This window comes from Danio rerio, chromosome 1 (genome assembly GCF_052040795.2).
Source record: "Danio rerio strain M-AB ecotype USA chromosome 1, GRCz13ab, whole genome shotgun sequence".
Taxonomy (NCBI): Eukaryota; Metazoa; Chordata; class Actinopteri; order Cypriniformes; family Danionidae; genus Danio; species Danio rerio.
Genome location: NC_141021.1, coordinates 5,297,501 through 5,437,500, shown reverse-complemented (window position 1 = coordinate 5,437,500; position 140,000 = coordinate 5,297,501). Strand labels below are relative to the sequence as shown.

At 34.7% G+C, this 140,000-nt stretch overlaps 2 long non-coding RNA genes and 1 other non-coding gene across 5 annotated transcripts; all 3 read left to right on the top strand.

Moving 5' to 3' along the window:
- Positions 1–4,326: 4,326 nt before the first annotated feature.
- Positions 4,327–8,245, top strand: LOC137495394 (uncharacterized). The gene is made up of 6 exons (XR_015476106.1): positions 4,327–4,379; positions 4,697–4,803; positions 5,775–5,901; positions 6,078–6,163; positions 6,502–6,544; positions 6,642–8,245. It is a non-coding gene; the product is annotated as an uncharacterized LOC137495394 (long non-coding RNA).
- A 51,776-nt stretch (positions 8,246–60,021) lies between these two features.
- On the top strand, positions 60,022–128,502 carry LOC141384400 (uncharacterized). Of its 3 annotated transcripts, XR_015476111.1 has the most exons (4): positions 60,022–60,111; positions 72,693–72,919; positions 126,636–126,698; positions 126,837–128,502. It is a non-coding gene; the product is annotated as an uncharacterized LOC141384400 (long non-coding RNA). The 3 variants fall into 3 exon arrangements; XR_015476110.1 differs by lacking the exons at positions 126,636–126,698; positions 126,837–128,502 and adding an exon at positions 77,825–77,950; XR_015476109.1 differs by lacking the exons at positions 126,636–126,698; positions 126,837–128,502 and adding an exon at positions 75,555–75,938 and having other exon boundaries at positions 72,693–74,882.
- LOC137496058 (5.8S ribosomal RNA) lies at positions 99,795–99,944 on the top strand. The gene has a single exon (XR_015477305.1). It is a non-coding gene; the product is annotated as a 5.8S ribosomal RNA (ribosomal RNA).
- Positions 128,503–140,000: the final 11,498 nt, after the last annotated feature.

Below are 140,000 nucleotides of genomic sequence, written 5' to 3'. Positions count from 1 at the left end.
GACAACGCGGGGAATCCTTCACAAACTGAGGAGCGATCACAAACCGAAAGTGGCGAGAGCGTCAAGGTAGCCAGAAGTCATTAATTTTTTTAACGAGAAACGGCGGCAAGAAACAGCGGCGCGTCTTCATTGGCTATGACGCGGTTCGGCGGCAAGCAATCAGAATGAAGTAGTCCACCGCTTGAGCGGAGTTCAGAGAACACAGACCTGTAAACTTTGGTTCCGACCACAGTTGTTCCCAAGAGTTTGATTATTGCGGTTCCTGGATTTTCAATTATTAAAAATCGCGACGACGTGGGGCCCCCTAATCACGCGGGGCCCCCCCGCGGTGCGTGCCCTGCGGGCCCGTCCGCTACGCCACTGGATAGATGAATATATGTATGAACAGACAGAGAGATGGATGGATGGATAAATAAATGTTTATACTGTACATAGGTTAACAAAAAGAAAGATGGATGGATAGGGACAGGAAAGTAACACAATCATTCATTCATTTTCTACCACTTTTCCGGGGCCGGGTTGCAGCTGGAGCAGTCTTAGGAGAGAACCCCAGACTTCCCTCCCCTCAGACACTTCCTCCAGCTCCTCAGGGGGGGATCCCGAGGCGTTCCCAGGCCAGCCGAGAGACATAGTCCCTCCAGCGTGTCCTGGGTCTTCCCCAAGGCCTCCTCCCAGTGGGACATGCCTGGAACACCTCCCTAGTTAGGCGTCCAGGAGGCATCTGAAACAGATGTCCGAGCCACCTCAGCTGACTTATCTCAATGTGGAGGAGCAATGGCTCTACTCCAAGCTCCTCCCAGGTGTCAGAGCTCCTCACCCTATCCATCTTGTCCTTTTGGTCATGACCCAAAACTAATGACAATAGGTGAGAGTAGGAACGTAGATTGACTGGTAAATCGAGAGCTTTGCCTTTAGACTCAGCTCCTTCTTTACCACGCATTACTGCTGCCTCTGCACCAATCCGCCTGGCAAACTCCCGTTCCATTCTTCCACCACTCATGAATAAAACCCCAATATACTTGAACTCCTCCACATAAGGACTTCCTTCCAACCTGGAGATGGTAAACAGCCTTTTTCCGGTGAAGCACTATGGCCTTAGACATGGAGGTGCTGAAATAAATAAATAAATAAATAAATAAATAAATAAATAAATAAATAAATAAATAAAAAAATAAAATAAAATAAAATAAAATAAAATAAAATAAAATAAAATAAAATAAAATAAGAGTGCTGTTGCTAACCTAACTTTAGAAACTGTCAGTCGTTCCAAATGACAAATGACACTGCGGTTGCTTTAATGAAGTTCTAGAAGCGTGTGTTTAGTTTAGAGAGATGCAGTGAACAGACATGAAGTCCATCACGGGGCAGCTCTGTGCGCCCTCTGACACTCTCTCACAAGTGTTTCTCATTCTGTGAAACAGGAGAAGAAAAGAGGGAGAGAAAATAAGGTCATGCAAGCTAAGCTACAATCCTGACGGTAGTTTATGTAATCACCTTCAGCTTCAAAGTGTCTTAAAATGTCACGCTGCAAACACCTACTTTCTCTTCGTCTGCCTCAGAATGCTCTGAGTTTTATTTGTATTTTTTTTTAAAGAGGATCTTTTTTTTTTTTGTTTTCTTATCTACTCATCTGTTGGGTAAATACAAATATGCGCTGACTGATGGATCTGTCTAGGAGGCTCATTCACTGAAGGACACGATCAAACAAGTCAAGCCTTTCAGATATGAGAGCACTCTGATGAGGCTCCTCGGCCTTTAGTGTGCGGGTATGGAACGCACGCACCTATTTTTCTCCTCAATTTTCATCAGAAAATGAAGTCGGGTTGACCTTCTGAGGTATATTGTTCAGCTCCTATGTTTTTTTTATCTTCAGCTTGGCCTTGATGCATATATATATATACAGTTGAAGTCAGAATTATTAGCCCCCCCTGAATTATTCGCCCCCCTGTTTATTTTTTCCTGAGCTGACTCTCAGAAATTGCAAACATTTTAAAATAGGCACTATTCTTGCAAATAAACTGCATAGTTGCAACCAAAACAAGTACATTCTAGACTAAAAAAGCCTCAAAAGTATATTTTGTTGTGTAACAGCAGTAATATTTGTCAGTAAAGTAGTGTCTGTTTGTTGCTGGCTGTATATGGGTGGAGTAATAAACAAAGGGTAAAGAGGCTGTAAGGGTGCTGATATTACTCAAATATATCACGGCTGTCAGCCAATCAGATTCGAGATCCAGACAAAACTGTTGTGTGTGTATATATATATATATATATATATATATATATATATATATATATATATATATATATATATATATATATATATATATATATATATATATATATATATTCATCCACACACACTGTAAAAATGCAGGGTTCCACACAATGCATTCATGTTGTCCCAACACAAATAGATTAAGTTAACTTAACACTTTTAACAAATTTAAGGGGATTAACCAAAAAAAAAAAAAAAACATTAAGTTGTCCCAATGAAGTCTTAAGAAATGTGTTGTTTCAGCTTAATTTAAATAAGTAGTTTAAATGGGTAAAAATAATAATAATAATTTGAGTCTGTGTGTACAAATATACAGGGTGGGCCATTTATATGGATACACCTTAATAAAACGGGACTGGCTGGTGATATTAACGACCTGTTTGTGGCACATTAGTATATGTGAGGGGGCTTGTAAATAACTCATGAAAAAATAAAGTTATGTATAAAACCAAGCACACCATTGTTTTTCTTGTGAAATTCCAAGTAAGTTTATTAAGTTGTATCCAAATAAATGGCCCACCCTATAAATATATTAATTCACCCACTTGCTAACATGTTTTAGCAGATCGGTAGCATGTTTTATAAAATCTGTGGAACATATTTAATGTTTGCTCTCTGATCTGTTGCTGGTTCTAAATCTGTACTTTCATACATTTTGAGTAGACCTACAGTAAAGAGTAAATGCAGCTGACCACAGCATATGTGCATAACAATGTATCGCAGAGCTGCGCTAGTGTGTTGTTTATGGTGTGGCATTCACCCTTCAGGCTCCAATTAGAGTATTCCAGCAATTGCTTATTTAGAGCCACAAAAAAGGGCACTGCTATCGGACGAAATGCAAAGAACATTGCGTCCTAACTGCTAATACAGAGGCTCCCAATTACTTATTTGAGCTATGGATGTTTGGGCAGGAGGTACATTTTAATTGCTATGTTAATTCTTTAAAAGCAAGCATGACTTTTTTTTTTTCTTCTTCCTCATCTTTGTGAGTGGAAAACTGTTTGTTCTTTGTTTACCTATACGTTTTATTCCCCACTGTGTTGTCTGACATTGATAACGCACAAGTGACCTTTTTGAAGAAGCCACTTCCTACCATTAAATCCAAATTCCACAAACTTGGTTTCCACTGCCCTCAAACAAATCCCTGTGAAAGTAAAGCAGGCTCTCTGTGTCTGTATACGCTGCAGTTATATATATGCTAGTGCACTACTAAAGGTACCGTATACAGAATTGATCTTTATTTTTCTAGGAAACAGATCAAAAATATTGAAGCTGCATCTTGGACTAGCAGCTGTACTGTATGTACACTGTTTTGTCCAATAAAATGCTGTTTGGAATGAGAATGTGCATCTCCCAACACTATACTGTTGACTAGAATTGATGAAATACTGGTTGAAGGCATGTTATGTATTGTATAATGTAGATATGAAGTCCTAAATGCATAGAATAAAGATTGGTGAAACTTTATAAAGCATGGAGTAAGTCTTTTGGACAAATTTGCACTTTGAAAGAACATGCCGGATATAAATTATGTATATATTGAATTATATATATGGTAGCACGGTGGCTCAGTGGTTAGCGCTGTCACCTCACAGCAAGAAGGTTGCTGGTTCAAGTCCTGACTGAGTCAGTTGGCATTTCTGTGTGGAGTTTGCAAGTTCTCTCTGTGTTGGCGTGGGTTTCCTCCGGGTGCTCCGGTTTTCCCCACAGTCCAAAGACATGAGCTATAGGTGAATTAAAAGAACTAACATTGGCGTAGTGTGTGTATGGGTGTTTCCCAGTGCTGGGTTGCAGCTTGAAGGGCATCAGCTGCGTAAAGCATATGCTGGTGTAACAGTCACCAGCAATCTAGCTACACAGCAAATTCATCTGAGTTAAATTCTCGGTGTTGAAGCATTTCAGAGTAAAGTGTTGACGTTAAAGAGTTAGATTTTGATAAATGAATATAATAAGAGTTAGAATTGATTTTATCCAGTGCGAAATCAAGGAGTTATCTTTTCAACACTTGGTGGTGTTATTTCCAACATCCGGGAATTCATGCAGCCCCAGTCACTGAAGAATTTTCCAGACGCCATTTTCCATCTGAGGTTTAGAACAGCAACTGGTGAGTCAAACTACCTAAATGTTGGTATTTTACTGACTTTCTCTAAGGAAATACAGTTGTAAACATATTGTTAAGTTAATAACTTTAGAATGGAGTGACAATTTTAATCTTCTGCGGTTCATTCATGGTCGTTTGTGTATCTAGCTTAACTGCATTACTATTCACTTCTTTTCAAGAATGTTTTTATATATGCTCACGCATACATAGTGCATAAAAACATCAAATGTACATGTTCAACACATTTCTGTCACGCTTAATGCCATTTTGTTCGGTACCCATCTGTAAAATAAAATCGACACTTCTCCTTTAATTCGAAGCAAACTAGCGAGGGAATCCCCGGAGCAGCCTAGCCTACTCTGCCCGGATGCTAACGGCAACACAGGACGGTTTCCATAAGCTCTGGAGAGTTTCTAAAACATATCTGGTGAGTAAATGAACATATGCTCACTTGTAAAAGGCTTTCTGACTAAAACATATGATTGTTTGTTATTCGTGTACGTTAATTTGGTTGTTTTAAACACCGCGGCCCTTTTAAACTGGTTAATTGGTGGCCGTCCATATACCGTTAGTTGATAGACTCGCGTGATAACGTACGCTTGAATTATATTAAGCGTTGACAACCATTAAAGTCGGAATGTTAACATTAATGTCTTTAAATGACCGCGTTTGCACTTTCTCAGACTTTTAAGGTTACAGAAGTCTCCCGGAAGTTGTGGGACTAACATTAACGTTATCCCGCAAATGCACAGAGACTCCCAGATGCCCAAGTAGATGCCCGCAAATGAATGATAATCTCCCGGAAATCGCGCGTCTCCCGCCCGGTCATTAAACACTTTGCACACCCCTCTCCACGACTCCACCGCATCCCTCCCAGCTCTTCAGGTACGTCGCGCGCAAGTCACCCCCACCGCTCTTTAGGTACGTCGCGCGCAACTCATTCCATTGTTCTTTAGGTACTCATCTCTCCCGCTACCTCCCGCAAATCAACTCTGTATCCCCCGAAAATTACTTTTCCCAACTCGGGATGTCTGACGTTAGTAAGTTAGGCTATTTCTGTAGTCAGGAACATCTTAGTCAAGCTTTTTCTCCCGCATGATATTGTGCTTAAAACTATAGGCTAAACTTAGCATGTACTGTACACAACATTTCCGTTTTATTAAAGACAATTTAGTGCGTTGTAAACAGCCACCTGTCTGTAAAATTAATCAACTGATTCATATTTGAGCAGCCTAATGATGATACAGGTTTGATTTGTAGATTTATTATCAATAATCAACATCTGAATCAAAAGATATCTGAAAAAGTGTGAGGCATACTTTGTGATGTTCATCTCTCTTTTTTATCTGAAGGTTATGCATATGTGTTAGATACTAATGTTTTGTTGTTTTTTAACAGCCACAGTTCTCTATACAATAACACAAGACCCTGTGACGGTGGCTGATTAGAGACGGATGGTGTATTTCCAGAGTTGGTGAAATGACCAAGCACACCTTCTTGGTCATATGTGGTGATAATAATGAAGGTATGTTTGATAAAGTTCTGTATTTGTTTCACAATAAGCTGAGAGGGTATTAGAGCATTAAAGAATAATGAATGACATGAAGGTGATAAGTTTTGTATTGTGGGTGAACTGTTACTTAAATAATGTTTTGCTCTTTGCTTTGCACTTTTCCTCTTCTGCTTATCCTAATATTTTAGGTTATATTTGGACCTGAAACATCTGCTAGACTCCAGTAAAGGTGGCGTCAATACTGGACCTGAAAGGGCCTAACAAGTTGAATCTGGTAAAGAAACACACACACACACACACACACACACACACACACACACACACACACACACACACACACACACACACACACACGCTTACAGAAAACTGTAAGTTTATGAATATTTTTTACACTGTGGCCAATATTTTGGGGAAGTCAGCATCACTAAATGATATAAAAGATTTTAAGCTCCTCTAAATTTTGCTCCAAGTGTTGTGTTAAATTCAGGATTCTGGACAGACAGCTGCCTGTTTTTCCAGTTCTAGTCATAGTGATTAACCTAATTGTTTTTGGAGATTCAACAGTGATGTATGTGTTTTTTCTACTTTTCCATATCCTGTCACCTCAACCAGCTGGGAGAGTCAAGTTGTGGATCATCATGAAGATTTTCAAAAGGTGAGTTTAGATTTCTTGAATGTTTTATTTACTTTAAATGTTCTTTTAAATATATCATAGAATTTGATTGCAATTTGTTTTCAAACATTTTTCTTAGTCATGCTGGAGTCTTGAAGAGTTCTTAGATGAGCATCACCCTATATCCGTGCATCAGGAACCACCAGACGAGCGATCAGCAGCTACTACATCGTCATGGATAAAAAGGTCATCCTGTGGCTGGGAAGCACTTCATTCACAGGACATGCTTGATGAGATTTTCCAGCCCCAGTTTGTTTTCACACAAGTTTACAGCATTTATACCTTCATTTAAACTGCTGTGTTTGATATGGAGGACCAAGGAAACACCAGAAGTGAAAGATTTGCACGCCAAGTTGTTTAAAATGTTATTTCAGAAGAAAACTATGAGTTCAGAAGTAAACTATGAGTGACGCAATATTGAACTTTCAAATTGCTCTGATGAAACATCAAGTTTGGACCAAAGGACTGAAACAGCCTTTTTGAGCACTAGTCATACATATTTTGTTGATACTGTCTGTACTAATAAAACATTTAAAGCATATTTGACATTGTTGCATTTTAAAAACTGAATGAATTGTTGAAGTGGTGAATGTTTTCAAATAAAATGTTTTTTCTTTTGTAATTTACAGTCTATTTGACCTTTTTACCATATTTACACTCAAGAGAGTTGAATAAAATAACAATATATTACACCAGGCGGTGTTAAATATAGTTAAATTTTTTAACTCTGCCCAGAGTTAAAATTAACCCTTACTTCGGTGTCAATGTGCCAACCCTTTTGAAAGTGTTGATTTAACTTTGTTTTGAGTGGACCCCATGAGACACTTTCAAAGTGTTGAAATTAACACCCATAGAGTTGTTTTGGGTCCCCATATTTTGCTGTGTACTGTGGAATGCTGGAGAACTACATATATGCCACATTTACAAACTACAACTCCCAGCATGCACCTCACACACACCGGTTCCTGTTTCACTTTGATTACACACAAACAGGATCATGATGAATTTAAAAACAGCACAGGCACACACACCAGTGCTGAGTCTTGTTTATTTGCTTTATCGAGCATTACGATGCATTTTCCTTGCCTTGCCTAGTCGTGTTTGACCCTTGCTTTGTTCCATTGTTTATGTAGTTTCCGCCTGGACCGATCTCTTTGCTTGTGACCCGACTACTCTGTTTCTGTAATCAGTACGTACCCGATTGCTCTTGTGTCTGACTTTTGCCTTCCTGGCTATTTCTTAACAAAAACCTGCACATGAATCCTCACTGCGTTATCCAGTATCTGTCATGACTGTGTTTGTCCACCAGATGCCACTGAAGTTCGCCATCAACCCCCAGCGAACTACAGTGGCTTAAGAACTACATTTCCATACATTCTTTCACGCACACACCCGGTCTGTCATCTACACTGATTACAACCACAGCTGTCTCCGTTCTCCGTTGATTACATGGACTATATAATCAGTCATTCATCCTCTGTTTGTCAGTTGGTCGTTGTTGTCTTTGGTATGTTGTTCATGATGCTTGCTCTTGTATCTTGTTATAGTCTAGTTCGAGTTTAATCTGTCTTAGTTTCTTGTTTTGTTTGTTTGTTTGCTATTTTGCTACTTTGTACTTTGTATTTTTGTATTTTTTGTCACTTTCACTGCACTATACATCAATTAAACTGCACTTGGATTCTACTCACGATTTTGTTCTTGTTTTGATTACGCTAACATGACAGTATCCTCACTTTAGATGGTATAGTTGGTGATTCATTCTGCTATGGTGACCTCTGAAATGGAGACCAAGCTGAAGGAGAATGCATGAATAATATATTTATCAATTTTATTTTAAATGTTTTACTCTAAGAATTAGGGCTGTGTGATTCAATGAAATCGTATCGACATTGTCATTTGGACATGTGCGATTTTTAAAGCGCCTTACATCACGATTTTCCCGCAGTATGCTGTATAAACCAATTGTAACGCAGCACGCCTAAAGAGAGCGCAAGATCAGGAGACAAATAGCCTGCATAGACAGGGATGATGATTTTGGCACAGGAAGACTTGGTGCTAAAAAAAGTCAAAATCGGGGGTGTGGTAATACTTTGGATAGAGAAAAGCTGATATATTGCAGAATCAGTTAATTTCTAAAACTTGCCAGTAAAAAAAAACGTGTGTAAAGCGCAAGGTTCGTCTCTTCTTTCTTTTTCTCTGATGACAAATTAAGAAAACATTGCTGCAGTTCCGACACAAGTTTTATTTACGAAGAAAATTAAAAAGCACTAAGTGTATGAGTGTTCTCTGTTCGTCTGAGATAATTAGTCTGCCGAAATGTGTAGATTCTATACAAAGTATGAAGCTGATCGCTCAGTTCATGTTACGTGACTCTCATGCAGCATTCTGAAAAGTTGACATGTTTTCAACTGGGTTTGCCTGGAATATGCATTCCCATGTCCTCCATTGGAAATAACAAACTTGTGCAAGCTAAAGACGCTTTATCAGAATCAGAATGTATCAAATACATATGTGAATGCAGTTTGTGCAAGTGTCATAAAGAGGTCTATAATCTATGCATGTAAATACAAATTGTGCACATACAAAAGTACACTACTTCTGAAATTTGGTCAATCAGAACATTGGAGCCTTCGGTTCAGTTTAGCTCAGTTCGGTGTGGTTTAAAATCATTACTAAGAGTCCAAACACTGAAGAGCAAATTCATCGATGGGTAGCTCTACCAATCCCAAACCATGTAAGCTAGTGGCGACAGCGGAGAGGGAAAAAAAAACTTCATGAATTCATTCATTTTCTTTTTCAGCTTAGTCCCTTTATTAATTATTTTATTTTATATTATAAAAAAATGCACAAACACATTCTGACTCTTATTTCAGAATTGAACTGCATTTTAATTTAATCTGTTACAAAATGTGTCTAAAAGGCCAGTTTAGTGGTCATTACTAGGCCCAGACAGAATCTGCAGACATTTTTTGGTACGTCGTATTTTGCAAGCACTCTGCGGATTTATGTTGAACGATTTTGGGAGCATCATAAGTAAAAATTTAATATATGACATAAAAAATATTTCTCTTTTAACTTATATTGTATGTTTACAATGCAACTCCAAATAGATCAACTTTTTTGGTCAAGTTTCTAATAGAATATATCTACTAAAACAGAGAAAATATTGCTTTAAAAACTGTATTGTACATAAGGCATATGAACAGCTGAATAAATATACATTTTCACACATTTACACAAGTAAATAAATAGATTCAATGAAGAAAAATCTGTGGAAATCTGCGGATTTCTGGTGCTCAGATTCCATGTGGGCCTAGTCATTACTTATAATTATGAATATTGAACACAGTAGTGCTGCTGAATACATTTGTGGAAAATGTTATGCATTTTATAGTATTATCTGATGAATAAAATGTTCAAAGGAACAGAGTTCATTTTAAATTTATGACATAATAAATGCCTCTAATACATGCTTGCTTATTTAAAATAATAATAAAGAACCTCAGTGTATGCAGAGCACATGTTCGCCTAAAACGGAAACATAAACATGTATGTAGAAGGATGATGATTAATTCAGAGTCCTTTAGTTCTTCTAAATAAAACATTCAGTGACATTCACGTGAACTGCCATTCTCTGACTCAACCTGCTCTTCTGATGCTGATACTGGTCTTCAGATGCCTGCTTAGCCTCGTAATGTTCACCAACAGCAGCTACTTGCTAATGCTGTGCTGCAGGCCGGTTTGAGCACTAGTTCAGGCTGTAGGAAAGAAAAAGAAGAAGAAAAAAAAACTAAATCAATCTCTTTAATATCTCAGCTCTTCTCCTAGGCATCATGGAGAGTAAATATTAAAACCATGTAAGATTCTATATGTGCAAAGAATCAAGAACATGAATATGCAGCAGGAAAGCGATTACGTCATCGGCCATGTTTCTGAGATAGTTGGCATTGCTTCTGAAAACTCTGAGGAAAAATCTGTGCTCAAGTTGGCATTTCATTAAAACTATTAAAATTAGCACTCAGGACATTATGCTAACTGGAAGTAACAATTTAAAAATCCTTTTAAGAGCGTTATATAGGAATGCCCTGTGTTAGATCAAAGTCTTCACACCAGATAAATAAGATCTAGCCCCAGACGCCTGATCATATCAGAAGATGTCTGTTTCTCTGGGTATCCAGACAACAAGCTAATGGAGCATACCTGTCAACCCTCCCGTTTTTCCCAGGATTCTCCCGTATTTTACTGTTCTATCCCGCTATCATCCCGCAAAGGTATTTTCCCGTGTTTCTCCCATATTTTCAGTCTTTCTCTGTACAGCCGAGCCTCCCTATACGCAACCCATACCGCCGAACCACCAGGGGTCGCCCTTGGTCTAAAACGTGAGTCTTCTGTGCTTTCGCTTTGTTTAGGAATAAAAAAAACACTTATAAATATTAAAAACAACGCGATACCATTTCCTTTTGATTACAGGTGCCGTCGCCCATCCTATACAATCTCAAAACAGTCATATAATGGTGCATGACTATCAGCTGACGTGCTCCATAGTGATAAACAGATGCTGTTTCCCAAATGGATTCTGTACACGCGATTTGAAGCGGAGAGAAAGTCTGACTTTTGGGTGCGTGTTTAAACAGACATACACACATATTTAATAATAATAACATATAAGGATGTCGATCTTGGTGTTTTTTTTTTTGTTTTTTGTTTTTTTCAAACACAACTAATTTCGTCTTAAATGAGCATAAAAAGTTAGGAGAGCAGTCGAATGCTTTCTTAATAACATGAGATGTGTGCATTTCTAAAGTGACACCTCTCTTTTTTAATTTAATAAAAAAAATCTTAATAAATGAGATATTGATTCGTTGCTCTTTAATCAGAAAGTGTAAGTTATACAGTGTAGAAACGGCTAATGAGATTTGATAGCTTGATTCTATGTCATTATAATAGCTATTGATTTTAATAAGCTGAACTGTTTGCTAATGTATTTGCTGCTAATCTATATATTTATTTTTCTAAAACATATTACTGACCATTTAACTGTTTATTTACAATGAAACAGCTCCTAATGAACATTTTTAGTAATTTGGGGATTTTTTTAGGGGGGGGGGGGTCCCTTATTATGTTGGGCATATCCCTTATTTTCACATCCCAATGTTGACAGGTATGTAATAGAGCCACCCAATACCCAAACCTGTTAACCAGTATTCAACTGAATAGCAGTCTCCTATCAATATAGGAGTCGACTGAGAAAGCTGGAGAGGAGCAGAAGCAAGAGATAAAGTACTGATGATAAAGAAAGAGTAGAGTTTATTGAATAATCTTAGTTGCGTATTTCGTCAGACCAGTATAAATCCCAGTGTTATTATAACACAAGCAACAGCAATGGAAAATTACTGCTTCACAACATTGTCCAGAGACAATACAGACCTTGAAATGGAGACATCCTCCTATTTCTTACTTTTGAAATCAAGTGTTGCTTGAATCCGCGCAGTCATAAGATTATATCAATATGGAAGAACTATATAATAATGAAGCAATAATTATAATGAAATAATAAAATATAAAAGCATAATCAAATGACAAATAATTCATTCATCATTCATTTTCTTTTCGGCTTAGTCCCTTTATTAATCTGGGGTCGCCACAGCGGAATGAACCGCCAACTTATCCAGCATATGTTCTATGCAGCGGATGCCCTTTCAGCTGCAACCCATCTCTGCAAAACACCCATACACACATACACTACGGACAATTTAACCTACCCAATTCACCTGTACCGCATGTCTTTGGACTGTGGGGGAAACTGAAGCACCCGAAGGAAACTCACGCGAAGGCTGGGACAACATGTAAACTCCACACAGAAACGCCAACTGAGCCAGCCGAGGCTCAAACCAGCAACCTTCATCTTACCCCAGACAAGCTTAATAATATTTATGTCAGGTGACTGGGCTGGCCATTCCTGGAGCACCTTGACCTTCTTTGCTTTCACGAGCTTTGATGTGGAGGCTGAAGTATGAGAAGGAGCACTATCCTGCTAAAGAATTGGCCCTGTAATGTAATGTAAAAAATGGCTGTGATTTCAACGGTAAAAAACTGTAAAAATGCTACAGTACAAATCCGTAACCTAGTTAACGGTATGTTTCTTTAATATATACGGCGAATAACCGTAAATTTAGTGTACAGCCATTTAGTGTAGATACACGTTTAAACCCCAGGCAGTTCAAAATACGACATAAAAACAACCTGGCAACAAAACAGAATAGCAGAACACTACATACTGTAGCAACAAATAGAGCTGTGCATGGCAGCATTTTAAAATCTTAAATATCACACAATACTGTAGCAACACCCCAGCAACAATATTCAACAGCATAGTAACGTTCTCCAATCTTTTACAACACTACATAGCAACATCGTGGCGACCATCCAGAACAGCATAGCAACTGCACAGCGACATTTTAAAACCCTCACAGCAGAATAATAATATCACTGCAGCCACCAAAGAATGCTTTAGCTACGAAAACTCCTGCGCTCGTATTTGCCAAGTCTGCAACTCGGAGATTTCAGAATAAACTCATCAAATTCTTCCAAGAGCAAATCATGCGAGCTGCAATCCAGCAACGCTTTGTGCTCTTACAGTATTGTACATCTATTGGCTTATTCGGCTCTATTTTTATTCCACCTCGGGGCTTGTAGGAGAAACACCTGAAACAAAGCCTCCTGCGGGAGAAAAAAAGGACAGAATGAAATTTCATACTTAATCCATTCTCAGCAAATTAACATGTGAGCATCCCAGATTTTATTCAGCGTTTCGTCACGTTTAATCCGTTTCCTCCCAGACTCTCTCTTAAGCCAGTGCTGTGCCAACACAGCCCATTATAGATGTCAATCTGCGCTGGTACAACTGCACTGAACACATCTACGGGGACAGGAGGAAATGTGGGAGTGAAAAGAAATGGATGTGAATGTGTGTGTGTGTGTGTGTGTAGAGGCGGGCAAGAAGAAACCTGAGTGATAGCAGATTGCAGAGCCGATGATTCTTGTTGGAATCGACTGTGAAGGGCAGGCTGGAGGTGTGAGGGATCTATATTTCGCCTCTCGTGCTCTTCTTCTTGTCCCAGTAGTCCTGCCACGGCCACTGCATCCTGCAGTTCCAGGATCTGCTGAACATCTGTGCTGAGTTCCAGGCTCAGTCTGGGATTGATGCACTGGGTAACTCGGTCTGTTTGGCACACAGTACTTCCTTACACTGCTATTCTTCCCCCCTTTACTATTTTTTTCTCACTTAACAGCAAAAGTGAGGTGTTTAGAGTTATTTATATGGTATTTAAACTGAATTAGAATAGGTGATGTGACATTTAGATTGAAACCATTGTCAATCAGGTCAGACAATTTAAGAAATAGAAAGAAAGTCATTCAATTAAGAATGCAATTTTGCTTTAGAGAAACAGAAATAATGCATAGTATGTAATATTTATTAATATAAAATAATAGAATATAATAATTATTATACAAGGAATATATAATATATTAATTCAGTCATTTTCCTTTAGCCCTAATAGCTTGAATCTAATTGGATATTATTCATTCATGAATTTTCCTTCAGCTCAGTCCCTTATTTATCAGGGGTCGCCACAGCAGAATGAACCGCATAACATAATATAATAATATATTAATCAATTTAACAAATAAACATTTATTATATTTATAGTAAAATTTGATTTTTATTTTTTTGGTTGGGGGAGGGGCTAATAGCTTTAATCTGGTTGGGTTTCATTCATTCAATCATTCATTTTCCTTCGTAAGGAAGCACAAACTATTTCAGCATATGTTTTATACAGCTTATGTCCTGCCAGTAATGGGAAACACAGGAACAACATGGGGAGAACATGTAAACTCCACATAGAAATGTCAGTTGGCCCAGGCGGGACTCGAGCCAGCGACCTTCTTGCTGCATAAGATGAACTCTCTTTAAGACATGATTATGATAAGTTACGACTGGACCAGTTTGGTTAAAACCGAGGATCTTGCCTGCCACCTTCACAAGACTAGTCAACATACTAATCAAAATATGTTTGATTTTAAGTGTCTGTTTGTTTGTTTTTCTTTTGATTTGTTTTCAGCTTAATAAAGGATTTAAATATTTTGTATTTGTTTGTTTTTTATTGTTTGTTTTATTTTTTTTTTGTTTTCAGCCTTTTTGTTCTTTGTTTGTTTGTTTGTGTTTTAATTTCCAGCCTAATATATGTTTTTTCTACATGTAGTGGACAATACAATAATAGAAAATAATAAATTTTTAAAAAAATACAGAATGAAATTAGGATAAACAGCCACCCAGAATAACATTATACATTTTTTAAATGGGGCAATATGATGGCTCAGTGGTTAGCATTGTCGCCTCACAGCAAGAAAGTCACTGGTTTATTTCCCAGTGTGAAAATTAAATTAAATTAAATTAAATTAAATTAAATTAAATTAAATTAAATTAAATTAAATTAAATTAAATTAATAAAAAATAACAAAAAATAAAATAAAACTATAAATAAAAAAAATAATAAAATAAAGTGGAAATAATATTAAACAATAAAGAAAAAATAATAGATTTCCTCCGGGTGCTACGGTTTCCCCAAGTCCAATAACATGTGGTACAGGTGAATTAGGAAAGCTAAATTGTCAGTAGTGTATGTGTGTGAATGAGTGTGTATGGATGTTTCCCAGTACTTGGTTGCAGCTAGAACATATGCCAGAATAGTTGGTGGTTCATTCCACTGTGGTGACCCCTGATAAATAAGAGAGTAAGCCGAACAAAAAGGAGTGAATGAATTTTAAATAACATTACATAGCAACATTCCAGCAACCAGAAAACCAACAACTCCATAGCATTAAAAGCATTTTAAAAGCACTCAGGATACACTAATGACTAGTGTGCAGCTAGCAAGAACACCTTAGAAACTGCACAGCAAACGTGTCATTTGTAAGTACAAACACCCCCATATTTTCTTTAGTAAATACAAAACTATTTAACACATTTCGTCTGCGTGTGTGCATTTCAAACCTCTTCCCACATGCAAAGGGTTTAAGATGTCTGGGAAGGTCAACAAGAAAGTATTAGAGGGGGTTTTAAGGTGAATTGTAGCACCCTATAAAGCTGTAGAAAGGTCATTTATAAATGGGGAGATGAAAGGAAACATGTGGTGATGAGAACTGGAGCGGTGCATCGCAGAATTCAACCCCCTGTGTGTCGTTTTATCTATACATACCATCTGTTTTTCTTTCTCTTCCCTTACCTGTTAAATGACCTTTCCTTTCAGAAGACCGCCAGTGAAAGGAAAATATTTGGACTAGATACACAAGAACAGTGGTTCTGGAAAAGTGGGTCACACGGGTCTATTGTCACAAGTTTGCAGACTGCAGGGAAAATGATGGAAATGATGCGACAAGCAAATAACAACATGCAACTAAACATTCAATTGAGCGTTTATAGGACAGAAAAGAAACCGTTTGCATTTGTGCGCATAGTGTAAGGGGACAACGAAGCTTTATTGTAATTTTAAAAAATGAGAAATAATACAAAAGCATTTTGGCTGAAATTGAAAAAAGTTGACCTTGAAAAAGCTAAAGTGTGTGTGTAGCAATAGGTGATTTATTTAATTAAATTGTTTTACTATAGTGCATGCAGTTAATTTATTTCAAGACTTCACACTTAGCTGATGATTGATTTTAGAGCTTGTTTGGCATGCTGTCCAGGGAGAGAGCCCTGAGCTCATAAGATCCTCGAGCTCGGGGTTCCCTCTGGTTTGCAGGGCGAGAGGGGAGTTTGAGCTCAGGTAGCTCTCGAGAACTCCCCTGCTGTAGTAGCTTATGAACAGATAGCGGTGGCTCTTAAGAGATAACTACTTACTTGGAGCATGTCTATGGTGCTGATTTGGATTAGTCAATTATCTTAAGTTGCATGTTTTTGGACGGTGGGAGAACTGGGGAACCCGGGGGAAACCCACTTCAGCACAGGGAGAATGTGTAAACTCCGCACAGAAACGTCACCTGGCTTGGTAAGGACTAGAACCAGTGATGTTCTTGCTGTGAGGCAACAGTGCTAACCACTGGGCCACCATGCCTCCCATCTAGGAAAGGAGGAGGAGTAGGGGTGGAAGGGGGATTCTTCAAAATGAAGATGGCTGTTATATGGAACTTAAGTGATTTTTAGTGGCTTAGGAATCGTCTGATTAGTGTATTATAAATTGAATAATGCAGAATCGGCTGCAAGCAATCATAAGCACGTGATCCTCTCGAAATTTGTTTATAAATAAACTTTATTTAATGCAGGGGTGTCAAATGTACAGCTCAAACCAGCGACCTTCTTGCTGTGAGGTGATTGTGCTACCCACTGTGTCCCAGTGATGCCCTATTATATTATATTATATTATATTATATTATATTATATTATATTATATTATATTATATTATATTATATTATATTATATTATATTATAGACAACAAAATACTAATATTTAAACTTTAGAAGAGTCAAGACTTTGATAAAATTCAGCAAAAAACGGACAAACAAAATATATCAAGTTAGTAACGCAAAAAAAAGGTTGTTTATTTGTCTTTTTACCTATTGTTAATACTTTTATGTGTATAATTTGATTTATTGACAGTATTATTAGTCGTTAGTACAGTTAGATTATCACACTGGTATGCTAGATATGTATAGGTTTAAGATAACTCTTATGTTCAGTGTTCTGTTCATATTTATGATTGCGTTTATGTACGCAGCACCGTCATCCTGCGAGACAGCATTTTGTTCCACTGTATGTCCACTGTATGTTCCACATTTACTGAAATAACAATAAAGCTCAACTTAAAACTTTTATTTTATTTTATTTTATTTTATTTTATTTTATTTTATTTTATTTTATTTTGTTTTATTTTATTTTATTTTATTTTATTTTATTTTATTTTATTTTTTATTTTTTTATCTAGGTTTATTTACATTTATCTTTTTATATTTATTTACTTTTATTTACATCTATTTATTTATTTATTTATTTCAATTTTTATTTATTTAATTTTTATTTGTTTATTTATTTTTTATTTATTTATGTATTTTTATTTTTTATTTTTTATTTATTTTTTTAATTAATAAATTTATTAATGGTTTTATTATTAACTTATTTATTTATTTATTTATTTATTTATTTATTTATTTATTAAATTTTTTTATATGGCATTTCCACAACTATTACAACTGCTGAAAATCTTTCAGATTAGACTACGAATAGAATGTCCTCGCAAACATCAAAAATACCCAAGCAACCTCTTACAACACCCTTTGTCATTGTGTTTTTACAATCTTGTATTCACGCTGTTGCTTTATCAAACATACAAATATTAGAAAAGAAGTTTGATTTGCATTTTAGTACAGCACACCTTTGTTGCCATGTTCATTGTGCGATTCCCATTGAAATTCCCAGACTAGCTGCAGTTATTTCCACCTCACAGGATTCTTCAGTGGTTAACAATGTCTGTCTTTTTGTGCGTTCCTCCAGCTCTGGACGGTCATGTGATTGCTTCCGGTTGAAAAGCGGCGCCTTGTTGATCATTCGATCCCTTTTGTTGTTGTGGGAGTGAATGGAGGGTCTGACAACAATATGGAGAGAGTGAAGGATACCTTATACTGGAATGGGGGCCAGGCCTTTAAAACTGGAGACGGGGGACTCTTACTGACAAGAATAGAGGGGGGAATGAAAGAATGGAGGGATAATTGAGAGGGAGGTCATGGAGAGTGGATATATTGTACGCATCAGACAACAACCTGAGCTCTAAGAAAAAGCTCTGTAAAAAAATAGGACACAATGTACTGTGTTAATTTGCACTCTGAAAAATAAAGGTTCAAAAAAGGGCTTTGTTCGTCCCTGGTGATGCTACAGACGAATAATTTTCCCTGAAATTATCTCCTCTCAAAAGATGTTTTTCACTCCTGTATATAGAATGTTTAGTAAAGTCAGTAAAGAGCTGCATTGTCGCCTAACTGTTAATGATTTTTGTAAATTACAGTATTTATCTGTAATATGAACTGAAGTGTATGAACTGAACATGTATCACACATCACCTATACACTATATAACTGCAGGTTAAATATTTCTATACATAATAACTTTAACTGTGGGCGAAGCAGTGGCGCAGTAGGTAGTGCTGTCGCCTTACAGCAAGAAGGTCGCTGGTTCGAGCCTCGGCTCAATTGGCGGTTCTGTGTGGAGTTTGCATGTTCTCCCTGTGTTCATGTTGGTTTCCTCCGGGTGCTCCGGTGTCCCCCACAGTTCAAAGACATGCGGTACAGGTGTATTGGGTAGGTGTGGATGTTTCCCAGAGATGGGTTGCGGCTGGAAGGGCATCCGCTGCATAAAAGCTTGCTAGATAAGTTGGCGATTCATTCCGCTGTGGCAACCCCGGATTAATAAATGGACTAAGCAGACAAGAAAATGAATGAATGAACTTTAACTGTTAAAAGCTATTGGTTACTAGTTCATTTGTTAAATTTTTTAGCAACTAATAAATTTACAGTAACTAATGACCTTAGCTATTTTGAATTTGATTGTAACAGTGATTATAACAATAATTTTAGAACATTCATTTATTCATTCATTCATTCATTTTCCTTCAGCTTAGTCCCTTTATTTATCAGGGATTGCCACAGCGGAATGATCCGCCAACTTTTATAGCATATGTTTTACACAGCGGATGCCCTTCCAGCTGCAACCCAATACTGGGAACCCCACGCCAACATGGGGAGAACATGCAAACTACACACAGAAACACCAACAGACACAGCCAGGACTTGAACCAGTGGCCTTCTTATTGCGAGGCTACAGTCCTAACCACTGAGCCACCGTGTCACCCAATTTTATAATCCACCTGCTGTCGACTGACTAATCGACTGACTCACCCTCCTCCTTCCCTAAACCCAATTCATAGTTTTTCAAAAGCACAGATTGACCAGTGCCTACACACTTCCCTACACTCAACCAACAGTGTTTTCAAAAGCTCTCCGGTAAAAGAAAAACCCTCCGGCTGCCTGATTTTTACCACATTTTCAAATTTTTGAGATTAGCTACCTAGTGCATCCAAGTTACAGAGAAATGCGGAGATTTTTTATTCTCTTATATGACGTGAGGTATTAAAGATTCCATTAAAACTCCAGCAGTTCCTTGTATGCAATATCTCATTTGTCTTAGGGGCATGAATGATACGTTACTGAATAAAAGTGAAAGTGCCAAACTGCAGTTAAGGTCAACAAATTAAGAATTTAGTAAATAATTTGATTTCTGATGTCCATGTAAACAGTCAATGTATTTCTCCCCTGCGTCTGTTTTGCCTCTGTAAAGATCAGCATGTGCCCAAATGGAAACTCCCATTTTTTTCTAAAACCTTCCCTCGTTTCCACTCCTAACACTCCCACCTAAACAGAGCTAGACCCTCCCACTCTCCTCACTTTTCAACACAATCTCACGGCAACTCGTAACTTTTTGATTTATACTAATTCTTAAATTTAGTATGATTTGCTCATCACCCAATGATGTTTGGGGTTAGGGGTGGGGTTGGGTCCCATGCCTCCTTTTTAAAATCGTACATTTCCGTACGACTAAACTCGAACGAATTCGTACGAATTAGCCACTAAACTGACAAAATGTAAAATACTTACGTTTCATCGTGAGATCAGGCTGGACTTTTTCCAAACTAGAGGTGTAAAAACAGCCTGCTAAGACAAGGGGTTTGTGGCCCTTTAAAGGTGAAATGCAGCCATATGTACCTTTGGCTACATAATTCGCGATCTCCAGGAATGTATATAGGGCTACTTTTTCAGAATAAGCCAGCCTGATCTCACGAGAAAACGAAAGTATTTTAAGTTTTGCAGGTTTAGTGGCTAATTCATACAAATTTGTTCGAGTTCAGTCGTATGAAAATGTACGATTTTAAAAGGAGGCGTGGCACCTAACCCCACCCTTAACCTCAACCGTCATTGGGGGATGAGCAAATCGTACTAAATTGTATAAATTAGATCGTACAAATTCATACGAATTAGCCACTAAATCAAAAAGTTACGATTTGCCATGAGATTGTGTTGGAATAAGCCTATGTTGGTTGTTTTTACCTCATTTTAATAAGTTGTTTGAGCATACATAATTTTTTGAGTGCTTTTCTTGACAAATTGATGTTAAACTTTCAGACATAAAGGTAAAAAAGCTGATACTGGGGTCGTATCTTCTGGTACACATAAGGTACCATTATGGAAACTTTTACGAGTTCTAGCAGCTTTATTTCTGAGAGAGTGCCGAACAGAATGGCTGTTTCTGCATTATCATGAACACCATGTAAGCGTTTGTTTCATAAGTCAAAAACAGAGCAGAGCTTCTCAGGAGATCACATAAACATCACATCCTTTTGAAACGTCCCTCGCATAAAAATCAATCCTGGCTTTCATAGACAACATACACTCTTAGAAATAAAGGTACAAATGCTGTCACTGATGCAGTATCATTCAAAACACACACACACACACACACACTGAATGGTCTATATAGGTAACTTTATGGTACATATTAGTACCTAAAGGCAACGTAGTGGCGCAGTAGTATGTGCTGTCGCCTCACAGTAAGAGCCTCAACCGGGTCAGTTGGTGTTTCTGTGTTGAGTTTGCTTGTTCTCCCTGCATTTGTGTGGGTTTCCTCCGGGTCCTCCGGTTTCCCTCACAGTCCAAAGACATGCGGTACAGGTGAATTGGGTAGGCTAAATTATCTGTAGTGTATGAGTGTGAATGAGTGTGTATGGAAGTTTCCAACCCAGGCTCATTCTGAAAACGTAGTCCCGTGGACGTTTCTGGAGACCGCGAAATACGTCCCGGGAGGTACGTATGACTGCATTTAATTTTTTTAAGCGAACGCTACGGGGCGATGTGACACCGCTCCCTTTCGTGCTTGCCGACTGACCACTTACCTCCGTGTGAAGGGCTTTCCCGCCGCAATCAATTTGTCCGTTCAGCTTATTGTGTGCGTCGGCAGCCTTCAGATGCAGAGAGGAGGAGTTGACAAAGGCGTCAGGGTTCGAGTCCGGGGAAGAGCGGTTCCAGAAATCAGGTAAGACAAAAACAGAATCCAAAAAGTTCATAACAGGGTGAGAACATGGTAAAATCCAAAAATGTGTTAAAAAGATAAAAAATAAAAAAAAAACAGACGAGGGCTTTTCTTTTTCTTGACGGCTTTTCTAAATTGTTGTTCGGGTTTAGGGAAATGAGCGGGCAGGCGGGTCAATCGGTAAATCTCGCGAGAGACGTTCGAGATACGAAAAAGCGCAGACAGCGGCCTCTCGCGAATTCACGAAAACAAAAACTGCACAAATACGTACCTCCCGGGACGTATTTCGCGGTCTCCAGAAACGTCCGCTGGACTACGTTTTCAGAATGACCCTGGGTTGGATGTTTTCCAAGAGATGGGTTGCAACTGTGGCGACTCCAGATTAATAAAGGGACCAAGCCAAAAAGAAAATGAATAAATAAATACTGTGAAAATTCCCTTGCTTTGTTAAACATCGTTTGGGAAATATTTTTAAAATAAAAAAAAATAAAAAATGAGGGACTGATCATACTGACTTCAAATGTACATAAATAGTAATACATAGAAATCAAGCCAAAAATGATTCCCTGATTCCCTTAAAGCTACTTTTATTCAACCAGCAATGTTTTATTTTTATTTTTGTACATGAGTATTTTGGACATGCCTCTTTTTGTTCAAATACACATAAATGCTGATTTACCAAAACAATACCTATTGCTCATGGTTGTCTTATCTACTGTGAGAAGCTTCAGTCATTTCCAGTCAAAACTAAATAAATAAATAAATAAACTTGCAGGCTGACTAAAAGTAACTTTAAGTCAGAATTTGCTAGAGGTGTGAATAATTTTGGTCTTGACTGAATAATTTTGGACTTGACTGTTTTTGTCAGTGGCATGATATCCTGTCAGGAAGGAAGGAATGAATAAGTAAATGAGTGTATATTCAATAATTTCCTCGTCTGCCACAATCATGCAGCGCATTTTAATCATCACCTTTTTTTTTTTTTTTAATCGGCAAAGATTGCTTTTCCGTTAATTAATGCACATAACTTTCTTAACAATTGACATCTTTAATCTCCATTTCTCCCGAGGACAAACATCTTAAGTTGATGCTTATTAGAAACAAACGCAGAACTCTGAAATTTCCTTTGGGAGCCGTCTGTGAAAAATTGCAAAAATGTTTACACATTCTCAAGATCCCTCTCTCAATCACTCGTCTTTCCCCTTGTCTCGCTTGCTTTTTTCCCCCCCTCTCTCCTTTTCTCTTTTGTCGGTGGCATAATACATTCCGCGGCTCGTAAACTTGAATGTGAATGTCACGTCTCTGTGCACTTTGATCAGATGCGGCATTGTTTGGCTTGCGAGACGCAGACTCCTGATAGCTCTTACTCTGGAAAAATGAGCTGCGAGCCCCTCAGACGCACAAACACTGAGCTCTTTTGTGTCTGCCGCCGCGTTTGAGGAAGAAATGGCTTCTCCCAAAACGCCTGCTCTCTTGACACTCGCAGCCCAAAATGTCCATCGAAAACCAGGGGGGCCAGAGAGTCAACTATCCCTCTCTCCATCTCGCTTTTCACCCACGCAAAGCAGCCCAAAATTCTATACATTCATGTTAGGGGAATGGGAAAAGATGGCAGAGGACGATTAGGCTGTTGAAGGAAAAAAGAAAGGGTCTTTTCGTATCTCTTTCTCGTTCTCCACAATAATAAGAGTCATGCAACACAGTGCCTATCTCATCACCGGCCAATTAAATTAATGAATGGAGGTTTTTGATGCGTCCCGATAGAGTTGCAGTGTTTTACTGTGACAACGGCTCCCCTAATTATTTTCTCCTCACTGTGTACAGTGGCCATCAAAAGAAGTGGCTTTTTGGAGTCAAGGAAATGGACGTTTTTCTGCTCATTATGAGTTTTTTCTCTCTCTCTGTGTGAACTGTTTTCTTTTTTTATGCTCTTTTTGTTATTGTTTTGGAGTCCTAACTTTAGCAAGGCGTGTTGCATCTGATTAACTGGAGTGAGGCTTGAAGGCGGGTGAGATATTGTTGTTGAAAGTGTGTTTTGCATGCAGGCACTGGATGAGGGAAGTTCGTTTTCCTGTGGATGCAAGAATTGCAGCTCAGTTTTTTTAATGGATTCAGTTCACATGTGCTGCAGTATTCAGATTTCCTCACAGGACTGTGTTCACAAGGGTGTGCAGAATGAAGATAAATGTATATATAAACAGTCCACTGAAAATGTTGGTGCTCTTCGTATTATTGTGATGGAGTTGTGTTATGTTATGTTATGTTATGTTAATTGTTTTTTATGTTATATGTTTTAATATTTTCAATCTCAATTTTATGCTAATTTTTCATCCATCCATCCATCCATCCATTTATCCATCCTTTCATTCAAGCTTCCATTTTCTTTTAATTACTCCATCCATCCATCCATACATCCATCCATCCATGCATATATCCATCCACCCCTTTTTTAGTTCATTTTTCCTCATCCATCTATTTTTTGCTCCATTTTCCATCCATCTATCAATTTTATGCTCATTTGACTATAAATTCATTATGTTCCCCACTCATTTTTCCATCTATCAATGTATCTATCCATTTTCTGCTAATTTTTCATCCATCCATCCATTTTTATGCTCATTTTTTCAACCATTTATTTGTTTTTTTCTGCCAAATTTTGCATCTGTCAATCCATACATAAATCTATCTGTATTTCTGCTGCTTATCATCCATCCATCATCCATCCTTCCATCCATGTCTGCTCTTTTTCCCATTAATCCATGCATCCATCAATTTTCCTGTCCATTTTCCACCCATCCATCAAATTTTCGTTAATTTTTTCCATCCATCCATCCATCCATCCATCCATCCATCCATTCAGTTTTCTGCTCATTTTCCCATTTATCCATCCATACTTTTGTTTATTTTTCTATCCATTCATCTGTTTTTTTCTCCTAATTTTTGCATCCATCCATGCATAAATCCATCAGTTTTTCTCAGTTTTCCATTCGTTCATTATTTTTCATTTTTCTGTCCATCCATCCATCCATCCATCCATCCATCCATCCATCCATCCATCCATCCATCCATCCATCCATCCATCTCTCCATCCATCCATCCATTTTTCTGCTAATTTTTCCAACCATTTATTTGTTTTGTTTTTCTGCCAATTTTTGCATCTGTCCATCCTAAAAAATCCTAAATTTTTTCTGCTTATCTTCCATCCATCCATTATTATGCTAGTTTTACCATCTATTCATGATTTTCTCCTGCTCATTTTTTTTTATTCATCCATCCATACATTGGATTATGTTTTCCACCCACCCATCCATCCATCCATCTATCCATTTTTCTGCTAATTTTCCTATTCATTCATCTATCCATTTTCTGCTCCATTTTCCATCAATCAGTTTTTTTGTCATTTTTTGCATCCATCCATGCATAAATCCATTCATTTTATCTATTCAGCTTTCCATCCATCCATCCATCCATCCATCCATCCGTTCATTATTTTTTCAGCTCATATTTTGTCCTTCCATCCATTGTTTTGCTCATTTAATCATCCATTCATTTTTTCCTGCTAATTTTTCTGTCCATCCATCCATCCATTTGATAATTTTTCCAACTGTTCATTTTCCACAGATTATCCTGCATCCATCCATCCATCCATCCATCCATTTTTCTGCCCAGTTTTCCATCCACCCATACAACAATCCATGTTCTGCTCATTTTCCATCCATCAATTTTCCTGCTTATTCTCTCCATCCATTTATCCATCTTGAATATATTGTGGTTGTTGGGTGTAGTGGCTTAGTAATATTCTTGCAAAATAAAATGTGACTTTGAAATTGAACACTTAAAATGAAGGTGTCAATTTATGTGATTTAAAATGCCCAGATCTTTTTTTTTTTTTTTCAACCTAAGCTACTTGAAATCTAAATGCTAGGGTTGGTAGAACGTTTTTACAAATCAAAAGTTTTAAAAGAAGTCTCACCAAGGCTGCATTTATATGAAAAAAAAAATGATATTGTCAAAAATTATTGTGGTTTAAAGTATGTGTAAATACCTTTTCAAATGCATTTTTTTTTCTGTGACGTAAAGCTGAATTTTCATCATCTTTACCCCACCCTTGTGTCACATCTTTTGGAAATCTCTCAAAGACAAAATCCTCTATTTGATTAATCTCTCTGTACTTTTAACTATAATACAATACATACTTCAAGAAAGAGTTTACAAACCTATATGTGGCTAGCTTAGTTACACCCTGCTCTTTCAAAACCTTTTTTTCCCTCCAGTCTAAAGGTGAAATCTATAGAAATGTTATCTGAACAAGCCCAAAACTGTGGTCAGTGATTCAAGCAGTGACCCAGAACTCTAGATGTGTATGAGCTGCTACAACCAAGGTTTCTTTTCAACCTTAAGGACAAAGATCATTTTGGGACTGAGTTCCCACATGTCACAGGGGACCCGCATTGTCCGCGAGCGAGCACTTAAAATACCAATTGTTTGTTGGTGGAAAAAAAAATACAAATGCCTGGGGGGTGAAATATTTGGGTGCATTCCGCACTGCGGCAAATCTGCTTAATTGCTGTAATTACCTTCTGTGTTTACCTCCAACGGCTAGTGCTGACTTGAACTTTTTAATGGAGAGCTTTAACAATGTCAACTGCATGGCTGTGCACAAGATTGTAACCGGACTTGTTTTGCTAGCAGTGTCACACCTGCTCGCTTTATTATGGTAATTCATGAAGGATTCCATGAAGCTCAGGATACTTTATCTCACTTCTATTGTGTTGCATTTTTCGTCGAAAAAAAAAAAAAAAGAGTATGCAATTAAGAAACACGGCAAACAGGGTGGGTTCAATTTAAAGTGTTTAGTCCCATTGTTACCATTTGAAAACGCCTTGGTCTTTTGCCAAACATTTAACACTTTTTTTTTTGATTGTGCATATAACGCTCATATTTTTAGTTGCCAGCTTCTGTATTGGCGGTGTCCAGAAAATGCTTTTAAAAAGTCTTGATTTGCCTATTGTCTTCTATCAAGGCATGCTGTCACTCTAATATAGGTTGTCACAGAATATTTTAAAGGCTATTTCAGCAAACCGTAAGCAGCGATTTGTATTGCCCAGTGGGTTTACTGTATGATTTCTGTGCTCGTGACTGAAATATTAGTCTTGGTGTGAGGGGTGCACGTCATGTTGTTTACATTTATCAATTATATTAGAGCTCGATATTAAATCTGTCACTTCATATATTACTTACCCGACCATTACATTACTAGATTTAGATATCATGCAGGTGTATCAAATCACAGTAGTTTTACCATTGTAATGACAAATGCCCTCTTTATTATTTCCTAAAGAAAGGAATAAAGACTGAAATGAAGCATGTACACTGGATAACATGTTGGGTTAGACACGATTTGTGCTGGGACAGCATGAAGGAATCAAAGTGCTTCCGGAAAGTGTTCATAGTGCTTCACTTTTTCCACATTTGTTTATGTTACAGCCTTATTAAAAAATGAATTGAATTCATTTATTTTCTCAAAATTCTACACACAATCCCCCATAATGACAATGTGGATTTTTTTCTTTTAATAGTTGAAAATTTATTAAAAATAAAAAAGCTGAAAAATTACATGTACATCAGTATTCACAGCCTTTCCCGTGAAGCTCTAAATTAAGCCCAGGTACATTCTGTTTCCACTGATCATACTTAAGATGTTTTAGCTGCTTAATTAGAGTTCAGCTGTAGTAAATTCAGTTGATTGGAAATGATTTGAGAAGGCAGACACCTGTCTATATAAAGACCCAGGGTTGACAGTGCATGTCAAAGCACACAAGCATGAAGACAAAGGAATTATCTGACAGGATTGTCTCGAGGCACAAGGCTGGGGAGGGTTACAGAGAAATCTCTGCTGCTCTGAAAGCTCCAATGAGCACAGCGGCCTCCATCATCCATAAGTGGAAGATGTTTGGAACCACCAGGACTCTTCCTAGAGCTGGCCGACCACCTCAGCTGAGTGATCAGGGGAGAAGGGCCTTAGTCAGGGAGGTGATCAATAACCCGATGGTCACTCTGTCTGAGCTTCAGTGTTCTTCTGTGGAGAGAGGAGAACCTTACAGAAGGATAACCATCTGTGCAGTAATCCACCAATCAGGCCTGTATGGTTGAGTGGCCAGACGGAACCCATTCCACGTCTGGAGGCATCTGAAGGACTCTCAGACCATAAATAACAAAACTCTTTGATCTGATGAGACTTAAATTGAACTCTTTGGAGTGAATGCCAGGCATTACGTTTGGAGAAAACCATGCACCGCTCATCACCAGGCTAATACCATCCCGACAGTGAAGCATGGTGGGGGCAGCATCACGTGTGGGGATGTTTTTCAGCAGCAGGAACTGGAAGACTAGTCAGGATAGAGGGAAAGATGAATGCAGTACAGAGACATCAGAGTGTTTCAGAGTGCTCTTGACCTCAGACTGGGGCAACGGTTTATTTTCCAGCAGGGCAATGACCCAAAGCACACCACCAAAATATCAATGGAGTGGCTTCACAACAACTGGGTAAATGTCCTTGAGTGGCCCAGCTAGAATGGCCCAGTTATTCTGAAGATGTACCACTATATAGATTTCTGGAGATCGCGAACTATGTAGTCAGAGGTACAAATGATTGCATTTCATCTTTAAAACTAATGCTACGGGACGTTATGACGGCGTTCTTTTTCACGTTACAGTTGACCGATTACCTCCATGTAAATGGCTTTGCCGCTGATACCAGTTTGTCCAGTGGCTCGCCACGTACGTCAGTAGACTTGAGACACAGAGAGGAGTTGACAATGAGTCGGGTGAAGACAAAAAAATAAAAATAAATAAATAAAAAAAATAAAAGCCGAAATAATAATAATAATAATGAAAAAGTAAATAACAGGGGGGATGTGGTAAAATCTGAACATGTGGTAAAAATCTGGCGGCCGCAAGGGGTTTTCTTTTTGTGGATTGCTTTTTAAAACACTGTCAGTTGGGTTTAGGGAAGTGGGTGGGCGGGTCAATCAGTGCTTTTGAAAACACTATTGGTTGGGTTTATGAAAGGAGGAAAGTGAGTCAGTCAGTCAGTCAGTCGATTGGTCAGTTAGTTGACAGCGCCCTCTTGTGGATTTAAGTGAGAACAGCAGGCAAGAATGACACTTGCGAGAGAAATTGAAAAAAGGTAAACACCATAAAGCACGTTTTTTTTAAGTTGAACCATTTTTAATGTGTAGATCTATAAAAATTTAACGTTTTAAAAAACTGGATGCTCATTAATTGCATGTCAGATCTGATATCAAATGTTGGATGATTGGTTCATAATACTTTGGTTTATTAAGGTTTTACTTAAAACACTGTAATTATTTTCTTATGATAAAACTTTTGAGGCCTTGAGGCAAATTTGTTCCTCATGATAAACTTTGTTTGATGAAATCTCAACTCTGTATCTCAAACGAGGTTGAAGAGTGGATGGATTTTTAATATCTCATGTATAACTTGTAGTTTCTAGGCAACCATATATCCAATCTAACCTATAATTACATAAAACACAATTAGTGAAAGGTCCTTCATGCATGCTAACTCTGGAGAAATTTCACCATAGGAATAACAAGTTATTATTAAGTATTTTAGACTTTTATAGAACTTTATATAGGACTGTTACTTTTTTATTTTATTTCATTTTATTGTTTATTTAATTTAATTTCTTTTCTTTTCTTTTTTATTGTGTATTTTTATTTTTTGTTTTGTTTTTTTATTTTGTTTTGTTTTGTTTTATTAAAATTTTATTTTATTGTTTATTTTATTTTGTTTTTGTTTATTTTATTTTATTGTTTATTTTTATATGTTATTTATTTTTTATTTTAGAAAACAACACTTATTCAGAATAACATGATTTGATGATTTGGTCACATATATATCCAATTTAACCCATGATTACATAAATGCAATTAGTAAGGTCCTTTATGCATGCAAATTTGGAGAAATTTGACCACAGCGATAACAAGTTATTAAAAGCACTTTAGAACTTTATATAGAAAAGTTATATAAAGCTATTATTTTAAAATGTAATTTAATTTAACCAAAAAATTGAAATAACATGATTTGTTCAAGCTTTATTTTTCAGATTTTCAGCACACAAAAAATACTAATTAGCTGCTAATTACCAGTTTCTCGAGGTAAGGTAGAAGTTGGATGTAGGTATTGAGTAGGATTAGTGATGATCAGAGATTAGAGTTCACATTTTGTAAGTCCTAATAAACAGTTAATAGCTTAATAATATGCAGGTAAAATCCAGTAGTAAATGGTGTGAATTCTTATTTAAACCAAAGGGTTATGCATGAATTAGTTTGCTTTCCTAGTTCATCTCAGCTATTTTTTGATACACATATTTGAGCTATTCGGCCGTCATTCTCGCCTTTAGGACCCAGCGGAGACATCAATAACACCAGACAGGAGTTATTTATTTTACCAAATGCTTGATTTAAACATATTTGGTGCTTTGTTGGGTTATTTTTACCCTTTATTAGGTTATTAATAACTCAACCAGTTGGGTTAAATATTTGGTGCTTTGTAGGGTTATTTTAACCTTTATTTGGTTATTTCTATATTAACTCAACAAGTTGGGTTAAAATTTTCAATTTCAACAGTGAACTGATTTAACTGAGTCAGAACAGCTGTATTAATATGTGTGCGTAATTTTGTTTTTGCGTTATAAAGTTCATTAAAGCTCTAACACAATAATATTGCTGTTATTTTTTTTATTTTTATGAAATGACCTCTCCGTGTCGTGTTTTTTATATCCGTTTCACCAGCACTCTTAATTATTGATGATACAAACGTGTGCTTCATAGCTGATCTATATTAAATGGAGAAAATGCTTTCTCTCGCTTTGTTTCTTTCTTTTTTTTCTTTTTCTTTTTTAAAGGAAAGAATACACATATTAGAGATTTCAGGCCACCATTCTAGCCTTTAGGACCTAAGGGAGATATTTATTTATTTACACTGCCAGAATTATAAAATTAAAAGTAGTAATAGTAATACTAGAATGGAAAAAAATAACATTTAATTAAAATAACCCAATGCATTGGGATAAATTATATAACCCAATGCATTGGGTTACAATAACCCATAGTTGGGAAGGTGCTGTAATATCTTATAATTGGGTTATATGTTGGGGTATTTTAACACAGCTATTTTAACAGCGTATGTTGCTTTCCAGACACAAAAGTGTCTGAAATTGAAAATGTAATAGAAAAGAAGTATTTTAAGTATTTTTTAAAGTGTATGTTATTTATTTACACAGTCTTAATTATAAATTAAAAATAGTACTAGTAATAGTAGCAATAGTAATAGCAGCATGAAAACACTAACATCAAAATAACCCAATGCATTGGGTTAAATTATATAATCCAATGCAGTGGGTTAAAATAACCCATATTTGGGAAGGTGCTATAATAACCCACAGTTGGGTTATATGTTGGGGTGTTTTTAGCCCAACTATTTTTACAGAGTAGTTAAGCCTTTAAACATCACTTTAAGCTGAATAGTATCTTGAAAAATCTCTAGTCAAATATTATCCCTGCTGAAAAATCCAGCTTAGACCAGCATAGGCTGGTTGGCTGGTTTTAGCTGGTTGACCAGGCTGGCTTTAGAGTGCTTTTGACAATTTCCAGGCTGGTTTCTAGCCATTTTCAGCCTGGTCTTAGCTGGTCAGGCTGGAAAATGACCACCTAAATCCAGCTAAAACCAGCTTGGCCAGCCTGGTTTAAGCTGGACATAGCTGATTTTATCTGGTCATCTCCCAGCCTGACCAGCCAGGCTGGAAATGGCCGGAAACCAGCCTGGAAATGGCCAAAACCACTCTAAAACCAGCCTGGTCGACCAGCTAAAACCAGCCAACTAACCTAGACTGGTTTAAGCTGATTTTTTTCAGTAAGCATTTACTGTCATCATGACAAAGATAAGAGTCAGTTATTAGAAATGAGTTATTAAAACTATTATGTTTAGACATCTTCTCTTCCTTAAACAAATAAATTGGGGGAAAACATATACAGTGGGTTAATAATTCAGCAGAGCTAATATTTCTGACTTCAACTGTGCATTTGTGGAGTATATGCTGAAACATCACACACACTCTCTAGGGACATCAGAGACTTATTTAACATCTTGTAAAAATGAGGCATAATAGCTCCCCTTTAAGTAAAACCTTTCAGCTGTTTCCGTCGTTGTTCTCACCAGTTTTTATTTTAGTCGGAGAGCTGAGGACGGCCGTGACTGCACGCATTCATTAGCGTGAACGGTAAAGCAGCTCTTTGTGGCTGGATGTGGGAGTTTGTGCCGAACGCTAGACGAGGCTCTATCTTGTTATCGGCTCCAGATGTCATGCTTTTTGTAATCCCAACCTTGGTTTCTGTGCGCTCACGGCCTCTCCAGCACATCTGCCATTGCCTTTCCTCTGCCGCTGGAGCTCAGGCCGCCCATTGTGAATGCTAGACAGGATTGAAGAGAAATGAAAGAAACTCAGAGTCCCGCATGCGGGGAATAGGGACGGAGATTAACCTAATTCACGGAGCATGTGAAATATTAATACAGTCTCCTTTCAAACCCTCCCAATAACCGGGGCTGTGGAGTGTGGTTGAAGATGCAATTTGTGGAGTTTGTTCTGTTTCAAAGACAAGCACGCTTAAAAAGTCTATACAACTGAAAAAGAGCGTCAAATCATGACCACATCTATCTATCTAATCCATCCATCCATCCCTAAAATAAAATAAAATAAAATAAAATTAAAATAAATTAAGCTAAATCAAATAAAAAAATAAAATAGCAAAATATAGTAAAATAAAAAATAAAAAAATGGTAAAATATTAAAACAAATAAAATACAAAATACATAAAATAAAAAAATATAATAAAATATAAAAAATAAAATACAAAATAAAAAATCTAAATATAATAAAATACACAATAAAATACAAAATAAATAAAATAAAATACAAACTATATTAAAATAAAATAAAAAAATAGAATAAAATAAAATACAAAATAAAATACAAAATAAATAAAACAAAATGCAAACTAAATAAAATAAAATACAAAATAAAAATAAAATACAAAATAAAATAAAATACAAAATAAAACAAAGTACAAAATAAGTGTTATAAAATACAAAACAAAGTATAATTAAATAAAATGTAATTATATATTTTAAATAAATAAACAATTAAACCAATAAGGAAAGATTTATTGATCTTATAATATTTTAATAATTTTACCAAATAAAATTTTATAATTTTATCAACTAAAATAAAAAGTTAAATTAAAATAAATTAAATTAAATTGAATTGAATTGAATTGAATTGAATTAAATTAAATTAAATTAAATTATTAAATTAAATTAAATTAAATTAAATTAAATAAAAATTTAATTAAAATTCTGGAGAGATAAACAACAACAAAAAAACAAATTTAGATAACATAAATTAAAACGCAAATTAAAACTAAATTGATGAGCAAAAGTGACTCACTAAATTAAATTAAATTACATTTTGAGTTTTTTTTAAAGAAAGTGCAGCTCTTTCCATACAATGGCCGTTCATAATCACCATGGCTTGCACACACACACAGAGAGACATGCACTCACACACCCAAAAAGCAACTAAACATTATCATAAAAGCTCACATCTTACTTGCATTTATGAGCAAGAAGCATCACAGCATGTGACTTATACATCAACTTTTTTATGTTGCTTTCATGGTTTTCTCTGTCCTTTTTGGAGCTTGACAGACATGGTCACTAAGAACCATCATTTCATGGAAAGAAAGACCCAAAAGTGCCCACTTTTATCTTTCATGGAAAAAAACAACACTATGAAACAACATGGGGTGAGTAAATAACAGAGAAAAAGGCTTCTTTTTTGAACATTTCATAGAAGAAGAAAAAGGAAAGGAAAAAAAAAATCAGTTATCATATTAATAAACCCCTAGTCTTAATTAAAAGACATCTTCAATGGTGGTATAAATTAATTGACTCCAGGGATCTTCAAAAAGATATGGAAATGGCCGAAGGAGTAAGTCACGCCCGCTTCATTATCAGCAAGCAATAGGCTCTGTAGTTCTGCTTCTGAGAGTTGCGACGTGCCGGACTTTTATAAGAGTAAATTGGTACAAGGAACAAGCCTGTTTTGAAGCTCTTTAATCATCTGTGAATCAATTGTCTGCTGATCCATAACCTCAGAAACAAAGGCATCGTGGCAAGTGTTTTAAAGCACCAGCAGAGTAAACAGCAACTCCAGTTATTTTTAGTGATCTCCTCTGGAACAACATCTTCTGTTATTCTGGAAAATGAATGTACTGTATATATTATATATTCATTCATTCATTTGTCGGCTTAGTCTCTTTATTAATCCGGGGTCGCAACAGCGGAATGAACCGCCAACTTATCCAGCATGTTTTTACGCAGCGGATGGCCTTCCAGCTGCAACCCATCTCTGGGAAACATCCTCACACATTTACACACACTCACACACTACGGACAATTTAGCCTACCCAATTCACTTGTACTGCATGTCTTTGGACTGTGGGGGAAACCGGAGCACCTGGAAGAAACCCACTCGAAGGCAGGGAGAACATGCAAACTCCACACAGAAACACCAACTGAGCCGAGGTTCGAACCAGCGACCCAGCGATCTTCTTGCTGTGAGGCGACAGCACTACCTACTGCGCCACTGCTTCGCCCTATATATATATATATATATATATATATATATATATATATATATATATATATATATATATATATATATATATATATATATATATATATATATATATATAAAATGTGCATACATACATACATTTCTGCCTAGGTTATTATAGTTAACGAAAACGAATGAAAGAACGAAAACTTAAATGTAAAATAACTGTTGTTAACTGAAATAAAAATAACATTTACAAAAACTTACTAAAACTGTATTGTGTACATACAAAACTAACTGAAACTAACTAAAATTATTGCTATAACCTCCTTCGTTTTCGTATTTGTAAATGTATTTAATACATAATCTTACAGTAAGCATTTTAGTAGTAAACATAATTCAGAGTCTGTAATCCTGCTGCCATTGGCCAGATTGAGCCGGTTCTCCTCCAGTCATCCTCGCTTTTGCTCCCGCGACAAAAACAACGAGTGAACATGACAGCAGCACAGTGACAACATTAAATACAGAGACTTTAAACTATTACTTTAACACATTTGTACCCAATAATGGGGTTTATTTCTGTTTCGCGATCGCGAATAAATCTTTTTAACCGGATCTTCTAAGTGAACCGGTTGAACTAGTTCCCCAAATTGAACTGAATCATTTGAAACGATTCGCGTCTCCAGTAAGCACTTATCCACAAACTACTTACTTTTTAACAAGCCTAATACCCGCCTCTGACTCTAAATAAACCAATATATACTCTTATTCATTTATTAAAACAATGACGTTACAATGGGAAGCAGTGAACGGATTTTACTGCGTATGCGTGATTTAGTGAACCAAACACAAACAGTAGAGCCTGCTGTGAGTGAACTAAACTTAAACAACTGCAGCGCGGGTAAACCGAGGGCTTAAATGAGAGGATCTGGTGGAAAACGTAAGTTTATTTCATTACAGACAATCGTAATGGAATTTCAATAAGCGAATCATGCTTCAGTTGGGTTGCAAAACTTTACAGTTAGACATTTTTCAGATCATGGGGATGTTTTAACTGACTGAAATTACTATTGCTGACTACATAATTTTGGTATGTTGAGTCCTAACATACACGTAAAAAATCTGAACTTTTCATCACTACTGTATATCTAACTTCAGAGCAGCCTTGCAGACATATTGTACGTAAAACTGCTATCTTGTGGGCTGTTGTATTTGAGTTTGAGGATGGGTAGATGGTATTGCTAGATGATAGTGTTCATGTGTCCTCTGAATACAGGTTTCAAAAAATGTTTTTATTATACAATATTTATTCTGTTGATTTTTAATCTTGCACCTAACAAACATCCTCATTAAAAAATATAATAATAATAATAATAATAATAAATAAAAAAACTAATACTGAAACTAATAAAAACTAAACTAAAACTAAGTCATTTCAAAATATACAAACTAATAAAAACTAGTAAATCTGCCTCTAAAACTTAATAAAACTAACTGAATTTGAAAACAAAAAGTCAAAACAAAATAACAACTAAAACTAATGAAAAATTCTAAACTATTATAACCTTGATATGTGCATACAACTATAATATATTACAATATTCACTCACCGGCCACTTTATTAGGTACACCTTACTAATGTGTTGGACCCCACTTTTGCCTTCAGAACTGCCTTAATCCTTCTTGGCGTAGATTCAACAAGTACTGGAAATATCCCTCAGATGTTTTGGTCCACTGTAGCATCCCGCATTTGCTGCAGATTTGTCGGCTGCACATCAATGATGTGAATCTCCAGTTCCATCACATCCCAAAGGTGCTCTATTGGATTGAGTTCTGTTAACTGTGGAGGCCATTTGAGTTCAGTGAACTCATTGTCATGTTTAAGAAACCAGTCTGAGATGATTCACACTTTATGACATGGTGCGTTGTCCTGCTGGAAGTAGGCATCAGAAGATGGGTACACTGTGATCATAAAGGGATGGACATGGTCAGCAACAATACTCAGGTAGGTTGTGGTGTTGACATGAGGCTCAACAAACCACTGTGATAAAATGACCTGCCTAGTTAACCGAATTAACCTAGTTAAGCATTTAAATGTCTATTTAAGCTGTATATAAGTGTCCTGAAAAATATCTAGTAAAATATTATGTGCTGTCATCATGGCAGAGATAAAATAAATCAGTTATTAAAGATGAGTTATGAAAACTATTATGTTTAGAAATGTGTTGAAAGACTATCATTTTTTAAGCATTAACAATATAAACTAATTTAAACGTGTCAATACATACTCCCTTTTTTACAAGATGCCTAAAATATAAAAACAATAAAAGATAAGACCATATCTTGACACTGCAATAGCAAAACGTCCACTTTGAACATTGCTACTGTAGTAATCGACCTCAGAGTAACAGCCCAGAATACCATAGCAACCACAAAGCTATTTCTTACAGCAAGTACTTTGAACACATTAACATTGTGTCTGCCAGTTTTGCATGACTCATTTTTGTCAGAAGTCTGGTTTATAATTTTATAACACTTTTCTTGCAAAGCAATTTTGCAACACAGCTAAAAAAAAAAAAAAAAAAAAAAAAGTGTTCTGGGAATATAACATTTTGACTGAGATTATGGAAACTTTTTCAAAGGTATTGATTTCATTCATTCATTCATTCATTCATTCATTCATTCAGTCAGTCAGTCAGTCAGTCAGTCAGTCAGTTATTCATTAATGCATGCATTCAGGCTTTCATGCATTCATTTATGCATTCATTAATCCATGCTTTTATTCATTCATTCATTCATTCATTCATTCATTCATTCATTCACTCGTTCGTTTGTTCATTCATTCATTCATTCATTTGTTCATTCATTCATTTATTCATTTGTTATTTCATTCATTTATCAATTCATCCATTCATTCATTTGTTCATTCATTGATGTATCCATTCATTTATTTATTAATTACCTCATGTATGCATTCATTTATTCATGCATTCATTCATGTATGCATTTATACATTCATTCATGCATTTATTAATTTGTTCGTTCGTTCATTCATGCATTTATTCATTCATAACTCATTTATGCTACATGCATTCAATCGTTCATTCGTTCATTCATTCATTCATTCATTCATTCATTCATTCATTATTTACTTGTTTTGGATTGTATTTGTGCTTATACTGATATTATTGGGATTTTATGTGATAAATGACTGCAATAGGGATATCAGCAAATTACTTGTGCATTATCTGATTTATTTATTAACATAATTAGGATTCAGTGTATGCTGCCTTTTTAAAATGCAATCAGTAAATAATATAACATTAATAACATTTTAAATAATTTTTTTTATATGATTTTAATATGATTTATTTGCTTATTTTTTTACTGTTGTTCTGGGACAGAAAACCATTGAAGTTTGAGTCAAAAATGCCACTTAAGTTAATAAAAATGCTCATAAAACTATTATTGATGAAATATAACTCTTTTGACTTGACAAATTCATTAACTAATTTTGGCAACTCTTTTGGCAACAATTTAAATTACACAGTTACATAATAATAATAATAATAATAATAATAATAATAACGATAATAATAACAATAATGATGATACTTGTTCTTCTTCCTATTATTATTTTTATTATTATATGAAAAAAATAAAAAGTTAAGAAAAAATAAATTCTTAAGATCTCTTCAATAAAGTGACTTTTATTAAAACATTATGCTATTAAACAAAAGTAAAACAATGAAATATATTTATAATTGTACAAAAACGTATATATTATTATCATTATTTTATTATTATTATTATTATTATTATTATTATTATTATTATTATTATTATTTGGATAAAAAACAAGGGAGCTTGTGAGTTTTATATGGCATACTTAAAAAAGGTGATTTAGTGTTCAAAAATGTTTTATTTGGAATGTGTTTAAAAAAAAATGGTCTTACACTTTTCATAGGATATGTATCAAGTGCAGTACTTTTACCATAATTAGAAATAAATTACATAATAATAATAATAATAATAATAATAATAATAATTATTATTATTATTATTATTATTGTTGTTGTTATTATTATTGTTATTATTATTATTATTATTATCATTATTATTATTGTTATTATTATTATTATTATTATTATTACTATTATTATTATTATTATCATTGTCATCATTTTATCAATATAAGAAAAAAGAAGAATAAATAATTTAATAAATTATTAATATCCCTTCAGTAAGGTCACTTTTAATAAAACATTATGATATTAAACAAAAGCAAAACATTTGAGACGTGTTGAAAAAAAAATGCATTGATATTCTTGGTGGGGTAATTAAAGGGTTAAAGCTGTAGTAACCACTTAGAACACCTTCACATTCACAACGTCTGCTTATTTCTTTTTTTGCCACTGATGATCGCTCTAAGGTAAAACATTGCATCCAATATTCCCGCATTAGTTAGGCTAAAAAGCCTGTTTGTTGATAATGTCGCTTTTATCTAATCTCAATTGATGAAAAGCAGAAAAATCATCATTCATCACCATAGGAGAGATGTGCATAGAAATGAGGAGTTTCCATTCCTTTCAGCCAAAATTACAGCGCAGAGAGAGAGTGAATGAGTGATAATAGCGTTGAGCTAATGTGTGTGCCAGCTTGTTATATGCAGGTGGGAAAGATACTTCAACAGATTGGACGAGAGAGGCATAAAACACTGAAGCAGAATTATTACCGCAAGTTTAGAATAATGAGAGTCTGCTATACCAAACCTCTCGGCGTCTTGTCTGAGGGCGAACGTTTACCTCACTTTAACCTCAATCTTGGAGAATTGGAGAAAATAATGAAGTGTGTTATGCTTCTGGAACATGCGTGAAATGTCAGCATGTTAGGGATGTGCAAAAAAAAAAGTTGTTGTTGGTGCTTGTTTGACACCACAGTGGCTTTTACAATGGTGACAGCTGTCAGGGAAATTTGTTTGTGAAAATCTGCCCACATTTTTTTTTAATGCCAAAAGTAAACATGCCAAACAGATGCCATAAAGGGGTCAGAGATTAAAACAATGCATTTCAGATCGCTAATCTGCTTTAAATCCGCAACATATTTGACTACAGGCTTGATGTTAAGGCTATTAACGTTTTGATTGATTCCCTAAAAGAACTGTTCATGATTAAATCGAAGAGGTGTTGCATCTGTCGCCATCATTAAAGGACACAAATGGCTTGGAACAAGGACATTATGTAAACAACTTCATTTACAACCCAACTGTATATGCCTGCATGCATGCTGTTGCAGAAATAAAGTGGACTAATCTAACAAGGAATGTGAACAGACCTTTTTTTTAAGAGCGTAATTAGTTTGGACTGACTATTGCTAACAATTGTTTTGGTGCATCTGTATGCAGTTCTGAAAAGCCTGAGGTTTCCTTTTTCTGCAGTCCACTCGTGCACAAACAAAAGCACTATAAGTGGGTCGGCATTTCTTTTAGCAAAATGTTTGACTGCAATCTGAGCCACACCACATTTATAGTGTTTGTGTGAAGCCCTGCCTGTGACCAGTGTTGAAATGCTGGCGTTTGTGACTGAATGTGTGTTTGTGCATTTATATTTGGTCTATTAGCATGATATTTAGAATTTTGATGTTTAACGTTGCTAAAGTGTGTGTGTGTGTGTGTGTGTGTGTGTGTGTGTGCGTGCGTGCGTGCGTGCGTGTGTGTGTGTGTGCAGGTTTTACTTACCTTTTTTGTCTTGTTTCTAGTCCAAATGTCTAAAACTTCTTAATATCAAGAGACATTTTCTTGACAAGCAAAATTATTGTTTTGTTATCAGAAATAATGAGCCAAAATCAAGTGCGTTGTACCTTAAAACAAGCAAACTTATCCAATCTCAAAAGGAAAAATGAAATTATTTATTTATTTATTTATTTATTTATTTATTTATTTATTTATTTATTTATTTATTTATTTATTTATTTATTTATTTATTTTTAATTATGTTTTGTTTATTTATTTATTTTAAATTACTTGTTATTTATTTATTTTAATTACGTGTTATTTATTTACTTATTTTAATTATGTGTTATTTATTTATTTTTAATTACATGTTATTTATTTATTTATTTTTAATTACATGTTATTTATTCATTTATTTTCAATTACTTGTTATTTATTTATTTTTAATTACCTTTTATTTATTTATTCATTTTCAATTACATGTTATTTATTTACTTATTTTTAATTACATGTTATTTATTTATTTATTCGTTTATTTATGTATGTTTAATAACAAGTTATTTATTCTTTCATTTTAACTACTTATCAAAATTGATTATTATTATTAATTGATTAATTGGTTATTAATTAATTTATTTATTTTTAATGACATGTTATTGATTTATTTCGTTTTAATTACTTGTAATTGATTTATTTATTTTTAATTACGCATTATTTATTTATTTATTTGTTTATTTTTAATTTCATGTTATTTATTTATTTATTTATTTTATTATGTTTTATTTATGTATGTATTTATTTATTTAAAATTACGTGTTGTTTATTTATTTTTAATCATGTGTTATTTGTTTTATGACTATTTTTTAGTTTTTTTTTTTTCTTTAATTTGGATAGGATAATGGAGATTACAGACAGGGAAGTATTGGGAGCAGGAAAAAGGGAAGGGTTGGGAAATGACCTTAAGTCGGGAATCGAACTCGAATCACCGTGAACACCATGGTGCTAAATGTCTGCTCAATTAACCCCTAGGCTATATATAAATATTCATTCATTTATTCATTCATTCATTCATTCATTCATTCATTCATTTATTTATTTATTTATTTATTTATTTATTTATTTATTTATTTATTTATTTATTTATAAATAAACATATTATTATATTAACTAATTACATTTTACATAATTTAATTCACGGTGACTCAGTGGTTAGCAATAGCGACTCACACCAAGAAAGTTGATGGTTTAAGTTGGTTGAAGATTGATGGAGATTGCATGTTCTCACTGTGTTGGCGTGGGTTTCCTCCGGGTGCTCCAGTTTCCCCCACAGTCCAAACACATGCGCTATAGGGGAATTGGATCAACTAAATTGGCCGCAGTGTATGTGTGTGAATGAGTGTGTATGGGTATTTCTCACTGATGGGTTGCAGCTGGAAGGGCATCCACTGCATAAAACATATGCTGGAATAGTTGGTGGTTCATTCCCCTGTGGTTACCGCTGATAAATAAAAGACTACATCGAAGGAAAATGAATGGATAAATAATTTAATTCAGCTTTGTGGCATTTTGTACAATAAATAAATAAATAAGTAAATAATATGCATATAATAAATCAGTTCACGCAGAGCTAAATGGAACAAATCTGTCTCCTGCACTCAACCACCATTTATCAGTCAATGATGGAGAATGATCCTCTTTATGGGCAATTAATTTACAGATCAAACCGAGAGAGTGTTTAACGAATGTCAGGTCATTTGCATTTCTTTATGGTGAAGTTTAACAAGCATGAGAACTGTCATGCAAGTGTGTCACGCAAATTTAGAATAAGGGGCAAAGAAAAAAAAAACTGGCTTGCAAATGAAACTAAGCTATTATGGCTGTTGCGACTGAACTGAAATGTTAAGATGAATGAAGAGTGTCAGTTTGCGGTATTACATTTAGATCTGTGTGTGTTGCATCAGGTTTCTTTTGTGGACAATTACAACCAATTACACATATTTCATGTTGAGCTTAAGAATGCAACGGCCAATCAGAGGAGTTTAGATTAGGCCCTATTTTTAAAGCAGAGGTTTGGTTAGTGTGCATGCTCAGAAATACCTTTAAACATTGCAGATATTATGTTAGACACTTATTTCTTTGCCTATTTCACAGCTTGTCAGTCAGTCGTGAAAAGGGTACTAAAAATCATACTCAAATTAAAGTACCATTACTTGCCTAAAAAGTAGAGTAAAAGTATCGGTTTTGTATCCAAAGTATGAGTATAAAGTAGACCTTTCAATAATACTCAAGAGTAGTGAGTTTTATGCTGTTAAAAGCTGATGCATTTACATGTCATTTGTAGACATGTGAAAAATAAACATTCGGTAGTGCATTAAATTATTGCCCAACAGACACACAACATCATAAGACATTAATATTAGGTTATATTTAGTTCGATGTCAGGTGACCAAAATTCAACATCTAGCCAGCGTTTAAGGACAATGTTATTTTGATGCTCAATAATGACGTCAAATGATGTTGATATTTGCTTGATTTTAGGTTGTGTTGGAAAGTTACCAAAATAGGTAAGGTAGTGTAAGGTAAGCACTAGGTAGTACTGTCGCAAGAAGGTCGCTGGGTTGCTGGTTCGATCCTCGGCTCAGTCTGATGTTTTCCTCCGGGTGCTCGGGTTTCCCCCACAGTCCAAAGCCATGTGGAACAGGTGAATTGGGTAGGCTAAATTGTCCGTAGTGTAAGAGTGTGTGAATGTGTGTGTGGATATTTCCCAGACATGGGTTGCGGCTGGAAGGGCATCCGCTGCGTAAAAGTGTGCTAGAAAAGTTGGCGGTTCATTCCGCTGTGGCGACCCCGGATTAATAAAGGGACTTAAGCCGACAAGAAAATGAATAATAATAATAATAATTTAGTGCAATAATAATAATAATAATAATAATAATAATAATAATATTAATAATAATAATAATAATTTAGTGCAATAATAATAATAATAATAATAATAATAATAATAATAATATTAATAATAATAATAATAATGTAGCGCAATAATAATAATAATAATAATAATAATAATAATAATAATAATAATAATAATATTAATAATAATAATAATAATAATAATATAGTGCAATAATAATAATAATAATAATAATAATATTAATAATAATAATAATAATAATATAGTGCAATAATAATAATAATAATAATAATAATAATAATAATAGTGTAGTGCAATGATAATAATAATAATAATAATAATAATGTAGCGCAATAATAAAAATATTAATAATAATATTAATAATAATAATATAACACAAATAATAAAAATGTAGCACAACACTACTACTACTAGTACTAATAATAATATTATTAATAATTAAATTTATAATAATAATAATAATAATTATTATTATTATTTACATATTTGTTGCTAGTTTACTCTCTGTAAGCTCTTTCTGATACTGTGAAAACCCCAGTCATCCTGAACAGACTGTTTAGACATAAATGGTGTGATGCTGATATAAACACGGTGGTCAAGCCAGGTGGTCCGCGTGTCACTAATTAAGTGCCGATCGCAGGTCATAATTCACTTTCAGCACGTCCAAAAGAAAGCCCCTTTTAAAGCAGCAGACTGTTTTACGTGACACTGGAAATGTTTACTTGTACAGAAACACACTGTTGATAGCTTCGTCTCAAAAGAGCTTTATTTCTGCAGATAAAGAGCAGGCGGCGGGTAATTGTAGATTAGAAACATGAATAATTAAAGAATGCTTCTTCCAACATTTTCCATAGCATCTAATCAGTGATCTGTTTCTGGATCTCTCAGGTCACGGGGTTTTTATCAACATGAGGCTCAGCCAGATGCAAGGCGAGCGTTCACATTGTTAGATGCTTTGATAGACATCCAGGAATAAACACTGTTATTTTACTGTGTAATAAATGTTTACAAAGCAATGCAGGCTGTGTTTTGTTCCTCGTTCACTATTGTATACAGTGCTGTTTTACCGTAAACTTCACTGTTAGCATCTTTCCAGCAACCACTAAACAACGGTAGAGTAATGCTGATATTAGGTTGCAGTATAGATGTACATAAAATACACTTAAAACTAAGTCTATCATACTAAATTACATCTGGGAATTATTATGGTTGTTATTTTAACACACAAATGTTATCAGGAATATAATATTGTTAATGTACTGAATGAAGTAAAATAATGAAATACTGACGATATGAAATATGAAATCATACATGAAGTGTCATTACACTGAATGGTGGTATATCTGACTGTATTTTACAACCCAAGCTCATTCTGAAAACGTAGTCCCGCGGACGTTTCTGGAGACCACGATTTATGTGGCCAGAGGTACGTATGGCTGCATTTAATTTTTTTAAGCATACGCTATGGGCGGTGTGACGTACTCCTCTTTCCGCTCGCCGGCTGAGAGCTCCCCTTCGTGTGGAGGGCTTTCCTGCCGCAATTAGTTAGTCCGGTTAGCTCGCCGTGTACGACGGTGGAGTGGAGACCCGGAGGGGAGCCGACCACGACGACCGGGTGTGTATGCAGGGAAGAGAAGTTCCAGAAACTAGGTAAGACAAAAACTGAATCCAAAAAATAAAGTGAACGAGTTCATAACAGAGTGAGAATGGGGTAATTTCCTAAAAACGCGGTCAAAATCAGACAAGGGCTTTTCTTTTTCTGGACGGTTTTTGTAAATCGTTGCTTGTGTTTAGGGAAGCGAGCGAGCGGGTGGGTTAATCGGTATAACCGGTTGGGTTTAGGGAAGGAGGAGGGTGAGTCGGCCGATTGGCCGTTTGCCCAGTCAATCATTTAGTCATTCAGTCAGTCGGACAGGCGGTCTCTTGATAGCGGCTTCCGGCGGCTATATGTGAAACAGCGTTGGTATTTTACTGAACAGATATAAAATAAATGTTATTATACACTTATTTTATATATATATATATATATATATATATATATATATATATATATATATATATATATATATATATATATATATAATATATTTAATTAACTATGTTTATTTATTTATTTTCTTTTAGGTTGTTAAGTTTATTTATAAACTTATTTCGAGAGGATCACGTGCTTATGATTGACTGCGGCTGGTCCCTCGTTATCCAATTTATAATTCACCAATCAGACGATTTCTAAGCCACTATAAATACCCTAAATTCCATACCACCGCTATCTTCGTTTCTATCTTCGAAGAATCCTCCCTTCCACCCCTACTTCTCCTCCTATTCTAGATGGGTGGCACAGTGGCCCGGTGGTTAGCACTATTGCCTCACAGCAAGAACTTCACTGGTTCCTTACCAAGCCAACAGACATTTCTGTGTGGACTTTACATGTTCTCTCCGTGCTAACGTGAGTTTCCCCCGGCTTTCTCGATTTCCTTCCACTGTTTAAAAACATCTGAGTTAAGCTAACAGCTAAGTGTGAACTCTTGAAAGTCCCTTTATTAATCTGGGGTCACCCCAGTGAAACCACCAACTTATCCAGCATTTGTTTTACACAGTGGATGCCCTTCCAACTGCAACCCATCTCTGGGAAACATCCATACACTCTCATTCACACATAGACTATGCACTATTTAGCTTACCCAATCATTTTAGACAGGGTCGGGCTGGGCTTGAGCTTACATAGTAAATGAACATTCATGTGATGCATTTGGATTAGTGCGAGAAAATAATCTATTTGTTTGTTACATTAGTTTTTCTTTCGCTTTGGTGCATTTATCACAACACTATTTACATTTGCACAACAATTCATGCATTTCTCAAAACAATCAGTCATGTGTGCACATTATAGTAGCAGTTTCTCATTCCATGCTTTTGGACATGCATCAACTGCATTTATATAACTCTCTGCTGTTTTACAACATCACCATTTGCTTATGATAGCAAAAGCTGACAGGAACGATGGTTATCTTAATTTCGCTATTGCCAAATACTCATCATAATTTAGAATTTATTTTAATTTAACTGCTTAAGAAAGGCTTATTTTCATTGGTGTGTTGGCCTTCCAAGTGGCCCATAGCCTAAGTTTGTTATGATAAAAATATTTAAAAACGCATATAAACAACTCATGAAAAAATGCAAAAGAGCTGTGTTCATGTGCACATTTGCCCCTATCGGGTTCAACTTTTATGGCCCGTTACAGCTCCAAACTGGAGCACCTGGAGAAAACCCAAGCCAACACAAGGAGAACACATATATATATATATATATATATATATATATATATATATATATATATATATATATATATATATATATATATATATATATATACAGGGTTCAACGCTAGGGATTTTTTTCTTCTGGCCCGATCGGGCAAGTGGTTCAGATTTTTACTTGCCCTGCCAAAATTTTCTCCATTAGCCATTTAGTTATTCAGCATAACTTTTCTTTAAATACAACTGACAATTTAAACATGATTTAATTTAAATACAATACTGATTAGATTAATTAAAGTGAATTGTTTAATGTGTGGTTTAGTTTAATTATTTAGTTGACAATTTTATGCTTTTTTGTTTGTTTAAAATCCACCAAAATTCCTAATTTTATAAGCCAGCTCATTACATCAGTCTATAATACTGTCAGTATTTTTATTATTCATTTATTTGTAAATCTTAATTTAAAATGCATTTCACTTCTTGTTCTTGCTTGATCCATCAACATAATAATCATATTAGCCGCACGAATCGCGCTTACTGGGCAAACAAGTTCTGAAACAAACGTTTGGGCATGAAAGCATGCAATTGACAAACAGTCGCAGCCAAATTAAACTTTAGTGACAAAGCAGCACTGGCCCCTATCGGGCCAGTAACCATTCTGTATACTGTCCCGAGTGTCTTGCACAATGGCCCCGGGCCAGCGGGCAGTCCTTATTGTTGAGCCCTGATATATATATATATATATATATATATATATATATATATATATATATATATATATATATATATATATATATATATATATATATATATATATATGTGTGTGTGTGTGTGTGTGTGTGTGAGCAATATTACACGAGTAGCAGTGCGATATGGCTTTATATTGGCACTGGTGGGAGGCGTGCGTTGGCATGAGGCCTCAGGCTGGATGCTTTAGTGTCCCACCAGTGATTGATTGATTGACTGATTGATTGATTGATTGATTGATTGATTAATTGATTGATTGATTAATTGATTGATTAATTGATTGACTGGATACATGCATTATGCATTTAATTCACTTTTGAGCCACTGACATAATGATAAATCAAAGATACGTATATGAGATGTATATGAGATGTACAGTTGAAGTCAGAATTATTAGCCCCCCTTTTATATTTTCCAAACGATGTTTCACAGAGCAAAGGAATTTTTACAGTATGTCTGATAATATTTTTTCTTCTGGAGAAATTCTTATTTGTTTTATTTCGGCTAAAATAATAGCTGTTTAAAACATTTTAAAAGCCATTTTAAGGTCAAAATTATTAGCCTCTTTAAGCTATATTTTGTTTCGATAGTCTACAGAACAAGCCATCGTTATACAATAACTTGCCTAACTACCCTAACTTAGCCTAGTTGACCTAATTAACCTAGTTAAGCCTTTAAATGTCACTTTAAGCTGTATAGAAGTGTATTAAAATATATCTAATAAAATAGTATTTACTGTGATCATGGCAAAGACTTCACTGTAAGACTTAAAAATAATATTTGATTTGTTACTGTATATCTCCTTAAAATTAATGCTCTCAAATATTTACCACTAAACAATTTTAAAAAATACTTATTTACATCACTAATGTAAAAATGCTGATTAATAGGGCATACCAAAACAACATAGTGCTCTTTTTATTTTTGAGTGTATAAAGTTTCATAATTTCCTCATTCTAGGGAATATGCTGCATTTATAATTAGATAGTCCTCACAATGCACTGGTCTTTGAATGTTAAAGTTAATTGATTCTACTCTTCTTTAAATCTGAAGGAATCAGTCAGCGGGGTATTTCTCTATAACTTCATGTCAAAGTTTTTTTGTTTTTTTTTTCTCTCCCAGTGTTCGCTGACACCCCGAGGCTTCTGTTTCTGAAGCCTTCAGATTCACAGCCACATTCACACATAATCACACACATTCTGGAAGAATATGAGAGACTCTTTCCTTGATCCAGAGAGGAAAGGTTTGAATTCTGGCAGCAGCAGCCAAGCTAATCTCCTCGCAGTGAATTGTGCTGGATCCGTCCAGTGAATCTGCCTCGCTCACGGTTCTGCTGTGGGTGTTTTGTGAGGGTTTTGTCCATATGGAGAGAACGCCATCAAAGCATTTGCACCCAGATTATCTCCCAGCTTTTAAAAGAGAGCAAAACAAGTCATTTACACACCCGAAGGTCAGCAGTGCTCCCAATAACAGCACAAACACCGCAAATACAAAGCCTCTTAATAACTGAGGATAACAAACATAAAATCATTTTTATTTATAATGTCACAAATAAATACACATAGCTTCATTGTTTTGTATTATTATTTTTTGACAGTGTTACCTAACTGCTTATGCACATATATATAACTATCCATGAAAATAAATAAATGGATGGATGGATGTAGGGATAGATAGATAGATAGATAGATAGATAGATAGATAGATAGATAGATAGATAGATAGATAGATAGATAGATAGATAGATAGATAGATAGATAGATAGATAGACTGACCGATGGATAGACAGACAGATGATAGATAGATAGATAGATAGATAGATAGATAGATAGATAGATAGATAGATAGATAGATAGATAGATAGATAGATAGATAGATAGATAGATAGATAGATAGATAGAAAGACGGACGGAGGGACTGACCGATGGATAGACAGACAAATGGTAGATAGATAGATAGATAGATAGATAGATAGATAGATAGATAGATAGATAGATAGATAGATAGATAGATAGATAGATAGATAGATAGATAGATAGATAGATAGATAGACGGAGGGACTGACCGATGGATAGACAGACAGATGATAGATAGATAGATAGATAGATAGATAGATAGATAGATAGATAGATAGATAGATAGATAGATAGATAGATAGATAGATAGATAGATAGATAGATAGATAGATAGACGGAGGGACTGACCGATGGATAGACAGACAGATGATAGATAGATAGATAGATAGATAGATAGATAGATAGATAGATAGATAGATAGATAGATAGATAGATAGATAGATAGATAGATAGATAGATAGATAGATAGATAGATAGATAGATAGAAAGACGGACGGAGGGACTGACCGATGGATAGACAGACAAATGGTAGATAGATAGATAGATAGATAGATAGATAGATAGATAGATAGATAGATAGATAGATAGATAGATAGATAGATAGATAGATAGATAGATAGATAGATAGATAGATAGATAGACGGAGGGACTGACCGATGGATAGACAGACAGATGATAGATAGATGATAGATAGATAGATAGATAGATAGATAGATAGATAGATAGATAGATAGATAGATAGATAGATAGATAGATAGATAGATAGACAGACGAAGGGACTGACCGATGGATAGACAGACAGATGATAGATAGATAGATAGATAGACGGACGGACGGACGGACGGACGGACGGACCGATCGATCGGTCGACAGACAGACGGATGGATAGATCGATGTATAGCACCTTCCTAACAACATTACGCACGCTTATCAACACACTGATGTTTAACCCAACTGGTTGAGTTATTAAATAAATAACCAAAAAAAGATTAAAATGAATCCAACACAGCACCAAATATTTTTAAGTCAACCATTGGGTAATTAAATAACTCGTTTTTTAGAGTGTATGCAGTCAGCGGAGGTCAGCGATGCAGCGCTAGGCAATAACATAAACGAGCCTATATACTTCGGCCAATTTATTTTATTCAATTCACCTTATTACTGTTGCTGTAACCTATTTTAATAAGTCAACTTGACTTCCACTAATTTTATTCGAAGTTTAACTTAATATTTTTAGTCAGTTTAATTGATGTAAGTTTCTAGAAAAGTTCATTCAACAAAAAAAGTTGAAGGCAGCAAGAGTGCACCACTTTTTCAGCGTGTTATGTTTCACTTGTTTTGTTTTGTTTGCTACAACAGGTAAACATATTGGAAGTCTGATCACTTGTAAAAGTAGCAGCTCACCTCTCCACATGACCCACAAGATCTGAGGCATAATTCATGCTGTGAGTTATACTGTACGTGATATAACTTATATATACTTAGGGTTAGGGGGGGTTCAGCAAACACTTGCCATGGCCAAAACCCGAATAAAGCTAGACAATCAAAGAGTACAGCTCAACCCCTCAGGAAGGATACAATACGCTGTCAGCTTTGATTTATTCATCGACTGTAGAAAACTGACTCCAGAGTTATTACTTCATTTTGGATCTCTGCATTTTTTTATTTAATTTTTTTTTATGGAGGGCACTCAAAAATGTATATGCATATGTACTTACTTAGAACCCAAAGCAAATCTGGCCTAAATTCAGAGGGATTGACCTCATTTAGAAAGCATGAAGGTCACTGCGGGTTCTCTTTTTTGTTCAGTCGCTGCATCATTATCGTTTATCTTTTGCTTGTATTGTTTATTATTCTCAATAGATTTTCTCAAGCTGATTTAGTGCGTCTCGGTTATTAAGAGGCTTTGTATTTGCTGTGTTTGTGCTGTTATTGGGAACGCTGCTGACCACAAGCACTCTTCGGATGTCTAAACGAGTTGTTTTGCTCTCTTTTAAAAGCTTAATGATGGTAACATATAGTGATGCGCTATTAAAAACACAAGTATGAGGATGTGCTATTTTCATATGCCCTATGTAGATTGTCTTTTTGCAAATCTGCTGCATTTGCATGCAGGGATGTTTGGGTTTTTACATTTTAAGTTAAAAATCTAGATTTCTTTGTAATAATTGATGTGACATTAGTGGTGTGCCGTTTATTTATTTAGCATGTCTTTTGTTTTATTTATGATATCTTGTAATATCATGTCATTGTCTCTTAATTCTAGTGAATCCATATGAAATGATATTCTTCATATTATATAAATATATTTTTTTCTTTCATGGATGGATGGATGGATGGATAGATGCATGGATGGGTGGATTGTAAAATTTAATTGATGGATGGATAGTGAACATGGATGGATGGATGGATGGTGAAACTGGATGGTAAAAATGGATGTATGGATGGATAAATAAATGAATAGATTGGTGGATGCATAGATGAATGGATGTGTGCATAAATGGATGGATGGATAGATAGATGAATGGATGAATAAATGGATGGATGGATGAATGGATGGATAATGTATATTTGATGTATGAGTAAATGGATGTGTTGATGGATGGATGAATGGATGGATAAATGGATGGATGGATGGATGGATGGATGAATGGATGGATAATGTATATTTGATGTATGAGTAAATGGATGTGTTGATTGATGGATGAATGGATGGATAAATGGATGGATGGATGGATGGATGAATGGATGGATAATGTATATTTGATGTATGAGTAAATGGATGTGTTGATGGATGGATGAATGGATGGATAAATGAATGGATGGATGAATGGATGGATAATGTATATTTGATGTATGAGTAAATGGATGTGTTGATGGATGGATGAATGGATGGATAAATGGATGGATGGATGAATGGATGGATAATGTATATTTGATGTATGAGTAAATGGATGTGTTGATGGATGGATGAATGGATGGATAAATGGATGGATGGATGGATGGATGGATGGATGAATGGATGGATAATGTATATTTGATGTATGAGTAAATGGATGTGTTGATTGATGGATGAATGGATGGATAAATGGATGGATGGATGGATGGATGAATGGATGGATAATGTATATTTGATGTATGAGTAAATGGATGTGTTGATGGATGGATGAATGGATGGATAAATGAATGGATGGATGAATGGATGGATAATGTATATTTGATGTATGAGTAAATGGATGTGTTGATGGATGGATGAATGGATGGATAAATGGATGGATGGATGAATGGATGGATAATGTATATTTGATGTATGAGTAAATGGATGTGTTGATGGATGGATGAATGGATGGATAAATGGATGGATGGATGGATGGATGAATGGATGGATAATGTATATTTGATGTATGAGTAAATGGATGTGTTGATGGATGGATGAATGGATGAATAAATGGATGGATGGATGGATGAGTGTATGGTGAAATTTAATTGATGTATGGATAGCGAAAAGGGATGGCTGAATGGATGGTGAAACTGGATGGTGAAAATGGATGGATGGATGAGTAAATGGATGGTAAAAATGAATGGATGGATGTGAAAATTGATGGATATGAACATGGATGGATGGATGATAAAATGGATGGAGGGGGGATGGTGAGATTTAATTGATGGGTGGAGAGTGAACATGGATGGTAAAAATGGATGGATGAATGGAGGAGTGGATGGATGGTGAAAAGTAATGGGTGGATGGAAGGATGGTGAAAATGGATGGAAGGATGGATGGCTGGATGGATGGATGGATGAATGGATAAATAGTGAAATTTAATTGATGCATGGGTGGTGAACATGGATGGATGGATGGGTGGATGGTAAACATGGATTGATGGTGACAGACAGACAGACAGACAGACAGACAGACAGACAGACAGACAGACAGACAGACAGACAGACAGATAGATAGATAGATAGATAGATAGATAGATAGATAGATAGATAGATAGATAGATAGATAGATAGATAGATAGATAGATAGATAGATAGATAGATACTTTAATACTTTCAAAATAAAAGAAATCTTATAATGTATGCAGTTTTTATATTGTAAATAAAACATGTTGTTTATTATTCTCAATTGAAAACACTGCTGCTTCAGACGTTTAAAAGTTTAGTGAGAGTAACATAGTAGTGACACACTATAAAACATATATGAATTATGAAGATGCAGTTTTCATATGCCCTACATTGGTTTTAGCAAAGGCTCTGGATTTGCCTTCAGGGATGTTTGGGGTTTTTACATTTTAAATTAAAATCCAGAAATCCATGTAATAATTGATATGGCATTCGTGTGTGTGTGTGTGTGTGTGTGTGTGTGTGTGTGCTTAAATCTTACAATTTATTATTTAGGATATCATATGTCTCTGAATTCTAGAGAGTTCTGATATTCCTATCTATCTATCTATCTATCTATCTATCTATCTATCTATCTATCTATCTATCTATCTATCTATCTATCTATCTATCTATCTATCTATCTATCTATCTATCTATCTATCTATCTATCTATCTATCTATCTATCTATCCATCAATTATCCATTCGCCTGCCCACCCGCCCACCCAATCATCCATCCATCCATCCATCCATCCATCCATCCATCCATCCATCCATCCACCCACCCAAATATCCGTCTATCTATCCATCATTCCATACACCCACCCATCATCCATCCATGCATCCATCATCCATCATTTCGTTAATCTATCTGTCCATCCATCCATCCATCCATCCATCTATCCATCCATCCATCCATCCATCCATCCATCCATCCATCCATCCATCCATCCATCCATCCATCCATCCATCCATCCGTGCATCAATTTTATTTATTTATTTATTTATTTGTTTGTTTGTTTGTTTGTTTGTTTGTTTTCACTGCAAATATGATGCATGTTTGTTTTTACAATGACTGTTTAACTGCTTTTGTCCATTTATTATGTTAAATTCATTATTTAACTTATTTTCTATATGTTTATCTTATATTTATTTATTATATTTGTTATATTGATTTATTATATTATCTTATATTTATTTCTGGGCTCCATCAGGCATATCACTTTGATTCCAATCTTCAAAATGACAGACCGTGTGCACTTTAATCCCTGAGTCTATTCTGAATGCTAATTGTATTCAAAATGTGAAGTGCTGAAAAAGGAGAGCTGAGAGATTACTGAAGACTGTTCAATTATTAAGTGTTGAGTTTGCTTACTGCGTGTACTTTGAGGAGGAAGGTAAATAAACACAACAAATAAATCACTTTTGTAAGTTCTTCTACCTTTGAGGTCTTCAAAATCAGTTGGATGTATGAAACCCCTTCTTCTTGTGAACAATTTGACAGCTCTAGCTGTGCTTTTCAATGCTTTTGCTCATGGGAGATCAATTGTTTGAATTATTAAGTAAGGAAGAACTCTGGCTACTCTATTATTTTTTTTAGGACAAAACGCCTTTTTTTCTTTTATGAAAGGAATTTAAATATTAATGCAGACTTATTAAATATAAATGCCAGAATAAAATGTCTTTTGAAATGCAGCTTATTTAGTTGGATAATTACAAATAATCAAGAAGAACGATTCATTTTTAAATGTACAAAGCGCTTTAAGTGTTGATTTTATCTCTGGGGTATTAAAACAACACGTTTAGAGTCTGCTCTTGATTTAGGATTATAGAATTGAGTTGTATTACATTACAAGCGATCCCTCCAGGCTTGAACCAGAATAGCCCTGCTTGGGTTTCTATTCCAGCTCTACGTTGCATCACCTTTTCTCTGGCCAGATCTATTCTTTTTTATGGGGAAGGCTGTTTGTGCTCAATGGTGTGGACAAATAAAATGTGCAATAATGAATACAGCCCCACCGCTATAGCGCAGTACATATTGTAACACATAAAAACTGTTGCGCTCAAACACACCTATTAAAACCCGCAAGAGCTCTAGACTTTGATCTTGGGTGCAGTTCTTGGAGACATGTCAAACTAATTTGCTTTCGGTACACATATACAGTTGAAGTCAGTATTATAAGCTACTTTCAATTTTTTTATTCTTTTTTAAATATTTCCCAAATGGTTTTTAACAGAGCAAGGAAATTTTCACAGTATGTCTGATTTCTATTTATGTCTGATGTCTATTTTTTTCCTCTGGAGAAAGTCTTATTTTTTTTATTTCGGCTAGAATAAAAGCAGTTTTGAATTTTTTAAAAAACATTTTGGGACAAAATTATTAGCCCCTTAAGCTATTTTTTTTCGATAGTCTACAGAATAAACCATCATTATACAATAACTTGCCTAACCCTAACCTGCCTAATTAACCTAATTAACCTAGTTAAGCCTTTAAATGTCACTTTAAGCTGTATAAAAGTGTTCTGAATATCAAGTAAAATATTATTTACTGTCATCATGGCAAAGATAAAATAAATCCGTCATTAGAAATATGTTTTTAAAACTATTATGATAAGAAATGTGCTAAAACAGTCTTCCCTCTATTAAACAGAAATTGGGGAAAAAAATAAACAGGGGTGATAATAATTCAGGTGGGCTAATAATTCTGCCTTCAATTGTATATATATGGGTCATAGATATTTATTTGAGGGGTGGGGGGGATTTTTCATTTTATTTATTTATGTATTTTTTATTCATGATAGTTGTTACAGATTTGTTGGTGGCAGTAGATCCATATTGACCTGATTCTTAACATACAAGCGGGCGCAGCCGTTGAAATAAAATTTTGACTCGACACTTCTGCTCTCATTCACTTCCATTGACTTTTAGGCATTAAAAACAGCTCGTCCTGCTGCTTGATATTGCGCGCTGATATGTTTGAATTATAATCTTCTCCTTGTTATGTATATTCATCAACACACTTGTTTGTAGAACATTATTCTCATTATATCTATACTCATTTCTCCCATTAGTCATTGTCTTCCTCTTCTTCTTCATCGTCAATGCTGTTATCATCTTCCTCCTTTTCCCCCTTTTTTCTTCTTCTACTTCACATTCTTCTTCTTCTTCTTCTTCTTCTTCACGTAGCTCTTTTTATTCTACTTCATCACCATCATCATTGTCTTCTTGTTTTTGTTGTGACCTCTGTTTAACGTCACATCCGGAAGACATTATCATCATCATCACCATCATCATTGTCTTCTTGTTTTTGTTGTGACCTCTGTTTAACGTCACATCCGGAAGACATTATCATCATCATCATCATTGTCATCTTCATTGTCGCCTTTATCCTCTTTTCCTTCTTCTTTTCTTCTTTTTCTACTTCACATTCATCGTCATCATCATCATCATTATCATCATCTTAATCTGTGTGGATGTTTCCCAGAGATGGGTTGCGGCTGGAAGGGTATAAGCTGCGTAAAATCTTGCTGGATAAGTTGGCGGTTCATTCCGCTGTGGTGACCCCGAATTAATAAAGGGACTAAGCCGACAAGAAAATGAATGAATGAATAAATGAATCATCTTCTTGCTCTTTTTGCTCATCATTGTCATTGTCTTATTCTTCTTGGTTTTCTTCCTCATCATCATCATTATCTTCTTCTTTTTTATCTTCATCATCATCAGCATTGTCTTCTTCTTCTTCTTCTTCTTCTTCTTCTTCTTCTTCTTCTTCTTCGTCTTCATTATCTTCTTCCTCTTTTTTGCTTCTTCATTACCATCATCATTGTCTTGTTGTTCTTGTTATTCTACTTTATCATCATCATCATCATTATCATCATCATCATCATCATCATCTTCCTCCCCTATTTCTCATCAGCTGTAAGGTTTGTCATGTTGTGTGTTCAGAGCAGCTCTTTGGCTGACCAGATCGGGTGTTCTTGAGTGTTCATATCCGTTCATATCCAGATTAATAAAGGGACTATGCCGACAAAAAATTAATGAATGAATGAATAACAATAATATTAATAATAATAATAATAATAATAATAGTTATAATTTTCCCAGTGATGGGTTGCAGCTGAAAGGGCATCCACTGCATAAAACATATGCTAGATAAGTTGGTGGTTCATTCCACTGTGGCGACCCCAGATTAATAAAGGGACTAAGCCAAAAAGAAAATGATTCTATGAATGAATGAATTAATGAATAATAACAACAATAATAATTAAAATAAATATTTTAAGAAAAGATAAAACAAACAATCAAACAGATAAACAAACAGACAAATAAATAAATAGTAAACAAACAAACAAACAAACAAACATATAAATAAATAAAAATAAATAAATAAATAAATAAATAAATAAATAAATAATTAAATAAATAAATAAATAAATAACTAAATAAATAAATAAATAATTAATTAATTAATTAATTAATTAATGGTAAAGGTACTCTACTTGAATTGTGCCAAACGGCGTTGAAATCTCGATGCACCAGAATCAAAATAAGGGTGTTGTGTATACTGTATGTACCCTTACACTATTCTAGGTTGCAGTTTAAAGGTGTTTGTAAGCATATACAGTCTTTCAGGAATTGTGTACATTGTATTTTGGCCCAGTTATGTCCACTTCCGCTTCACTTGCATGGCTGGGTCTTTAAGCCATACACCTGTGACCTACGAAATCACTGCATATGCTAAAATAAAAGTGTTCACTGGTGCACAATAAATGTACTGTCCTGTAATAAATAACATATGTTCCGGCTCCTTTCTCATCGTGTGGGTGTATAATTCAGCAATTTCATATGCATCATATATACTGGCTTTGATCAGTATGGGACTGAAGAGTGGGCTTTGTGGGTTTTCCCCCACCTACAAAAACTGAATGCTTAATTTTCTTATTAATAATGACATTTAGCTGAGCTGAACGTTTACCGGAAACATTGTGATAGATTGTATGACTGAATCAAAGAAGCATTATTCACTCTTGTAGCTATTTCTGTATGTGGTTGATGGAAACAAATGTGGCATGCCCATTTTTATTGTCTACATGTGGCTTAAGATATATTGTTGTGATTTCCATATATGTATTTCCATATATATCTAAGAGATGTTCTGGTGTAAGCAGGGAAACAGAAGCACACAGTTCTACACTGAAGAACTGAGTTGAGTGTAAATTATTTATTGTGTTGATGCTGGTGTATTTCACAAACATAGAGAGGTCATGATATAATATAAAATCAAAGTTTTTTTTTTTTTTGGAAATTAGTGCTTTATGATAATGGAAAATGATTGAAACAGTAGCCACAATGCTTCATTGTGTGAATATGACTTATATGGTACAGTCAAATTCACAATTATTAGCCCCCCCCCCTGTATATTTTCCCCAATTTATGCTTAATAGAAAGATTAATTAATCTTTGACATCATGAGAGTTCATCATATTTTACTAGATACTTGTATATTAGCCCCTTTAAGATGGTCAATATTAAAATAAATTATTTTATTCTAGACAAAATAAAACAAACAAGATTGTATATATATATATATATATATATATATATATATATATATATATATATATATATATATATATATATATATTTCCTGTGTGTGTGTATAAACCAAGTCTGGAGATGTGAATGTTTTATTTGTGAAGTTCACCCATGCATTCTGCTGTGTGTGTACATGTGAATATAAAATAAATCTTGAAGTGCGCTAAGGTGTTCTTGATGCAAAAAGCGGAGGTAAAAGTGGCTGGAGAGGTTGAAAAACAACAGTGGCATGATACATTACCGCTTTGAAGAAGATCAGGCCACTCAGTGATCCCTCGGGTCATTAGGCAAAGTTTCAACTTGGGTTTACATTGGGAATATGAGCAGGGGCCTTGGGTAATGTCACACTCTGTTGAGGAGAAAAAAACCTGAGGACTTTTGTGCAAGGCTTGCACAAAAAGAAGAAGAAAAAAAAAACTCTTACCAACTTATTGTCCTTAGCACAGAAAAAGTCACTGTAACATATGTTCTAGAAAACTGCCTGAAGATATATTATTATGGAATAATTGACCCAAAACTAAAATTTTGTCATTTTTACTCATGTCATTTTGCTATTATTTTAATGGAAAACAAAAACAACAACAAAAAGAAACATAGAAAGAAAGTTTTATTTCCATATGGATGAATCATATTTTTCCTGCAAATTTACAGTGATATATATATATATATATATATATATATATATATATATATATATATATATATATATATATATATATATATATATATATATATATATATATATATATATATATAAATCTAAGATGATTTCATTATTATTATTATATAATTATTATCATTGATTTATTTTCCTCCGGTTTAGTCCCTTAATACATCATGGGTCACCACAGTGGAATGAACCGCCAAATTATCCAGCATATGTTTTAAGCAGCGGATGCCCTTTCAGTGGCAACCCAAAATTGGAAAACAGCCATACACACTCATTCACACACACTCATACACTACAGCCAATTTAGTTTATTCAATTCACCATAGGGTGTGTTTTTGGACTTGTGGCGGAAACCGGAGTATCCTGAGAAAAGCCACGTTAACATGGGGAGTACATGCAAACCTCACACAGAAATGCCAACTAGCCCAGTTAGGACTCGAACCAGCAACCTTCTTGCTGTGTGGTGACTGTGCTATTCACTGAGCCACTGTGCCACCTCATTATTATTTTTAATAATTTGTTAATTTTTCTTTGGTTTAGTTTATGATTTATCAGGGATTACCACAGCAGAATGAACCGCCTATTATTATTATTATTATTATTTATTTTCTAGCATGTGCTTGACTACTGCTAGCTTTTAATATTTGCTTTTTTATTCTGTAAAATAAGTGGGTTTTTTCTGCATTGCAAATAAAAGCTTTATTTATTTATTGTTTAGTCGTTGTTTATAGTATTATTATTACTGGTGTTCTTTAACAGATATAACTTTTTGTAGATTTATTAGGCAGCAATAATCGCCTGTTTTCTGTAGTCGTGAACGATGATTTACACCGTGATACACTGTTACCTCTATGAATTGTTACACCTTTAGATGGCACCACGGGACTACCTTTATAACCGATAGCAAGACTTTTATATTGAAAAGAGACGAAACACGGACTTAAGTTTTACTTCCAGCTACCAAGTGTCATTGAAACATCATGGGATACATTATAGAAAGATGATAACCGACAAATCGCAATAAAGAAAACAAAATGAGGTACGATTCAAGCTATTTTTCTTCTCACAAATAGACCATTACTCTACTTTAGTACTTAATATGATATAATCCATTAAATTTATTGAAGAAATTTAACAGTACTTTCTTACTACTTGTTAAGTTATGGTTTTCTTTTGCAAAACGGACCTTTGCTCATTCCGCTCTCAAACATCGATTTTAAATCTATGACGGAAGGAAGTAGTTCCTCACAAATCTAGACTTGGTCGCGTTTATTTTAACATTTGTGCCCTTGAACTGTTGCATAAACGCGAAATTGCACAAAATCATTGTAAAATTTCTCTATACTGTACCAAGACTGCTGTTATTACACGTAACATTAGCCTCGTGCCCACAACTCTGTTTATATAACCATACTTTGAAGTTCTAGAGCCATATCGTAGCGTTAAATACTCCTGTGAGGTAAATTACAGCTAGGTTTAATCTCAGTCCATTTTTCTTGTACAAATAATACTTTACTCTAGTACTTAATTCGATAAGCTATTAACTTTATTTAAGACATAAAAAGACACTTTGTTACTACTTGTAAAGTGATTTTTTTTTTTTCATTTGGAAATAGGACATTTGCTCTTTCAGTTCTCAAACATGTATTTTAAATGTGGCGGAAGAAAGTAGTTCCTCACAAATCAGGGCTTTTAACACGGAGTCGTTTTTATTTAGACATTTGTGCCCTCAGACACTTGCATAAACGCGACATAGGCTATATTATATATTAGTGTAAAATGGCTCTAAACGAAACACTGCTGGGCTGTTATAACCCGTGGCCTTATGCCCGCAACCAAGCTGTGTGGATATACAAGTTTACGTTAGAGCCATATTGCATGCTTTAGTGTGTGTGTGTGTGTGTGTGTGTGTGTGTGTGTGTGTGGTTTTAATAGGCTTATAACCTCAATTTCACGACTGTATTCAAGTAATTTATATCAAACCCATAAAGCCATTTAATTAAATGCTGGGGTCATTAAGTACTTCTCCAAGAAAATAATTCTTCTGTAAGAAAGAGCAAGAAAAAACAACTCCTGATTATGTGGCTTTGAGAAAGAAAGAAAAAAAAAAAACTTATTTTGTCATTTGAACCTTCTATTTTGAATTAATAAAGCTCTTTTTATATTTTCATGTGTTTTTTAAACAATTGACAATAATACCTTTTTTCCCTTGGGCAGCAAATTATTTCATTTATTATTATCATGTTCAGCTCGGTGATGCATAAATGAAAGTCATAAGCATCAGCAATGCTAAACTTATGAGCATTAGTACATGTACAGTACTAGTGAAAATATATACTTCATCATAAAACTATTGTTTGGTTTTTTAAGTGAGAGTTTGAAGCTTTGTTTTGTCCTTTTACCCGTCCTTTGCAGAGAGAGAGAGAGAGAGAGAGGGGGAATGCTTTTAATGTGGTTTGTGAACACTCATTTCATTATATTTTGGTTTGTGTTCTGCAAAAGAAGGTCATATTGACTTGAAACAACAAGAGGCTGAATAAATAATGACAGAATTTTCATTTTTTTGTGTGAAGTATCCTTTTAAAGCCGTAACGTTTCATAATCCCATTATCACAAATTTCCACCTCAAATGAAAGTGGCCCATTGTTTAGCCGGCTACACAATCATCAAGTCACACAATTTCAGCTTTTTCTTTACTCTCCATTTGGAGTTTATTTTAATTATTTGTTTTATTTATTTATTTTTGGCACATTGCTTTCAGCGTCTCTGACTGTGTGAGTCAGACTGCTTTATTGACCCATTTTTGTATTCCCCATTTTCAACATTAATAATGGCAAACATCATATTACAAATAACATAAATAAGTAAACTAACAAACAAAATAAAATTAAACTGATAAGTAAACTAAAATACATAAATAAATGAATAAATAAATAAATGAAATCCTGGATTGACAACAACAGCATAAAAAATAATAATAAAATGAATAGAAAAATAAATCAAACAAACAAAACCTTGGATTCACGACAACATAGTAAATAAATAAATAAATAAAAATAAAAAACTAACAAATAAAAATAAATAAATCAAACAAAAAATTGGATTTAAAACAACATAATAAATAAATAAAATAAAAAAACGAAATAATAAAAACTTAATAAATATAAATGAAATAAATTAACAAATCTATGAAATCACTGCACATGCTAAAATTATAATAATAAAAATAATTTTAAAAATGTATAAATAAATCAAACAAAACGTTGGATTCACTACAAAAAAAATAAAAAAATAAAAAAATAAATAAACACAATTACATGAAAATAAATTAAAAACTAATGAATATAAATAAATAAATCTACGAAATCACTGCATACGCTAAAATAAAAGTGTTCACTAGTGCACAATAAATGTACTGTCCTGTAATAACATATGTTGCTGCTCCTTTCTCATTGTGTGGGTGTATAATTCAGCAATTTCAAATGCATCATATATGCTGTCTTTGAGTATGGAACTGAAGAGCGGGTTTTTTGGGTTTTCCCTTGCCTACAAAAACCCATTGCTTGATTTTCTTATTAATAGTGACATTTAGCTGAGCTGAATGTTTATAAATACATAAATGAAACAAAACCTTGGATTCACAACAACATAACAAACAAACAAATAAATAACATACATACATACATACAGTGGGAGGGTCAGTTCTCCTCACTGGTTTCTACACTATCCTAGCTGCAGAACCCAAGGTGTTGTGTTTTATATTTCAGGGACATGACCACATGAACTTGATCAGGTCATAACAAAGCTCAGCTGAAATGATTGCAATGTCAGCAAAACATAATCACTGGCGAGACATTTATCATGTGCAGCCAGGTCTGAACTGCTGGGGACTATATATTTTCTGCGGAGAGTTTAATACACAAAGCATCAGGCGGCAGACAGTGTTGTTTCAAGCGTTTAATCTATAGGTTTCTTCAAGTGGTGCACCGGACCATGTTTATGCTGACTTCACACGTTTAAGAACAATAACTTCTGAAATGAGGATAAAGTCAGTGTTATGACAGGAGAGAAGCTCGAGACCCAGAGGAAAACTTTATTGCTCAGAGGTTGCTCTCTTATAGCTCAGGAGATCTAATGCAGTTCTCAGTAGTTGTTGTTAGAGAGTCAACTTTCTTTCAGAGTAAACCCTGCATGAATCTGTTAAAGGGATAGTTCACCCAAACATTAACATTCAGCCGTCAATTACTATAGTAAACTCAAAATATGATTAATCAGAATTGCCTATAATTAGCCATCCATCCATCCATCCATCCATCCATCCATACACTAATTTTATCTACCCATCTCTCTATCCAACTACTGTTCTAACTATCTTTCTATCCATCCTTTCATCCAACTATCATTTTATCCATCCAACTATCATTTTATCCATCCATCATCCATCCATCTATTATTCTATTGTTTCATCCATCTATCCATTCATCCATCCATATGTTCATACATCCATCCATCATATATCTAGAAATATCCATCCGTCCATCCATCCATTCATCCATCCATCCGTTGTCCTACCTATCGATTAATCCTTCCATTCCACTTTCCATCCATGTATCCATCCATCAATTTGTCCATTCATTCATCCATCCATCCATCTGTCTATCAAATATCTAAAAAGATCCATCCATCCATCCATCCTTTTATTCACCTTGTCTGTACATCTTACATTCTATCTATCCATCCAACTATCATTCTTTCCTTTTATCTGTCTTATCCATTCATCCATCCATTTCTTTAAAAAAATTATCCATCCATCCATCCATGTTCATCTATCAAATATATCTATTGGTCTATCTGTCAAATATCTAAAAAGAGCCATCCGTCTTTCCTTCCATTCATCCATCCTGTCTGTACATCTAACATACTATATATCTATTCAACTATCCTTGTATCTGTCTGCCTATCCATCCATCCGTCCATCCATTTCTTTTTTTAATTTTTCATTTCTATCCATCCATATATCCATCCATAAATTTATGGCCCATCCATCCATCCATCCATCCATCCATCCATCCATCCATCCAAACAATTCTAGCCTGATTCAGCAATTGTAATATTAATATAGCAGCAAGAGGCAAGTTGTGGCCTGTATTGAACAACATGTGTTATAAATTATCCATAAGTTCTTAGTTCTTCGGTTATTTTGACATTCTCATGAACAGCCATTGAATTTCTGAAGGTCTTTCACAAAATGTGAAGACTCCAGATGGATCAGATTTCTTATGATCTAAAAATATATTATATTATATTATATTATATTATATTACATTACATTACATTACATTACATTACATTATATTATATTATGACATTTTCAATAATTATTAATTTCTGAGAACTTTTTGAGAGTCCACAGATGGTTTTAGTAGTGTTTACATGTTCTGAATTGCATCTTAGTTTTGGGAGGTTTTCTGGGGATTTTCATCAATTTTTAAAGTGGTAAAACGAGTTACATGAGAGGATATCAACTGTAAAGAACATTATAAATCTGTTGTAAAGGGGGAAAAACATTTCAGACAGCTGTTTATTGGATAAATGGATGAATAAGTGTGTCTTTATGTATAGTATTTTTTTTTTTGTATTATAGAATTCCAAATGTTTTCAGTAGCTCTTTATGCATTTATGATAAATTATTTTCATTTGATTTTTAAATTATGCATGTATTTATTTTCATTTATGTATTATTGTTTGTTTTGTAAATATAAGGATATCAACAATAATTGCACATTTTTTTAATTAAGAAAAGTTTAGATTTGCACATGCATTGATTATTATTATTATTATTATTATTATTATTATTATTATTATTATTATTATTATTATTATTATCCATCATCATCATCACCACCGTCATCATCATCAGTATTAATAGTTATAATAATAATAATAATAATAATAATAATAATAATAATAATAATAATAATAATAATAATAACAATAACAATAATAATAATAATAATGTATGCATTGCATATTCCATTATATTAACTACTCTATTATATTATATTATATTATATTATATTATATTATATTATATTATATTATATTATATTATATTATATTATATTATATTATATTTTGACATTTTCATGAACTCTCATTAAATTTCTGAAGGTCAGCTCATCTTTCTCCACATTTGTAGACTTGAGTTTTATTAATCTCTAAATTGTGACCAGCTCTGCATGCGTGGGAGGTCATGAGCCAGAGGGAAATACTCTGAATCTCATGTCAGTGGTATGAATTTCAGATAAATCTCAGCCGAAAGCATTTCTCTGTCCTTCAAAGCGCTCCTTGATGCCGCCGTCTTTTGTTTTCCGCCACCTGCCATCTTTCGGATCTTGTAGTTTGTGAGAAGACCAGCGTTAATGGTGTGATTTATGTTTCACAGCGCTTGATGTCGTTTTCGCGCCTCATCGCATATGCTTGTCATTAAATAACCTTGAAAGGTTGTAAAGGCAAGTTGTGTAGCACGAGTTTGGCAAGAAATCGGGGTACAGTAAAAAAAAAAAAAAAAAGTATGTGCTTTGAGTGCATTATAGATGTTGCTTTCATTGCATACTTGTAGAATTAAGTTGCCGTAGTGAAGCATGGCAGATCATGATATTTACCACTCTTTTGAGATGCTTGGTTTGAAACAGTAGGCTGTGTTTTGAATACAGAATAGCTTGAGGGGGATCGATTTCAGGGCTTTTTAGGAGTCCACAGGTGGTTTTAGTAGTGTTTACGTGTTCCGGATAGCATCTCAGTTTTGGGAGGTTTTCAGGAGATTTCCATGAAATTTTTAGTAGGGTGGGTTGCTTGAGAGGATGGCAACTGTAAAGAAGATTACAAGTCTGTTAAAAGGGGAAAAACCTATTCGAACTGCTATATATTACATTAATGAATGAATAAGACTCTGTGTGTGTGTGTGTGTGTGTGTGTGTGTGTGTGTGTGTGTGTGTGTGTGTGTGTGTGTGTGTGTCTGTCTCTCTCTCTCTCTCTCTCTCACTCTCTCTGTGTATGTGTGTGTCTCTGGGCTCTATTTTGATGATCTAGGTGCAAAGTCTAATGTCGTTTTAGGACAGGTAAATACGCTCTGTGCCCCGGCACATGGTCTAACATGGTTGTACTTATTCTCTTAATGAGTTCTAGGTGTGTTGGAGCATAACGTGCATTAAACCAATCAGAGTCTCATTTCACATCATCTTTAAGGGTCAGTTGTATCGGGCTATGGTGTATTTGCTATTTATATGGCAAACTTTGTAAGTGGAACTTACTGCTGGTTCGAGCCTCAGCTGGGTCAGTTGGCATTTCTGTGTGGAGTTTGTATGTGCTCCGCATGTTGACGTAGGTTTCTTCTGAGTTTTCCCCCACAGTCCAAAGACATGCGCTTTAGGTGAATTGGGTAAGCCAAATTGTCTGTATTGTAAGTGTGTTAATAAGAGTGTATGGGTATTATATTATTATTATTGTTATTATTATTATTGTTATTATTATTATTATTATTATTATTATTATTATTATTATTATTATTATTATTATTATTATGTTTTTAATTAATATTATTATTATTATGTTTTCAATTATTTTTATTATTAATATGGCTATGTTTTTTCTTCTTATGTTTTCAATTATTATTATTATTATTATTATTATTATTATTATTATTATTATTATTATTATGTTTTCAATTAATATTATTATTGTTTTCAATTATTTTATTATTAATATGGCTGTTTTTTCTTCTTCTTCTTCTTCTTCTTATGTTTTCAATTATTATTATTATTATTATTATTGTTATTATTATTATTATTAATACTAATATTAATATGTTTTCGATTATTATTATTATTATTATTAATATTATTTTTACTATTATTATTATTGTTATTATTATTATTATTATTATTATTATTTGTTGTTTTTGTTGTTGTTTCTATTTTAAAAAAGGAAAGATTAAGTAAGACAATGATAAATGTTTCTAACATTAACAACTTCTCAGGCATGCTGTGCATAATTCTAAATTGTTAACTGTGAAAACTCATATTGGTTTTACATAATTTGAAGCTTATCTTGATCTTATGCCATTTTCTGTAAAGTTTTGGTAAATACATTAATATTAAAAGGCACATTTTTAATATTGTTTTGGCAATTTTCCACAGGACCTACACTAAGTTACATAATAAATAAGAAATCTTTCATGCAGTGCAAAAACTTTTTTTGGGATCTGTGTAAGTCAAGGCTGTTGGCATGAGCATAGTGTAAATGTGGGAAGCTCATGCCAATAATCAGTCGTCTGGCATCGCGAGAGCAGGTTATGTGACACCAGATTGATCTGTGCAGCAAGCAGAAGCACTACAGATGTCAGATCACACCTATGGACCTGCTTTGTGCCTCTATTATTATTTTACACATCCAAGATGAAATTGCTAATACGCTGCCAAATCAGTTTGCCAAGCTCCCCATTCAAACAGATGAATCATACACAGAGCCAAAATTCATTAAACAGACTCACAGTTTGTTTTTTGGCAAGCGCAGTCGGGGTTGTGCATGTTTCTTGTGTTTGCTATAGACTTTTTCTTAGAATAAAGGGGGGCATCTTTAAAGGCCAGCTCATATTGTACTCTTGCAAACAATAGTTCAGAATATTCACACGCAGTGAAATCTGCTGGAGCTGCCAAGAGTTCATATCAGAGTTAAATTTAGATGTCGAGCAGCTTATCCTGCTTATTATGCAGGGTATTTTCACAAATAGGGTACAGAAGATGAAAAATAAATCTATTTTGTTTTTTTACACCAGTTATAGAGATAGTCCTTCACATATTATTTGATTTTTTTAACCTCAGCAAGTCCAATTGACTTTTAGATTGTTTAATAAATGGACGTTTTGTATTAACCCTGTTAAACATGTGATAGATAATTGCATTTATTATTTATAGACAGATTTAAGTGTATGTTCTTATACTGAAAAATGAGTAACATGGTTGCACATTTGGGCCAATTTTTGATATCAATGTCAAATCCAAACCCTTTTTATGTGTTTTATATACTTAAAAACAGCATGAAATGACAAAAAAGGCTCCTATAATGTTTTAAATGAATCTGTTTGGTGCCCAATTCTTAATAAAAAGGCTTGCACAGTGATTATACACAATTTAATTAAATGTAATTAATTTAATAATAATAATAATAATAATAATAATAATAATAATATTTATTATTATTATTATTATTATTATTATTATTATTAATCTATTGTATTTCTATGTGTTTAATAAAGTTTCCTGCTGACTAATGCTCAGGAAAAACTGTAATAATAATAAAAAAAAATATATGATTGGTATAATGATGATGATGATGATGATGATGATGATGGTGATTATTATTATTATTATTATTATTATTATTAGTAATAGTAGTAGTATTAGTATTATTAAAATTATTATTATTATTATTATTATTATTATAACACTATTATATGCATCATGAATGGTGTCGCATTTGAAAAAAGTTATAATCATCTTACTTTTGTAATGTATACTTTTATATCTTTTATAGACTTGAAATAATCATTTTTTTGTCTTTTTCGTAATCATTTTAAAATGTTAAAGTTCACTGAATTTATTTACTTAATTTTTTTGTAGGGCTATGATTATTTTATGTCACTTTTTTAACACTTTAATGCATCTTTGTTTATTAAAAAGAATGAAAAATTTAAACAAATAAAAAAACAAACAAACAAACAAACAAACACATAAACAAATAAAAAAATAAAAAAATAAAATAAATAAATAAATAAATAAATAAATAAATAAATAAATAAATAAATAAATAAATAAATAAATAAATAAATAAATAAATAAATAAATAAATAAATATCAAATCTCTATTGTTTTGCGATGTGACTATTGTGGAAGCACTGAAACTATATATTGTGCAGCCCTTATATAATCCCTTTCAATGTAATTCAGTTTCCTCTGTGGCCACATTGGCAACATCTCTGGCCAGTACATCTTATCATTTATATTACATTACAATTAATATTTACATTAATTTTTCTTCAGCTTAGTCCCTTTATTCATCAGGGGTTGCCTCAGCGGAATGAACTGTCAACTCATCCAGCATATGTTTTATAAACCTGATGCCCTTCCGGCTGCAACCCAGTATTGGGAAGCACCCATACACATTTATTCACACACATACACTACGGCTAATTTAGTTTATTCAATTCACTTACAGCACATGTTTTGGACTGTGGGGGAAAACCGGAGCACCCGGAGGAAACCCACGCCAACATGGGGAGAACACGCCAACTCCACACAGAAATGCCAACTGACTCAGCCAGGATTTAAATCAGCAACCTTCTTGCTGTGAGGTGACAGTGCTAACCACTTAGCCACTGTGCCGCCCCTCACATTGCAATATTAATGCTAAAACTATATACTGTTTTTATACAGTATATATACTGATGCTATATAGTGCAAAGATAGTGTGCAGTATCCCTTTCAAGGAAAGTCTGTTCCCTCTTCGGCCATATTTGCAACACCCCTGGCCAGTACATCTTACTAAAAGATAAATAGTTATGCTTAATTCATAATCTGCTCTCATATTTTGAAAGCTATGCTTCAAGAACTACTTAACTAAACACTGTTGTATTGGCTCATTAAAAAGAGAATTCGAATGCATTTTACACGTGTTCATTTAGCAGTAATTGTTCAGACGCCACTAATATTACTGTCCTGGTCTATTACCACAGCAGATTTTACCGAGACACTTAAATCTAGATGAACTGTCCTCACAATTAGTGCACTGTGCAGTCGCTGTGGATGAACAGTGTCTGATAAATGGCATGTAAGTAACAAGATGTTCGAGCTCAAGTGGACTGTTAACTAACTCCGTCGCATGAGTCACGATGATGCCTAGAGAAAGAATTTTCCTGGATTGTCTTCCCTGTCAGATACAGTATCTGTCCACGGCGTAAGCAATTGGCTGCGGTTTGCCAGTCTAAGAATCTTTTCAATTAATTTTCCCATTATAGGACATTATACGTTCTCCCTCCTTCAAAATTACAGCAACGCTCACGCTTTTGTGCATTTCAGAGACTGTAATTATGAAATAGATCTACATGTGCTGTAGGGCTGCATGATGTAAAAAAATGGCATCGCAAATTTTTGTTTTTTTAGGATTTTTCCTTCGGCTTAGTCTCAATTTCAGAGGTCACCACAGCAGAATGAGCCAACAACTATTCCAGCATGTGTTTTACAAGGCGGATGTCCTTCTAGCTGCAACCCAGTACTGGAAAACACCCATACAAACTCATTCACACACATACTCATACACTACCAGTTTAGTTTATTCAATTCACTTATAGCTCATGTGTTTGGACTGTGAGGGAAACTGCAGCTGTAGGAAACCCACGCCAACACAGGGAGAACATGCAAACTCCACACAGAAACGCCAACTGACCCAGCCGGGACTCGAACCAGCAACCTTCTTTCTGTGAGGTGACGGTTCTAACCACTGAGCCACTATGCTACATTTTCTGTGATATATATATTGCAATATGAAATGGGCCAGTATAAAATTCGGACAGTATGATAATCTTGGATAAAAAATATTTAACGGTATTACGGTGTTGTGATAGGGTATATGCCGAGCTAGTGTTTTTGCCAAACTGATAAACTTCCGGTGACCTGTTATTGTGATTTTTTTTTTTCTAATTTATACGGTTCCTTTTACAGCATCAATGTTGTAATGTAATTAAAATACATTCAGTTAAATAAACTTTGGCATTCATTTAGTTGCTCAAGAGTAAAACGAGACACAAAGCTGTTTACTCCACGCGCCCATCAGAATCGGCAGGATAGCGCAGAAGCTCCATTGAATATACTGGGGTAAAATAAAGGCTCATATTATAAAGACATGGCGGGGAAAAATGTAATTTAAAGCAGTGCTTTTTGTACAATCTGTGACCCACTTTATATTGTATATCACACAGCCAATAGAGATCGCTGATTTTAAAATAAAATTGACCTTACAGTTGACCGGAAGCGCTTAACCCAGGTTAATGGCACATTCAAAGTCCTATTGCTTCGGCATATACCCTATTATGGCTCTAAAATATGTGCTTGTTTAAATGTCTGGGTGAAAAACAGCAACTTTTTTTCCCCATTGATACTTACATTTATATTTAGTCATTTAGGAGATGCTGATGTCCAAAGCAACTTTGGAGGCATTCAGCGATTTAACAAGATTAGGCAGGACACACAAGGGGCCCTATCATACACCCGGGCAATAAGGCGCAAGACATGTTTGGCATGACTTGTTGCTATTTTCAGACCAGTGCAACCCTAATTTTCATGTTTTCACTACATTGTTTAAATAGCAAATCCATTTGTGCCACTTTGTTGAGTCATGGTTGTGCAGGTCTAAAATAGAAGTGTGTTAAGACGCGTTGTTGGTGTGTTGAGGAACTGAAATAGAACCGCACCATTGACCGAATGAAAGCTGGTTCAAAGTCCAGCGCAGAGCGCGTTATTTATGCACCTATGCAATTCTTAACTTTTACACAGTGCTTAATACACACAGGATTTGCAGCAATACACAAATATCTTTACACATGAAATCAATTAAAGGATTAAAATGTTACAAAAACAATATTTTCTACGTAAATATAAAAACCCCTGCCTCCATGCCTCATCTCGGGAGGCTTTTTTCAGCTTAGTCATGAAAATTTGCATTTGTATAATGTTATTATTGTCAGCAGTATTATTTATTATATGCATAATTATATTTGTTTTAATAAAAACAAGTATAGATTTGTCCTCCTCTTGGGTTTTGGAGACATATGCATCACCATATGGGCCATAAGAATAGGACGTGTGTTTGATATTAACCACACTGTGTCATTATTGTTCATTTTTTAATTTGCTGGAAATTAGAACTGAGTTTAGACGTAGTTTTGAATTTTTAGTTTTGTATAGGAACAAATGTTTGTGCTTAACAAACAAAATTAAATATGTAGGCTAATGGATGTCTTCAGGGGAGTGCGAACAACATCGTTTCCTTTTACACGAAAGTAAAGGAGTAAAGAGTAAAAGTAAAGAGAAAATAAAGAATACGAATGGAGGAGGCTCATTCTTTATACTGTTGCTGCAGATGCTCTGTTTAACTGTTTCATAGCTAGTGAAGCGTTCAGGTTTTCTACTTACAAAATCGCCATGTAAACGGCAAATGCACCATGGCACGACACATCTGACTCTTGAAGGGAATGGCAGATGAGACTCTGGTTTAATGCTTGTTATGCTCAAAACACACCCAGAACTCGTTAAGAGAATAAGCGCAATCCTCTTAGACCATGCGCCTTGGGGCAGAGCATATTTTTCTGTCCTTAGAATAGCAAAAGAGTATTTAGATTAATGCTTAATGTCCTTAACGCTTTTGCACCAATCACTTTAGATTTTGCGCCTGCATCATTAAATATGGGCCAAGAGGTGCTGATTATGCAAAGTAACTTGTTTGTGCTCAGAGATTTGCTAAAAAAAGTGTGTTTTTTTTTTTTTTTTGTCTTGGTTTTATTCACAGGGGTTAAGGAGCTATCTGAGAAGATTAGTTTCTGGTTGTCATTTGAAGGATACCAGTGAATCTGCAGTCCGTGTTGGAATGGGAAGATCATACCACCAGCTTGGAACATTGAATGTAAAGGTTTTGGAAAGAGACCTATGGCCTCTCTGCGATGGTACCACAAGGCGATGCTCACTCACTGACCCGAGGCTCCTGGAGGGGGTGTAGACCTTCAGCAGCAGGTGGAGGTAAGAGGGTGCAGTGGTTGTCCTGTAAGCAAGCATCAATGATTTGAACTTGATCCAAGCTACGACCATTGAACATGAACTTTTAAAGGCATCTTTGGATATCTTTCATTGCTATATAAGCATTTTTCAGATGTTTGCTGAATTGTGAATGTTATTAAAACCTTGACTTTTACAAATTGCGCTAAACATACCGGTTATCGTCCCATGCATAATTTCTACGCATTTTATAAATCAGAGCACCGATCATCGGTCATCATCCAAGAAGAGTTAAACTGCTGTGTTTGGCCAGTGGTGGTCAGTGTCCAGTCTCCTCAGGACAATTGTGCTTGAGTTTGACCGATGATCACCAGCATGATGTCCTGTCACAGTCAGACGGCAGCTTGTCAATGATGGCTAAAAATGTGACAGGAAGAACTTAATATGTGCCCATGGCAAGATGCACAAGGCTTAGAGACAAACCGCAATGCCAAACAAAAGAAAAAAAAAACACAGGGCAAATACATTACATACATAATGGCAGTGTTTGTCGTGATTTAGGTCAGAAAGGGGAGAAAAATATATAAATGAAAACGGAGCTTTTGGGTTGAGGAGAAACCCCCATCGGTCTAACCGTAGGAATGAAACATCACTAAGATTTATTTAGTATCTCGGGTTGCTTCTGGTTTGAAAACTCCTCCAGTGTTTGTTCATCACGCTTTTGTTACTAGGGTGGTCTGGGTGGGTTGCTAATACATTACTACACTGTGGAAAATGTCTGTAAAATTGTCTAAATTTTGTGATACATGATTTATTTTTCCCCCCGTTTATTTATGCTTTTGAATTGAATTATGGGACCTTCATCTTTCTTCAAACAACTTTTAACCTTGAAAAGTAAAAAACAAACAAGCTGATGTTTATTAAAATTTTAATAGTAGTGTTTACAAAATTATGCATTCAGACATTGTCTAAACGTCCACACGTTATTGTTGCTGATGAAATATAACACACAAAATGTGATTTAAATATTTTTCAGTTGCCTAGATATTAATTAGCAGTCATTCAAACATCTTTACCAAAGGTTCTCTACTTGACGGTTGGTCTCGAGCATCTGCCATTTTTGTAGTTTTACACCTTTTTTTTTACCCACATTTGTAGTTCTAATGAAATTCACATCCAACCCGCTATATATTGTGGTCAATGTTAGCAGTACAAATGGTTCTACACTTCGAATTTCTACCAAAATGGTTGACCATCCGGGAATCATTGACATAGGCTACTACAATTAATTTCAAATTTACTACACAATCATTGCTTCTACATCGTTAATGTGTATGAATGAATGAAATTTGGATGTACTACATCTGCCATTTGTCATTATCATGTGACCTACCTGTGTCAGTGGCGTCAATTCACTCGCATTCATGAATTCTTTCACATTGCTTCATCGAATGCGCACTACAGAATCTCGCCGAAAGTAGTAGGTCACCTACGTACTTCTTGCATACTGTTTTCCTAGCATACTATATAGTATAGAAGTATGCACTTTCAGATGCAGCAATACTTTTTCGACGTATTACAGTTTGTGACATACTATTTTTATTTTCCAGTACTATTTAGGACCAATAGCATGTGAATTGTGACGCACTACTGGTATTATTTTGGTTGCTAGATATCATTTTCATTTGTATTGTGATGCAGTTCCCAGAGAAAGGAATAATAAATAAGAAAGCAGTGGGCGTGGCTTGTTTTTCTACTGCGAGCTGATTGGAAATAGTAAAGTAGGCACTTCATTCAGAAAGATCGGGAAAAAGGTTTGGAAGAGTTATTACAACCTAACAGACACCTCCTGCCCATCATTTCTGTTTGTTGTCAAAACTGATAGTTGGAGGGGCGTGGTTAAGTATGTTAGCCATGCCCAAATACCTCATACATAAATAATCTGACCTTTTTTTTTTTATGACACGCACAGATGAACTCATAGTTAGTGAAAATCAAAACTAAGGGTGCTTTCACACCTACACTTTTGTTTCGGAACGTGTCTCGTTTGCCCAGTTAGCGCGGTTCGTTTGGCATATGTGAACAGGGCAATCGCGCTCTGTTCCGCACCAAAGTAATCGCTCCGAGATCGCTTGAATGAGGTGGTCTCGGCTCAATTGAAACGAACCCTGGAGCGGTTCGATTGCAGTGAGAAAGCGATCCGAGCGCGGTCATATCATTGTGTTTTATGGATATGTAATAGGCTTACGGCTATATGAAGAGAGAATTATGAGTATGGCGGGAAGTTTCGCGAGTGTCCGGATGCCCGCAAACGAGTGATGATCTTCCGGTAATCTTGCGTCTCCCTCCCGGTCCTCAAATAGGCATCGTCGCGCACCCTTCTCACCCCTCCCCACCGCATCTCTCCTCAGACACGTTGCGCGCTTGCACCTTGTCAATCACCACCAAACCACCATCTCTCCTGACAGCTTAGCGGGACGCTGCAAAATAAACCCTGACACTCTGTCCAATGTAAGGAGAGTTTACTCACACGTGACTTGTTTTAGCTCTTTTGGTCCGATTAGAAACTTTGCAGTGTGAAAGCGAACCGCTCCAAGAGCAAAGAGCAACAATGTAACAAATGTAATCTCTGTTTCGGAACAACTAAATCGATTCACAGGTGTGAAAGCACCCTATTTGATCTTATTAGCTCAGATTCACCACAGAATTATGAATGTGAGCTAATAAGATCATATAGTTAGTTTTGATTTCATTTGTACTTTAAGATTAATCATAAAGTTGCACCACAAATCAAAGATTCTTAAATGCTGCTCCATAGTTTTCAGCAATTAAAAAAAACACAAATATATAAAAAGATTATGTAGCTAACAAGTGCAGAATGAAAACGAATTGCTCATAGTCACCAAGAAGTGTTCGATAAACATAACATGATTCACACCGGTGTTGTTAAATGTCAGTAGAAAACACTGATGATATCAGAAGTGAAAAATAGGCAGTATGTTGAAATTATGCATATCTCTTTCCAACTTCAGATGGTCTGTTTAAAAAGATAAATAAGAAAAAAAACAAACACGTCCTAGAGATACAGGGTCCTTAGATGAAGTCCATTAAATTATAGTTTCTTTGCCATCTGGCGGAGACTTGGCTGCAGAAGCTGCTGAAAAAAATATCAAACTTCCCGGAGAGAAGAAAGCAGGAATCAAAAGCAACGTTTCATAAAATACACTGAAGAATTAAAAAGCGCCATGAATCCTTAGAGCAAATTACACCCCGGTTCCTGCATACAGTTTTATTAGTGCTCGTGAGGTGTGATTTAGTATACAGACACACTGAGTGTCTGTGTGTGTCACTGTATTGAGTATTTCCTTTAATAATGGCAATAAATTATACAGTGGTTATTGGAGTGAGCCACTGAGAGTTATTACAGACTTTCTCATCGTAAAAAATATTATTTATGCAGCAGAAGTGTCACTTTTTCTTTCAAATGCTAATTAATCAACACAGAAATGTTACCTGCCGCTATGCCATCTGAATCAAGCAGATCTGTATTTCATCTTTTACTTCATAAAAGTCTCAATTTGAGAAGTTTGTGTTGTTAAGCTTTATATTATGCAGATATTTTGAGGAAATCCTAGTGTTTAAAGTTCTGGTTAAGTAAGGCTTTCACACCTAGACCATGTATAAGCATAGACTACCTGTCATAAAAGCACATTCATTGTCCAGCATCTGATAGTTACATCTAATGAACTGTAGGTTTTCTCTACACCGACATCTATATTTTCGTTAGCATTCATTGAGACTTGCAAAATCAAAACACAATGCTTCTTGAGATTAATGAAAGGGAGTTTCCCTATAGTCAACTTGTATTCATGCATAACTCAAACAGCATACACCAAATGATCGATCATAGGATTTAGCAAGTATCAAACGAAGCTCTCATGTGGAGCTTTTAAACATAACATTGCATTAGTTTAATACATGAATATCGAAACCAAAAGACCCATACTGGACCATACTTTGTAGGTGCCAGTATTCTTAACACCCCATTAATGGTATCCAGCAGCTTCATGCTCCTTTTCTTGGACGTGCAGATCTTTCACCCATGAGAAAATCAGTATGTGCGAAACAGGCCTCATCATTCATTTATATATGAATAGATTCCCATTTTATTAACAGTAGCATTCATATTCCTCGCCAGATTCTCATAAAATCAGATAAGCCGTCTATTATTGAATACTTCAGCCCTGTATATATATGATCTGAAACACAGTGGAATACAGTCATGCAGGATTGCATCACACGTGGTTTGCTTTTCCCATCATTGTCTTCAAGTTGTGACCCTAACATGTTGTTTCATGTCGTGAATGTAACGTCTTTGGCTCATGGTTACTGGTGCGTGCCATTTCTGCTTTTCTTCAAGAATCTCTTCTTAACAAAGAAGAGATCTCCTCTTCTCCTCTTTCTTTCTTTCTTTCTTTCTTTCTTTCTTTCTTTCTTTCTTTCTTTCTTTCTTTCTTTCTTTCTTTCTTTCTTTCTTTCTTTCTTTCTTTCTTTCTTTCTTTCTTTCTTTCTTTCTTTCTTTCTTTCTTTCTTTCTTTCTTTCCATCAAACTGTATTTGTTTTGGCTGGTGGTTAAAATGAATAAAATAATCAATTAAATTAATGAATAAATTAGTGAATTAATGACAATATACACTTTGTTTAGTACAATAAAATAGGTTAGGGAATCTTATGTTTTCTAACTTACATCTTTCTTTCATTCTTTCTTTCTTTCTTTTTTTTCTGTTTGTTCGTTCACCCAACCTTTCTTTCTTCCTGACCTTTTTTTTTCTTTCTTTGGTTTGTGAGTTTTTCATTCGTTTGTTCGTCCTTTTGTCCTTTTTTCATTTGTTCGTTATTTATTTTGTTTGTTTGTTATTTCTTTCGCAGTGATGGGTTCCGGCTGGAAGGGCATCCGCTGCATAAAAGATGTGCTGGATAAGTTGGCGGTTCATTCCCTTGTGGCGACCCTAGATTAATAAAGGCACTAAGCCAAAGAGAAAATGGATGAATTAATGAATAATACTCATTTCTTTCATTTGTTCGTTATTTTTTTCCTTAGTTTATTTTGTTTGTTTCTTCTTTCGTTCGTTCATTTGTTTATTTTTTTAATTCGTTCAATCACTCAGCTGTCAGTTATTTCTTTCGTTTTTCTTTCTTTTGTCCATTCGTTTGTTTCTTTCTTTTGTTTGTTCGTTACTTCTTTTGTTTGTTCAATCTTTCATCTGTCTGTTTTTTCCTTTTTCCTTTTGTTTGTTTTTTCATTGTTTCTTTTGTTCGTTATTTCTTTCTTTCTTATTTCTTTCGTTCATTTGTTTGTTATTTCTTTCGTTCATTTGTTTATTTCTTTTGTTTGTTTGTTATTTATTTTGTTTGTTTGTTCATTATTTCTTTCATTTGTTCATTATTTCTTTCCTTCATTCTTTTGTTCATTATTTATTTTATTTGTTCGTTATTTCTTTCGTTTGTTCAATTGCTCATCTGTGTGTTCTTTCTTTTTTCTTTTTTTGTTTGTTTGTTTGTTCGTTCGTTCGCTTACTCGCCCGCCTGATTGCCCAACCACCCACCCCACTTTCTTTCTTTCTTTCTTTCTTTCTTTCTTTCTTTCTTTCTTTCTTTCTTTCTTTCTTTCTTTCTTTCTTTCTTTCTTTCTTTCTTTCTTTCTTTCTTTCTTTCTTTCTGTCTTTCCTCGTTGATGGGTAAAATGAAGTAATCAATTGAATTAATTGATAAATTAGTGAGTTAATGACAATATATGCTTTGTTTAGTACAATGAAAGGGATTGGGGAATCTTATATGTTTTCTAACTTACATTTAAATATATGTAGGCACATAAAACCATGCGGTTTGTTTTTCCCATCATCGTCTTCAAGTTGTTACCCTAACATGTTTTGCATGTTGTGAACGTAACGTCATTGGCTTATAGTCACCGATGCGTGGCATTTCTGCTTTTTTTGGAGTCGGTTAAAGAGCACGCCTTGAGGGATTTGATCTCCGCATTGTTAAGCGACTACAATGCGAGTTGCGCGCCGTTCGCCTGTCAGTGTGATTGGAAAGACTTCACAGAGGAGAAAGAAGAGAATGACACTGATATTCAAGGAATTTCTCATTTGCATATTACGAGCCTCTGATAACAGAACCTGCATTTCCCCTCCAGCTGTAAAGCGAGCGAGCCAAACTTTAAATGAATTGGCTGATGATGTGGAAGAGTTTGAGTCGGAAACTGAAGTCTTCCACAATTTTAGTTATTCCAGGTTTAGCGGATGTCAACATTAGTTCCACATTGGGTATTTTCTTCTCGCGTTTTTTTAATGCAGAAGGAGGGCGGTCAGTGCACAGGGGCCAGGAGCAATCCTGGAGCGGACATGAATTAAGTGACTTGCTTAAGGGAGAAGCAGACGTCGTGAGAGGAATTGCCTCCAGCGGGATTTGCATTCCCTGAGCATTCCCAATTAAAGTGTATTTCTTAAGCCTCGCACGCCAGGATGATGGCAGTTACTGCTGTTACATCAGATATAATGCATGATACGGCCTCCTAGAATGCAGATAAAATGACTATTATTGGCTCAGAAATACAGTTGAAGTATTAACCCTCCTGAATTATGAGCCCCCCTGTATATGTGTATGTTTACTCCAATTTCTGTTTAACAGAAAGATTTTTTCAACACGTTTCTAAACATAATAGATTTAATAACTCAATTCTGTTAACTGATTAATTTTATCTTTGCCATGATAATAGTACATAATAGAGTACTACACTACCTGACAAAAGTCTTGTCGGCTATCCAAGTTTTAAGAACAACAAATAGTAACTTGACTTCTAGTTGATTGTTCGGTATCAGAAGTGGCTTTTATAAAAGGCAAAGGCCTCTAGATTACGCTTATTTTACCCAAATAAAATATGATCATGCCTTAATTTTTAATTATTTAATTAGGACAGTAAGGTCTGACTTTGTTTAGACAAAAGTCCTGTCACTAAACAGAAATAATATCCAGTATAGAATATAAAGTCATGGTGCAGTGGAAAAAGAGTTAATATTGTGTCTGACTCCATCATGAGCTTTACTGAAATGGCAAAGAAAAGCGTTTATGCAGGACTCCCAGAGTTCATCAAGACTCTTTGAATTCATTTTCAATGCCTTTTCCTGCATCTTACCCCAGACATGCTCAATAATGTTCATGTCTGTTGACTGGGCTGTCCAATCCTGGAGCACCTTGACCTTCTTTGCTTTCAGGAACTTGGATGTAGAGGCTTTAGTATGAGAAGGAGTGCTATCCTGCTAAAGAATTTGCCCTCTGTTGTGGTTTGCAATGTAGTAGGCTGCAAATGTCGTGATACCTCAGGCTGTTGATGTTGCCATCCACTCTGCAGATCTCTTGCACGCCCCATACCGAATGTAACCCCAAACCATGATTTTCCTTCACCAAACTTAACTGATTTATGTGAGTCTTGGGTCCATTTGGGTATCAATAGGTCTTCTGCAGTATTTGTGATGATTGGGATGCCACTTTTGCAAATGATCAACTGGAAATCAAAGTATTATTTGTTGCTTTTACTACTGGGATCAACGACAAGACTTTTGTCAGATAGTCTAGACATTTTTTAAGATACTAGTATTCAGCTAAAAGTGCAATTTAAAGGCTTTACTAGGTTAATTAGGGAAGTTAGGGTAATCAAAAAAACTGTGGGTTTTTTCAGCAGACAAACGAAAAAAGAAAAAAAAACATTGCTTAAGGGGCTAATAATATTGAAAAATGAATAAAACATTAAAATAGCTTTTATTAAATAAATAAAAGTGGCTTAAAATAAATGAAAACTGCTTTCATTCTAGCCAAAATAAAACAAATAAGATTTTTCTAGAAGTAAAAATATTATATGAAATATTGTGAAATATTCCTTGCTCTGTTAAGCATAATTTGGAAAATATTTAAAAAAAAGGAGAAATAAATCACAAGAGAGCTAATCATTTTACTTCCTCTGTAAATCCTTTCGCTTGTTTATGGAAAGAGGCTGCTGCAAACGCCACAACAACATCGGCTAAAAGGATATTAACATTTCACGCTCGCCTTATTATGAATGACTGTTATCTTTACTTTCGGAGGATAGTCATGATATACTATATTTCCTTTTTTTTTTTTTTTTTTTTTTTTTTAATAATGGCAGTGAATCATCACTCCAGAACCTCACCAACACAAGCAGCACAGAGACCGTGGGTGGTTTATAACCACAAGAAAAGACAAAGGTCCGTATTTGCAAAGAAAACAAGAAGATATGGCCAAGTACTGTACATTTGCATTTCCTCCAGGAAATGGCAGCGCTTGCAAGGGCGCCAAATGAATAGTGCTGGAGATTTAGGTTCGTTTAGATTTCAGGCTTTTGCGTTTCTGAGCTCAGAAATAAAATGCTGCATGGAAATGTTTTGTTTTCTTTTGGCGGAAATACTGCTATACGGGCGGCTGTAAATGATGGGATGTGTGTATATCCATATATGCAAGGAAAACAAATGCAAATTGCTTTTTGGTTTTCACAGTTGTGACTTTTTGAAAACATTTATTAGGGCCTTTTTGGAGCCAAGTGCATGTACAGGCTGTGTGTGTTTGTGTGTGTATGTTTTCATATCCTGGTGGGGACTTCAACTCAAATACAAACACATTCATGGGGACTTGTCAGCATGGGGACGACAATTGAGGTCCCCATGAGTAAACATGCTTATTAATCACACAGAATGGGTTATTTTGCAAATGTAAAATTCTAGATTGTTTGTGAGGTTTGGGCTTAGGGGGGTAGAGTTGGGGTAGAGAATTTACGGTTTGTACAGTAGAAACATCATTATTCCCATATTGAGATGTGTGTGTGTGTGTGTGTGTGTGTGTGTGTGTGTGTGTGTGTGTGTGTGTGTGTGTGTGTGTCTGTGTGTGTGTGTGTGTGTGTGTGTGTGTGTGTGTGTGTGTGTGTGTGTGTGTGTGTGTGTGTGTGTGGTGTGTGTGTGTGTGTGTGTGTGTGTGTGTGTGTGTGTGTGTGTGTTCCAAAAACAGTACGTGCACAACATACTGACTGTTTTAATTACTGCATGGAATCCAGTTTGACACTTTTATATATCATACAACTTTACATCCCGAGACTATTATTTTAGGCCATATGGTTCCTGCTGACTAATACAAAGTTTTATTCTGCTGAATAAAACTTTTCTGGATATATTTTTCATAAAGCACACCTCCTATCCAATAATCACAAGAAATAAATAATATCATCTTTCAAATTCTGTTCATCTTATAAAGAAACTTCCACTTCTTTCTTTCTTTCCACCCCATCCTTCAATCTTTCTTCTGTCCGTCCGTCCGTTTGTCCTTTCTTTTATTTGTTTGTTAATTCGTTTATTATTTATTTCGTTAGTTTGCTATTTCTTGTGTTTGTTCGTTGTTTCTTTCGTTTGTTTGTTATGTTTTTCATTTGTTCGTTTGTTCATTATTTATTTTGTTGGTTATTTCTATCATTTGTTTGTTATTTATTTAGTTTGTTCGTTCGCTATTTCTTTCAATCGCTCATCCATCTGTTCTTTTCTTTCTTTCTTTCTTTCTTTCTTTCTTTCTTTTCTTTTGTGCATTTGTTTGTTATTTCTTTTTCTAGTTTGTTTTTGTTTGTTTTTTCTTTCATTTGTTTGTTTGTTTATTTCTTTCATTTGTTCGTTATTTCTTTCCTTCATTAGTTTGTTCATTATTTCTTTTGTTTGTTTACTTCTTTCATTTGTTTATTTCTTTGCTTCGTTCCTTTGTTCATAATTTTTTGTTTGTTCATTATTTTTTTCGTTTATTCATTTGCTAGTTATTTATTTATTTCATTTGTTAGTTCACTTGCTCATCAGTCTTTCTTTTTTCTTTCTTTTGTTTGTTTGTTTGTTCGTTATTACTTTCATTTGTTCATTATTTCTTTCCTTCGTTCATTTGTTTATTATTTCTTTTGTTTGTTCGTTATTTATGTAGTTTGTTATTTCTTTCGTTCATTTGTTTGTTTGTTTGTTTGTTTGTTTGTTTCTTTGTTTCTTTCTTTCTTTCTTTCTTTCTTTCTTTCTTTCTTTCTTTCTTTCTTTCTTTCTTTCTTCCTTCCTTCCTTCCTTCCTTCCTTCCTTCCTTCCATTAACCTGTATTTGTTTAGGCTGGTGGTTAAAATAAATGAAATAATCAATTAAATTAATTAATAAATTAGTGAATTAGCGACAATATACACTTTGTTTAGTACAATGAAAGGGGTTAGGGAATCTTGTTTTCTAACTTACATTTAAATATTTGTAGGTACATAAAACCATAGATTTTATGTATATTATCTAGCTTATCATGACACAGATGTAGAAATAATAGCTCACATTATAGTTTGCACATCAACATTGCCACTTTTTACACATGAAGTGGAATTTCTGAGCAATCAGACCAAAGAAAAAATTGGCAGAAAAACAACATTTCATTGCTTCTTTGTGCTTTTGTGAATATACAGAGAATCAGACTGGTTTTTAAAGAATGTTTTAAACCTCTATGGCTCTAGACTAATAATAAAAAGGTTTTTATTTTTAAAGAACTCGACTGCTTTTTGTAAAACAGCCATTCCTTTTGATGCACAACATGAAGTATGAATTACTCCTGTAAATCTGTGATTGAAAAACAAGATAAATACAAGGGGAAGCATAAAGATCATGGACAACCGTGATCAGATGGAAAGCTTTGATCATATTAGTATCGATCAGTTCTGGATTACACTAACTCTCAATGGAGCTGTGTGCTGAATGATTTAGTTTTCGAGGGTGAAATCAGACTAGTTCAGGTTTGTGGTATAAAGTATTTGTAATGTCTTGCTTTGTGGTTAACAAAGTATCCCTAATTCATGAATGCACAGCAGCACTTCATCCCCTTTAGTGAACAGAAACAATTTTTCTCTCTCTTGTCTTGTTTTTGTCAGATTTTAGTGAATTGTAGAATTATATTCCAGCATATGTTTTACGCAGCAAATGCCCTTCCAGCCGCAACCCAGTACTGGGAAACACCCATACACACTCATTCACACACAAACTTATACACTATGGACAGTTCAGCTTACCCAATTCCCCTATCACACGTGTTTGGACTTGTGGGTGAAACCGGAGCACCCGGAGGAAACCCATGCCAACACTGGGAGAACATGCAAACTCCTCACAGAAATGCCAACTGGCCCATCCGAGACTCAAGCCAGTGACCTTCTTGCTGTGAGGCGACAGTGCTAACCACTAAGCCACCGTGCCAACCTTTTAAATATTCTGTTTAAAATAATATTAATAATCAAACTAGGAATGCAACCCTTTAAAAGGGGTGATTTTGCAGAGCTCATACCCACTCTTTCTTTATATTTGCCACTGTGTAAATCTCTAGATCAACGTTTTGATGATATTAGTATCGATCAGCTTTGGATTACACTAACTCTCTATGGAGCCGTTTGTTGAATGATTTAGCTTCAGAGTGTACAACTAGACTACACTAAAATAAATAAACAAATAAAAAAAATAAGTCCCAGTACTGGGTTGCAGCATATGCTGGATAAGTTGGGCAGTCATTCTGCTGTGGGGACCCCTGATGAATAAATGTACTAGGCAGAAAGGAAATTAACGAATCTATATAAATATATAAACGAATGAATGTATGAATATATTAATGAATGAATGATTTTTTTTTTTTTTTTCGCGCTGCCATCTTGCCTGAAGTTAAAATGAATGAATGAATGAATGAACGAACGAATGAATAAATAAAGTTGAAAAAGGAACTTATAGAATTACTTTTTAAATTGTATTTATTATTGAACACTGTAGTAAATTAAGTCGAGAACTCTATTCTTTTGGGTCTAAAAGTTAAAAGTAACTTTTCTTTCATTCGTTAGTTCACTCGCTCATCAGTCTGTTCTTTCTTTTTTTCTTTCTTTTGTTTGTTTGTTTGCTATTTCATTCTTTTGTTAATTATTTTTTCCTTTGTTTGTTCATTATTTCTTTTGTTTGTTCTGTATTTTTTCGTTTACTCGTTATTTCTTTAGTTCGTTAGTTCACTCGCTCGTCTGTCTGTTCTTTCTTTCTCTTTTCTTTCTTTTGTTTATTAATTCGTTCAAAAGTTTTCTCTTTTCAGTGCACTAAAAATATGCAAAATAATTTAAAAAATACATTTATTAAACTTAATTTATTATTAAACACTGTAATAAATTAAGTTGAAAAAACAAAACTAAATTATTTTGGGTGTAACCATTTGAAGTAACTTGTTCAAGTTCTCCCTTTAGACAGTGTATAGTTGTGATTTGTGGTAAACAAATATTCCTAATGCCTTTTTATTACCTTTTACAGTGCACTGTAGAATTTTTTTTTTTTATAAATATCTAAACGTATCTTAAAAATGTGATTTCTTTCAACTTATCTTATTACAGTGAGTGTTCAATCATAAATAAGTGCGGATAAAGTTTATAAAGTAATTTATAAACTAATTTCGAGAAGATCACATGCTTATGATTGATCACAGCTGGTTCTGCATCAACTTCACAGATTGCGCAAATCATATGAATACTAACTCACTATAAACAGCCATAATTGTTTTCACTCCAGTCATCTTCGTCTCGAAGAATCCCCCCTTCCACCTCTACTCCTCTCCCTTCTCCCTTATAGGGCAGCCCAGTGGTTAGCACCGTTGCCTCACAGCAAGAACACCACTGGTTCGAGCACTTATCGGGCCAGTTTGCATGTTCTCCCCGTGGTTGTGTGGGTTTTTCCTGGGTTTGGACTCTTGGGGAAACCAGAGCACCCAGAGGAAAACCATGCCAACACGGGGAGTACATGCAAACTCTACATAGAAATGCCAACTGACCCAGCCGGACTCGAACCAGTGATCTTCTTGCTGTGAGGTGACAGCGCTAACCACTTAGCTACCATTCTGCCCTTTGAGTCTAACAAATTGAAGTAATTTAAGTGAGTTTGTGGTGAACACAGTATCCCTAATTCCTTCACAGCATCACTTCATCCCCTTTAGTGAACAGAAACTTTCTCCCTCTATTTTTTTTCCCTGACATTAGTGAATTACAGTCTTAGAGAAGCAATAACCACAATATACCATGAAGGCGGTTGTGTGCTTTCTGTAAAATCTCGATTATTTAGGCCAACCGCACACACATATACACACACATACACACATACACATACACACACACACTCAGCAATTGGCTCCCTTGAGATCTTTTTGTCACTTACCTCTCAGGATGCTCGACATCAATAAACACGTCTCTTTCACTCAGCACACTGTCGCTTGTATTTGCAAGCCAAGCCCTTCTACTACTGTGAAGCGGCGGGATCCATCACAAAAATATGAGTCACCCCCTCCGCCGGCGCTCCGCAGTCCTGACACCAACAAAACAGCCTCAAAATCTCATATCAAAACTCCAACTCTTGAACTCTAGCGTGCTTCGCCTTGAGTTTTGCATGCAATACAAACTAGTGCGGCATGACTAAATGTTATCAGCGCCTGCCTTCATACTGACTAAACAGATTTTGGCCGCATATCAATAACACTGATCTCTAAACAAAACCACTTTATGTAGAACATTATACACCGCGGATATTGAGACAGGGGAAAACTAAATATTATGTCATCATCTACTCATCACACAGTTTTTGTATACAGTAATATGTTTCATCTGTAGGACAATTTCATCTGTTTTATCTGTTACATATGTTTTTTTTGTAAGGTCCTATTTATTTATGTGTTGATTTATTCAATATCATGACAAAAACAACAACAAAATAATAATCAAAATAATAAAAAATAAATAAAAATTATTATTATTATTATTATTATTAAAATCAATCACTTGTTTTAAATTATTATTATTATTATTATTATTATTATTATTATTATTATAATAATAATAATAATTATTATTATTATTATTATTATTATCAAAAACTAATTTATTTTATTGTGCACCCAATTATTTAAATTTAAATAATAATTATGACAAATTTATGATAATAATAATAATAATAATAATAATAATAATAATTATTATTATTATTATTATTATTATTATTATTATTTATTGTTATTATCAATAATATTTTATTGGGAAATTGTTAATCTTTATTTCATAATTTTTATTATTTTTTCTTGACCTATGATGGTGATGATAATAATAATAATCATAATAATAATAATAATAATAATAATAATAATAATAATAATAATAATAATAATATTATTATTATTATTATTATTACTATTAGTATAAAAAAAAATTCTTTTATTATGCAATCATTCGTTTTTTTATTTAGTTATTTATATTAATTGTAATGTTTTATTTATCATTATAAAAATCTATAACTTTTAGTTTCATTCTTTCTCTTTTTTTCATTATCTAGGCCAACTGCACATACACACACACACACACACACACACACACACACACACACACACACACACACACATACTCAACCACTCAGCATATCTGTTTGCCACTTACCTCTCAGGATGCTCGAGTCAATAATATTATACATTAATAAATTATATAGATTTTATTATATATAAAATTGATTATATTATATAATAATTAGGTTTTATTTTTATTGTTTATATTTTTATTATTATTAATAATGAGGTTTTATTATTATTATTATTGTTATTATCAATTACATTGTTTTATTATAAATTATTATATTTTTTCATAATTTATATGAATTTTTCTTGACAATGACAATAATAGGAAAGTAATTGTAGAGAAAGTTATTTAAGTGAAAGTTAAGTTAGTTAAGTGAAATAGTTATTTATATTAATTTGTTTTTGAGAATGCCAATTATAATAGCAATATTAATAATAATAATAAAAATAATAATAATAATAATAATAATAATAATAATAATAATAATAATAATAATAATTGTTGTTGTTGTTAATATTAAGCAACTAATCGAAAGAGCTATCTATCCATGTAGCTGCTTGTCAATAAATATATATTCAGTATTATGGAACAATTAGAACCCTCTGAACTAATGTAAAAAGCCACACATCATCTAAAATGTTGTATTCAGAATACATCACTTACAACTTATTTTTTGAAGTCACATGAAACCTCAATGCTCATTAAGCCATTAAAATTGTTGTTTATTACAAACTAGAAATGCAACCTTTGAAACAGGGATCATTTTGCACAGCTCATGCCCACTCACTTCACCTGTGCGACTCAGTTAATCTCTACATCTTTTGTATGCACGAGGTAAACTTCATCTGTAATACGTCTGCCCTCATTCTCCATCTAATTGGCTTTGATTTAACATTTCCTACACTAATAATGGCTGTCACACTTTGGTGCAGATACTCGCTCCTTTCATCCACAGCTAATTAGCACCGAGATCAATCGCAAATAATATAGTAGACATCTTTGATTACATGACGAATACAGTACATATCGTGTGCTTACAAATACGGCAGAAACAAAAACAGATGTGAGAGCTGAAAGAAACGGCATCAATTAAACCAGCACACCTTGCGCTAATGTGCTTTTTCCCCCCCGAGGAAGTCACTAAAGTGGAGTTTATAGCATGACCGAAGCAGTCAGGTGCTGCGAATCAATTATGACCACATGTGTAGCCTCGAGACGCCGATGTGAGAAGCCTTTTCCTTTCTGAATGGAGATGCAGGAGAAACGGTCCCTATTTTTTTTTGCTTTTAATATGTGAAATAATTGTGCCTGCTGAGGAGTTTCACTTAAACTAATTGCTTTTTCGCTGCTCTGCTCGATTGTAATGGAGGCATAAGAGTAGACAAAGCTTGAAGCTGTAATTGTAACACAATGCCCAAGACTTTTCCCCCTCAGTAGCCGGGGTAAATGTAGGGTAGGTCTGGTGCATTTATGCATTATGAAGTAGAACAGGCAGGAAACATGTGGAAGCGTGTGTCTTGTGTCTTGACTGCTTAATGCCATTATCTTTTCATGAAATGGATTAAGCTCGCATTGTGAACACATTCTAGTTGAGTGAACTTTAAAAGCTGATCTATAATCTTGAGGCTTGCTTGAATCAAACATTTTATTTCGGCGTAATTTTGTATGCGGCGTAATTAATTATTCGTTTTATTTTTACTCGCATTTAAAAGGAAGGCGGCATGGTGACTCAGTGGTCAGCACTGTCACCTCACAGCAAGAAGGTTGCTGGTTCAATCCAGCTGGCATTTCTGTTTTCTTCGGGTGCTCCGGTTTCCCCCACAGTCCAAAGACATCCGGTATAGTTGAATTTGGTAAACAAAATTGACCGTAGTGAGAATGTATGGGCGTTTCCCAGTTCTGGGTTGCAGCTGGAAGGGTATCCGCTATATAAAACATATGCTGGAATAGTTGGCGGTCCATTCCACTGTGGTGACCTCTGACGATTAAGCGACTAAGCCAAAGGAAAATTAATGAATGACTGATATTAAAATGAAATATATGTTTATTTATATAGACCTTTTTCATGGCTGCTGCATGGAGGGCGCCATAGCGACCAGCGTGTTCCGGTAGAATGCTAAAAACTTCCGTTTACAGTGTGTACAACTGGTAATTTGCGCTCCGAAAATGGGTTTCAATATTTTTTTTAATGGATAACAGAGTGTTTTTGTGACACACAACTTATAAATGTGTCTGTTAAAGCCGTTATAATCTGTCACATGTGGTTCAAGCGCGTCAGAAATACGAGAAAAACGTTCTCCTAGTTCACGTGTCTGCCGTCAGAAATACAAGGTGTTTGTGCATTCCCGGCCTGTCAGCTGTTAGCTCAGTGGCTCTTTAACACACACACACACACACACAGAGAGAAAGAGAGAGAGAAAAAAAAACAGAGTAATGTTACTGGTAGAGGTCTGCAATAAATTTCCGAATAAATCGCGGGAGTGGTCGGTAACGGGTTTAATTTGGGACGGGAGCGGGCTGTCTAGCAATATCGCGGATATTGCTATGCGAATGAGAGAGAGAGAGCGAGCGAGTTGGTGCTTGTGTATGTGTATGTTACATTTTGGTGAACTACATTTGTTTGGGCTGGTTATATATTTGAAATAACGAGAAAATGTTGACTTTAGCGATGACGAGGCTTCATTTAAACTGCAGAAGGTGCCGTCTGACAACGAGGGGAAAATGCCTGACAGCAGCTGTTTTCCATCCTATTAGATCGCATTTCTTTAAATGATCAGTCCAGGAGATGCTGCTGATGGACAACAGTATTAGTTCAAAGAGGATAAAAGCAGGTAAAATAGATTAAAACTATCGTTTCAAAGCTGTCCAAATGTGACTGTTTACACGCATCAGCTGCCGACCAGAAGTTCTTCGCATTCTGGGTAGCATAATGGGTAATTTTGCGTTCCAAGAAAAAGGTCTGTAGCACAATAACCAGGGCTCGACCTTAACTTTTTTTTATCACGAGCCTCTGCGGCTAGTAGTTTTCCAACATTACTAGCCACTCTGCATTAGATATGTCAGTAATATGTACCCTTAACAGGGCTCGAAATTGAGACCATTTTGGTCGCATATGCGCCCGAAATTTCATCTATGCGACCTCAAAATATATATGGGAGCATTTCTGCGAGTGCTCAAAACTGTTGTGTGCGACCAGTTTTTACTGTAAAATGTTCACCACATGCGCGGATTCGGGAGACATTTACGCAGAATGCATCTCTAAGCTCTTTGTCCGCACTTAAAACGCGAAACGCAGCGCTCAGGAATGGTTTAAAACAGTTGTCATGTCAACTTGCTGCAGTAAACAAATCCAAGTCCGTAATGCTTGCCCCGCCTTCACGCTCTTCTTATTGACCCACCACTGCTCTAGCACTGAACGCGAATGATTGGTTAATATCAGCTGTCAATCACTCAGTGCATTCTGGCTTCGGATGACAAAGAGCTACTACCGCGAAAAACTAAAGCACTGAAGATTAGAATGGTTAACACTGACAGATTTTGTTTTAGAAACCAGGGCATCTAAAGTTACAAATAATGACATCTTACTAGTGATCATGTGCTGAATGTTAGTCCACCATCTACACTTTTTCAAGAGTAAAAGACTTCCAGTGGCTTCAAGTCCGCTATGAAAAGTCAGTGGGATGGAATTTTCAGGTAACTGCTTGCCACATCTAGCACGAGAGCTTCTGTTTAATCCTTCATATAATCGCCAGATGCTGTCCGCCGTGCTAGTGGCAGATATATGTCAAATTACACCACGTACACTATCGCAAACGGGCTTGCACTGAGTAAACTTACATCGCTACTCCTAAAAAGACAGATATTGCTATTAACATGTATGCATATAGTAAGGTACAGTATGTGTCAAAAGCATCAGTGCAATATCAGACAGCACTTGTGAGAACAGCACAGTTATACCGTTAACAGATTCATTCAAGCAGTGCGTGCAGGGCCGGTGAGCGCTCCGTGCTTTGGTCACTCAGTTATGTTATAAAATGTATTTTCTTGTGATAACGGGATTTCGTTGAGACATATTTTCCTCACGCTTGCATATATATATATATATATATATATATATATATATATATATATATATATATATATATATATATATATATATATTATTTTTATTTATTTATATATATATATATATATATATATATATATATATATATATATATATATATATATATATATATATATATATATATATATATATTGCTTGTTAGTTTGATTAGTGTTGATTTCAAATACAATAAATATGTTTGTATAAAACTTGTAGTAACGGTGCTCATAATTGGTGGGTGCGACTAAATTTTGGCTGATGCGCCTAACTTTTTAAAGTTAGGAGCACCAGTGCTACCAAGCAAAAAAGTTAATTTCGAGCCCTGCTTAAGGTATTGATATGGACCTTTTAGGTACAAATTTGTACCTTTTGAAAAGGCACCACCCCAGTGACAGCGCATGTACCATTATTTCTGAGAGTGTAGAGTGTCAGAGTTTGCACCAGCCTTACTTTTTAGGATGAAAATGCAGGACTGCAGTTGTGGTGTTTGATGGCCAGTCCCACAGTACAAACTTCATGTGGACATGAGGTCTTGCGAACTTGCAAAGCCTGCTGCATCCCCACAAGACGGAAGACCATAGTGTTGAATCGTAAAGTGTCTCTTTCATCATTTTAGCTTTCAAGCAAGTGATCATCACATCCCCGTTGTGTCCGCTTGCACACTGTGACGAGCACCAACTTACCTGACAGTCAAAAAAAAAACGTCATCATGAGAGTGTGATATCAAGAACAGCTCCCACTGGAGTGGAGTTAGTTTGGGTTGTTGGAGCTGCCTAAATTTGAAACATCCTTCAGTGTTGACATCTGTATTGAACTGACTCAATCTGATAAACAACACTGATGTCTATGTGGAACTGCTTAATGCTTTATTGAATTTTTTATACTGCTATACAGGGGCGTAACGTCTACTGGGGACATTTCTCCTTCCACTTTTTGAAATCCATTTTTTTGTGCCTAACCCCGTCCTCCCCCCACACACTTTTTATATTTTTATTAAACCGGGTGTCATCATCGACGTGGAAAACAGTGGCCGAACAGGACAGAGAGAGAGTCTGCTTTTTTTTTTTTTTTAGCAATAACTTTAAGCATAATTAAAAAATAACTAAGTGAAAAATTCAGAGAACATTTTTTTTATATACAGTATATAAAAATTAATTCTCAGAATTTTTGACTGAGTTATTTTTTATTATGCATTTTAATTATGCACAGTCATTGTATGTCCAGTGTTTTCAGCTGTGACGTGACCGGAGCGATCGTTGCTATCTAGTCTCATTCAACCGTATGGCCTTTGCCAGAAGCTGCACTGTTCTCCCGTATAGGCCTCTTTATAGAGGAGCTGTGACGCCCACAAATTAGATAAAAATACGCCGGAAATCGTTTGTCTCCATAACGCCTCCCAACCCTACCACCACCCAATTTCTCAATTTAAAGTTATACACTTGCTGCTATTTACCGTATATAATTTGTATGTATCTTCATAAAGCTCAACACATTCTGTATTGTACTGCAAAGCACTGCAGGCCTAAAAACTAGTACAGCCAAATTTATATGTTATAGAAAAATATTAAATGCAAATTAAAAAAGAGGAAAAATCAAGAGAAGCAAAAATAAGGAAAACTTTTGTTGACATTTTGTAGGTTGTAATTTATTTTTGCAATATTTTGCTTGAATTAAATTGTGTTATTTTTTTAATTTCTAAATATGTTTGGTGACGGCGAGGCAGTGGCGCAGTAGGTAGTGCTGTCGCCTCACAGCAAGAAGGTCGCTGGGTTGTTGGTTCGAACCTCGGCTTAGTTGGTGTTTCTGTGTGGAGTTTGCATGTTCTCCCTGCCTTCGCGTGGGTTTCCTCCGGGTGCTCCGGTTTCCCCCACAGTCCAAAGACATGCGGTACAGGTGAATTGGGTAGGCTAAATTGTCCTTAGTGTATGAGTTTGTGTGTGAATGTTTCCCAGAGATGGGTTGTGGCTGGAAGGGCATCCGCTGCGTAAAAACTTGCTGGATAAGTTGGTGGTTCATTCCGCTGTGGTGACCCCGGATTAATAAAGGGACTAAGCCGACAAAAAAATGAATGAATGAATGAATGAATGTTTGGTGACTAAAATATTATTTTCAGAAATATATCTGTTTAATATAACAGTTTTGATTAAATACACCAAAATACATTGCCTAATATCACTGAGAATAAGATGAAACAATTTATTTTCAAAATGGGGTGTACTCGATTATGCTGAGCACTGTAAATGTATAGTGTATCAAGGCATTCATAATGCATACATGTGAATGTAGATTGACTTATGGTGGAATAATCCTCTGAAGTCAACATTGTGCGCTAAAAACAGTTTAAAATGTCTAAAAAAAAAACAATTCTGTCTCTTTAAACAGAACCTGTGATCTACTCAGCTGCATTTTTTTTGGCTTTGAAAGAGAAAATTCACCATTGAAGATGCTAATCCGATTCCAATGAATACTTGGGTTGCATTACGAAACCATAGCTAGAAGCGTCTGCATTAACATACTTGACTGATTAATTACTTTGGGGATGCATTTTATTTATTTTATTGTGAGCTTTCTACGTCAGCATATTGTGTCATATTGCTGCTGTTATCATTTAATAAAAGCAACAAGCCTCTTGAGGTCGACTTTGAATTTTCCACTTGGCACATTACACCCCTCAACCATGTTAAAATTACTGTAACGTACGGCTTCTCCGGGCCCCCCTCGCTTAATGTATTCCCATGTTGAGCAGGGAAATTAATGCGTACATTTCCCGGAGGTTCTCCGCGATTGGAGCAGAACCCGCCGTATCAATTAGACGGTGAATTATATTGGCACTGGGTTGCATCAGCCGTCATCCCACCGGCTCGTCTTTGCTTCGTCTGACAGGCTTGACATTGATATTCATGACGAGCCGTGGTCACTCAGATCCAGGCTGGGGAATAAATGCAAAAAGTTTGCCGAGATGTGCGCTTGTCAGGGTTTGGCATCAAAGTGCCCTTGAAGTGTACATCACACAAGGATCTATGTGTCAACAGAGGTCAAAAAAAAAAAAAGCTTGCACATGCACACAAACATCTAGTCTGATCTCGCATGTGTTCGTCCCCCGTGCAGCAGCACCAGTGTCTTAAAATTGACCCGCTGTCAGAGGGTTCAGGTCATCCCAGCATGCTTTTTTGCATGTCTTGCAACACATTTCGTCTCCCAAAGCACCTGGAGTTTGTTGAAAAAGGTCACCAAAGCCTGAACGACATGCACAATTTATTGTGACGCTAACTTTCTGCTAGAGCTGCACAAAATTGAAAAAAATCATTTAATAATTTAATTTTCATTTAATTTTTATTTATATTTTAATAAATTTAAGTAATAAATATGGCTGTCAAGCCAGGATCTTGGTTTATTGTGGGTGTGTTGTTTACATGAAGAAATCTGTGTTACAAGTTAAACAAAAATTATAATAAACAATTATATTTTGAATTTGAATAGTTTTTGTCTTGTGTTTACATTAATTTTACATTTGAATAGCCAAAATTATAAGTTTCAGTCTTTTAAATGTGATTAATAGCGATTAATTGCAAAAAAAAGTGTGATTAATTAGTTAATTTTTTTTATCGATTGACAGCACTATATATATATATATATATATATATATATATATATATATATACACAAGTAGCAGTGTGCTATGGCTGTATATCAGCACTGGTGGGAAGCGTGTATTGGCATCAGGCCTTAGCTTAGTGCTGATATACAGCCATAGCACACTGCTTTGAGTGTGATGTTGCGTTTATACAACAGTTCGACGGCACCAATCTTGTACATAAAAAAAGAACATCAAACACAGAGAGCCTAAAACCCTTTTGTATTAGGAACTACTTTCTTCCGCCATTCAATCACATTCACCAACTTCACTTTAGAGCTAGTATTTGATTGATTCTCTATAGCATAATGTGAACTGTGCTTCTGGTGTGTGACCCCCTAAAGGTGATGACAAAACAGTAAATTTTGCTCGCATTTTAAGATTATAAGGCTGAACGTGACATGAAATGCCATCCGTCTACATAGATTTCTCACCAGACTGCTGTTGTGTTTGCGATAAGGAGGGACAAGGCTGTATGCAGCTTCTTATTCGTAGCTTCTTATTGACTCTATCCGGTCTACCATAAAAACTATGAGGATTCCATTTTTCAGCTTTTTATTCGCGTTTAAGAAAACACTGAGCAAGGGCTTATTATGCAGCCCTGGCGCCATTTTGTGAATAGACAACGTCAACCGTCTTTGGCTGCCGACAAGCTCTCAGAAATTGTAAATATTTTAAAATAGTCTCTATTCTTACAAATAAACTGCATAGTTGCAGTCTAAACAACTACATTCTCTACTAAAAAATCCTCAAAAGTATATTTTGTTGTCTAACAGCAGTAATATTTGTCAAACTGTAGTGTCTGCTTGTTGCTGGCTGTATGTGGGTGGAGTAATACACAAAGAGTAAAGAGGCTGTACGGATGCTGATCGTACTTAAATATATTACGCCTATCAGCCAATCAGATTCGAGAACCAGACAGAACTGTTGTGTGTATCGCAGCAATAATAAAATATCATATATGTCAGATTTTTCTAATATCATGTAGCCCTAATTTTTGGTAAATTAGTGGAGTTACTGCATAGTGAAACAATAAATTACAAGTTATTTTAATTTATTTATTTTAGTTTTTTTCCTCAACGGTAGCTCTTATAATCCCGACTCCATATTTCCGATCCTGCTCTGTAAAAAAATTTGGGTTACTTATAATCGATTTGTGTTGGGACGACATGACAAAATTAAGTTGGCTTGTTAGTTTTTACAAATTTAAAGGGATTGAACATTAGGCAGCACGGTGGCTCAGCAGTTAGCAGTGTCACCTCCCAGCGAAAAGATCAGTCGGGTTTGAGTCCCGACTGGAGCAGTTGGCTTTTTTTGTGTGGAGTTTGCATGATTTGCCCGTGTTGGCGTGGGTTTCCTCTGGGTGCTTCGGTTTCCCCCACAGTCCAAACACATGCTCTATAAGGGGATTGAATGAACTGAATTGACCACTGTGTGTGTGAATGTGAGAGTGTATGGATGTTTCTCAGTACTGGGTTGTGGCTGGAAGGGCATCTGCTGCGTAAAACATATGTTGGAATAGTTGGCTGTTCATTCCACTGTGGTGACCCCTGATAAACAAGAGACTAGGCTGAAGGAAAACGAATGAATGAACCTAAAATATATAAGTTGTCTTAAAAAAAAAAAAAAAAAAAAAAAACCTCAAGAATTGTGCTGTTTCAGCTCATTTTAAATTAGTAGTTTGACTGTGCAATGTGTCTATTGCAGATGCTCCCATTGCGATATCGATGCTGAAGCGATATATTGTGCAGTCTGACCAGATGCACTAATAAATGTCCATTCATTTGCAGCGTGGTCTATTAGGCGGCGCTCGGAGCGGCATCAGATCATCACGCTTCAATGACTCATTGATTTTGAATTACAGGGCATGTTCATTGTCTGGCTGAAGCAATGATCTGATAAGACTGATCCACTTACATCACCCGGCTGACATCAAGACAGGCCTTTTGAATTTTTCAAAGTGAATATCTCATGAATAGGACACTCTGTTCACAGGAAATGCCCAGTGTATGGCAGCGACAACAAAAAAAAAAAAGATCTTAAGACCAAAAATGTGACGCCACGCTGACAGCGTTTACAGTAGTTTTCCAATTGGACTGGACTGCTCACCACATCAGTTGAAGGATGAAAATAGGACACGAGTAATGAGATTAAAATGCACTGTGGAAAATGCATTTGTCTATTATTTTGGCGATGACAGTACTTTAATTGAAAATCACCTGCTTTGATCTGAGCAGATTGTCCAGAAATGGAAAGCATCTTGAAATGCTTTATTAATATTATTATCATTATTATTGTTTTTAATAAGGTCACATTAAATGTACTGTACCGTTTAAAGGTTAGGGGGCTGCTTGATTTCTTCAAAGAGTAATAATCTAATATTCTAATCATTCTAATACATAGGCTGCATCAATTTATTATTATTATTATTATAACCTTTATTTTACCAGGAAAGACACATTGAGATTAAAAATCTCTTTTTACAAGACCGTCTTGGCCAAGATTAGGCAGTACACAAGTCACATGAGTCCAACAGACAACAAACAAAAAACAATTTACAGTTAACATGAATCACACTGATAACTATTCAAAACATCTACAAACCTGTGTTTTAACCTCTAAAACTTTTATAGTCGTTTTAAAAGCATGTAGTGAAATCAAGTCTTTGAACTGCAACTGTGTTTGCAGATCTTTGAACGGCGGATAGGGACTGTGATTCAAAGCCACACCCCCTGATATCGCGAGCGCGCGGACCGCGTCACAACAGCCGACAGACAACCCACTAGTTCATGTCATTCGCCAGTTAGTTAGTGCCAGCGCTGTGCAGGAATTACATGTATTACTTTGCCACACTTGCATGCTATTTCAGAGCGAATATTCAGAGTAACGTTAGCGGTAAACAGTATAGGAAGGCTGTCATTGTTCAAAAATGACCCAATGTGAATATAAAAGCAACTTCAGCTCAATAAAGCAGGTTAGGCGGAATAGCGCTATTTACTGGTGTTTTGTTGTTAAACTAAATATAAATCTACATTATAGATGCTGTCAAAGAACCTTATGAAACTGAAAATAATCACATCAATCTTTCACTGGGAGATTTCAGTGGCTGAACAACACGTCTGTGCATGTAAGTCATTCATAACAACACAATCTAACATAAGCTTAGCCTGACTAAAATAGTTTAAAACAGAACATTACCTATCTAACAGTAATACTTCAGCCATGGTGTCGTTCTTCCTCCAGCGTGCTAAAGTAACTCCAATACTGATTCAGGATTTTCAAAAGTTTCAATGCAGCATTTGATTTCTCCCGGTCCGTCTCGTGACCGCGCGGCCGCTTTAAGGGCGAATTATACCTGCGCTTGGCTTTACAGTAACCGGCCCGAGCTCGGCTGTCCTTCGACGTCTCCGGCTCCGACTCGGCATCTGTGAGAGGCCTGCAGACGGGCAGGCAGACGTGCAGGCACTAATTGCGGATCTGCATGAACAGATGCGTAGAAGTCGGAATCTACATTTGTTGACAGACAGTCTGACCTGCCTATCGGAATTAAGGGAGGTGACGGTCCGACTCTGTTTAATTGGATGAACATTTTTTAGTTTAATGCTTTACCCTGAATATAAAACACATTTAGATCATTTACTGTAATCATCACTATTGGACTGTGAAGAGACTTTCAACCAGCACAATAAAAAATGTTTCTGAAGACAATCACCTACTGCTCCTTTAATCAAAAAAGAGGGTAATAACAAATATGACTTTTTGGGGTGGTCCAGAGTGTATTTTTAAGGCTTGGTTGTGTTTATAAGATGCAAAGCAATGTGTGCTCATGCTTCACGTAAAAAAAGAAGAAGTCATATTTGTTTATAGATCTTTATAGATATACAGCTTAGGCTTGGGCGGTATCCAAATTTTGATACCGTCAAACCTCCTCCCTATTTTACCTCAGTATCCGGTATTACCGTGCATTTTAAATAAAAAATATGATGTAAGGCTCAGACAGCGTCACCAAACTGTTGGCTTGTGCCTAAACCATTCAGAAACTGAATAACGTATATGTGACCATAGGGTCGCGGTCACCTGTTTGTTTTGTTTGTTTTAGAGATCTGTGCGGGACGCTCTCTCTCATACGCACACGCACACAAACGCACGCACGCACACACACAGAAAGAGAGAGAGAGACAGCACCAAGCGACGCACAGCACCACATTTCTCTCTCATTCACACACACACATAAAGAGAGCACCTAGCAACACAGAGCTTCACGCTCTCTCTCTCAGACCTCTAAGTTCGTATTTACCACATCTCCCTTCTCGTTCGGTCGAAACCGGAAGCACTGCCAAATTGCAGGTCACTTGGTTCGCGACTCGCCTCACCTCTCTTTCTCTTTCTCCTCCACACTTTCCGGTGATAACAATCCCGCATATGCATTTGTAGGCATTAAATAAAAAAATCTTTATAATTTAAAACTGGTCTCCTATTTGAGTGCATTGTTTTTTATGAAGGTATAACAATATTGAAACTGACACCATTGCTATTTGTAGATCCCGCGGTATACCATATTACCATATTACCGCCCCAAGCCTAATACAGAGGAGACGCCCGTCCCGGGGCTCTGCCGGCCGATGCAAAAATTTTCCCCCTCCCGTACCGTCCTTTGTCTCGGACCGTAACGATTGAAAGAACGAAACCAAGAGTGTACAACTCTTAGCGGTGGATCACTCGGCTCGTGCGTCGATGAAGAACGCAGCTAGCTGCGAGAACTTATGTGAATTGCAGGACACACATTGATCATCGACCTTTCGAACGCACATTGCGGCCCCGGGTCCATCCCGGGGCTACTCAGCTGACATGAAAACGACTATTCCTAGTTCCTCTGAAAGCCCGCCCTCAAGATGCTCTGATTGCTCAGCTAACATAATGTGATGTGATTCGCGGAATAGCTCCACATCACCAGGAAGTGTCAACTTGGCCAGCTGGGACTCCAACCAGTGACCTTCTTGCTGAGGCGACTGTTCCTTTAAATTTCACTTGAAGATGACCTGTATGTATTATTTTAATATCAATATATTTTACATCAAAATATTGTTTAGTTAGTTTTTTTTATGTATCAGTATCATTTTAATATTAGTATTATATTTAACAATTTAAAGCAATGACAAAAAATGAAATTCATGCCACGAGGCACCTTGTCTGGCTTGTCGTAAGATATTTCTATGATGTTAATATTTTCAGATATGACTCTGATGCCACTATTGAGCTAAGGCTGTGAGATTAACAAATGCTCCTGCCAATATTTTGATTTAACTGTTGTGCAAGTGAATCGAAGTGAAAAAGACAAAGCGATAATTAAACCTGAACCTCTCTTATGCATTTAAATCATGCCAGTGACAAAAAACAATGATAATTAAGTTGAACTATTGACTTTTTTTTCTTTGTTTAAGGCCACCATGATGAAATGGTGTTTGCAGCTCATATTTATTTATTTATTTTTATTATTTATATATTTATTTACATTTTTTTTAATATTATTATTTATCTTTCATCTCATTTTTGTTTACTTTCCGGGGGCAGCAGTCTTAGGAGAGAGCCCCAGACTTCCCTCTCCCCAGATACTTCCTCTAGCTGCTCCGGGGGGATCCCGAGGCGTTGCAGGCTAGCCGAGAGATATTGTCCCTTCAGCGTGTCCTGGGTCTTCCCTGAGGTCTCCTCCCGGTGGGACATGCTTGGAACACATAGGTAGGCATCCAGGAGGCATCCGATACAGATGCCCAAGCCACCTCAGCTGACTTCTCTGGATGTGGAGGAGCAGTGGCTCTACTCCAAGCTCATCCCGGGTGTCAGAGCTCCTCACACATCTATAAAGGTGCACCCTGCCACCTTGCGAAGGAAACTCATTTCGGCCGCTTGTATTCGAGATCTTGCCCGGTAACTCGAGAGGTTTGCCTTTCAGCTCAGCTCCTTTTTTAACACTACGGACTGGTACATCGACCATTACAAACATTATTGCTGCCGCTGCACCGATCCACCTGTCAATATTACATACCATCCTTACCTCATCCCAAGCTATTATTATTTATTTTATTCTTTAAATAATTTATTTTTATTATTTTTGTTTATTTATTTATTTTATATTTATTTATTATTATTATTTATTTGTTTTTATTTGTTTATTTATTATGTATTTATTTTATATTTATTTATTATTATTATTATGTATTTGTTTTTTTATTTATTTATTATATATTTATTTTATATTTATTATTATTAATATAATTTTTTATTTTTTTATTTTGCCATTTTATTTTATTTTGTCATTTTATTTTATTTCATTTTTTTATTTTATTTTATTTTATTTTATTTTATTTTTTATTTTATTTTATGCTTTCTAAGTTTGTAAAAATCCCACCATAAGCATTTGTGCTGTTTTGATTCCCTCCTTTTTGCTGTCTATGCTGCAGATATTGGCCACTTTATTTATCCAACAAACCTAAAAGTTATAACACACCATTGCACAAAAAGTGCATGGCAGATTGCATGTAACTAACCCCAATTACGAGCATCCCTAATAGTGACGCTTGCCACAGCCAGCCCCACTTATTAAACATCACTTAATGTGCATCTCCCCATTAACTCAAATTATCATATTGTGTTACAGTCTTGATTATGCAAACACATCACGCGCTGGATTTCTCTGGAGCTCTGGATTGGAGCCAGTGTTTACCGCTGCTTTGGTTCCACCACATCCTGCATGAGACCTGAGCACTACCATTAAAGGGAACCTATTATGCAAAAATCACTTTTATAAGTGGTTGTGTGGCAGCAGTGTGCAAATATAGCCAGTATGTAATGTATTAATTACATTTTTTATAATCATACTTGATAAAAACTGTGAAATATTAACTGTGATTAACATTCTTCCTTTGTACATGTCATCAGAACGGGAAATCCCCACCCATTAGTGACCATCTCTCCCTCATTAGCATAAACAGCCATGAGTACGAAGCAGCTGTCTGGCATTAGAGTTTTCACCTGCTGAAGATAATGTTTGCGAGTAAGAGGAATTATAAACTTCAAAAGTGTTGGGCAAGCTACTGGGAAAATGTTGTGAGCTAAGCTATTAGTTACTCAATCCAAGTTCTGTTTTAGTGATCAGTAAAACTTCCAATGAAACATATGCAGCATAATTGTTAAGTTCAGTTATTTACTGCATTTAGTATGGTATACTTAACAATAAACAAATTGTACTAGACAGCAAAAACATTTAATTTAAGAAATCAGGTATTGCACATCTAAAATACAACAGTAAGATATAGTAAAAAGCCAAATGAAGTAAAAGTTTTTACAGTGTTTTTGCAAAGCATCTTAAAATGAACCTTTTTAAAATTGAATATAACAATATGTAAAGTGTATGCATTTTATTTTATGTATATATACAGTTGAAGTCAGAATTATTAGCGTCCCTGACTTATTAGCCCCCCTGTTTATTTTTACCCCCAATTTCTGTTTAAAGGAGAGCAGATTTTTTCAACACATTTCTCAACATAATAGTTTTAATAACTCATCTCCAATAACTGATTTATTTTATCTTTGCCATGATGACAGTAAACAATATTTGACTAGATATTTTTTCAAGACACTTCTATACAGCTTAAAGTGACATTTAAAGGCTTAACTAGGTTAATTAGGTTAACTAGGCAGGTTTGGGTAATTAGGCAAGTTATTGTATAAAGATGGTTTGTTCTGTAGACTATCGGAAAAAAATAGAGCTTAAAGGGGCTAATAATTTTGTCATTAAAATGGCTTTTAAAAAATTTAAAACTGCTTTTATTCTAGCCGAAATAAAACAAATAAGACTTTTTTCAGGAGGAAAAATATTATCAGACATACTGTGGAAATTTTCCTACTCTGTTAAACATCATTTGGGAAATATTTAAAAAAATAAATAAATCAAAGGGGGGCTAATAATTCTGACTTCAACTGTATGTATGTATATATATATATATATATATATATATATATATATATATATATATATATATATATATATATATATATTGCGTAGGTGTTATGTATATATATACGGTGTGTGCATGTCAATGCATATGTAAAGGCTATTATGTGTGTGATTGTGTGTATATATCTATATACGCATGTACGTGTATGCTTTTTTTATCCGAGTATATATTTAGTTGTTTATTTTGCTTTGTCTATACATTTTTTTTTATTTGGTTAATTTTACAATGCTTATTTATTTATTTATTTTTTGTTTCTTGTGAAGCACTTTGAGTTGCATGTATGTAGGAACATTGCTATACAAATAAAATGTATTATTGTTATTAATAATAATAATAATAATAATAATAATAATAATAATGATAACTCCTATATACTCCGGTATAGTGTCACTCGATGACCCTCGAGTATCTGTCAGAAATATCTACTGGCTGGGATTGACCTTTTTACAGTGTCTGCTATAATGTTAATGTTGTTTTCTTGTGTTTACTGTTACATAAATTTGGCCGTGGTGTAAATGCACAGTACAGTTACGACCTTATTGCCACATTATATTGTTGTCTTCAGTGATTTCCTGAGGATAAATACCAAAAAATAACGGAACTGGAATAACTACTGGAATAACTACAGCATGACATATGATGACGAGATGACATGTGATGACGTGTACAGGTGTTGTAGATGTGTGTCATTTCTTATAGGGATACATTTTGAAAGCCTTCCCCTTCTCACTCTGTTTCAAGGGCCAAGGAAGAGGTAGAGATACAAAAATAGAATTGGGATTGGCCATTAGTTTACATCTTGTAAAAATGGGAATAATAGGTCTTCATTAATTCAAGCTGTAGGACTGATTTTAGATCAGTTTGAGAGAAAAAAAACAAAAATGTTGCTAGAAAAAGATCCAACAGCCTGGTTTGTGTGCGTTTGCTGAGCTCCCGGCTTGAACTCTACTTTTTTTTTCTGATTGTTTAAGGTTTAGCGAGGGTCTGTAGACCATCAGCACTTCGTATCTGCCAAGTCTGGTCTGTTTTTAGTTTCAGACTTTAAGTTACGGCTCAGGGTTTATAAGCACCATAAAGGAGATGGGGTCTGGAAGTCATCCAGATGCGTTGAGCTTATTTGGAGATCCTGAGCATCTGATACTAATTTCAGCGCCAGGATTGTGTACAGTAACTCATGAGGGTTAGCTGCGCGTGTTCACAAGACATGACAAACACAAAAGTATGTACAGTTAAAATTGTTAGTACTTCTGTGAATTTATTTTTCAGATATTTCCCAAATGTCTAACAGAGCAAGGAATTGTTCAAAAATATCAATCTGTAAACATGATTTGTATTTAAAATGAGGAAAATAAAGATGCGTTATGAATGTGACAAAAAAGTCTGCATGTTTACAGTATACAACATACTACAACATAACCCAAAAGAAACAATAATAATCAAAAGGATAAGAGTTGGATCTCTATAAAACGAAAATGATTGATTTAATTTTATTTAATATTTTCACATTTATGAGGAAAAAAGTGTCATTATGAATGTGACATCTCTCCGTTATGGATGTCACGCATGTGAAATTGCCACGTGTGTGACTTTGGGAAATCAAATAGAATAGTTTGAAAAATTTGACCGATGCATTTGAGTATTTCTAAAGCGCTGTAAAATACTTGCTTGCCCAAAAAACCCAGAAACGATTTCTGTATTTTGGTAAAAACTTAATTTTTTTCATGGCAAGGTTGACAATTGCAAGGAATTGATCATATTAGCAAATCACAGGCAGTCCTATTTTTCCAGAAAAACTTAACTTGATTTTTTTATGCTTATTGTTTAATATTTAATGAGCACTATAAATATATACTGTGCATATGTACTTACATACAAATAGTACATGCATACATAAAATATTGGCAACATACATACAATCTTAGCATTTTGCCAATTCGTGTGTATTAATTAAAGAACATTTCTGATGTTGTTTGCCTTTGAAGTTTTTTTTTCAATTCTGGAACTACGGATATATATTTCTAATGATATTGCAGACAGTATTATATAACAGTATGATCACACTCGATGCATTTTGCATTACAAATCTATACATGACTAGTTTTTCCTTCTTTCTTTTTAATTCTCAGATGTAAAGAGATTTATTATCATGTATTATTTTTTATTATTTTTTTATTGTCATTCATTCATTTATTTTCTTTTCGGCTTAGTCCCTTTAATAATCCGGGGTCGCCACAGTGAAATGAACCGCCAACTTATCCAACACGTTTTTACGCAGCAGAAGCCCTTCTCTGGGAAACCTCCACACACACTCATTCACACTCATACACTACGGACAATTTATCCTACCCAATTCACCTGTACCGCATGTCTTTGAACTGTGGGGGAAACCGGAGCACCCGGAGGAAACCCACGCGAAGGCAGAGAGAACATGCAAACTCCACACAGAAACGGCAACTGACCCACCCGAGGCTTGAAACAGCGACCTTCTTGCTGTGAGGCAACATCACTACCTACTGAGCAACTGCGTTGCCAATTTTTCATCGTCTAACAAGAATATTATTATAAATCTGTTATACATATTAAAGGGATAGTTCACTCAAAAATGTAAACAAACTCTCAATTTACTTGCACTCAATCTGATTTACTACTTTTATGAGTTTTGTTTTGAAATGAATAAATACATAACTGTAACCACTGACTTCCATAGTAGGAGAAAACAAATACCATGAAGGTCAATAGTGACAGGTTTTCAGCATTATTCAGTATATTTTCATTTGTGTTGAACAGAAGAAAGAAACTCAAACAGGAACAAATGAACGATGATGGCTGCAATTTCAGTGTGGTGCGAACTATCCCTTTAAGACTAGCCTGTCTGGAAAACCCAGCAGATGTTGTCCTACAAACCTTTGAGCTCAATATGCCATTCAGCTTTCTTTTCTTCTTATTCTTCTTCTTATTCAAAGACAATAACATCTTCAAATACTTCATGTGTTTTAGTACTAAGAATGACTTCCCAGCACTTGGACATGGCACACAAAATCCAGCGGTAGCCTAATGATTCCCTGTCGTCTTCACCGTGGGTCTTGAACTTGTTATTTTGAGCGACGCCGAAGTGATGCAACAGTCTGAATAAAATAAAAACTGCTATTTTCAACCCATCAGTCCAGGCTCATCCATGTATTCATCACACACAAGTGTCTCTGCATTTACAGGGAACTAGAAAGCGTAATCTGTGACAGGTTCGGAAAAGATCTCGTACGTCTAAAAAAAGGCAGAAGACCTTGTCCCATATCCATGAAGGCTTGCGGGATAAGTGGGCTGCTGGTGTCAGCCGTGCGTTCATAGCAGTCTGGTCTGCTGGGAATGCCTTTTTTCTTTCTTTTTTACACTCATTTATCGGCGTAAAGCTCACTCATGCCACAAATGCTTTGACTTGTGTTTATCCATTCAGAAGTGAAGCCAGTCCGTCTGCATGGTAAACCATCTGCTCAAATAAAACTCGCAAAATACTGATAGAGGCAGAAAAAGGGGACACAAACATGTCCTCGCTACGAGATATGCAATAAAACTACAAATGCTTCATTAGTCTTAGTAATAAAATAAGGACACTTCCAGGAGGCGCTCGGGCTGGGGATATGATGCAATTTAGCCTTTGCTTGGAAATAATTTTACTGTTTAAAATATTTATTTAGGGTACCACGATGGCTCAGTGGTCAGCACTGTAACCTCACAGAAAGAAGGTTGCTGGTTTGAGTCCTGGCTGGGCCAGTTGGCATTTCTTTGTGGAGTTTGCATGTTCTCCCTGTATTGGCGTGGGTTTCCTCCGCGTGCTTCGGTTTTTCCCCACAGTCCAAATGTAACCCCCGCTGGTCCTACATCACCCAACTCGCTCCGAGCTGGGATCGAACCGGCGACCTTCCGCATGGGAGTCGGTTGCTCTGGAGGTTAAAGACCATGGCCTCTAGCGTCTGTTGCTAGACAACCTTTGGAGGTCAGAGGAGTCATGTTTACCTGCACATCACCTACTAGCTGCCATCTGTTTCACTCACCCTTATAAACCTCACTCCCATCCGGGTCACGGCACCAATGTAACCTCGCCAGTCCTACATCACCCAACCCACTCCGAGCTGGGATCGACCCAGCGACATTTCGCATGGGAGTTGGTTGCCCTACCAAGGAGGCTAAAGACCATGGCCTCTAGCGTCTGTCGCTAGAGCACGTTTAGAGGTCAGAGGAGTGAGGTTTACCTGCACATCACCTACTAGCTGGCCACACTCACCCCTCTAAACCTCACTCCCATCCGGGTCACGGCACCAATGTAACCTCCGCTGGTCCTACATCACCTAACCTGCTCCGAGCTGGGATCAAACCAGCAACCTTCCGCATGGGAGTCGGTTGCTCTAGAGGTTTAAGACCATGGCTTCTAGCGTCTGTCGCTAGAGCACCTTTAGAGGTCAGAGGAGTCAGGTTTACCTGCACATCACACACTAGCTGCCATCCGTTTTACTCACACCTCTAAATCTCACTCACATCCGGGTCACGGCACCAATGTAACCTCGCCAGTCCTACATCACCTAACCCAATCCGAGCTGGGATCAACCCAGCGACATTTCGTATGGGAGTCGGTTGATCTAACAAGGAGGCTAAAGACCATGACCTCTAGCGTCTGTCACTAGAGCACCTTTAGAGGTCAGAGGAGTGAGGTTTACCTCCACATCACCTACTAGCTGGCCTCCGTTACACTCACCCCTCTAAACCTCACTCCCATCTGGGTCACGGCACCAATGTAACCCCCACCGGTCCTACATCACCCAACCCACTCCGAGCTGGGATCAACCCGGCGACCTTTTGCATGGGAGTCTGTTGCTCTAACAAGGAGGCTAAAGACCATGGCCTCTAGCGTCTGTCGCTAGAGCACCTTTAGAGGTCAGAGGAGTGAGGTTAACCTGCACAGCACTTACTAGCTGGCCTCCGTCACACAAAGACATGTGGAACAGGTGAATTAAATAAACTAAATTGGCCTTAGTGTATGAGTGTGTATAGTTGTTTCCCAGTACTGGGTTGCAGCTGGAAGGACATCCGCTGTGTTAAACACATGCTGGGTAAGTTGGCGGTTCATTCCGCTGTGGTGACCCCAGATTAATAAAGGGACTAAGCCGAAGAAAATTTAGTGAATGAAAGATTTATTTAATTAATTATTGATTATATAAATATAAATGGAGTTACAGCAGCTGGTAAAAACAGGGCATGTTAGGAAGATAATTAATCCAAGGGGGGGAAGTATTTATTTATTTAAGCTTACTTGCTTAATAAGGAAGAAAAAAGGATGGAAGAAAGGAAGAAATAAAGGACATTATGCACGAATAATGTTTTCATTTAGGTTATTTCACCAAAAATGTATTTCTTAACACTTCTGCTTTTGAATTAAACGAATGGTAATGTGTTGTCAAAAAATTCTCTAAATATGTAAATAGGCTACTTTTTGCTATATTATGAAAAAAATGTTAAGGGCAACATTTTTTATATAGATGGAGAACATGTGGGCAACATAGTGGCTCAGTGGGTAGCATGATCACCTCACAGCAAGAAGGTTGCTGGTTTGAGTCTCTGCTGGGTCAGTTGGCGTTTCTGTGTGGAGTTTGCATGTTCTCTCCGTGTTGGCGTGTGTTTTCTCCGGGTGCTCCAGTTTCCCCCAAACGTCTAAAGACATGCGCTATAGGTGAATTGGGTAAGCTAAATCGTCCTTAGTTTATGTGTGTGAATGAAGGTGTATGTGTGTTTCCCAGTGATGGGTTGCAGCTGGAAGGGCATCCGCTGCGTAAAACATATGCTGGTTAAGTTGGCGGTTCATTCATGTGGTGACCCCAGATCAATAAAGGGACTAAGTCGAAAAGAAAATGAATAAATGCATATATATATATATATATATATATATATATATATATATATATATATATATATAAACATGTTGTTTTTTTATTCAGAATTCATTTTCATTCAGAAGGGTACTATTTTGTCTGACGGCTCACCGGTCAGGCATACATCCGCACTAAACAATCAAAGTGAAAATTATCATAGCTTGCGTATTAAAGTTAATACGCAATTAAAGTTGTTGTTTTGTTTTTTGTTTTTTAAATCGCGCGATAAGAGTCTTGCGTTAACGCAGCATTTAACGCCGATAACGGCCCACCATATATTTCCATGAATTATCTTTAAATATATACTAATCGAGTATGTATTGTCTTGTGATATAATTGGTTCATTCACATTGATAAAACCCAGTGATTGTATATTAAGATGTTTTTTTTTTTTTTTTAATGCTACATGTCTTACAGTGTTTGTTAGAGGTGAAATTATGGGCACAGTTGTTTACTAAGAACACATAATAATATGATCCTTGGCTTTTATGTTTCAAAGTAAAAAAAAACAACATTTTAAGCCCATTTTCTCAATGTGTCAGAACAGGGGACATGCTGTTCATATTTGTCTTGATGGGAATAAATAACTGCTACATTAAAATTAAAAGTCTACTCAACCTAATGCTATTTCCATTAGTGACCATGTTATTTTCCTTGAGCTGCTAAAATGTTGCCATGACAAGAAAGCAGGAGGAAATTTGGTCAGTCTCTGAGAGCACAAATTTGTATATTTGAGCTGCAAACTGACTGACCTGAACTCAATTTGATGTATTAAATGAGTAGCCTGAAATGAACTGTATATGGTCTAATATTTCCAGTATTTAAAAAAAAAAAATAGTTGTGCAAATCTATGCTTACTATAATGGCTAATATTGTTCAAAATGCATTAGTGCACTGAATGTGTTTTAGATTAGAACTACAAAGTACATAAAAAAATACAAAACTACAAACATGGCAGATGCAAAGATCTTGATTGATATACTATCAAACTATTTATTTCATATTTTTAAGTTATAATTCATCTGCTACAACATCAGCTTTTGTGAAGTCACATATTTGGTCTGAATGAAGTAAGTGTCTGGTGCATAGATAACTTTTTTTTTTTTTTCCTTTTTGCTACATGTGGCTTGAGTAAAAATACAAAAGTCCTTGATTTTTTTGATACCTAAACTGTTCATTCTCTTATAATCACACAGATAATCATGGCAATTGCATTGAAAACATGTGAATACATTCTCACGCTAAACTCCATCCGTTTGTTTACTGGAAACTTACTTTAAATGAGTATTTGAATCAGTGAGATAATTATTGGAGACTCACCTTGAACAGATCATTTAAATCAGGCAGTTGTTTATTGGAGACTCCCTCAGAATAGATCATTTGAATCAATAAGTTGTTTACTTGAGACTCAATGTGAAAGGATCATTTGAATCAGTGAGTTGTTTACCAGAGACTCGCTCTGAAAGGATCATTTGAATCAGTGAGTTGTTTACCAGAGACTCACTCTGAAAGGATCATTTGAATCAGTGAGTTGTTTACCAGAAGCTCGCATTGAATGGGTCATTTGAATCAGTGAGTTGTTTACCAGAGACTCCCTCTGAATGGGTCATTTAAATCAGTGTGTTGTTTACCAGAGACTCACTCTGAATGGGTCATTTAAATCTGTGTGTTGTTTACCAGAGACTCACTCTGAAAGGATCATTTGAATCAGTGAGTTGTTTACCAGAAGCTCGGATTGAACGGGTCATTTGAATAAGTGAGTTGTTTACCAGAGACTCCCTTTGAATTGGTCATTTGAATCAGTGAGTTGTTTACCAGAGACTCTCTTTGAATTGGTCATTTGAATCAGTGTGTTGTTTACCAGAGACTCACTCTGCAAAGATAATTTGAATCAGTGAGTTGTTTACCAGAGACTCCCTCTGAATGGGTCATTTGAATCAGTGTGTTGTTTACCAGAGACTCACTCTGAAAAGATCATTTGAATCAGTGTGTTGTTTACCAGAGACTCACTTTGAAAAGATCATTTGAATCAGTGAGTTGTTTCCAGAGACTCGCTCTTAAAGGATCATTTAAATCATTGAGTTGTTTACCAGAAACTCGCTCTGAAAGGATTATTTGAATCAGTGTTTTGTTTACCAGAAACTCGCTCTGAATGGGTCATTTGTATCAGTGAGTTGTTTACCAGAGACTCACTCTGAAAGGATTATTTGAATCAGTGAGTTGTTTACCAGAGACTCACTCTGAAAGCTTCATTTGAATCAGTGAGTTGTTTAACAGAGACTCACTCTGAAAGCTTCATTTGAATTGGTGAGTTGTTTACCAGAGACTCACTCTGAATGGGTTATTTAAATCAATGAGTTGTTTACTTGTTTACAGATTGTTTTTTACAGATTGTTTACAGTGCATTATTTACACGTTTTTTTATTTTATTTTAAATGAATGTACAACAATTAAAAAAAAAAAAATCTAATTGTCATTATGTGGTATTGTGTGTGGAATTTTGAGGAAATAAATTAATTTAATCCATTTAGGAATAAGGCTGTTACATAAAAAAATGTGGGGAAAGTGAAGCATTATAAGTACTTTCCGGATGCACTCTATACTGAAGTACAGTATTGAAGTAATAATACTTAATATCACGCTACATCTGTTTATTATTCAAGTTGGCGACTGATTATTACTATGGCGGAGTGAATGAGTGAATTGAAAGTTGTTTGTGTCATCGTCTCATTGTGCGTTAGACACAAACCCGCTTGTCTTCCCCTGAACTCTGTCAAACTGCTATTGATTTTTCCTCGTGTCTCCAGAAATGTTGTACAAGAATGCTGTGATCACAATTACCTTTCGTCCTCGGCGCGGTTCTGCTTTGTGTCGTAGTGTTTTTTTTTCTTCTTTCTTCCTCCACAAGAGTATAAATCAAAGTATGGTCGGGTTTTGAAGTGCTCACCTGCAACAAACCATTTAAATCCCACCCCAGGGGCCGAATGTTATTGACTTCAATTAACTCTGGAGATTGTGACTGTGAAAATCAAGCTGTGATGCCGAAAGTGAGCTTGCTGAAAATATCTGCTGACCCGACTTGCATTTTCCATTCCTCTCTGGATTTTATTGGGCGATTCAGCTATTTGCATAATTAAATATAATTGTTTCTCTGAGCCTAATGGTGCGCTCCATCACACTGTTTATGGATCGGATGTGATTGGAGAGTTATAAAGCTCTTAAATATCCACGAGCGCATACAGTGTAGAGTTGTGCTTATGGACATAAGAATAGCACTGCGGGGGCCGAAGTGCTTTTCGGCCATTATTTATTCATGTCACCTCTTTTTTTACGTCATCTGTGTAGGCTTTGTGTAGGCTTTTAAATATTGGTAATGTTTTAAATTGGCTTTTTCTTTTTAATTAGTCTGTAAAGTAATTGATTTGTGTAATTGTAGGGTTGACTTGAAAATTAATGTGTGTTTTTCACCCTCACTATAAAATATAATGATGCTGTCTTGTAAAGCAGAGATGTTTCAAAAAACAATAAAGGTCTATGATTTAGACACATTTTATTATTTAAATATAACATACTTCAAGTAAATATCAACAGGAGACATACATTTCTTAATTCAGCCATTTATTTGTTTATTTATTTATTCATTTATTTATTTATTTATTTATTTATCTGTTTTAATTATTTATTTGATTTATTTATTGATTTGTTTGTTTGTTTGTTTTATTTGTTTATTTTTATTCATTTTTATTTTATTTAATATGTTTTTTTTTTTTTTAGCATCATGTTTTATTTAAATACTCCAAATAAATATAGATAAACAGGACACATTAATTTATGCTGTTTATCCAGATTCATTTATTCATTCGTTCGTTCGTTCATTCGTTCATTTAATTAAATAATTAATTAATTTTGATTTATTTTATTTCATTTTATTTTTACTAACTCTCATGTTGTTTTTTAAACACTCCAAATAAATATAAACACAATACATGAATTTATGCTGTTTACTCTGATTCATCCATCCATCTATCCATTTATTTTTATTTTTATTTTGTTTTGTTAAATTTTTATGACTTACCATGTTTTATTTAAATACTCCAAATAAATATAAATGAACAGGACATATGAATGTATGCTCTTTATCCAGATTTATTTATTTATTTATTTATTTGTTTGTTTGTTTGTTCGTTCGTTCGTTTGTTCGTTCGTTCGTTCGTTCGTTCGTTCGTTCATTTATTTATTTATTTAATTTTTGGATTTATTTTGATTCATTTTATTTCATTGTTTATTTTTACTAACCCTCACACAATACATGGGTATATGCTGTTTACCCAGATTTATTTATTTTTATTTTTTGTATTATCTTTTTACTTACCCTCATGATTTGTTTAAATACTTCAAGTAAATAAAAAATAAACATGAAACATTAATTTTAAATTTGTTTTGTATTTTATTTTTGTTTACCATAATGTTTTATTTAAGTACTTCATTCATTCATTCATTCATTCGCTCTTTCATTCATTCATTCATTCATTCATTCATTCATTCATTCATTCATTCATTCATTCGCTCTTTCATTCATTCATTCATTCATTCATTCATTCATTCATTCATTCATTCGTTTTCTTTTCAGCTTAGTCCCTATATTAATCAGGGGTCGCCACAGCGGAATGAACCACAAACTTATCCAGAGCATGTTTTACGCGGTGGATGCCCTTCCACCTGCAACCCATGACTGGGAAACACCAATACACCCTCATTCTCTCTCACACACACACACACACACACACTCATACACTAAAGACAATTTAGCGACCTTGCTTTGAGGCGATCGTGCTACCCACTGTGCCACCTTGACGCCTTAAGTACTCCGAATAAATATAAATAAAAAGGAAACATAAATTTAAATACTTGGTTACACATGGTATTTATTCATTTAGCTAATTTAGATTATTTTTTTTATTTTTTTATTCTCATGTTTATTTTTTTTTTTTAATGTCTGTTCACTGAAAATCTTGATGGGGTGTTGATGTGTTGTTGAAGAATACAAATATGTTTTTTTTTCAGGAATTCTCCTTGTGTTTCAACTCATGAACATCAGCATATGGGTTTGGAAGGACATAAGGAGGAGTAAAAATGACATGATTTCCATGTTCGGGTGAACTTTAATTAGTTTTATTGGAATGAGATTTCAGCAGTTGTCACTTGGCAGCAGATTGAGCAACAATCTGTGCATCAGACAGCCTCAGTTATAGCCGTGACAGGCTGATGATAAACACAAATATGAGCAGCAGGTGAATTTATCTGAACTTTCTCCAAAAACAAATCCCAGATGTCTTTATTTCAGGAAGGCAACAATGGCACATCTTAAAAAGGTTCTACTTCATATTCTGTGAGATAGATGGATAGATAGATAGATAGATAGATAGATAGATAGATAGATAGATAGATAGATAGATAGATAGATAGATAGATAGATGGAAAGATGGATAGATAGATAGATAGATAGATAGATAGATAGATAGATAGATAGATAGATAGATAGATAGATAGATAGATGGAAAGATGGATAGATAGATAGATAGATAGATAGATAGATAGATAGATAGATAGATAGATAGATAGATAGATAGATAGATAGATAGATAGATAGATAGATGATGGATGGATGGATGGATGGATGGATGGATAGATAGATAGATAGAACAGGTATAAATTAATAAATATGATCATAAACATAACTGTTAACTGCTAAAAATAGACAATAGAAAATGTATAAAAATAAATATTATTATTAACATAACTATTATTTGCTAAAGACAGCAAGAAATAAATGAATGAATAAACATAAATATTATTATAATCACAACTTTCAAGTAATAAAAATAGGCAATACAATAAATAAATAAATAAATAAACAACTGTAAAGTGCTAAAAAACAAATAAATAAATAAAATACACAAATAAATATTAAATATTATCATAAACATAGTTGTTAGCTGAAAACTGGCAATAAATAAACAAATAAATCAATATTATCATAAGCATAACTGTTAACTGCTAAAAACTGGCTAAAAAGTTAATTAAATAAAGAAATAAACGTAGCTGTCAAGTGCTAAAAACCAGCAATGAATACATAAATAAATAAATATTATCATAATCACAACTTTCAAGTGAAAAAAAACAAATGGCAATAAAATAAATAAACAAGCATAACTGTAACCATAAAATAAATATTATCATAAACATAACTGTTAAGTGCAACAATAAATAAATTAATTGTTTAATAAATAAATATAATCATAACTGTCTAGTACTAAAACACGGGAATATATAAATAATAAAATATCATAAACATTCTTGTCAAGTGCAACAATAAATAAATAAATTAGTTCCTTTATTAAAATAATCATAACTGTCTATTACTAAAATCCGGCAATAAATAAATATTATTCATAAATATATAACATTCATTCATTTTCTTTTCGGCTTAGTCTCTTTATTAATCAGGGGTTGCCCTGAACTTATCCAGTTTATGTTTTACACATACAGTATACCGTAATAATATAACTTCCAAGTGCTAAAAACTGACCAAAAATAAATAAATAAATAAAATAATAATAATAATAATAAATGCAATAAATAAATAAATATTACAACTATTCATTTATTATATGTTTGCTTTTCATATTTCCTCTCTAAAACGTTGTGCTGTCATTTAATGCATCACTTCCCAGTTGTTTTTTTTCACTGAATAATTTTAAAGTTTATAACAATGAAGTTCACTGTTCATTATCATGTTATTAAATAAAGAAAATCTGCAGAATCATAAGTACTGCTGTCATCCTCCATAAAGGCAAGTTTAAGGATGAACCCAGATGTGAGCGTGCAGGTGAGTTTGTCCAAAGTTTTTCCAAAAGGAAATCACAGCTGTCTTTATTCAGGAAGGCAAAAACGGCTTGTCTTTGCTGATCATGCGCTGCCTCTGAGCTGCTGTTAATATTGTATGATGGTGTTGTTCTCCATCTTCATCATGAGCCATTAATGTGGCCGGACTGTGTTCAGCTCCAGGGAAACCGCAGGAATAAACATCTGCCATTTGTTTACATCCGTCTTCTGCTCAAACTCTTTGCTCTTGTTAACTTCCAAGTGTGCTGTGCCTTACTTAAACAATGGCTTTTGTTAAAAAATAAAGGATTGGACATATATCATAAAGAATGTTGTAACAAAAATCAACAGCTTGCTCATATTTCTGAAAATAAAATGCAAATTTGAAAAAAGTTTTATAGTTTTTTTTAACTATATAAATAAATTGATTTAAAATAAAATGTTGTTTTTTTATTACAAAACACTTGCAAATGTAATTACAAGGCACAATAATAAAAAAAATAATAATTACACTGTACCGAACTACTGAAATATATTAAGTAGTTTATATAAAAGGCTTTTTTTTTTTTTTTTGGTGACGGCAGCTTAAAGACGCCTCATATTTGGAGAATGAAGTCACATGCATTGCTCAGGTGTGATTTATTCACAGACTTCAACAGAGTGTCAAACTCTTGATGGTTCTGTGTTGTCTTGCTGAGAAACTACGGAGAGGTTCCAGCTGCTGTCTGGGCTTTCACTGCCTTTTTACACCTCCTTTCTTCATGTGTTCCATACTTTTTCCTTTGTCATTTCATATTAATACACATAACTTCATTTGTAAACTAATTAATATTTGTTTTCTTTGCATATTTTAAATTATTTTGATTGTTAATAACATCTGGTAAAAATTTCAAGTCTGTTTTTTATGAAAAAATTATGACGTGTTTAATACTTAACAAGTCACTTATTTATTTACCGACTGTGTGAGATATATATATATATATATATATATATATATATATATATATATATATATATATATATATATATATATATATATATATATATATATATATACACAGTATACACACACACACACAAACATAAATATATATTTATACAACAGTTCTGTCTGATTCTCAAATCTGATTGGCTGATAACCGTGCCATATACTGGAATATCAGAACTCCTACAGCCTCTTTACCCTTTGTGTATTACACCGCCCACATACAGCCAGCAAAAAGCCGACACTACAGATCTAAAGTTTAAAAGATGCTTTTAACTGTTTTAACAGCTGTTAAACTGTCACCTTATGATTTGAATCCAATGCGGAAGAAAGTAGTTCCTCATACAAAAGGGTTTTTGAGACTCTCCATGTTTGATTTTGTTTTTATATACACAATTATGTTGTCAAACTGTTGTATAAACGCAATATCACACTCGTAGCAGTGCGATATGGCTGTATATCGGCACTGGTGGGGGCACTAAGGCATGCCTCCCACCAGTGCCGATATACAGCCATATCGCACTGCTAAGAGTGTGATATTGCTCATATATATATATATATATATATATATATATATATATATATATATATATATATATATATATATATATATAATTTAATTATTTATTTATTTATTTATTTATATTTTTTACCAAAACATAAGTTTCAAAATCTATATTGTATTTTGTGTTTCAGGTCTATTTTTTTTTACGTCACTATATAAATAAACTATTAAACTATGACATGAAATGTTACACCTAGACACTACGTGTCTTTATTAGCAATGCATTCTTGAAATAAATCATGTTTGTTTTTTTTTAAATTACACAGTAAAGTGGACTTAATGCACAAGAAGTTTGAAATACAATAATAAAACAATAAACATATGACGGGCAGCACGGCTGCATGGTGGGTAGCACAATCGCCTTACAGCAAGAACGTCACTGGTTCGAGCCCCGGCTAGGTCAGTTGGCATTTATGTGTGGAGTTTGCATGTTGTCCCCGTGTTCATGGGGGTTTCCTCTGGGTGCCCAAAAACATTTAGTGTATGTGTGTGAATGAGTGTGTATGGATGTTTTCTAGTGATGGGTTACAGCTGGAAGGGCATCTGCTGTGTAAAACATATGCTGGATAAGTTGGCGGTTCATTCGCTGTGGCAACACCAGATTAATAAGGGGATTTAGCCGAAATGATGAGTGATGAATAAACAAATGCCATTCAATCAATGAATGAGCAATAATCTTGAGGACAGATAACGGTAAGATACATATTTTAATTACAAAATGCAGTCTCTCAAAGTATGTATTACTTGTATTATATTAATTTAACCAGCAAAATATAAATAATATACTAATAAAAGTAAAAGTATATGTCCAAATCTAATTTTAGACCCACAGTTACACTGAAAGAGATGTATGCATACACATGTAAGCCTTTGCACATTACATTTATATTTATTGCTATATTTTAATTGTGGTATTGATCGTTTTGCAGATATTTCTCTCCTGTGCCACATCTTATTCTATTTCCTCTCATTTTAAAATAATTTAAAATCAAATCAATATTTCCCTCTTCCATTTATTAAAATATTTAACGATTAGCCACATAATAAGTAGAAGATTGCACATTCGCAAAGCAAACCCCTTCAGGGTGATTCAAAACCTCCCTGTCTGTGTTTATTTGTTAAACATTGTCTCTTATTATCTTGTATTTGTAGATGTACATGTAAATTCACATGAATAACAAGAATAACACCATACTGCGTTACAAACCCTCTTTCAGATCTTTCTAGAGGGCACGAAGCCCAGATGTTTAATCTAAATCTAATCTCTGTTTTGTGCATCTGCAGGCCACATTTGGACCCCCTCTTTTTTCTCTGCACTGAAATGTTTATTATGATATTTGAGTAATTATGGCTGAAGAGAAGCTCGAATGGAAATAAAAGAACACACATTTTTTGTTGCTATTGTTATTATTATTTTTTTAATTAAAAACCTTAAGTTGATAGTGCATGCAGTAACACAATAAAATGAATATCTGCTCTGATAATTTTTAATTCAACAACAACAACAACAACAACAACAATAATAATAATAATAATAATGATAAATATTAATAATAATATTTATTTTCTATGTATTATTATTATTATTATTAAAAACCTTAAGTTGATAGTGCATGCAGTAACACAATAAAATGAATATCTGCTCTGATAATTTTTAATTCAACAACAACAAAAATAATAATATTTATTTTCTATGTATTATTATTATTAGTATTATTATTATTATTATCAAAAAAATCACCTGAGCAAAATAATGAATAGATTATTTTATATTGTATTATATTGTATTATTTAAAATAAAAATTAAATAAAAAATGTATTCATTTTGATGTATTCATTTTCTTTTCGGCTTCATTGCGCCACCGTGCTGTCCCATTATTATTATTATTATTATTATTATTATTATTATTATTATTATTATTATTATTATTATTATTATTATTATTATTATTATTATTATTATTATTTAATAAATCACATGAGCAAAATAATTAATAGATTATTTTATATTGTATTATATTTTAAAATAAAAAATAAATTTAAATAATAATAATAACAATAGTTATTGTTGTTATTATAACAGTTGTTGTTGATGTTGTTGTTATTATTATTATTATTTCTATTATTATTATTATTATTATTATTATTATTATCACCACCATCATCTTATTAGTGTCACTGATGAAGTTTCCATTGCTAGTTTTTACATTTATGGATATAAAATTGATTGCAAATCCCTGTTTGTATTCCCAAATATAGTTTTGCAACACAATCATAGTCTGTTTTATAGGATTGAATATGTCAGTAAAGCCAGAATTCACAAATTAGATTTTCAGCAATTCTCTGTTCGCTGGTAGAGATTTAATTCACTTAAGCAAATTAGTTTATACAAGTGGATTCTTATTTTGTTACAAGGATCTTAATAATATCAGTATTCCTCTCCTTTGTTGTCTTGTATTGCACGTTAAAAAGAAGCATTTAACTGAACAGAAAAAAAACACGTTAAATAGACGCACGGACGGACGGTGATAGATAGATTTAAAACTAGTTTAAAGACTTGTGATGTTTTATTTATTTATTTATTTTTTGTAAACTTAGTTATTTAAATAACTCTTTTAATTTATTTAAGCTAAATGTGCAAGTCACCTTTCACATCTTTTTTTTTTTTTTTTTTTTTGTGTGTGTTATAATTTACTTTTCCAGTTTAAATCCATGGAAAGCCATTAAATAGCCCACAGCATCAGGTTCCCATGGTGACATTTTGACTAGTACAGTCTGGCAGTAACCGTACAGTATGCTGCCGGGGCATGTTGTGCACAAGAACAGAAGATGGACATAACTGAAGCCTTTTTTTTTTTTCTTGACAATAATGGTGGGCACATTCAATAGCTTTCTGTAGCCAAGACTTTGGTTTGTTGTGTGTGTGTGTATACAGAAATGCTCTCTGGAGTACAAAGTCTGACACTAAACCAAATGTCCTCTATGAAACAATTGGTGCTTTTTTTCTCTCTCCAGTAAACACTGCTGTTGTAAGAAACAACTAAAACGGCCATTGTGATTTCTTAAGCAACCATGTGCATTTTGCACAAAGTGTGGTTCTACCAATCGTGTGTGTACTTTGAATTGTTCAATACTGATGTTTTAATAAGACTTAAATATGCAATATTGAAATAATGACAACATGCACAACTTTCTACTTATGATCTTTACAGACGTAATTACACGCGATAAAACATATCAATTTCAGGCTAAATTGGCTAAATTGTCCTTAGTGTATGAGTGTGTGTATGAATGTGTGTGTGGATGTTTCCCAGAGATGGGTTGCAGCTGGAAGGGCAGCTTTATTAAAAAAAAGCTTAGATTTGTCCACCTGTCAGGATTTAGACCATATGGGGCACAGCATGCATGTTTGGACATAACTCAGTTTTTTGACCACACTTCTTTATTATTGTTCATTTATTCGTTTGCTGGAAATTAGAACTGAATTCAGAAATAGTTTTGAAACAAATCTTTGCGCTTAACAGCCTAAATTAATTATTTATAGGCTAATGGATATCTGTGCGTACAAGGTTTGCCTATCCACGAGAGCGAAAGTAAAAGTAGATAATGAGAAGGCTCATCTCATTCTCGCGCTGCAGATGCTCTGTTTAACTGTTCTCTTGCTAGTGAAACGCTCAGTTTTTCCACTTACAAATTTCGCCATGTAAATAGCAAATGCGCTATGGCGCAACGCAACTGGCTCTTAAAGGGAGTGGGAGATGAAACTCTTGATTGGTTTATTCTCAAAACACCCCTATCACTCATTAAGAGAATAAGCTCAGCCCTTTTAGAAAAGTGGATCTTTTCCGTCCTTATTTTAGCAAAAGTCAATTCTGACAATCCCTAATTGCTTTTGTGCTTTGCATTTTGCGCATGGATTGTCAAAATAAAGCCCCTAATGTTGTTTTGACATCATACATGCAATTTCAGACTGAATATTTAAATTAGCATGTCACTGATTAAAAATGAATGAATGTGCAAATATAAAACCAACTTTACCCCAAAGTTTACCCCAAATCGAACAAGGTGTTACAAGTGAAGTCTTTGAATACTTAAACCATGGCATTAAGATTTTGAAAATATTGTATTACATTGTCATATCAAAGGCATTCTGTTTTAAACTCGGATTTATTAAATGCAGTTTACTCATTTACTTATTAAATAGAGAAGAGAGCGCATTTTGTTCTGTTCCAAACAACCATTTCATAATGTTAAACATGAGTGCACTTTAAAACCTTAAAATAAATACAATTTCTGTAATCGCCAACCATGACTTATCCTATAACACTGATCTTTACGACTGACACGTTGATGTATTTCCACATCTCTCTCAACTGCCTCCTGTATGAACTTTATAAGGTTATTTTGCCATTCATCATCAGCTCTCCACTGTAATTAAAGCTGCATCTGTTGAGTGTGAAGTGTCCAACCTTCAACCTTCATGTGTTTTTTTTATGTTAAGTAAGTGCATCATTCTGGTATCTGAAGTGCACTCTTTATTCTTGAAGTTTTCAGTGTGAACACGCTACTTGAATTTGTTTTTCAATCATGTTGTAACTCACAATAGCACCATAAAATACACCAAAAAATGCAACACAAAAAAAAATCACAAAAGGAATTGATTTTATTGATGTGTAGAAGCCATGCAATTATGAGGAACAGATGCAGATTCCAGCTTTTATTCAGCAGCTTTCTTCTCCTTTCTTAGTACTGGCGACTCAAGTTCAGGGTTTTATAGCAGTTAAATCAAATCACTGGCTTTTGCCTGCTTTGACACACACATACACAAAAACGCACATACTCCTTACCAATTCATATGGTGTGTTCTTAACTTAAAGTGTCACTGCACAGACTGAACAACAAGATTTACCTCTTTGAGTCGGAGGAAGAGTTGAAAACAGTGGAGAATGCTGAATACACTCTGCTTCCCAGATAGTCAAACACACTATTTTTGTGCTGACTGGTACACAGTTAATCACAGCTTGACTTATGACATTTACTTTGACTTAGTGAGCCACATAGGGATGGATATCGTTAAGGTTTTAGTGGCATTACTACTTTTATCGATACCACTTATCAGTTCGGTACTTTAACGGTTCTCTTATCGGTATTTTTTGTAGTGTTTTTTTTTTATGAAGAAAGAAAATTGAACAGAATTAACAACTTTATTTTATAATAACGTTTTTAATGTAAATATTGTGTGCCGGTCGCACACAAGAAGCGCCTCTTGGCAACGTGCATTTCGGAGTTCTGGGCATGGGTTTCTGTTGGGGTGCAGTTGTGTTTGCCCTGGTGGAGGCTTGTGAGTTCTGTAATGCTTGGCGCTGCGTAGCGCGACGATTCGGAACACTTCATGTTTCTGCCGTGCCACTGACAGTGTTTAATGTGCCGTGCTGTGGCTTATCCGGTGCCTCAGTCAAAGTTAATTCAGTGTGTGTGGTTATTAATCGGCACTTGTACACCGAGACTATACAAATTATACAAAGACACAAATGATTTTGTACTCTCTGCTTGCTCTGTGTCCAAGTCGTACATGTAGCGCCGGATGCTGATCATAGCTTAGCTTCTCTCTCTCTGCCTGTCTGTTGCAAACACAGAGCATGGGTGCTCTTGGCTCCGCCCCCTTGTTACGTTGGGCGGGAAGCCGAATAAATTTTCATGTGAAGAAAATACACGCCCCTAAAACAGCGAGCTGTGTACACACCCACAGTATGATACTATTGAACGCATTATAATAAAAACAGCTAAACTGTGTGTTGAACTAAACCTAAACTGGCACACTCAGAACAACCATAAAATTAATATTAAATCATAATAAAGGGGTAAACTATGTGCCCTTTAATACGGCCCTTATTTCCGTTTTTGGTATAAGATTGCAGAAGAATGGTTTGACTAGAAATGTACAGTTTTTTTACCATCATGCTGATAACTTTTTAGTCATACGGCAAAACTACAGTTCGAACTGATGTGATTAAAACCCATTCTTACTAGTGATGGGTCGTCCATGAACGATTCGTTCATTTTGAACGAATCTTCAATATGACTCGGGAACTACGAGTCCTCTCAGGGAGTGATTCGTTCATTCGCGCGTGCGCACATTTGTGCAGGTAGTATCGTTAATTTCAAGTCTTCATCACATTGGCAGAAGCCAATCATATGCGTTTAGAGCCGGAAAAAGAATTGATCCGCTCACCTCTCGAGTCCTCTATCGGGTCTGAGTCACTCTTTCCTCACGGGCCAATCATATGCGCTTAGAGCCGGAAAAAGTTTTGATCAGTTCATCTCTCGAGTCCTCTATCGGGTTTGAATCATTCGTTCCTCACGGGCAATGAAACGCGTTTAGGGCTGGAAAAAGAATTGATCCGTTCATCTCTCGAGTCATCGGGTTTGAGTCATTCTGTCACGTGATGAACGAACGATCATGGCTCCTACCGGCTTATGCTGTGCATTGATTAAGATTATATGTGACTGTCAGTGTAACGTGAATGAACCCCTGACATTTGAAGACATGGAGAGGTGAGCTGAGCAAAGAGACAACAATACCTTCATAGATAAAAGAGCAGGTAAACATTGAATTAATATTTTCTCCTTTTTATATTCTATTTATGACTTATTTGTCGTGCAATCAACCTTTTAGGCTTGTTGTTGTTGTCTTTTAACCTTTGTTGCTTGTTGATGTGTTTGGAAGCAGTTCGTAACATTTTAATAATATTTTGGCAAATTGAACCAAATGAACCAAATGACTCGAAAAAAGAAAAAAATGAACGAGACTGAAAGATCCGAAATAAAATGTAAAATGATCCGAACTTCCCATCACTAATTCTTACATCCCCAATGCATACACAAGAAGTCCAATTCTGAACCAAATAAATATATTCACCACTTGAAATTTGTTTTAATGTGATTTCAGTCTGTGCCCTTGATCATAAACCAGACAAACAGCTCAACCGCCCACACTTTTGGCATAGTTCACCTCTGTACCAACCCGATGCAATCAAAACCCAAAAGAGCACCTTTCTTTTCAGCAATATTGTTCCTCTAATGAATCACAGTTTGGCTTCTGAGGTTGAGCGTTTCATGTAAAAACTCTGCCTTGGGAAAATCTGTCACTCAGCCAGGAAACTTACCTTTTCAACGAGGTGTGCAACACACTTTCAAGCCTGTCTTGAGTTGGAAATGACCTTTTTTATCTTGTTTTAGAAGCTGACGAGCGGGGGAACTTGAGCGGCTGACGTGAATGTCAGACGAGCCGTGTTGTTTGTTAAAATGGTGACAGCGTTTATATTGAAAGGCGATGAGCTTGGTGATGAGCAGGAAGGCGCAGTGCTTTCTGGGCGACTGTTTCCGTCAGCGAGTGAAGGAAGACCACTGTCACGGAGCCTGTGTGACAGGTAGAGAAGATCCCGCTGAAGGCCATTAAAAATATAGGCAGTGACAGCCCTCTTACACTTGAGTCATTAGCAGGCACCGGCTAATGATAACTGGGTGTAAGTTTGGTGGCCATCACAACTGTGGCTCTGACACTTCGAGATCTGCTCTTGTATTATTATTCGTTTTTTTTTTTTTTTTTGAAAGCGTTTGATGGTAAGAGAGTGAGAAAGAAGAACTGAGATATGAGGCTCTTGAGGGGTGGTAAATGTTTAAAATGAACTGTACATTATTTGATAATGCTTAAAGCAAGACATGTATAGTATAGAATAAAACGTCAGAAGCTATTTGTCAAAATGCAAATAGATAAAAAGAAACACTAATGTGTACACTACCTGACAAAAGTGGTGTCGTCTATCCAAGGTTTAGGAACAACACATAATAACTTGACTTGTAGTTGATCCTTTGGTATCAGAAGTGGCCTAAATGAAAGGTAAAGGGCTCTAGATTACGCTTATTTGACCAAAATAAAATATGATCATGCCTTAATTTTTAATTATTTAATTAGGACAGTAAGCTCTGACTTTGCTTAGACAATAGTCTTGTCACTTAACAGAAATAATGTCAAGTATAGAATATAAAGTCATGGTGCAGTGGAAAAAGAGTTAATATTGTGTCTGACTCCATCATGAGCTTGGAGGACTGCATCCATACATCTCTGCAATGACTCAAATCACTGATTAATAAAGTCATCTGTAATGGCAAAGAAAGCGTTCTTGCAGGACTCCCAGAGTTCATCATTCTTTAGATTCATCTTCAATGCCTCCTCCTCCATCTTACCCCAGACATGCTCAATAATGTTTATGTCTGGTGACTGGGCTGGCCAATCCTGGAGCACCTTGACCTTCTTTGCTTTCAGCAACTTGGATGTGGAGGCTGAAGTATGAGAAGGAGCGCTATCCTGCTGGAGAATTTGCCATCTACTTTGGTTTGTAATGTAATGGGCAGCACAAATGTCTTGACACCTCAGGCTGTTAATGTTGCCATACACTCTGCAGATCTCTCACACCCCCTATACTAAATGTATCCCCAAAACATGATATTTCCTTCTACAAACTTTCTGATTTCTGTAAGAATCTTGGGTCCATTCTGGTTCCAGTAGGTCTTCTGCAGTATTTATGATGATAGGGATGCAGTTCAACACATGATTCATTGGAAAAATCTGTATATATATATATATATATATATATATATATATATATATATATATATATATATATATATATATATATATATATATATATGTGTGTGTGTGTGTGTGTGTGTGTGTGTGTGTGTGTGTGTATATATATATATATATATATATATGTATGTGTGTGTGTGTGTGTGTGTGTGTGTGTGTGTGTATATATATATATATACATATATACAGATTTATATATATATATATATATATATATAAATCTGTATATATATATATATATATATATATATATATATATATATATATATATATATATATATATATATATATATATATATATATATACACACACACACACTGAATATGGAATACTAAACATATCGGTTACAATATGGGAATAAATTATGATGATTCATCTAAAGATAATGTCCCAATTTAGGTTAATGTATACCAGCAGATTACTTTTTTCTTTATGCAAATAACTTTTTCTTTGTGTATTTTTGTTCTTCTTTCCTCATTTTTAGGCTGAAATGGTACCTGTGCTTTTTTTTTTTTTGACAGGTTTCCCAAAAATTTACCAAGAGACTACCTCTGTAATGGCTGCATGAGTCACCATTGGAGCAGGTGAAATATGCGCAGCTGGAAGAGCACGTCAAATTAATTCTATATTACTAAACCATATAACTTTAACTCAATTAACTGTATAGCATCATGATCATTAATTCCGAACCCTAACCCTAAAGTTGTTGTCTATTTTATTAGCTTTTTGCAAAAGCAGCTCATCATCTTCAGGCGATATACAACCCTTTGCTTTGCTTTGCATCATGCTAAACAGCACCCGAGAACTGAGGTAATGAAGACTAAAGTCAGAATAATAATCCAGCAAGCGGAAGTCTCCATTTAGCCTCAACATTATGATGAAATACTTGAGCACCAAGAGGAAATATCACCACTGTACTGGTCACAATCATCACACACCTCAAATAAACCAGTAATCGTCCCATTTCTGAGGATATCCTGACCCGCCATCAGGGGAGGATGATGACTTTTGGCAGATCGCGACACGGTTCACCAGAGCACCATTTCAAACGCCATGCCATGAGACACTAAAATGACCTTTCCAACAGGAGTCTCATATCTTGCTTATATCTGTGGCTTATCAACAGCAGCTGATGCTCATTTCAAGCTGTAGATGTGGAAATTTACCGCTGCTTGCTTCATCATCCACATTGGCCGTCAGTGGCCAGCAAAATAAAGCAGCGCGTAGGCAACTTTAAGGGAGCCGCGGACTTGACATCCAAATGAATCTGCAAGAGGACATGAATTGTGACACTGACTGTCCATTCGCTTTTTAGACGGGATATAGTTAGACTCGCATGAGGGACGCCACGAATGGAGCACACACTCGCATATACATACAGTACATATCAAGCAGTGTATTCCAGTGCAGCCACGCCACAAATTTGACTGTTCCACATGACTGAGCGCTCTAATAGTCAGCCGTTCACTCCGACACATGAGTGCTAAAACCTTGTAATTTCCACTTTGCATGTTGGAACATTTCTCTCAGTCTTTTCAGATTATTTCTCTGCTCGTCACATTCTAGGGAGCGTAATGGAGGAAGCTTTTATGAAAAGTCAATGGGAGAAACGCTTAGAGGAGGTGTTGATTCAATAGTAACGTTACAAATCTGCGACTACATTTACATGGACATCACTAATCGAATTATTTGCCTTAATCTGAATTAGACAATACTATGATTAAGGTGTTCGCATGAGTTTCTTTTTGATGTTCCTGTTATGATCTTGTTTTACATTGTATAGCACATAATTCAGTTAAAGTCATTGCTTCACTGCTCTATCCACGTTGCCTTCTGAGTTTCATGTATTTCAGGTGTTTCATTTTTAATTTGTCGACTTTAAATGGAGTTTGGGACTTTTACTTTCATTCAGGAACATTTTATGGATGCCTCCGTGACAAACGAGATATTGGATGCGAGCAGAGATGGGTAGAGTGTCCAAAGTCTATACTCAAGTAAAAGTGTGAGTGCTTGCGGAGATTTTTCTCAAGTAAAAGTAAAAATAACAACCTTAAAAGTTACTCGAGTAAGAGTAAAAAAGTATCTGATGGAAAATGTATATATACAGTTGAAGTCAGAATTATTAGTCCTACCTGAATTATTGCCCGCCTGTTTAATATTTACCCAATTTCTGTTCAACCGAGAAGATTTTTTCAACACATTTGTAAACATAAAAGTTTTAATAACTCATTTCTAATAACTGATTTATCTTATCTTTGCCATGATGACAGGACATAATATTTTACTAAATATTTTTCAAGACACTTAACTAGGTTAATTAGGTTAACTAGGCAGGTTAAGGTAATTAGGCAAGTTATTGTATAACTATGGTTTATTCTGTAGACTACCAAAAAAAAAAAATAGCTTAAAGAGGCTAATAATTTTGTCCCTAAAACGATTTTTAAAAATTAGTAACTGATTTTATTATAGCCGAAATAAAACAAATAGGACTTTTTCCAGAAGAAAAAATATTATCAGACATACTGTGAAAATTTCCTTGCTCTGTTAAACATCATTTAGGAGATATTTAAAAAAGAAAAAAACTATCAAAGTGCGGCTAATAATTATGACTTTAACTGTGTATATGTATATATATATATATATATATATATATATATATATATATATATATATATATATATATGTATATATATATATATATAGTTGCACTCTGCAAAATTCCCTCTGTCTTCTCTGTCATCATTTGTTTCACCTTTGCAGGGATGGGTTTTGATGTTGTATCTAGCGATTTGATTACTTTCTCGTGCTAATCGAAATGTATCACATAACTGTTCATTTACCGCCGGAGCGCAAACCTGAGGCTTGCCCGACCCCGTCTAAAATGATAGAAATTAAGTCAAATCTGTCGGCTCCCGTCAGTTTCCTTCAGGTTTTCGATTCAGACCGAAAAATAATACAAAATAAAATAAAATAAATAATCGTTACTTTCATAAATTCAGAGCTTCAACATCCGGCCCCTGATTGGGGATTCCACAATATTTCCAAATTTTAAGGTGCCAAATATAATTCCACAAAGTTACAATTTACATTGTAAAGGAAAGCAATAATAATAATAATTCTATTAGAAAAGGGAGCGTCATGGTGGCGCAGTGGGTTGCATGATCTCCTCACAGCAAGAAGGTCGCTGGTTCAAGCCATGGGTCAGTTGGCATTTCTGTGTGGAGTTTGCATGTTCTCCCCGTGTTCATGTGGGTTTCCTCTGGGGGCTCCTGTTTCCCCCACAAGTCCAAAGACATGCGCTACAGGTGAATTGGGTAAGCTAAATTAGCCGTAATGTATGTGTGTGAATGAGAGTATATGGGTGTTTTCCAGTGATGGGTTGCAGCTGGAAAGTCATCCGCTGCGTAAAGCATATGCTGGATGAGTTGGTGGTTCATTCCGCTGTGGTGACCCCTGATTAATAAAGGGATTAAGCCGTAAAGAAGATAAATGAAACTGTTCATAACAGAGGTAAACATTTAATATTTCTCTTCTTATTAATCAACATTTTCACACTATGAATCTTTAGTCTTTATTGCCGAATTATTAGACTCTTCAGCCAACAGGCAAAGTATATGGATGTGTCTACTGTTTTATTGTGTCTTTCTGAATCATAGATGCATATAAGCTAGATGGCTGCGAAATTTTTTCCTTTGTTATTTATTTATTTATTTTTTGTAATATATAAAATCTTTGGATGTTGTCAGCAGTCTTTAGTTCTTGAAGGATAATGCCGTCAGTGGTGTTTGCTGAGGCAAGCATCGCCATTATATAGGGTTAGGAGGGGTTTTCAAAGGCATTGACCTCAAGTGTTAGACTGTGGTGTGTATCTTATCTCACACTCCGTGCTGCAGATGTGAAACGCTCGTACAGTATCAAGTGTGTTGTGGAGAAGTGATGAGCTGTTACTTTTTTCATCTTTTTTTTTTTGTAATTGGTTTTCATGATTTTCACCTGGTAGACAATAAATGAAGAGAGGAAAGAAATTATTTTGACTTTACTCAGACCTGTGAGAAGTGACGCAGAACACATTAGCAACCGCATAGCAACAAACAAGGAACACTAGAACACCTTTGCATGAGGAGATGTTACATTTAGAGGAGGTCATTAAGTGGTTTTATATTTATTCTATCTATCTATATCTATCTATCTATCTATCTATCTATCTATCTATCTATCTATCTGTCTGTCTGTCTGTCTGTCTGTCTGTCTGTCTGTCTGTCTGTCTGTCTGTCTGTCTGTCTGTCTGTCTGTCTGTCTGTCTGTCTGTCTGTCTGTCTGTCTGTCTGTTCATCCATCCATCTATCCATACATCTCTGTCTATTTGTCTGTCTATTGATCTATCCATCCATCCATCCATCCATTGTTCTAATATTATTTATTTTCTTTATTTGTTTGTTTATTTAATATTTATTATTTAATTTTTTTCCCATTGGATTTATTTATTGTTTATTTATTTATTATTTTTTTCTATCTATTTATCTATCTATCTATCTATCTATCTATCTATCTATCTATCTATCTATCTATCTATCTATCTATCTATCTATCTATCTATCTATCTATCTATCTATCTATCTATCTATCTATCTATCTATCTATCTATCTATCTATCTATCTATCTATCTATCGTCTATCTGTCTGTCTGTCTGTCATTTTAACCATCCATCCATATCATTCTATTTTTTGTTGTATATATCTAATGTTTTAACTGCATCTATCATTCCATCCATCCATTCAGTTTTTTTATTCATCATATAGGTTGATCCATCCATCTATCCCTGTCTATCCATCTATCTATCTATCATTCTTTCTTTGGTTCTTTCTATTTTTCCATCCATCCATCCATCCATCCATCCATCCAATGTATTGCTCTTTTTTTGTTGCATCTATCTTTTGTTCTAATTCAGTTTTTATATTTAGAATATAGATTATTTCATCTATCTCGATTGATTGATTGATTTGATTGATTGATTGATCCATCTTTTGATTGATTGATTGTGTCCCTTTCAGAGATTAACCCTGAATGCTTTGGATTTTGTGTATGCACTCTTTATATATATATATATATATATATATATATATATATATATATATATATATATATATATATATATATATATAAAATATATATATATATATATATATATATATGTGTGTGTGTGTGTGTGTGTGTGTGTGTGTGTGTGTGTGTGTGTGTGTGTGTGTGTGTGTGTGTGAGTGTGTGTGTGAGTGTGTGTCTTTGTGTATTCTTGTACAAATTTGTTGGTATTATATTATTTATTTAATTTTTTTGCACTGAGTGGTATTTGATGTTTTATATAGTGACTTGTATGATTTTGCACTATCAACTGAACTGAAAATTGTAATATTTGCAGAATATTAATCGTGATACGTTGCAGTTTTGCAATTTTAATTGAAAAAAGGAAGTACCTTTTTTAACATTTTAAAGGCATTTTTAAAGTAAAATGTACTGCCAACTAAAAAAGTAGCCCTACACTTTTTTCAGTGTACACAGTTTTTAACAGAAACACAACCACAGCACCAAATCACATCAACCAACTGCAATAGTTTGTCAATGCTTCAGTGTGCCGTTTGCTAGTGTATACATGCATTAAGCTGTTTAAAATCCTGTGCAGAGTGAGCTCATTGAGAAGATTTGTTTTTAAAATCCTTCGCTAAGTACGTTCACGATATTTTAACACCACTCCCATTGTCTTTACCATAGACTAAATCACATAATGTCATTTATAAAGATAAATAATAATAATAATAATCTCTGCCGACAAAAGCTCACATTAAAACCGGGTGTTGTTGCACTAATATACAGTTATTTATGCTTCACTTTGTTCTTTCACAGCCGAGTAATCAGTGACCTGGATTTGATATGTATGCACAAACATATAAGCTGATCATTTTCATGGCATTATCAGCACTTATCGCTGCTTTTACGTGCCGGAGTGCTTGAAGTGCAGTCCTCTGACATGAGGAATGCCGCTGTGTTTTTTTTTTTGGCTGTGGTTTCGGCGTGTGGAAGCCCTGAGGGTTCGTGTGTTTTGTTGCGTGCTGAGAGACAGCTGAAAGGAGTGCTTCTGGTCACACACCTGTGTAACATTACGCCCTGCGCAGGTCAAAGACACACACGGACCCTCTCCCTCCACTGTGAAATAGCTGCTCTGTGGTTCTGTGGGTAGAGGCATTACAGCTAAAACATGAGGAGTGCTCCTTTCAGAGAACACTGGGTTATAGGAACATGGCAAACTCGTACATCAGAAATAATATCATCAGAAATTATGGTGATGATAATGACAAAATGGGGTCAGGAATTCAATGCATAGCAAAGAAAAAATTAATTATAATAAAACAATAAAATAATTATTGTTACTGTAATTTTCTTTGGTACAAATATTTCTTAGGATTATTATTATTTTATTTTTTTAGGGTGGGGCAAAGGGGTGGATGTACATTTTAAAACATCTATATTTGAAATAATTGCTAGCCTAAAATAGATTTATATTTAATATTTATTTTATTTTGAGGAAATAGGATAACTCATTCTTTCATTCAAGAAATATATATTAATCCTAATTATTATTGCTGTGAGTATTGCTGTAATTAACTTTTTAAGGTATTTATTTATGTATATTTAAGTTAATTGCTAGTTTAAAATAGATTTATTTATTTATTTATTTATACATGTATTTATTTATTTACATTTTGAAGAAATTGGATAATTCATTCTTTCATTCAAATAAAATATGAATTCTTATTATTGTGGTTGTAATTATTATTGCTGTAATTATTATTGCTCTATTTTTCTTTGGTACAAAAAATTATTTTTTTATTATTTGTTTTTTTAGTGTGGGGTTAAGGGGTGGGTGTATATTTTAAACAGGTATATTTGAAATAATTGCTAGACAAAGAGATTTTATTTATTTACTTAATTATTTATTTTTATTTTGAAGAAAACTGGATAATTTATTATTTAATTCAAGAAGAAAATCCTTTTATTGCTATAATTTTTATTGCTGTAATTATTATTGCTGTAATTTATATTGCTGTAATTATTATTGCTGTAATTTTTATTGCTGTAATTATTATTGCTGTAATTTTTATTGCTGTAATTTATATTGCTGTGATTATTATTGCTGTAATTATTATTGCTGTAATTTTTATTGCTGTAATTTTTATTGCTGTAATTATTATTGCTGTAATTATTATTGCTGTAATTATTATTGCTGTAATTTATATTGCTGTGATTATTATTGCTGTAATTATTATTGCTGTAATTTTTATTGCTGTAATTTTTATTGCTGTAATTATTATTTCTGTAATTGTTATTGCTGTAATTTTTATTGCTGTAATTATTATTTCTGTAATTGTTATTGCTGTAATTTTTATTACTGTAATTATTATTTCTGTAATTGTTATTGCTGTAATTTTTATTGCTGTAATTATTATTTCTGTAATTGTTATTGCTGTAATTATTATTGCTGTAATTATTATTGCTGTAATTTTTATTGCTGTAATTATTATTTCTGTAATTGTTATTGCTGTAATTATTATTGCTGTAATTATTATTGCTGTAATTTTCTTTGGTACGAAATATTATTTCTTAATGTTATTTTTGTTTAGGGTGGAGTGAAGAGTCGGGGTGTAGATTTTAAACATGTATATTTGTTTTAACTGTTTAACTGTTTTAATTATTTAAACATAAATAATTGCTAGTCTAAATTACTCCACTTGTGTGGAGAGAAAAGAGGTGGTGTACATTTTAAAATTAAAACAATTCCTAGTCTGAAGTTGATTTGTTTTGTTTTATTTTTTAGATTTTTATTTTGAATAAAATTGTATGATTCATTCTTTCATTCATGTATTTTGTATTCATGATAGATTAGTGTCTGTGTGATTTTTAGGATGTTTTTTTTTTTTTTTAATAAAATAAACAAACAAACTTTCAAATAAGTGAATAATGGGAAAATGTCAATAATAAAAAAAACATTATTTTACAAAAATAATTAAAATAATAAAAAGTTATTCATTACTGTTATTAATTTTGACATTTTATTACGTTTTTAATTTTGTGAAAACATTTAACCGTTCTCTTGATGCATATAAAACTCAAAATATTATTAATAATAATAATAATAATAAAATATAAAAATTTGAATTGACACTTTTGTTTAGTGTAATGGATTATTGCAAAATATAACTAGTAATTTATTTAGTAATAGTTAACTTCTGAAAATGTGTTAATGTGTTAAATTTCTTTATTAATTTATATTTATTGTTTATTTTTTATGTGCATTTGATGCAGAATCTTAAGGTTTGGCAGGTATTTTTAATCCTTTTCTTCTCCATCTACCAGTGATTTACAGTAAATGTATGATCAGTGCTGTTATATATGTGAATGATTCATCAACAGAAGCAACTAGCGTCACCTGAATCTCCACCAGGTGCCATGTCGAATGTACCTGATCTTCCTGTTTCCTTTATTTAAATCCCACTCTTCATCAATCTTTCAGTAACACCCTTGGTTTTGGACACTGTCCAGCCGCATATCTCCAAACTTCAGATAAACAACACAATGATACGTTCGCCCTGTAGCCAGAACAAAGACACACCCCAGCAAGAAAATGCACATTCGTCTTGTCATGCCGTCCCACCTCCATCTGGCTTTTCTAAATTCCTCTGTGTTTACTCTGCTAACTCAGACCAAAGGTAATCATACGTTTACACGTGTAACTACAGGAGAGTTTTGACAGTCGAGATCACTGACGCTTTAAGCCGTAATCCTGAGATTATCCTGCCAGGTACCCTGAGAAATAGAACTTTCTGGAAATATTGCTGAGTGGAAAAAAAAAAAAATACCCAAAGCCAAAGCAACAAATCAAGACATGAGCCCTCCACGAATATTGACAGCCTTAGTAAATATGAGCGAAGAAAACTGGAAAAAAAAAGTCTTATTGTTTAAAGCGGACCTGTTATGCCTATTTTTACAAGATGTAACATAAGTCTCTGATCTTCCTACGATGTGTATGTGAAGTTTCAACTTAAAATAACACACAAATAATGTTTTATAACCCTGTGAAACTGACCCTTTTAGGCTTCCTAATTATGTAATGTTCATGACTGTTTCTTTCTCTTTAAAGGGCCATGAAACCCCCTCGTTTCAGCAGGGTGTTTTCACACCTCTACTTTGGAAAAAGTCAGAAAAGTGGGCGTGTCCAGCTCTGTTTAGGGGGGAGTGTCGGAGGAACTAAAGTAGGATGGTGTGGGAGTGTCTATTTGGACACACGCGAGTTTCAGAGTCAAAACACACACACACACACAGGAGAAAGTGATGGTGTTTACATGGACATCTGTAGTCGAATTATTTGCCAAATTATTAAATGGTGGACTTTAACTGCAGTTTGGCTCTTTTACTCAGGGAATTCATTCATGCCCCTCGCGACAAACGAGATATTTGATTCGAGGATCTGCTCTAAGCGTGTATTTTTCATGCAATGTTTGATACCGCACGGCGAATGAGAGAGAAAAAAACTCAGCATTTCCCGGAAACTTAGATGCACACAGCAGGTGGCGTCAGAAAGCCGCGTGTGTTATTCCGGTCACAAAATGCGGTAAAAACCCTACACGAGGTTAAAGTTTGGTTGTGGTGCTAACATGTTTACACTCGGTGCAATAGTTAACTTAGTTCGATATGAACAAACTGAATAAACAAAGAGCACTGGTCGCTCACTTACCAAATCTGTAGAGACAGAACAATCACCAGCAACTAGAGCTGCGTCTTTGTTAAGAGGAGACTACAAGCGAATCCGGATCTCAGCGTTTGCAGATGAGAACAGCTCTCAGGTAAACAATAATCCTCCTTAGACACGTAAGTTATTGTTGTCGAGCGTCGCGTACACTGTTAATCCACACGTGACTCCAGCTGCGCTCTCACAGAGAGAAAATGAAAACAAAACTTAACGGCAGCAAACTATAAAAGCAACACTTCACGCTTGTTTTGCCAACACAACGTGGCGTCTCTGTCGTCTAAACACTGTGACAGTAATGAATATTAATGAAGTTGCACAATAGAGCGCACTGATTGGTTTGAACCAAGCCTTACTCATGCATTAATGCAGCACACTGTAAGACGTAATAAGACTCACTCTGGCACAGACGTCCAGTCTGCATGCTGGAATACACGATATTATCTCATGATCGTGACGCAGCTTCAAAAATTAGTTTCAAACCGGAAGTACGAATTTGCTTGAAATAACTCAAAAACAACCAATTTACACTTTTTAGTGAAATATAGGTGTCCTGATAGTGTTTATAGCAGTGTGGGACACATATATGACTGTCAACAGCTCAAAACATGTGTTTTGGTGTTTCGTGACCCTTTAAGAAAAAAGCCTCTACTTTGATCCTAAAAAACAAACTAAACTGTCCAGCTTTTTTCTTTGTTAATATTTTATGCAAAGATAAAAAGTTGAACATTAATTGTTTTTCTTTGCTCATGTTTACAAAATGTGTTGAGTACGGTCAAACTTATGAACATAACTTTATTCTGAAAATTGAATGAGTTTATTCCCAACAATTTATTTTTAAAAAAATCTTAAAATGTCACAAGTTACTTTCTTAAAACAACATTATCCTCTAATTATTTATTCTCTCAAATTAATTTAGTTTATTCCTGACATTTCATTTAAACATTCCCTCCTAAATTTGATGAATTCTCAATTTTAATTTAGTTTTTTTTTTAATTTTAGTTTTTTTCTCTAAACAACTTCATTCTTGAAATTGAATGTTTATTCTTAACTTTTTTTTTTTTGTCAAGGTATAGGTAACTTTTATATAAATATATTGTAATGTTTATTCTCAACATTTTATTAAAAGTTGTTAATAATGACAAAACAAAAAATGAAAAAAAAAATTTACCATTAGAAGCTGGTTATATTCACAGACTGTTGACACATAGCTGCGTTTAAACCCTATATAAAAGTGATTTTTGCATAATAGGTCCCCTTTAAGGATGTCAATGTTATTTGAGGGCACTGTAGGGCTAAAGAGGAAATGATATATGACGTGAGAAGTGAAGTCGTGAGATCATTGCATAACATGCAAGAGCAATTGATTGCCCCATTTCCCAAACTTTAAAAAGAAGAGGCCATCAAATGGAGAAAAGAGAGGCTGGTGCTCATTTTGGAGGTGCAGTGAAGCATTTAAAAATAGCCTCAGGGTTGGTCAGACTGGCATTGTGAATTTGTGAGAGGCCGGACTCAGATTGTAGAGAAGATTTGACTCCAGTGCTTATCCGGAAGTGAGACTGACAGACCAGTACATCAGAAAAAGCTCCAGACCAAGTGGACAACAACACAAAGTTCAGCAGAGGTCACTTTGGCGTGTGCGCTTGCCCTTTAAATCCGAGGAATCCTGGAGTGGGACGGGGGTCAGAGGTCGCTGGGTTTTATTGCTGACCCTTTGGTTTTTGTGAATTGCCTCGTTATGCTGTCAGTCCCGACTGAGCTGCTTTATTTGATGGATTTTGGTCTTGTTTCCTCAGGCCTCAGGTGTCACCGACTCCTTTTACTTTTTGCCATGACCGTAGATGTCACTGAATCTCTTTTAGTTGTGCTCTTGTTAATCTGAATTTCTCATCTGAACTGATCATAATTGCCATTGGAGGGATTTGTTGCATATGAACAACAAAATGATGGATTATGATGATATGTAAATTTCATTCATTCATTCATTCATTCATTCATTCATTCATTCATTCATTCATTCATTCATTCATTTTCTTTTTGTCTTAGTCCCTTTATTAATCTGAGGTCGCCACAGCGGAATGAACTGCTAACTTTTCCAGCATATGTTTTACGCAGCGGATGCCCTTCCAGCTGCAACCCATTTCTGAGAAATATGTAAATTTATTTTTCAAATATAATTTAAATGTATTATATTATAATTGTGATTCAGTTGCATTATTAGTATTATTATTTTAAATTATTTTCTATTATTTTCTATTATTATTATTATTATTATTATTATTAATATTATTATTATTATTATTATTAGCGTTAGTAGTAGTAGTAGTATTAATAATAATAATAATAATAATAATAATAATAATAATAATAATAATAATAATATTGTACTGTTATTATTACCTTCATTAATTGTTGTTTTTAGGATATGCATTAATTATTTTTGTTTATTGTTTACTGTTTTTGGAATAATAATAATAATAATAATAATAATAATAATAATAATAATAATAATAATAATTTTATAATAATGATAATAATAATATCAAATAAATTACATTTTTTATTATTATTGTTATCATTATTAATTGCTGTTTTTTTAAATATGCATTATACATTTTTGTTCATAATTTTTTGTTGGAATATTAATAATAATAATAATAATATTATTATTATTATTATTATTATTATTATTTTTATTATTATTATTATTATTATTATTATTAGTCATATTATTATTAATAAAAGAAAAAAATATATAATTATATGATATAAAAATATTATTATCATTATTATTATTATTTTTATTATTAATATTATTATTTATTACTATTAATAATCACATTATCATTAATAAATAAGAAGTAATAGTAATAATATGAAATAAATAAACAATTATTATTATCTTCATTATTATTATTATTATTATTATTAGTAGTAGTAGTAGTAGTAGTAGTAGTAGTAGTAGTAGTGGTGGTAGTAGTAGTAGTAGTAGTATTAATATTATTATTATTAATAATAATAATCCTGATAATAATAATGATAATGAAAAAATAATAATAATAAAATCAAAATAATATGTAATAATAATAATATGAAATAAACAAAAAACTATTATCATATTAATAATAATAATAATAATAATTTATCATATTTCTCTGCTTTTATAATACATTGTTTAAATCAGTAGAAAATTGTCACTTTGTATGTAATTTAGAATGTATTTGTTGTTTTTTACTTTTTTTTAAAGGTCTGATCTGTTTTTTTTTTCCTTCAGAAAATGTCAATTATTCCAAATACCAAATGTTTGTGCTTGCTGTAATTGAAAGTCTGCGATACTCCTTCAAATGTTGCTTTCTTAATTCTTCTAAACCTAAAACATTTGCTTTGTTTTGTCTAAACATTCCTCCAAAATAATCATATTTTCAGTCATGCTGTCAGGCTGCCATTGTATGTTTTAAATGAACACATTTATTCAATTCAGTCACTCTGTTCAATCGGTTGTTCCTAGAAGGGATACAGCTGTGGCCAGAAGTTAATGAGAATTATTTATATCATTTAGTAAATAACCCAATAATTGTATTTTATTAACATCTACCCTAACCATCACCGTAATGTACATAAAAAAGTAATTATGCATTATTGATATTTATATTATTTATCAAATTACCCATTGAAATATACTTTATTAACGCCAACGCCAACCCCAACACTAAACCTACTCCATATAGACCATATCAGTGTGGGGATGTCATTGGCCCATAAACATTCCCTGCTTGTTGTCAGACTAGTTCATAACTGTAAAAAGAGAGAATTCAATCATAACTCAAAGTTAAAACAGCGATCATAACATTATTTATTAATTTGTGGATTCTCTAAAGCTATATAAATTAAAAAAGTAAAACCATTGTTATTTTTGACGTCCCTTAAAATGGTCTATAGTAATGTAAACATATTCATTATTGTTGTTCAGTGTTACAAAAAATGATGCTATATTATATGCAGCTGTATCCCCTTTAAATCCAACAACATTCCAAAACTACATTGCAACAGCCTGACAGTCATCCCTACCAGCCTGGCATGATGGCTACA